We start from the raw sequence: 144179 nt of genomic DNA on the forward strand, positions 1-144179 counted from the left end.
ACGTGGAAGGATGGAACTCCCAGATCCTCTGTGGTCCCAACGTTCCCTAGGCCTGCCTCCAGCCTGCTCCTTAACACTCATTGGGTGCCTTCATCTGCATCAGGACCGCGTGGCTCCTCTTCTTGCAGCAGCAACAGCAGATGCAGGCAGCCAGGGAGCAGGCCAGGGCAATGAGGCCAATGACAATGGCGGCGATGGCCAGCCCACTCTGGGCCCGGGTCATGCCCATCACGCCACGGTCCTCGGTGACGCTGATGGTGGTCAGATCAGTGTAGTCCTCCACAGGCCTGGTGAACTCAGTGGTGGTGGTGGAGGTGGTCTCAGGGTAGCTGGGCGTGCCCGGGTACCGCGGCGTTTCCGGGTAGCTAGGCCCCTCAGTGATCACTGGGGCCTGGACACTAGGGACAGCAACATTGACGTTGATGATGATGAGGGACTGGCCTCGGACATTGGCTGGGCTGAAACACACTGGGAGCGCGTCTGTCCCCAACCTGGGCTTGTTGAGCAGGAGCCAATTGCGGAGTGGAAGGATGTCTGAATCACACCTCCAGGGGTTGTCATAGAGCCGCACCTCACATAGGTTCCCCAGGTGATCAAAGATGCCCACAGGCAGGTTCTCCAGCTGGTTGTTCTGCAGCTGGACGGTCATGAGGCCATTGACATTGGCGAAGATATTCCCTGGGAGCTGTCTGAGGCGGTTGTTCTGCAGGGAGATGTTCTGCAGATTGACCAACATTCGGAAGACGTTCGCATCCAGATCCTGCAGTGCATTGGTGTGCAGGGACAGCTCCCTCAGCTCGGCCAGGCCGTTGAAGGCTCCCGGAGAGATGTAGTTGATCTGATTCCGGCTGAGGATCAGGACTTGCAACTGGTGGAGGTTACTGAAGATGTTGTCAGGTAGAGAAGTGAGGTGGTTGTCATAGAGCCAAAGCTCACGCAGGTTGTGCATGGGTCCGAAGATCCCTGGAGTGAGCTCCTTCAGGGAATTCCCAAAGAGTGTGAGACGGTTGAGCTGAGGCAACTGCATGAAGATGCCGGGGGGCAACTGGGAGATGTGGTTGTTGGACAGATAGAGCTTCTGGAGGTTACGGTTGTTGTGGAAGAGGCCAGGGGACAGCACCCCAATCTGGTTCTGCTGCAGGGCCAGCTCCTGGAGGTTGCCCAGCCCATCGAAAGTGCCCATGGGGATGTCTGAGAGCCTGTTCTCACACAGCCGAAGGACCTGGAGGTTGCCCAGGCGCTGGAAGACCCTGGGCGAGAGGTGGGTGAGGCTATTCTTGCACAGGTTGAGCTTGTTGAGGACCACCAGGTGGTCAAAGACGCCATCGGGGACATATTCCAGGTAGTTGCCATGCAGCTGCAGTTCCTTGAGGTTGCTGAACTGGGAGAAGTGCGCCGGCTGGATCTGCACCAGCTGGTTGCTGGATAGAAGGAGAGACTCAAGGCTGTCCAGGCCCCGGAAGAGGCCGATAGGCAGCACCTGCAGCTTGTTGTTGGCAAGGCTGAGGTAACGCAGGGAGCCCAGGTTGCGGAAGGCACCAGGCATGATTTGGGACAGCTCGTTCTTCTCAATCCTCAGGGCGATGAGGGCCGAGATGTTGTGGAACGGGGACTCGTTGAGTTCGGTGATGTGTGTGTTCAGGATCTGCAGGCTCATGGCGTTCCAGGGCAGAGGGGTGGGCACTGCCACGATGCGCGCCCCGCTGCACTCCACCTGGGAGGTCCGGGAGCAAGTACACTCACTCGGGCAGCCATAGTAGGCCAACCCGGCACCCCAGGCTTGGCAGCCCACCAGGAAGAGGAGACACTGTTTCAGAGGCATGGCCTGTGTAAGGAGAGAGAGCACACACGAGTCAGAGGCATCTCACCGACACAGCAGCTGTTTGTAAGCCAACATCAACCTTGGGTACCACACACTGGCTTGCCTCTGAACCCCATCAGCACCTTCCCAACTTACGCACCCTGTGGTCTGCTCTGGTCAGCAAGCCCCTTTGCCTTCCCCACGCCTTCCTACTTACATGCCTTTGACCCTCAGTCTCCGCCACCTGGAGGGCTCTTCCTCCCCATCCAAATCTTTCCCATACTTTCAAGTTTAGCTCCAATGCAGTCACCTCTGAGAAGCTTTCCCAGGTTCCATGAGTCAGCATGAGCTTCCCTCCCATGCAAGTGGTCTTCCCAGCTTCCATCATGGCCCACACCACAGCCAGCTCCCTATGACATGCATTGCGTTCCTATCTGTGTTCTTCACTAGTCAGTAAGTGTTTCAAGGGCAAGGATGTGCATATTTCACCCCTATGGGTTCCTTAAGGCAGGAACAGTATCTTATCCTTCTCTGTAGCCCTCATAGCACCTGAACTTGGGGAAAGATGTGAAGGCCACCAACCTGGTGGCCTGCTGGGAGGAGCCACAACACCACACAGAGGCGGGGCACACTGCTCATCTGGTGGAAAACACCACAGGAAAGCTGGGCTTGCCTCTCCCTGGGCCCTGCCCCGCCCTGCCTCTCCCCATCACCGCTACCAACAACCTGCACTGTTGTTAAATTTTGTTAACGTGTTTCCCCTGTGTTTCATCTAGGTTTCATTCAAACTGGCTTCCCAATAAAAGGAAATGATCCGCACAGTTTCCTACCTCACTGGAAGGGACTGCTGTGGCTTAACCCAGGCCCAGGGCCTTCCATCTGGGTACTAGCCCAGTTTCCACAAAGAAACACTGAGTGGCCTTGGGAAAGTCCCAGAAAACTTAGGATACACTTTGAGCTAAAAGGTGGTAGGTCCAGGTGTAGGCATGGTGATCTGGGAATGGGGTCAAATTCACGAAGGTTTGCTGTTTGAGGTCAGGGATGACGATAATTTTATACATATGTGAAATGTATAGAACATGAAGACATGGGACACGGGGACTGGTCTCTGCATTGAACATGTAAAGACCACTAACCAACTGTTTGACCTTGAATGAAGTGTGAGGCCCCCGAACTCAGCTTCCTCGTCTGTAAAGTGGGGACGACAACCTCTGCCTCCTCTTGAGGCTGTTTGGAGAAGCAAACGGGAGAATGGATGTGAGGGCATCCCGTACAGTGTTGGGCAAACCTGTACAGGTGTTCCAAGCTCATCTACAACATGGACTTTAAAGACAGGAAGTTCTCAGACTGCCTCTGACCTTAGCATTCTGAGCCAAAGGACCAAGGATTCTGTATACATGTAGAGCATCTATACTTCCTGTCTGCAGTTCAGAGGGGTCCCTAACTCCCAGAGGGTCAAGAGCTGCTGAGCATACATTCCCATCATTTTATGGAGAGCCAGGAAGGAAGCAGGGAAACTGAGGCTCAGAGCTTAAAATCCAGATCTCCAGGTTCCTGGGTGAGTTCCTTGAGTGTTAATGCAGTGCCTCTCCTTTCAATGAGCTAAAACCCTGAGTCAGAGGAAGGAATTTCAGATGAAAGCATGTAAGGTATAAACTGGCTGAATGAGAAGGTAATTTTCTGGCCTCTCTTTCTTCCCCTGAACTCATGGAGTCCTGAGTTTGGCCGGTAACTCAGAATAATCCAGGCTTCCTAATGTGGCCTCAGCTCAATATACCCCTGCCCATCGCCCAACAAGCTTACTCTGAGGACAGAACTCAGGTTCATCTCCCACCCACCAAGACCTTGATTTTTCATTTACTCACATCCCATCCAAGCTCTGACCTGCTGTACTTTTGTAGTAAGGGCTTGAGTAAGTATGTAGAGCAGTAGAGGAAAGAAAGAATAACTTGGGCAATTAAGTCGGTGCAAAGAAACGGGGCCTGGTTAAGATATGGAGACATCTGAAAGGATAAACTTATATAGACAAAAGTCAGGTCCAGAATTTGAGAGCAGAAAATGAATAGCCTACACAGGGACACAGAAAAAGTGCCTCATCATCCACCCCAGGAGAAAGGCTTATTGATGGTAACAAAACAATGGAGGCTGCCCACAAAGATAATGTGACCTTAGACTGCATTAGTAGAAGTATTAAGTGTGGAACTAAGGAGGTGATGGTCTTACTCTATACTGACCTGATCAGGCCACACCTATAGTGTTGTGCTCAGTTCCACCCTGAACTTCAAGAAGAGCAATGACAAACTGGTCTCTTGAGAGTCTTCTGGAGAAAGGTGAGAGGATGATAAGGGGACTCAGAAACCATAACATCTGAGCACCCATTGAAGGAACTATAGATGAATAGCCAGAAAAAGAGAAGATATGACGAGCCAAGAAGCACTTTCCTAGTATACACAGAGGGCTGTCCTGGAATAAAGAATGCAGCCCTACTCAGTGTGGCTCCAGAGATCGAAACTAGTGGACAGAAGCTATGGGGTAGCATATTTCAATTCACCATCAAAGAGAGTTTGTCCAAATCAGAATGGACAAGCTTATAGATGTAGTAAGCCCCCCAGTCACTGGAAGTATTCAAGCAGAGGCTGAGCAACTTCTCAATAAGGAAGCTGGAAAGAAGATTCCTGTATCTGCTATGCTATTGGTATTGACAGCTGATGTCCTGTCCAAGACTGTAGGGATCAAGGCTGAGCTGCAGAGCGAGGATATGACAGCCACCTACCAGGAAGATGTGTCTGTGCTCCCGGGGGTCTGTGAGGGCAGGTGGGGGCGTTTGCCCATCCCCTCGGTACATACGTGTGTGAGAGATTTACCCCCTGGACCGACTTACAACAGGTGAAGCTCTAATTGCTCCTGGTGATGTGCTACCTAGCATGTATTTATTTGTAATGTATATGCCTATGGCCAGTATGCTTGAAATGGTGTCATAACCCAATGTCAGAGACTTGGGCACTAAATTAAATGCCCACAACCTGGCAAGCCTGGCAGTCTATGTTGAGTTCCCCTCAGAGAGTATGGATGAGGCCCCCCCCTCCACCCCCCTCCCCCGAGGACCCACCTCAGACCTTCTCTGTGTCTGCATTGCCCAGCTGGGGAGGGGGCATGAGCCAGCCCCAGGAAGTTCCCATGGCCAAGGCAGGGTGCTCATGCCTTGGGAGAAGGAAGGAAAAGATCATTCCCTTATGGGAACAGAGCCACTGTTGTTTAAAATGGACCACACTCAGCTTGACAAGTATTGCAAGCATTTGCAGATTTTCCTTTTTAGAAATCCTCATGTCGGCAGAGCCCACCCAGCATCGCATGTAGCAGTTTCCTGTTTTCTAGCACTTGTCACTGCCACAGCTGGCACTGACTGCTCCAAAGGACCTCCAAAGAGCCACCTCAAACCCAGTGGCAGAGCTGTCAGGGCAGGGCTGGAAGCCAGCCAGGCCCTGGGATTTTCAGCAAATGTTGCAGGCATAGGCAGCAGCCCATGGCCCTCGGGAGCCCAGCACACAGCAGCCGAATATAATAGCCCACGCTGCCCAGTGCCGCTTGGGAGCCATGACAAATGCCAGTTAAAGACCCACAAAGCTGCCTTAATTACACCCTCCTCCCCACGGCAGCAGAGTGAGTCCTCAGTCACTGCAGCGACTCGGTCCAGCCCCTTTCTGGGAGGGGGCGCGGCTGGGCATCTGTTGCCAACCCGGGAATTCAGTGAGCTGAGCAGACAGCTCGCTCGGACACTCTGACGCGGTCCCTCCCCAGGAGTGAAGTGCTTGGAGCAGGCGCTCTGGCTGTGGGTCTCTTCAGCAAGAACAGCCTGTGATTCATGAGCAAACACATAATTAGCCTCCAAGCCCTGGGCTTTGTTGGTTGGTAGGTTGGAACTTTGGGGGTTTCATACCGTCATTCTCATTCCCTAAACACGAGCTTCCCTGGGAGGAGACGCCTTCTTATTTCAATGCCACGGAGCAAAGCTTTTGGTAAGAGCCTGGGAGATGAGTGCTACTCTGGTCTTGATACTAAGCTCGAGTATAAGTTTAGGCAAATTCTCCAGAACTCCTTCTTGCAAAGACTTCCAAGGGCCCCTGGCAGCTCTTTTATCTTGTGACCGGAGACAGAAAGGAGATTTGGCCTGAAGCCCCCCCATCGTCTTCATCCTCACTTCCCTATAGGTCACGCCAAACCACACCGTGCCACCTGACCCAGCCCCACCTTCATACTCATCTTTCAGGCCCACCTTGTGCCAAGCAAGGCAATCCCACTAGTTAACTGGTGCATCTTTACATGGCCAATAGCTCTTTCGTGGGATCCAGGGAGTCTCTGCCATGCCCCCTCCCAGGGCACCTGGGAAACTGAGGCCCAGAGAGATCTCCCTCCCTGTCTCGTGCCCTCTCCCCACCGAGGTCTCGCGAAACATGGCCTCATCTGCAGTGAGATGGTGCCCTGTCGAGCTGAGGGAGATGCCAGGCTTGGAGTTGTTGAGGGGTTATCTACCCCGCACCCCACAGCCAGCGTCAGCCTTGATCAAGCTGCTCATGGGTTCTCAGTCCTGAAGGTCTGAAGACACTCTCTGACTGGGAAACTCCGTATATCCAGACCCCCCCACCTCACTAAACAGCGGGTAACCACCTCCTCTCCCAGATCAGTACATAAAAGTAGCCTGGAAGTGCCTTGGAACTTTGCTTCATAGGGTTGGGAAACTAATCTCACAGGGTTATAGCTGTGAGGATTAAATGAGTTAATACACGTAAAGCTCTTAGATTCATTCTTAGCACAAAATAAGTAGCCCCAAACTATTACTTGTAAGTGTTGTTCATTCTGTTGTGGAATAAAATCAAGGTCTTTGGAGGCTCCATGCACAGAGACCCGGATCCTTAGGTAAGGGGATGGGGCAGGGGGCCGGGGTGGGGGGGAGCTAGCTGGACCCTCCATTTTCAGCAAATTCCTAAACTCCTCAAGTGGCTGTGAGGCAGGTGACCACAGCCCACTCGCAGAAGCACCACTCGAGGCCTAGACGCCTGGGACCCACGCTGCTGGCCTGCATCATTTGCTGCCGGGAACAGAGCTTTGACCCAGGGTCAGGAAGGCTGAAGGTCATGCTGCAGGCCTGGGCCAGCTCCTGCTATTATGGTTCCTTTCATGGCCATTTCTGCATCCCCGTCAGAAATATGGGCTTTGTGCTAAGTTGAACCCTGCTGCTTCTAGAAGCAGCACTTAGGGACCAGGGCCTGCGGGGTGCAAGGGCCTTTTGAGACCATCTGGTCATTTTGTAAGCAGGAAAACTAAGGGGCCCAGAGGGAGGAGGGGACTTGCTCAAAATCACACAGTCATGAAGATTCATGACACCCAGCTCTGGGGTCTACCTAATCGCAGAGCTTGGTAAACCCCTGAACCTTGTCACTAGACTTCAGGACCTTGTCAGCCATGTGTCTGGCAGTGCCTGGAAAGGGACAAGAGGTGGCTTGGCTCCTTCCATCCTAAAAGGATCTCAGGCTCATATACAATCCCCCCCTCCAGCTTTATGAGTCAAGTCAAGTGCTTCTCCCAACTCCGAGGCTACGTCCTAGGACGTCCTTCCTTAGGGCTGCTCTGATGCTTGTGTTTGTCCAGTTTCACCTGAGTGGTCAGGCGGAGTGGAGGGAAGAAACAGAAGGGGTCACCAGAGGGGTGGATCTCAACACACAGCCCCATTGAGGGTGGTACCCAACTTTGGAATGCTCTACCCTAAACACAAAGCATGCAAGATCCCCAAGGGAAGACTCGCCACACCCTCATCTGCCACCTGGCGTAATTGTTGACCTCATCTCTCATGACCCTACAAAGTCAAAATATTGTTCATTTGTTTAAAAAAGAAAATGAGTAAGAAAAAGCAAGTCCTTTCCAGCCCCAGGGTTAGAGAGGTACGGCTTCCTGCAGAGGCCAGAGCGGGGCTGCAATTAGCTTGGCAAAAGCAGCAGGAGATCCTGGCAAACGTGGCAGCAGAGCAGGGAGAAGTTCCCACGTGGGGCTCTTCTTAAAGAAGCCGTGGGCTACAGCCCCTTCTCAGGGTATCACCTAGGGGGCCCAAATTCGATAGAAATGGATCAGCCCCTTATCAAAGCATCTGGGAAATAGTTCCAAAAGCCTGTGTCCCAGAAGCCAAGGGAGGCAGTGAAAGTAGAAGCTGCAGTCCATCTTTTGTGGTCAGAATTGAGGGAAGCAAATTGCCCTGTGTAATCACAGCCTCAGAGTGTTTGCTGCCAGGATCAAGTTGGAACAACGTCTCTCCCATCTCTCCTCCTTTCTCTACATCTGGACCTACTCCCACCTGTGCTCCCCCAGCCCCTCCATTTCCTGAGCCAGCCCAAATAGTGTCCATTGGCCCTGGGGAAATCATTCTGTGGGTGCCCTGCCTTTCTGTTGGGTCTGTTCAGAACGCTTCCCCCTGGCCTGACGTCTCTCACATGCTAGTCTCATCACGGCAGGCCTGCCCATCTGACTCAGGACCACAGGCAAATGAGACTGTCTGGCCCGGATTGTACCCCATATGTTTAATCGATGCAGAGTAAAAGAAATGACATCTGTTAGAGGATTTCTAAGGTGAGGAAGCCAGTGGCACCCACGCACATCTGAGAACCAACTGAGATATAGTGATATAATCCCAGATAATCCTAAAGCAAGAGCCAGAGTGTGACCCACGGGCATCCAGCACCTTCAGTCTGAGTGATGTGTCATCCAAGAGATAGTTGCAGCCTGCCCTAAGGTGACACACTTGGCCCTGGAGGTAGACTGGCTCTCTCACACTTTGGCATAGGTGGGAAGCTCTAGAAAACTTTCTGTTGTGCACTTTTGGTTCCTTGGCCCCGCCCCTGCCTCCACGTGTGAGCAGAAACACTGGTAAAAGTACAAGAGTTGCAATTTTAAGTGCCTACCACCCTCATCACAAATCCATCCCAGGCCCTGACTCTCCCTGCTCAAAGGCAGTGGCCTTAGCCACTCCCAACACTCTGGCTGGCAAGAGGGGAAAGCTGCCAGAATGGGGTCATCTAATCACACACAGACTTAGAACAATTCTGAGTCCACAGCTGCATTCCTAACTGGAAATCTGAACCAAGCCGCAGCACATCTGCTCGAGTCACTTTTGCAGCAACTGCGAGTCTATGAAAATAAGACCAATCTCTCGCCTGGGAAAGCCGCCCAAAGGAAGGTGTCAGCGGCCCTGGACAGACCCAAATGTAGGACAGGCCCACTGGTGGTCACCCAGGTAAGTGCGGTGCAGGAGAGTGTGGGTTCTTACGGAATCTTAAAAAGAGAAACTCTTATTTCCTCTAGTGGAGCTAGTATCCACAAAGAGGTAAACTCGAGGGGTTAACTGGTGTGAGAATTTGGTCAACTTTCAATGCCTCTTGCCCCTCCAAAACGTCTTCTCAGCACTTCAGGGTTACATCATGGGACGTAAGAACAAATGAAGGCGCGTCAGGGATCTGCAGAGGGGCTGGTGGCTCCATGCGCGCCGGGCAGTTGGGGGCCCGGCCCCACACCCCTAGGGCACAGGCGCCCTTCGGCGGCGTTGCCGGAGCACTCCGCGGCGCCACGCCAGCCCTGCCCCTTCTGGAGTCTTTCCCGGGGGTAGCAGGGTCAGCAGAAAAGGGGTGGGGGTAGGATAGCCAGATCCAGTCAAGCGGGTGGGGACGTGGGGGAGACGGGCCGGCCGCCTACTTACCAGCAGCTCGGCGCCAGCCCGCCCGCCGTCGACTAGAGGGAGCCCGAGAGGAGGACGTGGGACGGCTCACGGCTGCAGCATGAGTGCGGGTGGCCGGTCGCTGCCCCGTATTTAAACGGTCCCCAGCGTGAGTCACGGCAGGAGGCGATGTCGGCGTGGTGGCGGGGAGGGGCGACCGCGCCGCTGCAGGGCCCCGACGTGCAAGGACAGCAAGTCAGACAAGGGAGTCACAACCTGCGTGCGTGCTCAGGTGTAAGGGGTTTTCTCCCGCCACGTGTTCTGTTGTTGTTGTTGTTTTGTTTTTTTGTTTTTTTAAAAAGAGCACATTTTCGTCTTTTCTCTTTTCCGCCCATATTCCTTTTGGACTCACTCGCTGCATTGCCCATTGCGGCTCTAGAAAAGAATGGTGGCTTTAAAAAGGCATTCATTCTTTTCTTTTCTTTTTTTAAGCTTTATATTTGGAAGTAATTTCAAAGTTACAGGCAATTTGCAAGAGTAATACAAGGAACACTTATTTGCTTAACCCAATTCACCTATTGTTAACATTTTGGAAAAAGCATTTATTTTAAATTCCAAGGAAAGGTAAAGTTACCCCCACAGCCTCCCTCCTAAAAACATTGTTTCAATTCCCTCCTGACATAATCCTCTGTCCTCTCACTGCCCCCTCCCAGAGGTGGGTATGTACGGCCGTCAAGGGACACATTTGAGAATGAGGGGCTCTGTAGGCCCTTCACCTCTGCATCAGAGCCCACGTCCAGCCACCCCAGTGGGGGACAAGAAGCCATTTCCATTCGTGGCATCACTAAGAGGGCAAGCGAAAGGGAGAAATAAGTCATATTTGGAGGGGCAGGGAGGCTGCTATACCCCTAGTTACCATACTCCAAGAAGGAGCCTCAACTAGGTCTGAGCTGCATGTAACTAAGCTACCTGCCCTCCCCTGGCTCAGTTTACCCTCTTAGACAAGTGGGGAGAGTGATATTTACACACAGTGCCTCATGGAATGCCAAGAGCCCTAATTAACGTTTGCACTGGCTTTCAGATCTGTGATGAAAAGAAAACATAAAATTGTGTAGTGTTATTAGTGAAGTAGCCACTTGGGTGGCTTGCCATGGTCAAGCCATACAGCCTGAATCATGCCACCTTCCTCCTCACCCTGGCACCATGATTCAGAGCCAGAAACAAAAAGTGCCCTGTCCATGAGCCCAGACGACATGCAACCCAGAGGGGTCAGGCTTAGAGTGCATCTCCACACAACTCCCATCTCTTCAACCACCAGCCTCCCTTCCAAATAATAGTCTATGTGGAGAACTCCCTCCCTCTTACAACTCTGGTACCTCCGCATCCCAAAATTGGGGTCTTCAACTGCATTGCCATAACACCTACAAAAATAAGAATATCTCCTCTTTACCTTCTTTCCTTTCTTTCGAATCCTAACATTCAGCCACTCTGTGCCAGAGCCGGTGCTGGGAGCTGTGGACAACACAGGGATAAATGAGATACATTTCTTGCCCATAAACAGCTGGTACTCACTGGGGAGGGAGGAAGAATGGGCACTGATGAAGCACCTACTGTGAACCAGAGAACCCACGGGTAACTTATTCCATCTATACCTTATTTCATCTTTGCCAAGTTTCTCAACCTCGCCACTACTGACATTTAGGGCCAGAGAAGTCTTTGTTGTGGGGAGATGTCCCGTGAGTTGTAAGATGTTTAAAGCATCCCTGACCTCTACCCACTAATATCCCAGTAGCATCCCTCCCAAGTTGTGACAATGAAAAACGTCTCTACACATTATCAAATGTCCCCTGGGGAGTACACACACACACACACACACACACACACACACACACACACTGGGTTGAGACCACTGGTCTACCAAATAATCTTGTGAGTGGGAATACTTTGCCCCCCTTTTACAAATAAGAAAACTTAGGCTCAGGGCAGTTAACTAATTTTCCTGAGGTCACATGCTAAGTGACAGAAACAGAATTCAACCTGTAGCCTGTGGGTTGATTGTATGCTGTTTCCACCACCACTGGGTTGTGTGCTTGGATGCACATAACTGCTATAGATAGAAGTGAGGCTTGCAGATTAAGGATTACAAAATGATGTGGAGAGTGAGGTCACTGGTAGAATCTTCTGCAGAGTCAGGTTGATAAACGTGGGTGCACTTGAAGGGATGGGGCTTGAGTTTCATGTAGAAGATAACCTTAAAAGATGAGTGAGATCTGGAAATATGAGGGGAGTGAGTTAAGGAAAATCATTGAGTCAGAGCAGGAAGGAGAGAGAGCTTCCAAGCAAAGACTGAGTTTGGTTGGAGCCCAGGTGTGTGACAGGCCTCACTGGGGAGGGCTGGGATACCTCCCTGAGCAGGGCAATGTCCCTCTGCAGGCAAACGGGAGCCAGCAAAGGTTTTAGAGGAGGGGAGAGGCACAGTCAGAGCCACACTGCGGCAAGGGTACATGGCAGGGTTTCCAGCTTTCATGGAGGACCTGTGGGTGTCCACAGGGCATACAGTTTTCAAAACACCCCTGTCATCCTCCTTCGTCCTCAGGATAGGACATAGGTTTCAATACAGTAACCAGGCCATGCAAGAAGGACCCGTTTCCCAGATTGGGGATGGCTGTGAGGGTTTCAGCTGCAGGACATCTGAGCTTTAGCTCACTGAGTTTTAGCTTTGTCCTGAGGGAGGACTTTATCTCTACAGAGAAAGTAAAATGGCCCCAGTCAGCCCCCAGAAATGAGATCTATTATTGGTGGAGAGTAAAAGCCTGATTCACCACCCACAGGCCCTGTAAACCTGAGGGCTCACTTTCCACCCCTCTGCCTCAGGAGAACCAGAAGGGCCAGGAGTGCCTCAGGGCTTCAGAGAATTCTGATCCCTCCCACCCATCCATGTTTCTCTAGTCTAATTAATAAGCATAAGATCCAAGAACTTGGAGGTCATGTGATCTAGCTTCCCCACTGGGGAGGAAATCTCTCCACAGCACCCTCAAGAGATGGAATTATACCCTGCTAGGTCCACTTCAGGGATGGAGAGCATGGTACCACAGGATGAGGACCCCTGGTAGACAGGCAGAATGAAAAAGATGGAGAACACCCAGGGTTGGCAAGGATGTGGGTAGTCTTTATTGATGGGAATATAAATTGCTAGAGCAGTAACTATCAAAATTCAAAATGTGTAAACCCACTCCCCAGGGTCAGTGCCAACACGCAGACGTGATCATGTGTGTGCACAGAGCTGTACGTTCAAGAATGCTCACTGCAGTATTGTTTGTAAAAACAGGTCATTGTAAACAAGGCAAATGTCTGTCCATAAGACAATGATTCCATTGTGAAAATCCATACCCAGTAGCCAATTTGAAAAGATAGGATGCATCTTTATTTGCTGAGGAAGAAAAATATACCCAATGTATTAAGCAGATTAATATATATGTATATATATAATATGATTGCACTTACTGGTTTTACGGGGGGGGGGGTGGATCATAAAGGTATAACTCCTCAGTTATATTTCAACGTATGGGAAACATAGCGAAGAAAACAATCTCAATGATCACACAAAATGCCAGAAGATGGTACAAACGTCAGCTTTCCCATCAAATGGCCCTTCCGTGCCAATGAAGGCTGTCTTGGATGGGCATCCAGGGATTCTGTCTCTGCCTGTCCCCCTAATTCTCTCCTCCGCCAGGTCCCCTGCTCTGCTTTCACCTGCTGCTCCCTTCGCAGTGGCCCTGCCGTCTTGGAGGCAGAGAGGACCATGGCGTGCCCGAGCTCCCAATGGACAAACATGGTGCCTGCTCATTCCCTCGGCCCTGGCTGTTCTCTGAAGGAGGAATTGTAGGTTGTTCCTCAGAGCAGTGAATCTCAAAGACCAACAGGCGTCCCTTGTGCTCATGTGGACAGCCTCTCAGAGAAGGACAGAAGGAGTATGCCGCCAAAGTCTCTGTCCAAAGCCTTCCCCAACACAGATGAGCAGGAACAAGAAAGAACTGTGCAGATGAAAGAAAATTTCATCCAGCTATAAATCTGCATGTATGTGTGTGTGTTTATACACACATACATGTAAAACATGTATGTGTGTATACACACATGGATGTATATATATAATACATAAGCATGTATTATGCAAGTATAGACACACATATACGAGGTCATACAATTAAGCTCGTGAACTTGTTGCGACGATGTTGGCTAACCTTTTTTGATATCAGAGGGATTATTCATTATGAATTTGTACCAACTGGACAAACAGTTAACCAAGTTTACTGTCTGTAAGTGCTGAAAAGGCTGTGTGAAATAGTTAGAGGACCTGAACTTTTCACCAATAATTCATGTCGTTTGCATCACAACAATGCACCAGCTCCCAGGGCATGGTCTGTGAGAGAATTGTCAGCCAGTAAACAAATAACTGTATTGGAACACCTTCCCTCCTCACCTGAGCTAGCCTCCAATGACTTCTTTCTTTACCCAAAGATAAAGGAAATATTGAAAGGAAGACATTTTGATGACATTCAGGACATCAAGGACAATAGGACGACAGCTCTGATGGCCGTTCCAGAAAAAGAGTCCCAAATTGCTTTGAAGGGTAGACTAGGTGCTGGCATCGGTGCAGAGCTTCCCAAGGGGAGTACTTCGAAGGTGACCGTAGTGATATTCAGCAATGAGGTATGTAACACTGTTTCTAGGATGAGTTCACGAGCTTAATTATCTTATCTCATAAGTATGTATATACACATATGTATATACACATATATGTATATATGCATACATTTATGTATATCTTTGTATATAGAAATGTTTAGAAAAAATCTGGAAGGATAAATTCAAAACTGCTGCTTGTCGGGGTAGGGAACAGTGATGACTTTTTGTAACTATGTGTTGTTTTATGTTTCATTTAAATAAAAATGCATTCTTCAGTTGCATCTAATTGACAATTAGAACAGTTATATTAAAAAACAGAAAACAAACTTCTATTCTTCTGTTACTCTGTATTACACTGAAACAACTTCCTTGGAACATCCACCAGTGGGTTCTCTTCCTGCCTTTCGGCCCCCTGGTGCCTGCCTCACATGTGGGCCAGCCCCTCAGACCTTTGAGACCCATGAACAGGCTCACCCCATTCCAAAACCTCCTCTTCTCCTGCATCGTTGGACACATCACACACACAGTGCCTTCCCTCATCCACCCTGGCTACTCACCATGGGGTCCCAGTGTCCACTCAGCAAACTGAATGTTTAGTAAGTGGCAAGCCCTAGGTGAGGTGCCAGTACACAAAAGTGAATTCATTCTGAGGGAGATTCAGACCCATGAACAGTCATATTCAAGTGTAAGGCACGTATGGGATGGGGTCACACAAGAATGCCACCGAGCCTGCCTGGGCTGTGGGAAGAAGGTTTCTCCAAGGAGGTGACTCTTTGGACTAAGCATGGTAAGATAAGCAGGTATTTGGGGAATCTGGGAAGAACAAACAGTATTTGCAAAGGCTCAAAGGCACATTCAGCATGTGGCAAATAGTTCAAGGTAACCAGAGAGCAGGGTACACGTGAGAGCTCAGTAGAAACACCCTCCTGGGAAGAATGCAAGAGGCAGTGATGAAGGCTCTCATCAACTGGGACTCAATCGTAGGCCATCGAGGGCCACGGAAGTGTTCAGCCGTGGACAGATACAGTCAGATTGCTGTAGGGCGGTGGTTCTCAGCCAGTGGTGATTTTGCTCCCTCTCCCAGGGGACATTTGACAATGTCTGAAGACATTTTTGGTTGTCACAACTTAGAGAATGCAAATGGCATCTAGTGAGTATAGGCCAGAGACACTGCTACACATCCTCCCAAACACAGGACAGCCAGCCCCTCACAACAAATATTTATCTGGGCTGAGATGGCCATAGCACCGAGGATGAGAAACACAGGTATAGAGGGTGGGTGCTTGTGGCAACACTAGAGAGAGTGGGTTCGGGGATGGGAGACGGCAGGGAGTGCGGAGGGGCCTAATGGGGAAAGGAAGGAAGACCTGACAAAAAATTCTAGCAATATCTCAGATGGGAGATGATTAAAGCCTGAGCTAAGACAGGGCAGTGAGAATAGAGAGAAGGGACTGAATCAGGAAGTGATATACTCGTAAGTAGTGAAATTGGTAAAACATGGTGATGGATTGGTTATTGTGGTGAGTGGGGTAACACAGTGGGGCTGTTACTATGGGGGTGAGGCCCCCATGACAAAGTGAGCCAAAAAGAGCACCAGCTTAAGCCAGGTGGCAGTTTATTTCCCATTTAGGGCTGGCGCGGTGGCTTGATGGCGTCAGGCACTGACACCTCATCTATCTAATTGCGCTAATTGACCATCCGCCATCTGTGTTCCAGTCCAAAATGGCTGCTCCAGCTTCTCTCTTCACAATCATATTCCAGCCAAAGGAAAAGCAGTAAAGAGGAAGTGAAGGGCTCAGTTCTTTCCCTTAAAGGCATGACCTAGAAGCTACATACATCACGTCTGCTCATATTCCATTGGCCAGAACACAGGCATCTGGCTGCCCCTACCTGCAACGGAAATGTAGTCTTGAGCTGAACTCAGTGTACAAAACTAAAACACTTATAACTACGGAAGTCGGAGCAAGCAGCCATTGGGGGGATATTAGCAGTCCATGCCACAGGTGATGAGAGAGAAAAATTCATGAAAGGAAATGGCCAGTTTTTCAGCATGGGTGACCGAGTAGATGGTGGATACCATTCAGAGGGCTAGAGAACACAGGGAGGGTTGTGGGGGGCAAGGTGGCAGACTCATTTTGGACAGGTTGTGTTTGAGCCCTGTGGGACTACTGGGGAGATTGCCCAGACACGGTGCTTAAGCTGGAGTCTACAAACGCCAGCAGGTAAAGCAGGCTCTCTACACCTAAAGGACTAAAAAGGAGATGCAGCCTATGAATATCCCGAAACTGGATGCCAAAGCATGTGGAAATGTGCTGTGCATGTGCCCTTTTTGGAGATACACCCCATTACTTTCATCAGATTCTCAAGGGGTCTGGGTGTAGAGAGACAAAAAGAGGATCCAGAAAGGCAGCCTGGGACCCGTGATAATACTGAGACAGGCAGAAGAAGAGGAGACCAATCGAAGGGACCAAGAAAGAGCAGTGGGTGGTGGGTGGATGGGGGGGTGGTAAGGGGCAGGGAGAGTGGATATAGGAGCAGCAGGACGGGGTGTCTGCAGATCGGAGAGGGCAGAGATTTAAGAAGAATGTGGTAGCCCGTGAACGAAGCCAACAGGACATCAGGAAACCCGGGGCAAGGGCACAGTCAGTGGTGTGTAGGCGGGGAGGGGCATGGCTGGAGCAGGTGCAGGAAGAATCCTGGAGTGGACACAGGGCTTTTTAGGATGACAGAGGATTAACCATGTCTATAAGTTGAGTGGAAATGTCCAGCAGAGAGGGAGGGATTGAGAAGAGCAAAGATAGAGGGAATAATATTTTCTTCTTGAAACAGGCCCCTGATACCCACCAAGTTCTCGGATGGATGTGGTCCCAGAAGCCGGAGCAGAAGTGCTCATGCCACAGAAAGGCTCAGGCTTCTGGGGTGGTTTCCGAATCCCAGCTCTGCCTTTTGCTGACTGGGACCTTGGAAAATTAATCCACTTCTCTGAGCCACCTCGTCCCGAGTGTGAAATCAGATAACAACCTGCCACACAGGAATGATGAAAAGTTTAGAAGAAAAATCATGTGTGACGTGCCCAGCTCAGGTCCATATCACAGGAGATGCTCGGTAAGTGGCGTCTACTTCTCCCCTCCCCACCCTTCCCTTCTTAGAGGATGGTTTCGCTTTAGTTTCTTGCAGGAAAAGGACAATCTTTAAGAAACTGATTTTATAACCTTCCTACTAGTCCCAAAGGGGCAGAATTTGGTCTATTTAAAGTATTGCACACCATCCTCACGTGGGAAGGATGAAGCCAGAATCATTAAAAATATATAGATAATAATAATGGGACAAACAAACAGATAGTCACCTTCTTAACAGTCACCCCAGTGTCAGTTCCCAGACTCGTTGCCATTCATACCTGGTTATTAGTGGTGTTTCTCCTAAGACAAGTGTCACGAGATTGCTCTTCATCCCCAGCATTCTATTCCTGATGATGATGTGTTTGGAAGTCATGAGTGTCCCAAGAAGGCTGTTTGGTTGGAGGTTATTAAGCCTGGGAGCAGTGGGTGGAGGAGAGAGGATTTCATACATGAAAAAGCAATCCTCAAACAAACAACCCAATTAAAAAACAGGCAAAAGACTTGAGTAGACATTTCTCCAAGGAAGACATACAAATGGCCAACAAGCCCATGCAAAGATGCCTAACATCACTAGTTCATCAGAGAACTGCAAATCAAAACCACCATAAAATACCACTTCATACCCATTAAGATGGCTCCTATCTACAACATAGAAAACAATAAGTGTTGAAAAGTATGTGGAGAAATTGGAACCTCTTGTGCATTGCTGGTGAGAATGTAAAATGGCACAGCTGCTGTGACAAACAGTCTTGTTCCTCAAAAAATTAACCACAGAGTCACAATATGATCCAGCAATTCTACTTCTGGGTTCAGACCCAGAAGAACTGAAAGCAGGGTCTCGAGGAGATATTTGTATACCATGTTCATAGCGCATTATTCACAATGGCCAAAATCGACCTATTGGCAGATGAATGGATAAACAAAATGTGGTACATATATACAGTGAACTATTATTTAGCCTTAAAAAGGAAGGAAATTCTGGCACATGCTACAACATGGATGAAACTTGAGGACAATCTGCTAAGTGTAATAAGCCCATCATAAAGAAATAAATACTGTATGACTCCACTTCTATGAGGTACATAAAGTAATCAAATTCACAGAGACAGAAAGTAGGCTGGTTGCCGGGGGCTGGGGGAGGGGGAATGAGAAATTAATGCTTAATGTGTACAGAGTTTCAGTTTGGGACATTGTAAAAGTTCTGGAGATGGATCGCGATGATGGCTGCCCAATAATATAAATATATCTAATGCTACTGAACTATACATTTAAAAACAGTTCAAATGGTAAATTTTATGTTATGTATATTTTACCACACACACAAAAAGCAATCTTCCCATAAAATTATCTCAAAGAGAGTTGATGACCATTATTTAACAAGGTGAAATGTTTTTCTATGAAACTAGAAATTAGGCTTTTCTGAAAATATTATCAAAAATAAAGAACACAGAAGCCCAATGTGAGTGAGCTGGTCCCTGGGTCACCCCCCCTGGACGTGGACAGGTCATTGAACCCCTCCCTCTGCTCTGAGCTAAACTCAGTTCCCCTCGCCCAGCAAGCATGTCTGAGCTTCTGAGGAAAGCTGGTCTGTCTAGATGACAGAAATATGAGCCATTTTTCTCTCCTCTATAATTTTGTCCTTTATATATTTTCAGCATTTTCTGTAATTGGCTGGATGATTTTTACAATGAAGGAAACATTCCTTAAATTATTTATATTTTAAAGACTCTGTCCTCCATGCCAGGCCCTGTAAGCAAGGGCTCAGTGTTTCTCAAAAGGAACTTCCACTGCCCAGGATTAACCCCTGAGTGAAATCGCTCTTCTCAGGTGAGTCATGCTGCTAGGATCATAGGGACGGGCTAAGTTCACAGTCTAGTTGAGAAACGTCTCAGCAAACCCTGTGGCCATTAGCTGGGTTTGAGGTGGGTCCTCAGCTAGGAGTCTGCAGAGGCAAATTGGGATGAGCTTCAGCCCCCACCCTCAGGGGTCAGTCTCAGGGGACTGAGATACAGAAGCAAAGCACTTAAAGCATCCCAAACTAAAACCAGCCCTGACGTCATGCCTGCAATGGGTCCTGAATGGACAGGGGAAGGAAAGGTTTGTCCAGACAGGATAGAGCACGGAGAGTGTGGTGGGGTGGACATAGGGCTTTGAGGATGATTGGGATTCTGAAAGAGTTAAAAGGGGTGGGCGGGTGTTCCAGGTGAGGGGAGGGCCACAGGCAAAGGCTCAAAGGCAAAAACAGTTGCTTCGTTTGAGGGCAGAGAGCTTTCGAGGGAACTGGATTACGAAGTCCTTGTATGCGAGGCTTAGAAACTTGGACTTTTTCCCATAGGTGACTGGGAACCAAGAAGGGTTGTGGTCATTATTTTTTCATTTATTTTATCGAGAAACCAGTCCACCTGAATGTAGAGGCCTCAGAGTCTGCCTTCGTATCCAACCAGCCTCGAGGACAGTCTGAGACGAACTCAGGTAAGCTTGCCAAACGTCTTTTTAAACTTCGTTTTTCAAAGAGCCCACCCATCTCTTTCCCTCAAAGGGACTCAGTGAGTTTGAAAACAGACACTTTAAAGATAAGGGTGGGTAAGGGGACAGGGCCAGTTTCAGGAAGAGGAAGGGAAAAGTTCTCTTTGGCCTAGAGCAATTTATTCAAGTTACATTTAATTGTACATTTTAATATGAGACTTCCAAATTTTATGCCACAATAAAACAGCGCAACCTTTGAAATGATTAAACTAGCAACTTCGTAGCCTTCATTGCTGGAGCAGCTTCTAGCGCGTCACCACACCTAATTAAAGGTCAGAGATGGGTGCTGTAAGAGCTGCTGTGTTTTCCTTAATTATTACATGAATGAGCAGGTCTATTTTGAATGCCCTACATGACTGAAGTTTACACAGAAACACAAAGGCACGTGGGCTCAATCTAGGAAGCCCCATTCTTCCTCTGCTCCCCACTTTGAGAAACCTGTCTTGCTCATCAGTCCCTCTACAAATTCCTCTCAGTGTACAACCCAGAAAGGAACAGGTTCAAGAACACATGGAATGCTAGGAGCCCAGAAAACGGACCTTGGCAAGGCATTGCCTCCTTTTTTTTTTTTTTTTACTTCCTCTTTTGATATTAGTTTTTCCATCCATAAAGTGAGGACACTACATGAGATAACCATTTATGACAGCCTATTATTCTATGAAGAAATCATAACTTTTCACCTTATCTGCTAAAGAAAAGGAAAAAAGGATGGATGGAAGTAAGGAAATGAGGAAAGAAAGGAAAAGAAAGGAAAGGAAAGGAAAGGAAAGGAAAGGAAAGGAAAGGAAAGGAAAGGAAAGGAAAGGAAAGGAAAGGAAAGGAAAGGAAAGGAAAGGAAAGGGAGGGAGAGAGGGAGGGAGGAAGGGAGGCAAAATTTGTTCACAGTTCATATTTGTATCCACCTTGACTAATGTCAGACGCTCCTGACTCTTGCACTGCCCAGCACACACGTGTCAGTGCCCAGACCAAATAGCTGGTTAACAAATGCTAAACGAGCCCAGCAGCTGAGGAGGAGTTTAGAAACCCAGGCGCACAGGCCAGATGAGCATTTCTCCCAAGAGTCTTTGCACGGAGGACACTTTGTCACTTAGTCCAACATCCTCAACATCAAGCATCCTAACAGCAGATGAGGCCCTGAGCTCTGAGGGCTGTTTCTCACCACATCCCTCCATGTGAGCCAGTGGAATCACCATAAAATAGGAAGCAGATTCTATGGAGGGCTCAGTACGTATGGTCCAGACCCCAGCTCTCTGCACCTCTGGCTTGCTTGAGGGACATATTTTAGGCTATCAGGAGGAGGGCATGAACCCCATGTCTTTCTAGCACCTCTCCCTAAATACTGTTCCTCTCACCTGAGTGTTTAAACAACATCGGTGGCTATGACGCCAACACCAGTCTCCTGGCCAAGTCTCTCCAGAAAGTACAGTCCCAGCCACGCTGGAGCGCATGTGAAATCAAATTGCCTAAAAAGGGAAAATCTTTCCATGAGCAACAAAGGAAGCACCGGGTAATCTGAGAAAAGCAAGAATTCCTCAGAGAGAAAGGAAGATGAAGGAATTGGTTTTCAACTGGGCGTTTAAGGTGACATCTTATAACTCAATCTATAAACCAAGCCCAAAGGGCTGGGCTCTGTTTAAGAGGCTAGCACTGCAGTCCTGTCAAGAGGACAACATGCTGGGAAAGCTGTGTCGCCCATGCTGGGGATGGTTCCCTGGAATCAGCCCCACTCCTACCACAGGCAGCTTCCTATGTAAGGGAGGGCCTGGGAGCAGCGCCCGCAGGGGTCGCCATCACCACACCGGCTCCCGTATCCAACCACTGAACTGCCCAGAACACTCTAGTCTCCCTGCTGCCTCAGCCTTGGTGACAACTCAAGGGCTCTGTGGTGCAGGAGTCCCAAGAAGGTAGAGAAGATTCTTGAGTTCACAGAGCCTCACCCAGAATAAGAGCAAGTGGATGTCTGTGGCGTTGAAAAGAAACGTCTCACTTTATAGTTGAGGGAACTGAGTCCAAAGAAACGGAAAACTTGCCCAGGGTCATGCAGTGAGGGGCAAGTCGGGAGTTCTCTCTCTCTCTCTCTCTCTCTCTCTCTCTCTCTCTCTCTCTCTCTCTCTCTCAAAAGCACCAGAACACAATACACCTGACCCCAGGTACACAAGTACCTCCTGACCTTACATGCCCCCCAGATGCTCCCAGGGAGAGACCAAGTCCTGGGAGGACGTGACCCACTGGACCACGGGTGCCCAGTGGACCTTCTGGATGTAGTAACTCCTCACACAGAGCTTTGCAAGTCACAGAGCACTTTCTCACCCATGTCTCAGCATGACTGTGCCAGGAATGCCCATTCACAGCCATCCGCAGTGGTTAGCGATGGGCCACACTAGCCCAGGGACCTCTTGCTATTGCATTAGAAAGAGTGAGAGTCCACGCTGGTGCCAGAGGACGAGTTTCTCTTTGTGAGCAGGGACGGGGTAGTGCATAGCTGCTTCGGAACACTCAGGCGGTGTTCCCAGTTAGCAGGGAGTCTTGGGACCAGCCTCAGCACGGACTGAACTGGGACTCAGAGAGGATATCTCCAGGGTTCCCTCCAACCAGGAGTCACGAGAACAACAAGCCCAAATATGTCTCTGCAAAGCATGGTGCAGGCAGTAAGAACACACATGGGGACAGGGACACCAGGGCAAGCACGTACACCGATTCTCCACCAGTTCTGAGAAAGGGTCCTTTCTATAACCACGTAAGTGTTGGAAGGGAGATGAGTAGGGTCAGCCATTCCAGTGCAGCTTGGGTGTGAGGCAGGGAGAGGTGACAGGATGTGTCTTTGAAAGGACATAGGTCGACGCACAAGGGAGGTAAAGTGATTGGATTCAGGATCTAGACTCTGGGTTCCCGTAGCATCGGAGTGGGAAGGAACCCCACTTTACAGATGGGGACAATAAGCCCCAGGGAGTGGAAAGAATTTACTTGAGGTCACTGAGTTGGTCAGTAACAGTGCAAGGATTTGATCCCTGGGCCAGGCGCCTGGGTATCTAAAAGAAGGGACTCTGGGAGGTGGGAGAAAACCAAATACGCACTCTGGCCAGCAGCCAGCCCTGGAAGGACTGCATGTGAACCTCGAGTTGAGCTTTGCCGCAGCAATCCGGGAATATAAAACACGAGGAGGGGGTCTCTGCAGGCCAATGAGAGGCCCCCTCCCTGGAAACAGCAAATTGCAAACTGCCTGCTGTTGGGACTTCTGGTTTTACGTGTGTTTGTTTAAAGATGTAGACTGACCCCGGGGCAGTAAGCACCCACGCCAACACAAGTCTGCAAATTGCTCTTTCACTCAGGGCAGGTCAGCTTAACAAAGCCATGGCCAAAGTCTGAGGGGCCAGTGTCTGGGCAGCCGGTTACACCCACACCCACCCTGCAGAACCCAGGGCAGGGCTGATTAATCACAGTCTGTGCAGGGGAGCAGAGATCTAAAGAGCATTTAAAAACCTCACACCTATCGCCATCAGACGCCAGAATTTCTTCCGTCTTGGGGTTGCTGTCGCAGCCTGGACTCCTCCAGAGGTGGTTACGGCCCACGTGCTTGACCACTCCCAGCCCAGATGGCACTCACCGAGCTCTCCTTGGACTCAGCCCAAATCTCCTCCCCTCCTCACCCTGTGTTTGCTACCTGTTGGTCCTCCTTCTATCCCTTCATACATCATGGGACAAATCCCTTCCTCTTCCCCATACCAAACTTTTGAGTGGTTATACACAGTGACCAACACCCCCAAATCCTCTTTTCCAGGCTAAACACTCCTGGTTCTCGACTAGTTTCCATAGGACTGGGTTCCAGTCCTTCACCCAGCTTCCCTCTCACCCTCCCTCTTAGTTATTTTCTACCACACTCTCTCCACTTGATTAATCGTGGCTCCCCAGGATTGAACATGACATTCAACATGAAGGCCAACATCTCAAATCACCCTCCATCTAGAGGCCTAACACGGCGTTTTAGCCGCATGCCCCTTCTCCTTCCTGTTGTCTGGTGTTTGGACTTCCCGATCTAAGCTTCTGAGACCCGGATGGGAAGGACACACTTGCTCAGAGAGCAAAATTACAGGTACCTACGCCCATAATTAAAGATGTGTGGCAAATCCTGGTTTTCCAAAACCTTAATAAGGAGAAATATTTAACACTCTAAAGGGTAGTGGGGTCACGGGTGAAAACCTCCATAGCACAGCATGTATTGAAGCTAAACTCTGTCAGGTCTGATTCTGGGGCCAGCTTATGCACTACCTTTTCATGCCGGTGAGCACTAACTCTAAGTACTGACTGTGCTCTGCAGCCGTGATAGAAAGGCTACTTAATACAGCTTTTACCCCAGTGGGTTCTGTTAAGGAGACCAGCACACATAGAATTATAGGACCATATGCTAGATGCTGCAACTGATGATGCTTGAAAATGGGAATGTTTAGTTTCCTGTTGCTGAAGGAACAGATAACCACAAACCCCAAATGGGACTCACTGGGCTAAAATCAAGGTGTCAGCAGGGCTGGGTTCCTTCTGGAGGCCCTAGGAGAGCTTCCTCCTCTAGAGACCTTTTCCAGCCTCTAGAGGCTGCCCACATTCCTTGGCTCATGGCCCCCTTTCTCCGTCATCAAAGCCAGTGGTTGTCACCTCTTCAGATTTCTCTAACCTCCTGCTTCCTTTGCTCACTTAAAAGGACCCATGTGGTTACATTGGGTTTGCCTGGATAAACCAAGATCATCTTCCCATCTCAAGGTTCTTAATTTAATCTCCTCTGCAAAGTTCCCTTTGCCGTGTAAGATAACATATTTACATATGCGTAGGTTCTGGGGATTAGGACTTGAACATTTTTATCAGGTATTATTCTGCTTCCCACAGGGAACAACTAACTGTATGCATGAAAAGAGGCATTACGTTTGCATGGATTCTTTGGGGCTTTGCAGGAGTTTTATGCAGAAGCACCCGGTATGAAAGGGAAAAGAGATTTACAAGAAGAATGTGCTTGCACAAGGCATAGAGACAAGAAAGCATGGCTAGTTTTTGCTCTTCACTAGTGTTGTTATTATTTGTTGGCCCTCCTTTCACTTCTTTTCCCGGAAGAGCCAGCCTCTGCCTGATTGCCTCTAGGGTTGTAAGGCTCACTACCTTTCAAGGTATCTTGTTTCTTCCTATTGACAGATACGAATGGAGAAGAGTCTTCCTTAACTTGAATCCTTAAATTGAACCCTAATGTTCAATTTATCATCACTGGAAATGTTATAGATCTCACAGTGCCCAGGAGTGTCTTTAGTTGGACCAGAAATGGGTAGTGGGAGGTCGTGGAACACAGGGGTCTGATACATCCAGGAGGTTCCCTGAGCCTCGACTTCAGAAAGACTGTCCCACATGAATGCCCCTGGGCAGGTCTCCAGGCCAATAACTTATTAAAGGAATGCCATTCCCAGAGCTGGACAGTCTGTAGAATTTCACTGATACCATCTCCTCTCAACTGAAAAGAATTTGAACACAGTCTGAATTTGAACTTGTACTTCAAGGGGTAAAAACTCAGAAATACCGACATTTTTCATCTCTCTTTTGATGTCACTGCGAACATAAAATGTTAGGGGTTTGGAGCCAGGGAGGAGACTCAACTCTCTGCCTTCTGCCTGAGGCAAGCTGGGGTCTGGCAGGCCTGTCGGTGGTCGCTGCTGTGCCGTGGCTGTCAGAGGAGGAAGTGGGGGTCTCTGGGTCGTGGGGCCAGTGCAAGGAGGACAGTGCCATGGAAGAGGCTTGCCGAGAAGACACATCCCACATCCTGTTCTCTCTCTGCATCCTCTGTTGAACATCCTTCATTCCTGGGCCTCCTCTGTGCCAGGTGACACTGTGACACTGTTCTTGGTTACACTTTGGGGGGTGGAGGCATGGAGCAGACATCACCCTGCCCACATGGTGTGGCAACAAGGGAACCCTTTACTGCTGGACAGAGCTTCAGTTTACAGCACACTTTCACATGCATTACCGTGTTGGACTCTTATAACACCCCAGGGAGGATGGGAAACTGAGACTGTGGCAGAGCTAAGACCCGCACCTGAGACCACCTCTGCCATTCTCACCACATTAGGACCCTTCCCATGGACTCTGGGTCACTTCTGCTGGGTCAGGGCCAGGATCACACTTAGATTTCTACTTCCCTTCTCCCATGTCCTGGCCTTCACAATTGCTTCTCACCATCCTTTTTTCTTGTGTCGTCCACTCTCTTAGTCTCCTCTGTTCTCCTTCTCACCAGCCAAGACCCCCACAAGTAGCGCTCAGCTCTCAGGGCACCTCTCCAAAGTTTGAGGGACTAGGATGTCCACATCCTACATCAGGATGTGTGTCAGGATGTCCACAGCCACAGACGTGCCTGTCTTTCTGGGGCTTGCCTCTCTGTGACCAGCAGGTCCTGGCTTGGGCACTAACCCCAGCCATATCAGGGGAAGCAGTGGGGAGGTGGCTTGGACTAGCTCTAGGCCAGAAGCCAGGAGACTTGAGCTTACACGGCATCTCTGCCAAGCATACCTTACGTACGTTACTGCCCTACTCAGAACCTCTGTTTTGGGTAAAGTGGGATAATAATACCTACTTCCCAGGGCAGTTTTGAGGGTTAGGAAAGTTGATTTGATGGTGCCAGCCATAGCCAGATGTTCAATAAAGGTTGGTTGAATGCGGTAGCAGCTGGAACATAGAAGCCTCCCAAGAGTTGGACTTGGAAATATCTATATCTGTGCTGGGAAAATCAAAGCCACGAAGCACCTGGAAGCACGGACAGAGAGGTGGAAGGGAACGGGGAAAGGAGGCAACTGGATGCCTACAGTCACTGGGCAGAGGTTGCTCATCGTTTCTTCCCCTGGGCATCTCAGGCTCTGGGACTCTGGATCCAGCCACTGAACTCAATTAATGTTTGTCTCTTTATGGTGTTGATGAAGTCATCTTGTAGCATTCCAGATGCCTAATGAGGGTGTGTGCTGCAACTAAGTAGTGAGTCCTGGAATCTCCCTACCTTTGGCACGCCCTGGTAGTAATGGTGATTTTTAAAAGCTGGGAAGCCCAGCGTGACTTCTCCCCAAAACAGCCTTGGTTAGTCCCAGTGTCAGCAGAGATTCAGAGCCCAAAATGCCATGGTTCCAGAGAGAGAAGCCTATTAGAACATGCAATGGGGAGAGGGGGAATGAGGGAGAGGCTCAAAGTGCCAGGAGGAACCCGGAGACTCGGGAAAATGCAGACCCAATTTTGTCCAGAAGGAGTCAAAGAAACTTCTAGAGCTGGAAACTTGGAGGATAGAAATGAATGGACTTTCAGTTAAACATGAAAATTGATTGTACCCCGTTGTCACCTCTCCACCCCTGAATCCCACTTAGACGATAGTAAAGGAATTGAAGTGGTATAAGCCCACAGCATCACAGGAAATGGGAGAGGAATCTCAATGGACTGGAGATTTCAGCCAGTTTATGGAACAGAACAACAGAAGGTAGGTGGGGAGGAGGACGCCAAAGGCAGTGTGAACAGAGATAGCTCGTTTTCTCAACAGAACCCCAAAGAGGCTTGAAAAGTGATTACACCAGATACAATGCAGGACAAGTCTGAGATCCAGGAATAAAACCCAGGGAGTTACTTGAAAGCTAGCAAACGCAACAGTTGTCTCTGCTTTGTTCCCCTAGGAAAACAAACAAACAAAGAATTTGCTTAAAGAAGTTACAAGGTAACAGAGAAAACAACCCTCTACAAACATTCTGGTGTGTAGCGGTTCCCAGTAAATACTCAGCTTGCTACCCCAGAACCCTAAAATGCAACTTGCCAGTCAATAACTCTTGCCATGTGCACAAAGCTCCCAAAGGGTATTTTTATTGCCTCACTTTTAAAATATGAACCAACAACCAAGGATTTAAGGGACGCAAGCAAGCAATAAAAATAACAAAAATCCCAGAGAAAACAGATACAGCTTAGAAAGTAAAAGGGAACTTTAAAAAGTACAAAAATGTAAACTCAAGTATCCTAAGAAAAATCCAAAAGAGACTGCATCTATAAAAAAAAGAATAAGAGTCTACAAAAAAGAACAATTAAAAACAATTAAAGAACAGGGGTCACAGAATTTTAAAATATAATTGCAGAAATTAAAATTTTAATTAAATTGTTGGAAGATAGAGTTGAGAAGTCTCCAGAAAGGAGAAAAAAGAAATAAAAAAGAAAAGAGAAAAGAAAAGATAAAAAAATTAAAAGAGAGGACAAAAAAAAAAAATCAAGGAAATGGTGTAAGAGAATTTCACACAACGTAAGGACAAACGTCTCCAGAGGACCCTGAATGTCCCCAGCAGTGTGAGTGAAATAAAGAGCAATACATGGCACATCATATTGAAACCAGAACAGAAAGGACATAGAAAAGATCTGAAAGGCTTCCAATCAATCAATCAATCAATATATAAATAAAAGAGTAAACTATAAATAATAACAAAATCTCACCAGCAATCTTGGTGGCAGAAGATAAACTGAATTTAGAATTTATTCCCAGCTAAACTAGCAATCAAGTGTGACAGGAGAATAAAGAAATTTTCAAGCAAGTACTCAGAAAAGAGGATACCCTCTGTATCACTTCTCCTAAGAAATTATAAAATGAGGGAGTAAAGTAGGAATTTAGTAAACAGTGGAAGCAACCAAGAAACACCATGAAAAAAAGTTCCAGTCAACAGCTGGGTAGCTGGCCCAGAATGATTTCTAGAAACTCTAGAAAAATGAAAGATATGCTTGAAAGGAAATGTAATTACAATGTACTACTTGACAATATAGTAAATAATATTTTCAAAGGAACAATGACATCAACTCCTTTTTATTCATTTTTGAAATTTCAACAATCACTAAAATTTTAATTATGATAAGAGAATATAAAAGTCATCAGTTTTGACAGAAATTGGGAGGTGAAAAGGAAAAGAAGAGCTTGGGACAAATTGGAGCAATGATGTCAACTTACAGAGCAAGGTGTTAATTAATAGAGACCATCTATAGTTGATGGAACACGACACAAAGGTGAAATTTGAAGTTACAAATGTAAGTATTAAAAGGTATATATGGTGTTAGAGCTTTAAAGTGAATCACATGAAATTTTTTTAGGTAAAAAATGATTGAAAATCAGAAATTTCATATGATTCAACCAATATATATGAGCAGAAATGTGTAATACATCAGTAAATTAAATTTAATTACAAAAAATTTTTAAAAACCAAGTTTTAGAAGGTCAACCCAAAAGTTAGGTAACTAGATACCGAGGATGGTTGTCTGCGTTCACTGGGTAGTTAAGACAGTAAAATCCATTGTGTGTTTAGAAATAGAAAAGAAAGACTGACTACTTTAAAATTGGTTAGAAAAAAATATAATTAACTATGCATGTTTCAAAAGATAACCACTGAAAGAATAACCACAACAAAAACCAACAGATATAAGAGTACTACTATAAACTTATCAATCTCCCAGAGGGCATGAAAGCTGCCCAGGCGGGGTTGGTGGGGGGTGGGGGGGTGGACAAAGAAAGAAATGGGAAATAGAAAACAAAAAAATCACTTTGTAGTAACAGTACATCAGTAACCAGCGAAAATAAATATAAGCAGATTAATTTCAGTTATTAACAGACAGATGTTATCTAAATAAAATTTAGAAAATTCCAACTACATGTTGTCTACAAAAGAGTCACCTAAAGTAAAACTAAAGAAAAAAGATGAAATTAATGAATGGAAAAATACATACTATAGAGATATTAACCAAAAGAAACCTGCAGTGGTTATAAAACAAACAAAACAAAAACACATAAAATAGACTTTAAAAAGAAAACATTATAGGGAATACAGACTGACACTATATAATATAACTTCAAAAACTTACATAACCTTAAAACTTTAAAAAAAACCTATATAAATCACCTTATAAAAGACTAAATTAACTAGGAATTTCAAATTTCTATGTGGTTAATTTTATATATGTGTATTACATATAAATTACATAAATATATACAGAAATTTATAGAATTATAATAGGAATTCAAATTCACAAACTTTCTTTCTGTAATTAATTAATCAACAAACCAAAATTTAGTAAGCTTACAGAAGCCTTGAACAACACAATTAACAAGTTTTATATAATGGACATATAATATCTTGAACCCAATTTAAAAGAGAATTTTTTTCTCAAGCACATAGAGAACATTTACAAATATTGTGTACTAGGCCATGAAACAAGATTCAAAAATGTTCAAAGAATTGGGACCATACAGACCACATCTGAGTTAGAAATCAATAATAAAAAGATTAAGAAAATGGAATAAAAAGAACATTTCTAAGTAACTCAACTCAAAGAAAAAAATCGTAATGGAAATGAGAAAATACAGAACTGAACAATAACACAGAATTATTGTTAACAGTAATGCTTAAAACAGGAGCTGCTGCTAAAGCAGTATTTAGGGAAATTTTATATCTGAAAAAGAAGAAAGAATGAATGGGCAAAGTATCCAACCTAAGAAGTCATGAAGAAAAAAACTAAATAGACTCAAAGAAAATAGGGGAAAGAAATAATAAAGATAAAAACTGACAATGAATGAAATAGAAAACAATGACACAAAACGAGAAGTGTAACAAAGGCCGAAGGGTGTCTTAGTAAGAACTAATAAAATAGGAGAAAAGGATTGCAAGATTGATCAAGAAAAAAGGAAGATTGATATAAAAAATACTAGAGATGAAAAAAGGGGACAACTACAGATACTACAGCTATAGCAGAGATTTTAAAGCAAAATAGAAATAAAAATATTATGAAAAAATTGAAACTTAGAGATGAACAGAAACTTCCTAAAATATATATATAATGCATAAAATTGAGATCTATAACCACTGAAAAAAATTAAATCAGTAGTTAAACCACACAGCTGTGGTAGCCAGGCTCCAAAATGGCCCCAGTGATCCTGTCCTCCTGGTATTAACACTCTGGTGTCCTGACCTTCCACATTGAATAGGGCCGACCTAAGTAAACCAGTAGGATACTGTGGAAGTGATGAAAAGAGGAAATGTGACTTCTGAGGCTGAACTATAAAAGACATTGTGACTTCTGCCCTGACCTGTCTGCATCCTAGCTCTGGGGGATGCCAGCTGCCGTGTCCTGAGGACACTGAAGCGTCCCTATGAAGAGGTCCGTGCAGCAAGGCTCTGAGGCCTCCTGCCATTAGCCAGCAAAGAACTGCCAAAGACCGTGAGAGGGAAGTATTTTGGAATCAGATCCTCTGGCCCCGTCAAGATGACTGTAGTCCCCGTCAACATTTCGATAACCTCATGAGTGTCCTGGAGCCAGAACCACCCAATTAAGCTGCTCCCAAATTCCCAATCCTCAGAAACCGTGAGATAATAAATGTTGTTATAAGCCACTAAGATTTCAGGTATTTGCTATACAGCAGTAGATCATTAATATACACACAAAAAACCAGGTCAAGATGGTTTTAGAAAGGAATTCTATGATACATTCAAGGAAAAAATAATCCTATTTTTTACAAACTATTCCAGAGATTATCCCCACCCACTTTATGAGGCTGTATAATTTGGATGACACAGTCAAAATCAGTCAAAGATTTGTTTTTTTAATTTATAAGAAAATCTCACTAATGAACAGATAATAAAAGTTCTCAACAAAACATTAGCAAACTAAATCCAACACTGTATTTTTTTAAATGCATGACCAGGCTCAGTTTACGTCAGGAATGCAAGAATTATTTTAGTTCTCAAAACCTATACATTTTATTTACCACTTTAGCACATTAAAGGAGAAAAACTTTATGAGCATCTTAATAGATGAAAATATATTGATAAAATTTAACATCTACTTATAGTTTAAAAAATACTTAGCAAACTAGAGCTAGAAATGTCACATTGATTGATGAAACATTAGAGGCATTCCATTTGCAATCAGATGCTTTTATCACTATTTCTATTCAATACTGTATTGGAAGTTTTAGCTAGTGCAGGTAAGAATTTTTTTTAATAAATAAATAAAAGGTATAAGGTTTTAACAGGAAGAAGCAAATTATTAGGATTATTGTCAGATATAAGATAATTATGTAAAAATAAATTCCATTTCTATATAATGGTAATAAACAATTAGAAACTGTAATTTTTTTTAAAAAAGATACCATCTACATAGCAACATAATTTTTAAAAAGGGGAGTATATCTAGAAATAAATCTAACAAACTACGTGCAAGATTTTTATTAAAGAAATTCTGAAACCTCATTGGAAGATTAGAAAAGCCCAAAATAAATGGAAAGATGAACCAGTTTATAGACAGTGCACTAGCTATTGTGAAGAACGTAAATCCCTCCCCACCAAAATTAGTTTACACATTCACTGCAATTCTATCAGAATCCCAGCAGGGCTTCTCAGTGGAACTTGACGTGCTGACCTTAAACCGTGCATAAAATTGCAAAAGGTCCTGAATAGATAAGACTTTTCTGAACAAGAACAAGGTGGAGCAGTGACCCCATACCAAGAATTATTAAAGCTACAATAATGAACACAGTGAGTATAACATAAGACTAGATAAATAGGCTAATGATTTAGGCTGCAGAACCCAGAAACCAACCCGTGCCTATGGAAACTTGATACATGACAGGTAGCTTTGCAAGTCAGTGGGGACTGCGGGATAAATGAGGGGTTGTGGGATAAACGATCTGGGACAACAGGACATAATGTACATTTGGAAAAACTACATTGGGTTCCCTACATCGCACTGTATACAAAAATAAATTCCATGTGGACTAAAGACCTAAATGTCAAAAACAAAATTTTACAACTTTCAGAAGAAAACACAGGAGACTACTTTTATGACTTGAGAGTGGGAAGAATTTCTTAAACAAGATTTTTTTAAAGGCACAAACCATAAAAGTATATTGCTAAATTTGACTAGATTAAAATTAAAGCTTCTGTTCCACAAAACACAGTATACAGTGAAATAGGAAGCCACAAACTGAAAAAGAATAGTTGCAAAGCATATACGAGGTTGGACAATTAAGTTCGAAAACTCATCCTAGAAAAAGTGCTACATACCTCATTGCTGAATATCACTATGGTCACCTTCGAAGTACTCCCCTTGGGAAGCTATGCACTGACACCAGCGCCTAGTCCACCCTTCAAAGCAATTTTGGACTCTTTTTCTGGAATGGCCATAAGAGCTGTTGTCATATTACCCTTGATGTCCTGGATGTCATCAAAATGTCTTCCTTTCAATATTTCCTTTATCTTCAGGTAAAGAAAGAAGTCATTGGGGGCCAGATCAGGTGAGTAGGGAGGGTGTTCAAATACAGTTACTTGTTTACTGGCTAAAAACTCCCTCACAGACAGTGCCGTGTGAGCTGGTGCATTGTCATGATGTAAGAGCCATGAATTGTTGGCAAAAAGTTCAGGTCATCTAACTTTATCATGCAGCCTTTTCAGCACTTCAAAATAGTAAATTTGGTTAACTGTTTGTCCAGTTGGTACAAATTCGTAATGAATAATCCCTCTGATATCAAAAAAGGTTAGCAACATCGTTGCAACAAGTTTGCAAACTTAATTGTCAGAACTCAAAATTTAGAGGATTAGTGTCCAGGAAATGTAAAGAATTCCTACAGATCAAAAGGAAAAAGACAAGATACCCCGTTATAAATTGGTCTATGTATATGTAGAGATAATTCTCAGAAGAAGAAATCTGAATTTCCATAAACAAAAAAAAAGTTTAACTTCACTAGTTATCAGGAAAATAAAATATAAAACAATAACGAGTTAGCATTTTGTACCTTTCAGATGGACAGAAATTAAAATTTCTGACATTATGTAGAGTTGGGGAGGATACAGAGTGATAGGGAATAAAAAGAAAAGAAAAAACACTGGAAATAAATATCCATTAACAAGAGAACAGATAAATTGTTGTATATTCATTCAATAGATAATGATGTAGTTATTAAAATGAATGAACTAGAACCAAATCCTTCATATGGATAAATCTCAAAATTATGTTAGCCCAGAAAAAAAAAAAACTATATGCAGAGTAGCATTATTTATATAAAATTTGAAAACAGGCAAAGCATTACTTCAGCTTGCTCAGAGTTGTAGACACATGTAATAAGTATAAAAACATGCCTAGGGATGTGAAAACACCACATTTATTAAGTAGGTTACTTCTCAGCGAAGGAGAGCAATGAGAACACGGGAGACATATGTGCAGAAGCCTTCAACTTCATCTGTCGTGTTTTATTGTTTTAAAAAAAATCCATAGCAAATATTTAATAGCAAGGTATAAAGATTTTATAAAGCGGGTTGAGGCACCCAAAGTTGTTCTCCTTACATTTGTGAATGTTTAAAGATAGTGGCAAAGAGTTCAGAAAAGACGTTTTCGTTGGAGGAAACACCAAAATGTAAACCCAACGGAATGATGTACTTTGTTTCATGCACTGCTCTATCCCTCCATTTAGAAGAGGCCTGGTGCAGAGGAAGGACTCAACAAATATTTGCTGAATGCATGAACATGTACAAAAGCATTGAGATGGGTTACAACACAGCGTGTTCTGCAAGAGCTAATCATAAAAATAGCCAATTTCTATGGAGCGCCATATGTACCAGCCACTGACTTCACTATTTGGCCTGGATTATTTCATTTCATCCTTGCAACCATGGTTATGACCATTATTATCCTCACTCTACAGGTGAGGAAATGGACACTTAGAGTTAGGTAGCTTACCTGAGAGCATAGTGGATAGGACTAGAGCCCATCAAAACAACAAAAAAAGTCTGGGTTTTATGCTGCATAGTAGCAAAATTTGGAGCAGTGGAAATAAACAAGACAAGGAGGCACATGAACATACACACACCCCAGAGTGAAGGCTGAGCAGGAGCAGGTGGGGTGGGGAGGGTGCCTGGAGCCTGACAGTCCGAGAGGGCAGCACACAGCAGGGAACGCTAGTCTGCCCGCATAGTCAGGGGAGGCTTTACCAGGAAGAGACATTTAAACTTGGCCTTGAAGGGGAAATGCACCTACAAATGCCAGGAGCCCCGTAATTTCTGCCCCCCATCCAGTTGGTGTTGCGCAGGGGGTCCATTGCCCGGGACTGTGAGCACAGAGCCTGGGCACACAGGGCGGAGACCGACCACATGTGAAGACAAATTGGTTTGAATGCAATGTCCAGTTTGAGAAAGTTTGCTCTCACTTTTATACACACAGAGAAGAAAACAACTCGGACCTCTTCTTTAAAAATCATGACAGCAGCACTGTAGGTAAGGTACTTGCTTGCCCTTTAAATAAGAGCTAACATTTGAGTACATAGCGTATGCAGTGCGCTGGGCTGTCATCACAAGCTTAACGCCTCTAATTCTCACAACTCTATGAGGCACCTACTATTTATCCCTTTCCTGGGAGGAGGAAGCCCAGGCTTAGAGAATTGAGGTGTTTTGCACCGAGGCCTAGCAGTTAGTAAGTGGTGGTGGGGATTTGAGCCCACGGGAGTCAACTCTCCAGCCCATCTTTTAACTCCCGTGCTCACAGGACATCCAGCAAAAGCATCAAGGGTTTCACGGCTTTCAACTGAAGGCGAACGTGATCTGAGCATAATAAACTAGAAATCCAGCTTCTCATTACATTCACGGACACCTGTCACATGTTAGGTGCCCCACAAATGCTTGTGAAATGAGGTAGCATTTAGTCGCAGGAAATAAAAACCAGCCCAATGTCAAAATGACATATTTCATTCTCCTAGCAGCTTCAGAAATCTGTGCAGACACACATACTTAGACCTCCTGGTGAGCTGCTAACTTCTCTCTCAAACCTGTTCCACCTGCCCTCCCCATGGCCCCTCCTCCTGCTCCTAAGCACTCAGCCCTGAGGGTGGCTGCCTGGTTTCTGTCACTGGGTGCCGAGCTCCTGGAGGGAAGTCCCTATGTTCTTTTCTCTCTCAGCCTATCACAGAGTAAGTCTACTCTGAAAATATGCGCTGAATGAATGGAGTCCAGCACTCTCCCTAATAACCCACAGGTGAGAGATACAGAAAGTGAGGGACAAAAATAGGATAAAGGAAAGAACTGGAAGAGTTCTGCTTTTTCAAATAACAGTACATAATAAGAACAATCAATCCTTTCCCTCAGGAAAAGTCTCCATCACTTGGGCCATGTGTATTCACTTCATTCATTCATTTCACAAACATTTACCAGACACCTACTATGCACAGGAGCTGGTCCCTAGCCTGGAGTTGGCGGGCTTCTGTGCACCCTTCCTTCCTCGGTAAACTTTGAAGAGACCGTCTCTCCACCTGGCACAGCGGGCTTAAGGATGGGCAATCACGAGCCACGCCCAGGAGCACACAGGGTGTGGGTGTGGGTGTGGGGGCGTGTACAAAGCAAAGCTGGCAGTCAGAATTTACAAATGTAAAGGCTATTCTGTGGAAGGGGAGGGAGGAGGAGGTGGAAGACAGAGGTGGGAAAGGGGAGAGGGGAGAGCGGGATGGAGAAGGGAGAAGAGGCGTAGGAAAAAGAAAAAGGGAGACACGGGCAGCCTGTCTGGATTCTCCCCAGAGCCACATCTAACAATACTCTGGTCACGTTTTAATTAATTCCAAGTTTCTCCCTCTGATTCTAACAAGAGCTCTCTCTCTGATTAATCTTCTGAAGAGCCGGCCGAGTTTAATCATAGCAAATACAATGAACCCGGTTATGACGGCCTGAGTGGCTAAAAGCAGAAAATAAAGAACCCAGAACAGACTATGGTCTTGATGCTTGCTGGCGGCCACCGGCTGGGCCCACGCCCTGGGTTCTGAGCTGGTAGGCACCAAGCCAGGGGGACCCCGGGCCGTGGGCAGGGCCCGCCGGGAGGGGGTGGGAGAGTGAGGAGAAGGGCTCCCGGTGCCTGGGCACCCCGGGTCACTGTCCGGCAGGGCCCAAAGCGGCAGGCCAGCGCGCTGCACAGGACCGCGGCACCGCGGGGGCTCGGCCCGGCCCACGAGGCTCGAGTGCTGCCGCAGCCACGCCGAGAACGGCCGCAGGCCACAGTCGCAGCGCCAAGGATTGTGCCCTAGCAGGACCTCCGCCAGCTGGGGCAGAGCCCCAAACACGTCGCCGGGCAGGGTGTCCAGCTGGTTGTGGTCGAGCTGGACCTCCTCCAGGCTGCGAAGGTCGCGGAAAAGCGCGCGGGGCAGGGTCCGCAGCGCGTTGTGGCGCAGCGACACTTGGCGGAGGCTGCGGAGGCCACGCAGCAGGCCGTCGGGCAAGGAAGCCAGGCTGTTGGAGTGCAGGGCGAGGACCCGGAGCTCGCCGAGGCCCCGGAAGGCGCCCTCCGGGAGCACGCTCAGGCGCGGGCTCAGGGTCACCCCTAACGCCCGCAGGCGGCTCAGGTTGCGGAAGGCGGCGTCCGGCAGGGTGCGCAGCTGGGTGCGGTTCAGCCACAGCTCCTGCAGGCCCGCCATCTCCCCGAAGAGCACCTCTGGGAGCGCTTCCAGCGGGTTCTCGAACAGTGTCAAGAAGCTCAAATTGTGCGAGTGAAGAAAGAGTGCAGAGGGCAGGAACTCGAGCTGGTTTCTAGAGAGAGTCAAATAGCTCAGGTTGCGGAGCCGGTCGAAGGCCCCCGGCGCGATGGAGCGGATGTGGTTTCTGTCGAGCTGCAGCTGTATCAGGGCGCGCAGGCTACTGAGCAGCTCCGAATCCAGAGAGACCAGCTGGTTAGAGTGGAGCAGAAGTTTCTCAAGCTTAGCCTGTGCCCCAAGCAATCCCTTGGGCAGGTGGGTCAAATTGTTTCCCGATAAATCCAACAATCTCAGGTTCCCGAGATGTGTGAGGAGGGTAGCAGGCAGGAAAACCAGTTGATTGTGGGTCAAAATGAGCTCCCGCAGGTTAACCAGTTTCTGAAACATGTCTTGGTCAATGTCCGTTAGTTCATTGTTGTTCAAAATCAACTGTTCCAGCAGAACCATCTTATCCAAGAGCGCTTCTGGAAGATGAGTGATCTTGTTGTGCGACAACCTCAGGGTTTTTAGTTTTATCAGGTCATTGAAGGTGCCGGGGGCGATGGCTGAAATGTGGCTGTCTGACAGTATCAGGCGTTGCAGGACGGTCATGCCACTGAAGCTGTGATTCTGCAAGGTGCCGCGGCCCATTCGGAAGAGCAGGATGTGCGTGAGGTTGGTGGGCAGGCCGAGGTCGGCGAGGCGCGACACATGGCCCCCGGAGCACTGCGCCGCGTCCCGGAAGGCACACTTGCAGGCGGGTGGGCAGGGAAAGGGCTGGGCACGCAGGAGGCCTAGCACGGCGCACAGCAGGCTGCCCCTCAGCATGCTGAAACCTGCAGGCAACACACAAGGCCAAGCGCTCATACTCGATCTTGTAACCCTGGGAATTTCCTTTTGCAGAGGCATGATTATCGCCCCGGTCATCACGGACTTGGAATGTTATCCAGACACAAACAAGTAAGTCTCCCTCTTTCCAGGATGGTAAGAACACATTCGCTCTACACAACGAAGTCTCATTCTTTTGTTTTACTAATTTTTCCACTCTCAGCATGGACATTACATCGTTTTCGAGCTATAGAAAAGCCTACACTTTTAAGATCTTTACATAGATAGGACACATTAAATAATCATTCTCAGTTAAGCTCCAGACATCACAGACCAGCGCCCATTATGAAAAGAGCTGTCTCTGCTCTTGACTGTATAACTCACCTAGAGGTGGCTATAACCAAGTCATAAAGGGAACAGCAAAGTCTGTTAAAACAGCAGCAACCACCACCCGACTCCTTTTATTACAACCATGGTAATCAGCAATACCAACTACTCTACTAAAGCAACGAACACCCTAAAATAGGGAACACCCTCAGCCACACTGAGAAAAGCAGATAATACCTATGTCTTCATGCCATGCATTGTTCCCAGCACTTTATTTGGATCAATTCATTTAATCCTTACCTAACCCTATGAAGTAGGTACTATTATTATCCCCAAAGGATGAAGACATTAACGCACAGCAAGGTTAAGTAACTTAACCAGAGTCACAGAGCTAAAATTTGAAAAGTAGCATATCTGAATGAGCCATAAATAAGGAGCTGTCATTTCTAAGATGCTTAATTAAAAGTTAATACACGTCACATTATCTGTGAAAGACACACAAAAATACTAATCTATCAAAACAATGTTTCCCAAATGTAATTTTACACAAATCAATTCTTGTACTAAATTTTATTTCTTACGCACACACTAGCCAAGCCCTCCAGTTGCTCGTGCTAATTTTTAAAACATTTGGACTTACCTGAAATGGTGCTGCACCCCAAAGCGACTGAAAGGCTTAGAGCTTTGCTTGTGATTCAGCACTTTCCAAAGGAAGAGGGAGGTATTCTTGCATCCTGAGGATAAAGACTTTACCAGAATAAAAGTCACAGAAAGGATCCTATCTCAGAGGGCATATTCTGGGTTTTAATGACAAATATTGTCAAAATGAACGACCATATACAACCTAAATCCTTGTCAAAGCTGAATAAGAGCAGAAGGGAGAGAAGTGTCTCCATAAATGGCACCAATAGTTCCAGGGCTAGAAAAGCTTAGTGACACAGTCGGATCATGGCAGCAGCCACACCCTACACGGGCCACGCTACTTTTGGGCCTTCCTCTCTGTGCCATATTGCCCCAATTCTCTACTCCAGTTCCCCCTTCAATGAATAGTAAGGCTAAGAATATTCTCAAATATTGTTCCATTATGGCATTACTCGGTTGAGGGGTGTTTACATGTTCAATTTAGGAATGTCAAACTGCTTTCCAAAGTGGTTGTACCAACATATGTCACCTGCAGTGTATGACAGTTCCTGTGCTTCATAGCGCTGCCCACACTTGGAATTGATTTTTAAACTTTTGCCATTCATATAAAATAATTGTCACAGTGCGCTTTTAATTTTTCTCTAATAATGAACCTAAGCATCTTTTTATAGTGCCACTTGTGCTTCCTCTTCTGGGAAATTAAGGTGGTTTTTTTTGCCCATTTGTCTATGTGTAAAATATGTACTTGTATGCTTATCTTCTAACAAAATGAATTATAGGCATTTTTTATATATTCTGGATACTAATCCTTCGTTGGTTATAGGTGTTGCAAATATCGTCAACTAGTTTGATTTGCTCTTTCACCTTCTTTATGAGGTCTTTTGACAAATGTCTTAATATAGGCAAAATTAATCTTTTTTTTTTTTACAATGTTTTTTTCTATTAAACCTTTCCTCCCATCAGAAAAACATTTCCCTATAATGCCTTATTTTTATAGTTTTGTCCTTGTTTTTGTCTTTAATCCATCTGGAGTTGATTTTTGTGTATGATGTGAGTTGAGTCTAATTTTATTTTTTCCCATGAGGGTAATCAGCTTCTCTCTCTCTCTCTCTCTCTCTCTCTCTCTCTCTCTCTCTCTATATATATATATATATATATATATATATATATATATATATATAATCCCTTCTTCCCTCAGAGCTAGTGTCAGCACTGCCATGAACCAACATCTCATGAATGTATGGGTGTCTTTCTGGGTTCTCTATTTGTAATCCCTGCACCAATATCACACTGAAATAACCTTTTAATCTTTAAAGCTTGAAAAATATCCAGTATTTTTTGAAGCATGAATAGACATTCTCATACTACATTGGTGGGATTATAAATTGAGGCACACTTAGGAAAATTTAGTAGTATGAACCAAATTTAAAATATACGTATCCTTTGTCCAGCAGTTCCACTGCAAAAAAAAATACACCCTATGGATATGCTCATTATGTGCACAAAAACATTTATTGCAGATTGTAATAGAAAAATAAATGAAAACCTAAATCACCATCAACAGGAAACAAGTAATTAAATTATGGTATGCCCATGCAATGGGATGCCTTGCAAACTTTACTTAGAGAATGACCTTGAGCTGCAAATGCTGACATAACTATTGCAGATATATGGAATGACATAAAACAAGGGCAGCGTAGCATATAAAATGGGATTCTACTTGTGCAGGATTTTTAAAAACGTATTCTTATATGAGGATTTTATATATATATATATATATATATATATATATATATATATATATATATATATATATATAATGAATGTTTTTTCTGGAATGAAATACCCAAGAAACTTTAGTATGCACCTTTTAGGGGAGCAACCAAGGCATAGGTGGTCTTCCTTATATATCTTTCTGTGAGGTTTGCATTTTTATTAAATGTGCTTCTATCACTGTATCTTTTAATAAACAATGCAAAAATAAAGCGATTTGGAAGGGAAAATAGCATCATTGAAGAAAAAAGGTAAGAATAAAGGTATGAAAACATACTGGAGAAAGTCAATGCTTAATTATGAACGAGTCAACACTAACCTCTGGGACAGTGTATGTGGTTCTTAAATAATCCCTTTTGGGAAAAGACCCCGGATCCATGACATTTTCAGGTGTTGTAGAAAAAGCACTGAGATGCAATCAGCCTTTGATGTAGCAAATGCAGTCAAAGCCCAGTAAATGCTGAAGTGATTGAAATTATCTCCTACGTCATGAAGTCCTGAACCACAGGGAAAGCCCCTGCCTCTGCCAGGTATCAGAGAATATGTATCTTTCGGCTCTATCAAGGGAAGCAACTCCAGAGCCCGGAACAGCTGCCCTGGGAACAGTCACGCATAGGCACACCAAGTGAAAGTCCCCTTGCCCACGAAAACGTCAGGGAGCAACTGTGATAGACTGGGAAGAATACTGTGAAATGATCAGAGTAAGACTTTGGGTCAAACTCCGGCCAAGTGTCATCAGCCTATTTTCTCAGGAAAACCTCCAGTTTGTATGGCCTCAGGTTTTGCTCTTTGAAGACAGCAGGACGTCCTGATTGCCCAGGAAGGGAAAACTGGATACAGAAGATGCAGACAATGGAGGAACATGTAAGTCCATCCACTGAACGAACAGACCAGGTGCCAAGAAGTATTTGGAGCAATGAAGTTGACAACTGCAGTGTTCACGTCCTCTGGATTTGGGATCCACGGAACAGGTCAGAAATTTGCTGTTCTGAAAGGCAGCTTTTGTATCGGTCATAGACCCCTGACCTGTGGGGTTTTGCCATTCAAAAGCAGGTGTCTTCCTGGATGGAATATGCTTTTCTTCCTCCACGGGGGAGACTCAGCGGCCAGGACACTGCAGGGGTCTCTACACTTAGAAAGTAACCACCACCTCAACTGTTCAAAGTTGTTCTCCTTCAAACTCTGGACCCCCGTCCTTCCCAGCAACATACTCAGAATAAAGCATCTGGCAGTGATGTTGGGGGGAAGGAGAGACACGAACTGCCCATGTCAGCAGGCTATGGGGACATGATCATGTGCTACACAAACCATAGTGAACAGCAAAACTAAGCCTTCACACCACTGAATCCATCACACCCCAGCCAGCCGCACAGCCCACAGCAGACGACGTCAGGCTCCCACACCAATACCAGTGAACACCTACCCAAGCACAAAAGGCCAACACAAACCTGTCTTCCCTGGGATTTCTACAATCAGTAGTTAGCTCCAAAGATTCTCTCTTCTCGGAGGGCTCTTTTTGTACCCATGGATGCCACTTCACTTCACTGTAACATGTCTGCCATGGTATTAGCTGTAGGTTTGACCTTCCCAACAATTCACAGACTATAAATCCCGTGTCTTAGAATTTACCATTTCCCCCAGGCCTCCTGACACTTAACATTTGGCTCTAAACTGTATCTGACTGAGAGGTTTCCAAGGGGTGGTCACAGACATGACGTGTTATGTGAAATGCTGTATTTATTTCCTTCAGAAATCCAAAGTTTAAAAAAAAAAAGGGGAAATGGGAAAGTATTAAGCAGGAAAATTAATCCAGAGAGGGTGGTATTCATATAAACAGCAAACAAAGGTATAAAGACACAGAAAAAAAGAAATGTTATTACATTCATTTACATTTTTATTTTGAATAGCTTTAATCAAAAAAGATTTCATAAGGTTATTTACAGTGCTGAATGTACAATTATGAATGTATGCCTTTTTGACATTGGGTACCATTCTTGAGCAGCAATACAATTTAAAAAATATAAAGATGCAGTATCATTTCTGATATAAAGTTTCTTTAAAAAAAATCCAAAGTCTTAGGGAATTCACAAATCATAACAGGAAGTAACTATTTTATTAATTTAATGTGCACATAATTACCAAATTTAAATACATTAAAAATATGTGTAAATGCCTACAGACTGTACAAAAATTAACATCCCATATTCTGTTAAAAGTTCCCAACCACCTCCCACCATAAATATACAAAAACCTATTTTCAGATATGTCAAAATTACATGCATGAAATCTCAGAATGTTTCCTAAAGCCTGAATTTTGCTCTTCTGTGAATATTGTATGTATAGCCATTTTGGAAACAGAACATATAAACACCGATATTTTACCATGCCTTTGAAACTGTGCAGTATTTTCATAAACATGGAAAACAAAATAAATCAACTGCAACAGTTCTGTTTAATTGCAAGTACAATTTGGAAAGCTTTCGAATGTAAAGATTATAAAACTAATATAAAAAGTATTTATTTGTTGTTGGCTTAGCCACTTTTATTCAAGCGTTATTTGCAGCATTGCTTTACAGCAGTTGGTGCTAGAAGATACAAAACATACAGTTACCACTATTTATATTTGAGGGAGGGAAAAAAAAACTTTAAACAACCCTGAGGGAGACACACATTAAAAATCTTGTTATTTATTTAAAAAGTTAAAAATTACATATCATTATTTAACAATTACTTTCCCGGACATTTCTGTCCTTAACTATGTGCATAAATAAAATTTAAATCAGCAATATTTATTAATCTTAATACATCAAAATAATATATGTACAGATTTTAAAATTTAGGTCTGTATACACTCAAATAATTTAATGTGAAATTCAGAATCAAAATTACTATGTAATGGTGACCTACAGAGAGAGGACTCTATCTATGGCACTGAGTAGGACCCACGCCTGGATTCACAGACATTCTTAAAATAATATTCTGGAAGCCGTCAATTACAACTTGAACAACCCACTTTGTCTACGTTCAAATCTAATTTCCTACAACTTCTTTTCCACCTACCTAAAAACCTTATTCCTTTGAAAACAATATGGACAGATGAGATATAAAACCCTTATAAAATCTAAATGTTAAAAAAGGGGAAGGGTGTAAAAAATATAGCTCTTTATGATCATGCTTTTAAAGATGTTAATTACAATCTGATAATTGGGTTTTTAAGCTGCTACTTAGTAATTAGTTATATGCTTCAGTATTTAAATCAATGAATAAGATTTACAATTCTGGGATATCACTGAAGAATAACACTTGTGTATATTGAAAATTAAACAATCAAGAGAATAAGTAACTATAGAAAACAGTGCTAATTCACAGCTCAAGAGGTCTAAGATGCATAGCTTCATAGAATCATTCATGGAACAATTGTTCTTATCATCTAATATGTATTAATATCACATCATACTTTTTGATGGAAAACTTCGATTATATTTTTGTTAAGAATCATCAGTGGCAATAGCAATGACAGTGATCCTGAGTGTAACTTACATTTTTTCTATAGTTACCAAACATCATTCATGTCTCTGCAGCATAAAAAATGAGAACCATTTGGTTCTACAATTCTGGGTACATTTGATAAACTGGTTAAGCATGTATCAAGAAAATAATGATCAGCTAGAAGTGGAAAGTACATGCATGCTACTGGTTAAGGAAGAACATAGGATAATGTCACAAAGTTTTAGTAGTTTAGTGTCCATTTTACAGCAGTATCAGTTTCCTTGTTTATCATTAACTGTGGGCTTTGCCAAACTGCTAGATCTTACTTACAAAGGCATTTTTAAAGTTATTTTAATTTTGTTTAGAATTTAAACATTAACCAGGCAAAACACAAAGGTGAAAAAATATTATCCACATTTCTTTTGGCTCAATGAATGTCTATTCTTTAACTTTATTTACATTTTTCTTTTCTTCCAGAAATTTCCACAACCAAAATGTGCTCATTTGTCAACAGCCAATCCAAAATAAATACGCTCTGACCTCTGGTGCCACCTAATGGCACAAAAGAAACTTTCACTGTGTTCATATTGCTTTGAAAAAATAGCAGTCATTCAAAACCACTCATTATTTTTTAAGTCTTATTATTGATAGGATAGATATATATCAAACCTTAAATTTTAGATGGCAAAAGTCTAACTCAAAAAACTAAAAAACACACACAAAAAACAAAACCAACTCATTATTATCCTATGTCTTTAGGTAATTAAAAAAGTAGAAAATAAAGACATTTAAATAATATAAAACCTGAGAGAAAAAACAGGTATGAAGAGATATTAGAAATATAGATCCACATCTATTGCCAAAAGAAATAATCTTTTCTCCTAATGAAAAAGGTTTTACAACATGTAACTGAAACAAATTACACTACTGACACCAGACATAGCACAAGATCCATTTAATAGCTTTGAGGGACATCTCAAGAAGGCAGTGAAGCACCGTGCTGATTAGAAAAATAAAACCCAGGTAGTTTGTACAGAAAATATAAAACCATCAATGGAAATCACCTGAGTTGTTCTATAAGCAACACCATAAAACTCACTCCTAACTCTAGGCTATCAAAGGGAACTGGTGTATGTATATATAGAATTCTTTGGAAGAAATGTTGGAATCAAGTGCAAACAGGCTTTCTACCTATTTTCACTGGAGACTAACACCCATTTAATTTGTCAACCACAAATTTAGGGCCTATAATATAAACGAGGACTTTTTCTAATAGGGTTTGTGAACATAAGTTTAAAGGCGCAAACTAAGTCTCAAAAGGTAATGTCTAAAACCCTATCAAATACCAACTTTCTTCTGTACCCTATATAAAGAATATCACGGAGGGTAACAAGAAAATTCTGGAAATATGTATAATATCCAGAGTTACTGAATGAAGATAGAGGACTTCACAGATTGATTATTAATTTAACTGGCAGGCCAATCTTTTTCTTTTTCTTTTTTTTAAAAAAAGCATTCAAATCAGCTACTATATCAGAAGGGGCATAAATTGAAATAGTGCCATTCTGACACACAGGATCAGAAAGTCCTAAAATTACATTCTGCTCAACACTGCCGCTAGCATACCACTGAGACTGATGCACTGCTATGTTACGGTGATGATCTGACACGATCCGTTTTCCTTAACCAAGGTTTTAGCTTCTGTTGTTGTCTGAGGTTTTGGTGGCCATTCTGGATCAAACAAGAGCTCCTGGGCCAGATACATGTACTTTGCCTTTGGCATCTTCTTTCTACAGTCCAGGACCCAGGACAAGCAGCATTTTCCCCAATGATCCACTGACTCCTAAGAAAATAAGGAAAAAAGAACACCCTCGTAGATTAAGGGCTGCTTGTGTTTAACACGTTTGTCAAAGCATAGTACATCAACACAGAAAACTAAGAGGAAATGACTTCTGAGCACAACAAATGAAAAAAAAAAAATCCATGTAAAAAAGTCAGCTTTCAATTATTTAGGAACATATTGTTTTTTAAGATAAGATGCTTTAGTTATTGATGTAATTTATTTTATTTAGTTTTATGTACCTATCTTCTTGTGTATGGATGCATTATTAAAATGACATGCAGATCTGGATTCTGTAACTGTAACACAAAACATCTAATGTATTAAGAATAACTTTAAACTATTCAACAACAGAAAACATTTTTAATATTTAACATGCAAACCCTCATATTCTATTGCTCCAAGCAACTTAGCTACCTGATCATTTTTGGAAGTGTAAAAATATTGTTACTGTTAATATCACCTTTCAAAACATGAAGCATTATGAAAATACTGTTAGATCAAAATTAGAACTTAGGTCATGTTTAATGTCAATCAATTCTTTTAAAACCTCATTTTTTATTAATATAAAAAACAATTTTATTTTACAATGATGGTTTCCCTTGGTGCTCCACTACTGACTGGAAAGAGGTACATAGAAAGATATAAAGTATTATTTCTTGGTATTATTTCATTATAAAAAGCTCTGCTGAAATCTTCTGATCAATCCTGATTTTTTAAACAAATGTGATCTTAGATAAATAATTCTTGGAAAACAAGAAAGCAGATTCCCTGGTTACTGTACAGAAATGTAAATTCAATAGAAGCCTTCAGAATTTACTTTAATTGAAATCTGAGATACAGAAATAAAATAAAACTAAATGACTATACTGAGACCTGTAGTTATATTTACCTCTAAAAAACAGTCAAATTTTAATTATTTTGGCTGTTGTTTCTCCAAAGAAAAGTTTAAATCCCAGGTTGTTTTGTTTTGCCATCAGCATATAACCCAGGCTACAACTAGGTCTATTCTCAACTGAAGTAATCTCACAAACAGAAGTATAACATAGCTGAGATGGGCGTTCTGTTAACACCAAAATATCCTCATGATAAAGAAAGGCAGATTTGTTATAACATATGTTTTGAAACATATGTTTCTAAATTTGACACTGGAGAAGAGCAAAATACTTTTATATGAAAACTCTTTCAAACGTTTCCATATTTTTATACGGTAAGGCTTCTCATCTTATCGAGACAACCACCAGGAAGACAGTAATCTTTCCTTCCCCCAAACTGTGGGGTCGGTAAGTGGCAGCACTGAGACCATGATAAACAACAACTATGTGCTTTTAAAGGTATGGTTACTTTGTCAACAAAACACAGTAAGTTGCATTGCTACCAAGAATTTACAGGCAGAAATTGTGGTCTCAAGTAAACTATACTTTTAAATTCTGGAGGCTGGGGAACAGATGTAAACACTATTCATCTAGTAGCCTCTTTAATGCCATAGCTAAAAAGACTTATTACCATCACCTTAAAGAAGCCCCCCCACACACAAATTGAGCATTAAGAGATAAAAGAGACTAGATATAAGGATTCTTCAGGTAATCCAAATAACAAATAACTCCTTTCTGGGGTAGGAATACACATATACAACAAACCTTAACATTTAATCGGAGGTGATGGCTCACTACTTGGATCTATCTTGGTATTTAAAGTCTTCAATCTAATTGCAGAAAAGATCATTGTTCCTAAATCAATCTGAAAGCTGTCATTTTTTATTTTACAGCATGTGGCACTGTTAAAGGATCACAGGAAAAGGACAATGGTGAATGCTGACTTTTTTAAAAAAGCAGAAACACATAGGTCCCGTCCGTCCAGGTGAGCCAGCATGGTTGAAGGGCAATGAACAGCAGGCTGAATTAAGGGAAGTCACAGCCAAGTGTATTCAAATGGAACACACACACACACACACACACACACACACACACACCCTAAATCCACTGTTCCCTACTGTGAAGAGTGAGGAAAGCAATAAAATTAATACTAATTTCATTGCAAACCGAATCACAATTGAATAATTCTTTTTACATTAAGGGACATGTTTTGAAAAATCCTCACGTTTCTATTAAAAGCAATGCACATTTGTTATAATTTAGAAAAAATAAATTAAGTCACAAGGAACACCAGGGATACCCCATCCAGTGTAAGTAGAACATATATTTTGTTCCTGTGCCCTCATGCCCCCAATACCCCACCACAGGCAAGCATAGGTTTATCAGGTTACAAACATATCACACATATCCTCAAACGTATAATCCACTGGTAGAGAAAATAAAAGGGGCCACAGGCATGCTGGAATGAGAGCTAAAGCAAGGGAGAGAAGATGGTGTCCAAGGACACAGGCAAGCACCGTGCAGCACACAGGCGTGGAGGGTGAGCGTCACACACCAGCTTAGCATGAGCGCTCGGCCGAAGTCCCTGAAGCAGAGCAAGGAGCCCTAGTCACTGGAGCTCTGGGTTTGCTCGAAAAGGAATGGTTACATGACCCAGTGTATCCCTCAGAAGGGAAAGGGGCGACCACAGACCAGCAGCGAGACCACAAAGAAATTTCAAGATCTACAGCTAAAGTTCTTTTTGCTTCTTAGACCATTACAGGCTGTTCATTCTAGAACCCCAATGCCCGTTTACTCTGCAGAGTCTTTTAGGAAATGTTTTCATGGGGAGCATGTACAACATAAAACCATGCTTGTAGGAAATGTTACAATGGTACATTGGTTTTCATAAAAGTCTTCTTTCATACCAATCCTGAATATAAAAGAAAGACAATCAGAATTAGCTTTCTATCTAAATAAGCTTGAATAATATTCCAAGTGGCATAAAGCCTACACTTGGATTTTTTCCCCCAAAAAGAAAACACAATTAGACACCAATCCTCAGACAGGATCAGACTACATGATGGTATTGATGTTATTTCCACCTCTATCACTACGCAGCCTCAGTTTACCAGACAGAAGACAGGTACAAGTGCTTCTTAGTAAGAGAATGTGCAGCACGGATCTTCTCAAACGGGTAAAACTTTATAGAAAACCACAGATGATGGGACCCTCTGCTAAAGATTTTTTTCATTCAGTAGGTCAAAGGTGAAGTTCAAGGAATTTTGAAGACTATCTTTGCTTGAAAATCACTGACATATCAACATTACAAGAAAAAATATTTAGCTACGTAAGTTTTAACTTTGATTATTTGCAAATGGCTTACTTAACCTGTGTTCAGTTTAATTCAGTGGACATTTTCTGGGGCCACTGAGTATCAATAAGAAAAACAATCACTATTGGAAATAAATTACTATTATGTAAAAAACTCTCCTGTATCTAAATTAGGTTAGCTGCATGAAAGTTCAGTAGGCCAAGAACATAATATCTAAAACGTCTACTACTAAGAAAAATGATTCTTAAAAGTTTATTTTGTCTTTAAAGAACAGATGGGAGCTTTTTGGTATAGAAATATTATTGTCCTGGGTCCAGAAAAACCTCAATTTGAATTCCAGTTCTAACACTGTTTTTTCATCTGTGAAAACTGGGAGAGACTAAAGATACTGCTCTCTTAAGGTTGTAAAAATTAGAGCGAATTTATACATAATGCCTCACACAGTGTCTACCATCGAAAGTAGGTACTGAAAACAGTAACTACTGTGTCTCCATTTTGTCATCTGATTGTTCTATTAGTTTACTTCTGCATGATCCCATGTGTGTGAGGGGCTGTGGCATAATGAAAAGCAACACTCCTCTTGAAATCAGAAACCCTGACTTCAACTCCCAACTCTACCATTCATGGCACAAAACCTTGGCAAATGGACTGCATGCTGTATAAAATGAAGTGAGAAACACTGTAAGACTGAAGAGTCCTGGAAGTGTATAGTGCCTTGTTGATCACCAGATATTTGGGACATGGTTACTAGAGATTTCCAGGTGAAGTTCTTGACTTCCCAATTCACCTGTCAAAGACCTGGAGCCTACTCCAGGGTCTCTCTAGCTTTGAAACTTTCAACCCAATTCAGTGGTCCCTGGTAAGGGAGGAAAAGAAGAAAGAGGGCTTTTCTTCCCCTAACATTAATAGAGAAGGTTGGAAGTTGCCGTCTGAGACGCCCTCATGGGACTCTTAGTAGAAAGAGCACAGAAGGGAGTTCGTGCTGAGGAAGAACCACGGCGGCCACAGAAGTCCTCGGGGTAGCAAGACATTCTGATCTTCACTTCCTTTTCCATCTCATGGCAGGTTTCCAACCTTGGCACTACTGACACCTTGAATTACATATACTTTGTTGTGAGGGGTTGTCCTGTGTAGGACGTTTATTTAGCAGCATTCCTGGCTCCTACCCAACCTCATGCCAGTAGCAACACCCTGCACCCCAAACTGTGACAACCAAAAATGTTTCCAGGTCCTGCCAAATGTCCCAGGAAGGGGAAGGGGCAGGAGAGTGCCCCACCTGAGAAGCACAGCCTTACAGTAATATGACTAATTAACTCTTGAAGGGTCACAAATGTGAACAGTGACACCACATTACACACAGAAATGTCAGAAGATGAAAGTATTTCATTCTGTGCTAAGAGGTTCTAAGAACTCTCTTTTCTAAAGCCAGTAAGTTAAAAAATGCTTTCTTCATTATGACCATAAAAGTTGAAGACTAAAATCCTTATCTACTCATGATTCTCAGAAGCGGGGAGCACACAGGGCATGCTGCAGCTACTCGCTCAGCCCTTTCTCTACCATCGCTCTCCCCTAAGCTCTTCAGAGGGAGGACTTCACATGAGAGAGACAAAATCTTAGAAATAAGGAGGACAGATACTTATTAACAAATTTTCAGAAAATAGAGATGTAACAAATGATAGAATTTTCTGTCATTTAATTCTGGTTGAAAAGTATGGAGAGATTTCCAATTCAAATATTTTAAAACAGTATGACACCCACTTTTGACTAAGTCAGGGCATAACTCCTCTTCAGAACTTACATTTTCTGTTTAGATAAACAGTCGAATATCTTTCTGGAGAAGCCGAAAACTCAGTGTAAATGTTTTCCTTGGCCAGGCCCTATAAGTATTTCATATGAGGACTGATGGTAAGAGCCAAAGTTAACACTTCCAGATAATGTAGTAAGGTAACCAAAAAGAAAAATATATAGACACAGAGGAGATTTAGCTCAAGGACTTGAGTCCCTAATACAGCTCTGGTTATACCCACTACTAGGGACAATTGGGCATTACACTGCTTTGAGAAAAGGAAACTAAAGCTGATTCTAGACTCATCCCAGCCTTACAAAGGTACCACTATTCATGGTAAAGCATTAGGAAAGGGAATGGTACTCTCCAGGACCTCTTACAAGGGATTCCGTGATATTACACCAGGCATCAAGCCTGCAGCATTCACCAAAATAAAGCTCAGGAGTTTGCTACTTAGGTAAAGAAAGGAAAGAAAAAAAAAAGGCTAAAATAAGTGAGCATCCCAACTCAGCAATGCCAGGGAATCCTCTTGAACCCTACAAGCTTCCTTGTGGCTCAGGATGAGGAAACAATTTAGATTTAGATATCTTTAGTAAAAGATTTAGACCACATCACCCACCTAAACACATGGGTAGGATAATGAAGGGGTGAGTCTTTGTATTGTCAAGTTCTCTGCACCCAAAAAGCTGTAGTATGTAATCCAATGGCATTGGTTTAAAAAATAAGACTAACCTGTATTTCCTATTAAAAACTATACTTCAACATCGTAACACCAGGAAATGGGTTTTATTCATCTGATTCTCTTCTCTTTTTATCGCAGAGCTTGCATATCTTTCAAATAATAGGCTACTTAATGAATCCAAAAAGTCAATAATCCTAAGCCATGGTTTGTACAAAAACGAGCACTGTCACTCTGAAATTTTTTCGGAATGATTAGAGGCGTATGTTGAGGAAAGCCAAAAAGCCGCCCCAAATTAGGGCACAATAACAAGACATCAGAAATAATACCTCAAAATTTTGACCTTTGGACTCTGATTCATGAAGAAATAATTCCCATTTCATAACTCTGTTCACATGAATCTCATTTAGCTTCTAAAGGGACTCATGAAAACCAAAAACATAAAATGTAAGCCAGACGGAAATGGAAACATTTTTTAACTCTCATCACTGAAGACAAGAACTTTACACACACACAAAATGAGGATTGGAATGGAAAAGACTTACGAAATTTCTGAAGTCCTGAAAAGCCTGTAACAAAGGTTTGCCATGACTTTTCTAGGACTCCTTACAAGAAATGAAATGCCAGGCATAAGGGAAAAGGTTGAAGCAACACACAGTAAAACACCGCTCTACAGAACGCAGAGCACACAGCTGAATGAGCCTAGATATATGTGAAGAATCAAGAGTAAGTGCTGGTTTCCAACCTGTGGTGGCTGTGTGGTGGTGAAGCGATATTCTCCTTGTTTGTCTCGACTGAACACAACTTTCCAAAGGACCATGTCAAGGCAGAAGTTCTGAGAGATAGTCCAGTGAGTTAAGAATTAAAAAGGACTAAGTCATTCTTTATTAATGTGCACATTTAAAAAGATCACACAATGCTGAATCATTAGTGAAAAACATGATTTGATTTTCACATAGAGAATTTCAGTTAATATTGCAAAATGACAAAGAGTAACAGCACTTTTGTGACAAATATAAACCATAAAATTCTTGATAAAAAGGGACCTCTAAATTTTCCACAAAATATGACTTATATATGAATCCTCGGGTCTTTCCCATATTAAAATGTCTATAATCTTAAGTCTTAACGATGAGTTATTTCCATTTAATTAATACATAAAATTAATTCTATATCTACATATAGCTATATCTATAAATGAGTATGATTTCATCAGAGTCCAACACAAATAATTCTTTTGACAGTGACGAAGAATAATAAATTATGAGGGATTACGAAAAGATCCCCTAAAAAGTCTTGCTTTTTTTTTAAATTTTTTTATCTTAAGCATTTGAGTGAAAAGATAAACTTATACTATAGAAAAAAAAGCTTTTAAAATACAGTATCTTGGATTTGCTTTCTACTATCCACAAAATAGAAAAAATACACTCCATTGGGCAACTTAGAAAGATCAGTACCAGTACCGTAATATCCACACTGCCCACTATGGCCCAATTTAAAGACCACAAGTCATCTTTTCGAAAGATAACAAATTAAGCATAATTTCTAAGTCTAAAACTATTACCACTAAAGGATGCATTTCACAAATTACCTAATTTTAATTAAAAATCCTGCCTTATGAAACCCTTAACTTAAAAATCACAACTGCATCTCCTTCTTCCATTTCATAAATTGTTATTGTAGGAGTGAATTATAGTAGTTCTGAGAACAGACAAAATTATACTAATAAGCAGCACATGAGAACTTAGTAGCACCTTTTATGGAAGCTGACCTAAAGGCAATCCTAATAGAAAAGTAACTCTATAATACACACTGGATCAAAGAGTACTTAAGACCTCCAGAGGGAACTTAAAAGCAAAAAGCAAGGAGGAAGTTCCAGCAATCAATGCTAAGATTGGGTAAGTTCCTAATGGTCATTATTTTATACTCTCAAAAAACATCTTAATATTTACGATATTGTGGGCCGCCTGAGCACCAATCTTCTTTCTATTAATCACTAATTTTTGCTCACTGCTTATTTTCTCCTACCTGTATGAGTGCAACTAAGTTATACCCCTTAATATGACTACTACCAGTTAAGGGAAAACGTCAGAGAAAAAGGCTAAATGAATTGAACTAAAATGAACCTGAAACTGTGCGGGCTTCCATAATGTAGCCTGTCCTCTTCCCCCATTACCATTCAATTGCCAGAATCCCAAAGCAGCAAGGGAGTCATGTGATCATCTGACGTGCTTACCTCCACCAGGACAGACACCAGGGCATTGACGAGAACAATGACGAGCATAGTCACACGCCACTGATGCGGGACACATACTACCTGCAAGGCAAAAACGGTTACGTGAGCTCCGTAGTACGCGGTTGGTATTTCCAGCACGATATCTTAACTTCCAAATATACTGAATTCCTATTATGTACCAAACACCTCATAAAGATTACCTACTCAATCTCCAACAGCGCCACAAGGTAGTAGATATTTTATCCACTTTTTGGCTAATAACACTCAAAATGTAAGTTAGTTGAAGTTGAAAAATTACTGAAGTGGTTGAGCTTACAATCAAATCCTATTCACTCAGATTCAATAGCCCATGCTCTACTAGACCATTTTTTCTAACAAGTCCCTATTTTTAAAATAAAATCCTATCTTTAAACAATGAGGCAGACAGATACTGATCTAATATGACTCAAAGCTATACTGTTATAAAAACAAATTCATAAAAGAACTATACAGATCAACTTAGGAAACACAATGTTTTCACTTTAAAACCTGTCATTAATTTCTAAGGCCTACAAAACAACAAAAATATCCCATTCATGCATTTATCCTTGTAGTCAGCAAATGATTTACTGAGCACCTAAAATACGGTGCTAGGTGCCGAGGAGTGATATGATCCAATGTTTTAGAAAAACAAGTACAACTGCAGCAAGAAGGATTTGAGGGGTGAAGAGTGCTCTAGTGACCCAGGAAAAAGACAATGGCAGCCTGAACTAGAGTGGTGGGAGGCATAGTAAAAAATTTGTTTGGTCTCTGTCCCTGGTTCCTGACACAGAGCTCTTAAAACTTGTTATTTCCTGAGTGATGGAGGTGATAGGAGTGTCTTACAGAGCTTCTGAATCCCCTGGCATTTCTGGGTATCAGGAGTGCTTTTTGTTCTAATGAGGCCACTCTGGGTGGGCTCCTGGACAGCCTCAGGATGGGGGCTGCTCAGCAGAAAGATGAAGCCATGATTACAAGCTTGGAACTTTCAGCTCCACTACCCCATCATCCAGGGAGGGAGAGGGGCTGGAGACTGAGTTAATAATTGATCATGCCTATGAGATGAAGCCTCCATTAAAAAATCCCTGAACTATGGTACAGGGTTTGGAGAGCTTCCGGGTTGGTCAGCACATCTAGGTATGTGTTGGGAGGGTGGTGCAGCCCAGCTCCACAGGGACAGAAGCTCCTGTGCTCAGGACCCTTCCAGACCTCAGCCTATGTACCTCTTCAACTGTACCTTTATTTATACTCCTTATAATAAACCAGTAAACATAAGTGTTTTCTTTAGCTCTTTGAGCCATTAAATCAAATGATCAAACCTGAGAAAGGGATTGTGGGAAGCAATTTACAGCTGGTTAGTCACAAGTACAGGTGACAACCTGGGATTTGCAACTGGTGTCTGAAGCTGTGGGACAGTCTTGTGGGACTAAGCCCTTAACCTACAGGGTCTATACTAACTCCAGGTAGTTAGTGTCAGAACTGAATTTCAAGATACCTGGTTGGTGTCGGAGAGTTGGAAAATTGGCTGATGTAGGAACAATCCCCACACATTTGGTGTCATAAGCGTTGTGAGTAGAGGAAACAATAGTTTCCTTCTAGGTGATAAATGAGATTGGAGTAAAAAGAGAGATTCAGAATAAGAAAACAGAAAATGTAGCCACAGACTAGCTATAAAAATAGAACAGACAAGGACACATTTACACACTTCTGACTTGGATAAATGGTGGTACCAAGAAAGAGACAAAGCAGGGCTCGGAGAACACAATGGGCTTAGGTTTTTTTGTTTGTTTGTTTGTTTTTCAATGAGCTTAGTTTTAAAAATGTTGAATGAAGGAACTGATAGGTGAATCGTGCAGGTAATATTCAGTATGTCAGTGGATATATGGTCCACAGCTCAGTTTTGAGAGCTAGGCTACGAGTATAAAGTTGGGCGTCTTCTATACATAGATGGCTATCGATGAGGTCACCAGAATGTATAGAGTAAGATGAAGGACAATTAGAGAAACGTGTGGAACACTAACATTTGAGGAACAGGTAGAGGGTTTGGAACCACAATGGGGAATAAGGAGTCACACAAGTAGGGAAAAAAAATCCCAAGAGAGCAAAGCATCACAAAATTGCAGGGGAAAAATCTCAAGAATGATAGCTTAACTAACTTGTCAAATACTGCTGAGGAGTCAAGTAAGACTGGGAAAAAAAAAAATTAAGGGGACAAAGCCACTGGACTTAAGAAGGTTGGCAATTGCCTTGGCAAGGGCAGTTTCACTAGACTGGCAGGTGTAGGATCCAGACTAGCCGACGAGTGTGCAGGAGTACCATTCTTTCAAGAAATAACTTGACTGCGAAGCAGAAGACACATGTGGCAGGAAACACGTGTTTTTCTTTTGCTTAGTGCTTATCTAAATCTCTCAATGAAGCATGTGGGGAAGCAGACACACCCATACACTGCTGGTTAAGATTATACACAGTCAACCTCTTCAAAGTTCAATAACACAGTATTTATAAACAATTAAAATTCTAGATACCCTTTGACCAAACAATTCCACTTCTGCACATTGACCTCTAAATATACATTTGTCCTTAATGAATTGTGAAAGGACCTGCAATATAGCATTTTTTATAACAGCAAAACACTGGAAACAACCTAAATACCGATTCAAGGGGGATTAGTTAAATTATAGAAAAGTCCATGAAATAGAATACCGATTCCATAAAGTTCATCTAACTTTGATACGCAAACCTCTTAATGACATACAAGAAAAAAAAACTTAAGTCTGCTTTCACTCATGCAACCAGAAGCAAAAATCCTCAACAAAATCATAGCAAGCCAAATCCAGAGGATATATAAAAAAATATGCATCATGACCAAATTGGATTTATTCTAGAAAGGCAACGTTAGTTTAACATTTAAATACCAGCCAACTCTAATTCACCACATTCTCCAGGGAGAAAAACTGTGTGATCATTTCAATAGCTGTACGAAAAGCATTAGATAAAATTAAACACCTATTTATGTTAACAACACTGTAGAGGGAAGCTTCTTCAACCTGACATGGAGTTTATACCAGAAACCTACAGCCCACAGTATGTTCAATGGTGAACTTCCCTTTAGAGTCAGGAACAAGACAAGCCTAGCACTACCATTACAACTGACATTAATACATGAAAAATACATACAAGGCAAGTACTGAAATGTCAGAAACAAAATGTTTGTTATTATTTGTAGATGAGTGTCTAAAACAGAAAATCCTACAGAATCTAAAAATTGTGAGAATAAATTTTGACAAGGCTGCTGAATATGAGATAAATATCCAGGATAACTGTACTGTTTACACCAGCATGAAAGAAGTAGAAAATGTGATCTTAAATAGATACTTATCAGAGGAACAAAAACTATGATACTCCAGGAAAAAAAAAAATCTAACAAAAACTTGTATAAAAACCTTCAGGGGGAAAACTGTTAGATTTTAAAGATAATCAAGAAGACCTAAAAAATGGAAAAAGATAATGTTGTTCATGGAAAGGGAGACTAAATCAATTCTCTCTCAAATTTATTTATAAACCCCGTGCAATTCTAATAAAAATTCTAAGAGGGCTTTTCCTGGTACTTGACAAGTTCAAGTTAAAATTTATATAGAGGAGGAAAAGCTTCAAAACATACAAAAAGATCATGATGAACAACTCTGTGAGGTTAAGGACAGGTGCCCTGCCCAACCATACACCAAGATTTCTTATAAAGTCATGGTAACCTGGACAGTGTGGTACTGGCACAGAGAAAGATGAAAGAACTAAAGAAGAAAATACGGAGCCCATCAGGTCAGTGGTTATATATATGGAAAACTGAGAGCACAGAGGTATCACCACCAAAGGATCAGTGTGAAAAGATGAGACTATCAATAAATAATGCTGAAATAAATGGGTATTCCTGAGGAAAACAAAAAGATAACAACCTAACAGAAAAAATGGGAAAAAACATGAATAGTCAAATCACAGAGGAAATAAATGGTCAATAAACATATGTAAAATGCTCGACCCTATTAACAATTCAAAATTAATATAATTTGCAAATTAAAACCATCATGATATAACATTTTTTTACCCACTAGACAAGTGCAGGCAATAATGTGTAACAATGCATCTCATACACTGATGAAAGTATAAACTGGTACAATCACTTTCGAAAATAACTTGGCACATCTGAGAAAATTGAAGAATACATGCTCAAATTTAAACTAGACTACACCAGGGGACCCCTTTGCCCCTAGTGGTAGACCAAGGTAAGCGGGTAACAGTGGAAGTAGTATTTTATCATTGACATCGTTTAGAATTCCCAGCACTTGGTGGTATTTAAAAGCAGATGGACTTTCAGTGGGCGTTACTGCTATATTTGCAGCAATAAATACATAATAAATGTTGCCTGTACCTGGGATGTACCATCCCCACCCCTCTTTGGTTCACCATTACTCATTCCCACACACTAAGAGACATGTTCAAGAATGTTTGTAACGGCTCTGTTAATACAGGAAAAGACGATAAATAATCCAACTATTTACCAATGGAGAATGGAGAAATGAATTATAGTATAATCCTATAGTGGAATACTATATAGCAGTGAAAATGAAATGCATGTACAAACATGGATGAATCATACAAACAATGCTGACGGAGAAAAGCAAGTCACAGAAAATACAGATAGTAAGATATTATTTTCATAAAGCTCAAAAGCAAGAAAAACTATCTTTTATGACCTCATACAGGTAAGTGTATAATGAAAAGCAAGGCAATGAGGTGAAAAATTAGAATGGTGGTTCCATCAAGGTACTTGGAGAAAAGTACATGGTAGTGCCTCACTGGTGATGGGAAAGCTGCGTTTCTAGATTTAATGATGGACTCATGGGTGCTATTTTATTACCATTACGCTTAACTTAAATATGCGTGCATATTCTTTTGTAGACAACAAGTATTTCGTCATTCATAAAGGTTGTAATGAAAAAAAGTAGGGAGAAGTCAAAGCACAGTGAAGAAGAGGCAGCATGTACAGACTACTCAAGAAGTAGGCTGGTAAGGGACAGATCAAATAACAGGACCGAAGTTTTTTATTTTTAAAGACCAAGGGACATTTGTTTGTAGACAAAAGGAAATGGAACCAGAAGCAAAGACTGAAGAAACAGGGAAGAAAGATAACAGGTACAAATCAATAAAAGCTGCTGTTTTAATTATGTTCTTTATTCTTTTTAGGGCATCTTTAGGTTAAAAGAACTGCATCTTAGAACATTCGGAAAGGAAATCCTGGAAAAAATAAATGCGGACAGCTTAGTCTCTTTCTCCAGTGCCATGTAAGAGCAGAGGGATAGATCTGAAGCCCAAGCAAACATCCCGAAGTCTCACTTGGCTGGTAAATATCACATCATGCTAATGTGTCATTTGCTGTTACTGTGCCCGGTACTAGCACTCCTCAGACAATCAGTAACAATTGATGTGCTTAAGCCTTACCTGAAGAACCTGGTCAATAGAGGCAACTGGATGCAACATGATGAATAACATGAAAACATACAAAATAATCACAGACACAACAAAAAGATCTGAAAAAGAAAGTAAAACAATTAAATTAGGAAGTTCCTTTAACTAAAAAGGCATATAATAACAACTGGTATACTGTTGATACTGTCAATCCTAAATTTGGTTTTGAATATTGAATGCTTCTATTTAGGTTGGTGAAGTATACAATGCTCGGTGTTATTTCCTAGAGTATGATACATCATTCAGGCCCAAAGGATTAATTACGTCATGTGAAAACAAACAGCATTTATAAAAAGAGACTGACGTTTATGGACATTTATTTGTATCTTTCCCAGATAGATAGCTACTTTGTAAGACTATCAAGCCAATATGTAATTCACAAATAAGAGACTAGATACACTCTGTATGGCAAAATGAGATTATCATATAAACATGTATGCAATGACAATTATTGTTGATTGTAAAAATGTTGAATAATTTATTCTCAGTATTAGGTATGTTATAATCCTAAGTAGAAGCATTCTAAGTTGAATGTAAACATATTACTGTTAAGTGAATCCCACATTTTCATTGACTTCCTCTGTTAAAATATTTCTACAGAAAATGTTAGCTAAAACCTAGAAACTGAATTGATCTATTATTTTAAATGTGGGCTACCCCATGGCTTGCTGTGCTAGCTAGAAATAGTACGTCTCATCCAGCAGTACTTTGTATCACTTTCCCAACTACAAAAATAAAACTACCTGCTCATAGCCATTTTGTTAACTTTAATTACATGCACACACATGCATGTATGTATATAAGCATATCCTTATATAATGAGCTACAAGAAAGGTGCAGAAATTTCCCAATTATAGTGATAGCACCCAATTCTTTTCCCTTTTTTCTTCAGTCTGGATATTTATTTACAAGTTCGTACTTGAGGTCGGCTTCAAACTCAAACTTTACTAAGACCACATATAACCAAAACTTTATGATAAAGCCTTCAGATTGGATAAAGGAGTCAATATCCCATTTTATGGACAGTAAACAAGGGGTCTCAGTACTATTTTTAAATGTAGGAATCATTTGTAAATATAAACTTTGTTAATGTCAGTTCAAAACTATAGGCAAATATGTACTGTTCTATAAAACAACATTATACATATATATCAGAGGTACCAAAAAAAATGTATACAAATGGACACTTGGGTCAACATTGCTCAAGCAGTAGTTCGCCATAATCAGAAGTGTCTGGATGCCGATGGTAACCACTTTGAGCACCTCTTGTAATTGCAGAAGTCAGACGTGACTTGTATTCATCTTTTGTTATCAGTATACATTGTTACAATTTTAATAGTTTTCTTTTCTTAAAATGTGTATACATTTTTTTGGCACTGTATATATGACATGTATATATACACATTTTTTTGGCACTATATATGACATATATATATATATACATTATGTGTGGTATATATACATATATGTATATGTGTGTGTGTGTATATATATACACACACACATATATATATAGTTTCATAATACATAAGTTAGATAGTCATTCAAATAGTTGTTATGGTCAGTGAAAGAAAAAGTGTTTGAGAAGTGCTAGTTGGAAGTACAGAAACACACAAACAAAAGAAGACAAACTCAGAAAAAGGACAAAAAAGAAATGGTAAGAATACAAATGCCAGAGAGATGTGGAAACAGGAAAAGTTTTGTTTCAATGAAGTAACAGCCAATGTTGAACGTTGTTCAAATTCTATTGCATTTTCACAACTATAAGCAAAAATAGATTTGCAATCTAGTTCCTGACATGTTGCCAGAAGAAAAAATAAATTTACTCAGGCTCAGAAACTTCTTACATCTACTTCCACAGTGTTTCTCAAATTTTCATCTGTCTGTTTCCTGGAGCCCCCCTCTTTGATCACACCTCTAAATCTCTGCCAAGATCTTCATGTGAAGGAGAAAATAAATAATTGAATCATTCCTTTGTTTAGCCATGGGAGAAAAACAGGCACTAGTCAAATAAATTTGACAGGGGAGGTGTATGGCTGGCAGATTTCTATAACCACCCAAATGAAAAGACCAATAAGGATTTGAACCAGAATGGAAAAATCAGGTTTTCATTTTAGAGAAGTATGAGTTTCTAGTGGATTATACTCTCAGTTCCTGGATTCTCCTGGCATTGTCAGTGATTTCTTAGTAATCCTACTGAAGTGCAAATATTGTAATACTTTTCACCAGAAGACAGTTTTCAAAACAAATAGTGTGTTGGTGGTGATTGGAGGCCAGGACAGAATGGTCCTTAAGTTAGAGACTTAGGTTATGTTTTAGATTCTGCCACAAAGCTGTATGAACATGAGTAAGTCATTCAGAGTAAAATTATTTTAATATTAATATAAAATGAAGATATGATGCGGATCCCATAGGAAAGAGTAGATTTAAGTACCTAAAATGCAAAGTAATATGTAAATTCAAGTTATTATTAAATATGTCCCAGCTTATGGAGTCACAGATTTGTTAATGATAACAGATCCTTTTTCTGGAATATGGTACCAAAATAAGGCACCATAAAGGATTTCCTTCATAGTCCCCTTAGTTAAGTGACTCAAAAATAAAACCTTACATAGAGGAAAAAAAGAAAAAAGAAAAAAGAAAAAACCCCCACAATACTCATTTATGGCTCTGATATATACTTCTCTTGTTCCTTCTTCAAAAATACTAACTGGGATCTTCTGACCTATAACCACAAATGTAAAGGCTTAGTATTCCTCTCCCCCCTTCCTTACTCAGTTACTTGTCCTATCCTGCAAGGCCTCTAGGTATCTGCTCCAATCAATTCAGGCACAGCAGATGGACAAGAAAGAGATACATAGGCCGGGAATAGGACAGATACTGGCAGTTCAGTATAATGCCTTCATAGACTGAGAAAGGACATGGATTTCACAAACAGTAAATTGTAGGAATCAAGTAAGAAACTGTAGCAAAAATTGAAGCCAAAAATCACATCTAGTTAAACGAGAGTGCAAAAATTTAGTCCATATCATCATGGCCCCTGAAATAATACCACAGTCAGGCAAGAAAATATAACTGGGCTAAACTAAAGATGAAAATAGATAACCAGAGACTGAAATTAGGTTTTATTCAGAATTCAACTGAACCAGAAGACAGCAAAAAACTCTAATGAGAATGACTTAAACGCCTAAGATTGAGATTATTTTTTTAAAATAATAATCTCAAACAGATTTAGATACAGAGAATGGCAACTAGCAAGTTCTACAAAGAACTGTGAACTGTCTATTCTGTAGGAGAAAATGAAAAGCTGTCAGCTCTAGTAAAGCCTTAATCTTTCCCCACTCATTCCCTCTATATTTATACTTTATATTGTATATTACTTTATAGTTATACTTTATCTCTGTCATTTTTTATTTTATTTTCTACTTTTCTTTCTCATCTGTAACAACTGTATTCGAGGATTAGGGGACTCCAATGACACACAGACATGATGCAAAAATTAGCAAAATATGCATCTGTTGCCTTTACTGTTCCCACTGTATTTTTTGGGAGCCATGTTTTATGACAGCATGCACTTTTGTTTATCTACTGACAGACATGCACAAGCTGCTTAAAGTAAAGATAAAGGTTTTGTGCCTATATTTCTGCTAAAATATAATTTTTAATACACGTTTTTAAAAAAATAGTCCAGTGGTAAACAACTGAGTTTATTATTTATTCAAGTTGATTTGAAATTAAGTGGGATAATAAACAATATATAATTATAAATAAATATTATTTATAATAATATAAAAGATATACTTTAAAAATAAGCAACAAAAGTGTCTCTCTCTCTCTTTCTCTCTCTTTTTAATTGGAGAAGTATGGATAGGGTGGACTTACTTAGATCTCTAAAAATAACTTTCCTGATGTGGCTATCCTGCTTACCAACTAGTCTGAACACCAGTTTTCTTTATATAAAGAAAGCATTGCTTTTGGATAGATGTTTTAGCTACCCTTGGGCATGCTCAATTATTTCCTTGAAATTTAAAAATATTAAGCCAAAAATAAAACATGTATATCAATGTTAATTATTAAGTTCACCTTACAATAACTAATTATTAAAGGAAGCCCTCTTAGGGGTACAGTGATAACCTTCAATAGAAGGCACTTGTCCCACAGCATGGTTCTAACATGATTCTCAGGAACATAGTTTCTGTTTCTTAGATAGGAAATAGTTCTTAAAAAAAAAAAAAAAAGGAGGACAGATTTCAATATTACTGATATTTATATTTGAATAGCCTTACCTATCTAAAATATGAGTATAAAGTAATAAAGCCTGCCCTACAAACCACATTAGGTAAAGGTAAAGAATAAATAAGGTACGTGAAAATGCGTTGTAAACTCTAACATGAGACAGAGGTTCTAGTAGTTGTGACTCCTATGACATGTCGAAATCTGTGAGCTAACATTTTGCTCAGCTGAACTGACATTTCTTTACAACTATAGCAAAAAAAAAAAAAAAAAAAAAAAACACAAAAAAACATTTTTCACACCAAGATACTGCAAAATCTGGTTTTTCTTCTATATGAAGAAAAAATTAAGTTATTCCATATATTAATTAGTGTATTCTCGACTTTCAAAAAAACTGGCAATTTATATATAGTAACTGGCTTTTATACATAAACCCTAATTCTGATCAATAAAATGCTATCTCCTATTCCCATAGGCAGATAAGTACATGTCTATTCTATTAGCACCTTCTGTGGTACGCAAAAGTGACAGATGTGAAGAACTCCAGGTGAATAGTGGCTGCACCAGCGTCAAAAACTGAAGACTAGACAGCTCGTGCTGTGCAGACCACCCAGAAGGAATGTATAACACCCACTGTTCCAATTGAGAAACCTCTGTTCTTGCTTCTATTTCTAACTCTCTCTGCAATGAGTTGTTGTAAAAATAAAAGTTGGAGCCAGAAGTAAAATGATGTGAAAACCATGAATGTTTAGAACTGGTGGCTTTAATTTTAAAGTTAGGGTGGCAGCTACGATGAGAAAAAAACAAGACAGTAAACATCTGAAACACTAAGTTTATTCTATTTGTGAAGATCTATTTTACGTTGGAAAGACAGTTTTAACTGTACTCTTCTTACATTATTTGTAAAGAAGGGAAGTAGGATGGAAATCACATTAAATGCCAAACTTACAATTCTTGTAGCAAGGTTGCCTGAAGGGTTTTCCTTTTGAAAAGGCAATTGCCACTATGAGGTACTGAAAACTGGAGATAAAAAACACTGTGGTATTTTCATAATTTTGTATATTATGTGGATCAAGTTCGGTTTCATTGTACAAATGTGAAGAATTCCAATATAAGCTTCCTGTTGTATTACAAGCACTAAAACACAAAAAAATTTTACATTACTAAACACAATACCCATTTCCCAAAAGAAACCAACTTTACCTTAACTGCCTTGAATCACTATTATAACATAAACAGAAATAACGTGTACGGTAAAAGATTCAACAATATTAAGGTAAGATATATGGAACAGGTAGAAGGGTATTAAGGGTTTTTTCTCTTTACTCACATTCCAATCAGTTAAAAAATTAGAAGAAACTTCATTAATTAGTAAACCCCTCTCACTTTTAATAAACCCCTTTCACTTTTGAATTTTTGACAATCATTTGAGCATAGTGAAGGTAAAACAGATCTTGGGTTTGACCTCAGCTGTACCACTTTTTAGCTATAACTGAAGAAATATTATTTAATTTCTGAGCCCATGTCCTGACCTATAAGTGTGGATACCACCTACTCCATCACAGGGTGACTGTGGGGAATGAGTAAGGTGACTTGTGTAAATACTCAGCAAAGCACTTGGCACTGAGATGGGGCCCTCAATATTCTCTAGCCTTGGCTGTCTCATCTATACTTCCAGGTGGGTAGGACTGTCAAACATATATAGAACTAAGTGTGAGAAGTCCCTAGTGCCCATTATTAAAACATCCACTATAATAAGCATAGTCAAGTGGTAACAAAATGTTAAGTCTGCTACAAATAAGCTCTGGAACGATTCTTGAGAACAACTCCATCTATTCCTTCTCATGCACAGCACTTCTATGTACATGTAGGCAAACAGTAATGTTAAGTTTCTAAAACTTTTAAAGACAAGTACTCTCCCTCAAATAAGCAAACCAAATGTTTGCATATGAAGATTTTAATTCTACCAAATTACCTTAGCGAATAGCTTGTATGTTTAATTACAATAATGTGCTCATAATTTGTGGATTGAAGAACACTCTACCCATAAACAAATAAGCATTTATTACTTAAAAAAAATCTTTGTTTAGGTTTTAAAATGTCATTTTTTAAGCTGGGGTCAGAAAAGTTAGAAGCACCAACATTCTGGGTTTAGAAGAGACTCTAGTGATTAATTCCAGTTTTCTCGCTTTACAGATGAGAAAGCAAGGCTCAGTAGCAAATTAAGAAACTCGTCCAACGTCCCCGTCTCGGCAGTGATTATTAACATCTTGCCTAACCACCTTTCTACAGATAGGAGTTATCATGATATAAAGTCAAATACAGGCCAAATTATTAAGTGTTTAACCAAGCTGCATGCAAAACATTTATATACATTTTTACTTATTTTTACATGCATGTATGTTACACAGACTTTACACGGATTTTTAAATCGATTGACCAACTTACTCTGAATGTGGATGCCATACTTCATACCAAGGCTGCTGCTTGACCCAAAAAAACCCCAAAGATTGAAACCCAATGCAGATGATGATCTGAGACAAAACGGAAAAGAGAAGAGCTCCCGATATAAGACCCGAAGGTGGTCTTTGTGCCACAAGTTCCTTCCAGGCAGGATTTAAACTCACTATGTTGAAAAGAAAAAAAGGAAATGTTTGTATCTACATTAATTTGTCATTATAAAATACATAATCAGATTCATTTAGGAACTGAAAAATTTTGTTTTTGTCTAACAAATCTTTAGTATGAAAAATGTCCAAAAATCAAGCCAGATGTCCATAAATAATCTAATAAACAATTTAGGCTTTTCTAAAAATGACACAGGTGCACTTTTTACATTAGTCTATTAAAATTCAGAGGAAACACTAGTACAAGTAAAAAGAATACTAAATATGGGCATATAAACTAAGATTACCATACTTATATATTTAACTAAGAATTTATTTCTGAATCTTTAATTGCAAAGCTACAGTTAAAATAATACATATTTCTTCCTCTTAAGACATTAACAAAGATTTGAAGAGAGATGAACATACCAGTAACATAAAAAAGGGCTTTGACTGCTTATTAAGATGGTATCCACCAAGTTTCTCCGCTGTAAAGTTTCTATTTTTTTCTTTGTAATGAATAAATAATTTGTATACTAAGACTGTGTAAAAATCCGGTTCCTCATCAAATGTTCATTCACTAGTCTTAACATCCACTGAAGACTGTTGAAATAATTCATTCTCACTCAACTAATGTGATTTTTGTCCCCCAGAGAACATTTGGCAATGTCTGGAGATACTTTTGGTTATCACAACTGGGGGAGTGCTGGTGGAATCCAGTTGGGTAGAGGTCAGAGACACTGGTAAGCATCCTACAATGCACAGCACAAGGATTTATCCAGCCTAAAATGTCAATAAGACCAGGGTCTTTCCAAGGTCTAAGTTCATCATTCATTCTATATTTGTTAGTTAGCATTTTACTGTAAGGAAAAGCTTTCCCTTCCCTATCTATCTACCTACCTACCTATTTATTGCCAGTACGGATTTATAAATTTTTATTTGATTAAATGAGTCATATCCTATTACCATCATTATTTATTTTGATGTTAATGTAACCAAGACTGGAACAATTCAACATCTTGTGTCTCCTTACATGATGGACCTAGAAGGACACAGCATCACTTCTGTGATATTCTTGCCAAGAATTCACAGTCTGAGTCTAATGAGAATGCATCAGATAAACTCATATAACTGGTCTATCTTCTTTCATAAATGTCAACATCAACAAGCCCCCAAAAAAGGCTGATGCTATATTCCAGATTAAAGAAGACTAAAGAGAGAGAATAATTAAATGAAATTTGTGAGCCTGGATTAGATCTTGGGCTAGGGGACTATAGGAAAAGATATGATATAAAGGGCATTATTAGGACATATGACAAAACTTGAATATGGGCTGTGGATTAGATAACATTGTTCAATTTCCTGATCTTTTTATTTTTTGAATTTACTTTTTTTTTTTTTAATTTTATTGGGGAATATTGGGGAACTGTGTTGCTCCAGGGTCCATCAGCTCCAAGTCGTCCTTCAATCTAGTTGTGGAGGGCACAGCTCAGCTCCAAGTCCAGTTGCCATTTTCAATCTTTAGTTGCAGGGGGCACAGCTGGAATTGAACCAGCAGCCTTGTTGTTGAGAGCTTGCGCACTAACCAACTGAGCCATCCGGCCGCCCCTCTGGAAGCTCAGCAGCAGCTCATTGTCTTCAGTCTAGTTGTGGAGGGCGCAGCTCACTGGCCCATGTGGGAATCAAAACAGCAATCCTGTTGTTCAGAGCTCGCGTTCTAACCAACTGAGCCATCCGGCCGCCCCTCCTGATCTTTATAAATGTTTAATTATATAAAAGAATGGTTTTGTTTAGGCAATATATACTAAAATATTCAGAAGCAATGGGGCATGATCGCATAAACATTCTCAAATATTTCAGAAAAGAGTGGAGAGAGAATAAAACAAATGGGGCAAAATATAAGAGATTGGAAATAAAAAAGAATACTTACAGGGAATCGAGAGAGGTATGTACAGTGTTACAATTGTTGATGTAAATTTACCAAAGTTTAATAAGTCACATCAGAATTTCATTTGCTTTGAAATCGATAACAAAACAAAATACTCACTTGTGAATACTACTACCAAAATGATTGCCAGATCAATGAAGAGGAACTGGAAGTCTCCTAGGTTACTTAAGACCTACAAAAGTAATTTTAAAAACACTTAGTTTTCAGGAACTATCTTTATATCATTTTCCCCCGTTTTAGTTCCCCCACCCCAATAATAACTTCAAAATGACACTTGGACCTGCTTAAAAAGTGAAATTCATTTGTCTTTCAAATCAGTGAAATATAACATATATTAGGAAACATTCAATTTAATATATTAGTATATTAACATAGGCATCTCCTAAAAATTCATTCAATAAAAACCTTTTAAAAGTTTCTTGGCAAAAGGAAAACAAACTTTTACTTACAATATTCAACATTCTTGGAAATTAGTATCTTGAAGCTTCCTTAATATCTAACACCATCCCACCTCATACTTTCTACAAGTGGCAAAAAGGTATAGTTTTACAAAGACTCTTTGGATGTTACCAATGTTCATTTAGAGATAAACCTAAAGTGAGATCACTTCAAGTATAAACTCTGATGGAGTACCTATGGACACCGTTTAAGCTTTTTCTGCAAATGCATAATGTCCTACAAACTATTGCTGAAATATCTTTTCTCATGCTGGCCTTTTCCTGTAAATGTATAGCAAAGTTAATTAAGTACAGCTCTGAAATATGTCACAGCTTGACATTTGAAGAGTTCTAAGAAAGATGTCCAATCTGCACAAAAGGCAAAAAAAAAAAATGCAATCATCTTTTATTCACAAGGCTTCAGCCATAGTGGTCAGCCTTCAGGAAAATGCTATTCCAGATTAATGAGATGTTACTCAAAATACAGTAAGGTAAAGAAAAATTTACAGATGCTACTTATGTAAGTTCCATAATTAATGGATGCAGCATTCAAAATCATACATACATACTCAACTCTTAATTTAAATATCTTAACACTAAGTGCCATCTCTGTAAGCAATGTCAGTACTCACGGAATACAGTAGAGTAACACTGGAGTACTGTATAATGCTGTACAAAGCCATAAATTTAAAGACACAGAAGGAAGTCATTAAAGCAGCACGGCCTTCCCTGTGAAAACAAATGTTGGCATGTGAATAAAGGCATTTTAAACTCCTCCTCCAAACTGCAATTATATCTTAGCTGAACATCAACATTCAACAGCTAATAAGTTACATATCAAATATACCAATATACCATGAAAACAAATTCATATCACTTTCTATGATAATTTTTTCCCTATATTATTAGAGCAAACTACAAAAAGATCATGGGAACATTTTCAATGTGCACTACCTGATAAGGTTTGGCACACAGGAAATACTAGGAGTTTTGGAGGTAAAAGGAGATGCCACCGAAGCCTCGAGCTCTGATAAGGAAATGCCTCCATGCGCCCTCTTCAAAGCCTAAAAGTTTGAAAAAGGTCACTGGTTAAGTTTTGTGACTGTGACTGAGGCTAGAAAAAGAACTATAAATCACAAAAATTATACTTACACCACAATCATTTGCACCATCGCCACACATCCCAACAAAGTAACTAAGAAACAAAAAATGCATTAAGATTTGGATTAATTTCTTAAAAACACACAATATTTAACTTAAGATTTCTCCAATACAGTATTATGAGGAGCTAAAGACCAAGATTCCCCCAGTGGAGCTAATGAAACCTTTCATTACAATGAGCCACAAGTATATTGCATTGCAAACAGGACCAGCCTACAAGTCAAATGATCTGGGTTATTGTCCTACTTCTTCTGTCATAAGATGGGCAAATCAGTTTATCATTTTGGTATCTCAATTTCCTAACCTTTAGAGGAAAATACTTGGGCCTGTTAAGTCTTTAGTACACTTACTTTAAAGGCTATCAGTAAAACATGAAACATAATTATTAATTTCACCTCTTAAAAACAGGAAACACAATTATTTACGAAAACTATAAAGTAACTTCTATCAAACTGATATGAATGAACTCTAACACAGATATTACTGGAAAAGAAATTGTGAATATTGTACTTTAGCTAAATAAATGAGTACATAAGCCTCTTTTAAATAGACACCTAAAGTTATCACTTATTTTATATACATGAAATATGACTTACTTTTCTGGGTTTGAAAATGAAACTACAATTCATAAACACACACACACACACACCAATACTTACTCTACATTTTGCAATGCTTCTACTAATTGTGTCTTCTGATCAGGTGCCATACGAGCAAACACCGTGCCATGCAACATCAACTGAAAAAAATATGAATTTCTTTAAAATACTATTACAATGTATTCATGTAAACACATTCATAAACCCAAATCACTAACCTTAGGAACAAGGTCTTGAAAATGCTCCAATATCACTGAAAATGATTTTCCATTCATTGCAAAATGATAACGAGTCACCTGAAGATCCTCTAAGCTATCATGGACCAATTTAATTGGAATTGCCTGTGTATACGACATCCAAAACAACATTTAGGCAGTCAAATCAAGTAACACAATCCTATTTCAAATATATTTGATACAAAACTAAATTCTCTCAGTTGATATTTTACAAAAGACACTGAAAATTTAACATTTACTGAAAGTAAAATTCAACTTTAAGGTAATCTATCTATATTTATTTTGGGGGAAAAAACTTAATGAAGGCTAAATATCAGCTTTAATTTGAAATGATCCATAAACTGAATATTATGAACCACCTGCATTATTTATCACTACTTTTAAAATAGAGTAAATCTTTGGGATTCTTATACTTTAAAACTGTGCTTAACTTTGGCTAACTATCAAAATTTAAACACTGATATTCCTGGGTCTAATGAATCAGAACCCCTGAGGAGATGGCCCAGGCCTCTGCTTTTGTTTACTTTTTGTTATGTTGTATTTTAATGCACCACTTTTTATTTTTCCAGACTAGCAAGCTTCAAAAGGGAAAATTTATCTTGACATTACCTCTGAGTCAATAGCAGACGAACTACTGCATTGTGTTAGGGTGTCTGCATAATGCCAATTTATCTTGGCAACTTTCCCATCCTTTGGAGGTAATGCTTCAGCAATAATAACTTTATCCTGAGGTAGTATCATTCCACAGTCTCTGGCCACGGAGACAGCAGTCAACATGTTGTCACCTAATTTTCAAAATATTGAAAATATGTTAAAATTAAAATGGAAATGGAAATGTATTAAACAGTAAGTATTTACTGAGAATCTACTAGAGACCTTGTGACTGGGCAAAATGGAGTTAATGTATGATCTTTACTCTTGGAGTTTATCAAAGGAAGCCTCAAATAATTCAAGCACATACTATATACTAAATAGTCAAAACATTCTCACTCACAATTTTTAAAGCCAAATATATTCTCAATCTTTCTGAGTCAGGCACTAGTAGTATCCACTCAACACCAGGCACAATGCTACATACAGAGCAGGCGCTCAAAGAATATTTGTTGAAATAACCAAGGAGTGACTGGTAGTCTATATAAGAATACTACAGTACTATCACAGAAAAAAAAAAATTACAAAAGGAAGATTATACAAAACAAAAAGCTCAGCAAGGTTAACAAGAATACAATCTTTATAAGATGTAAAGAGAAGCAAGACAGACTACCTCTCAGTCATGAGAAGGAAAGAACTGAAGAGCAGCAATGTCAGGACAGGATCAAGAGAAGAAAATATAAGCTTACAGGACAAGCAGGCAAAGGTCTTGGGAACCCACTGCTATCAGAACTGAAGGGCAATATTATTTTTTTCCCCAATTCCCACACACTATTTCCAAGTGTGTCTTCCTGTGACCAGACAGACCCTCATAGTCTGTCATGGCAGAGAAGGGGGGGGGGGAAAAGATGTAAAGTGCTTTGAAGGAGCCATTAGAACCAAGAGTTTGCTGGGATGCTAATAAATTTAGTAATTCGAGCTATACGATAATAAGTATGCTATTAGATAGCTCTCAGATTCTAAAGCATAAAAACGTACACAGGCCATTTCCGTGTAAGTGTTGCTGAACACATAAATGCCATAAAATTAGTATCTTAATTCTGATTACCTATTGAGAAAAAAATACTTAGAGCTGCCACAATTTCACACAGCTAAGGAATGACAATTATCTAATATTACCAACAGTACAATACCGTGTGTTTCCCCGAAAATAAGACCTAGCCAGACAATCAGCTCTAATGCATCTTTTGGAGCAATAATTAATGTAAGACATGGTATATATTATATTATATTATACTATATTACATCATATCATGTCATATATCATATCATATCAGGCCTTATATTACAGTAAAATAAGACCGGGTCTTATATTAATTTTTGCTCCAAAAGACTCATTAGAGAGCTGATTGTCCAGCTAGGTCTTATTTTCAGGGAAACGCAGTAAAACCAGGAGAATCAGTTAGATGCAATAGTAAAAAAAACAAAACGAGGTTATTTTCATCATTATGCATTCGAGCAATAATGTGTACTACCTTATACATAAAAAACGTAATTCTAACAAGTGTCTATTAGTCATTTTCCATGCATCTGGAACTGTTCTAAAACTGTAGAAGACCCCAAAATAAGTAAAAGATAACTCTTAACCCTCAAGAATCTTATATTCTAGTACAGAAAACAAATCCATAAATAACTAACACAAGGTGAGGCACAATAAGTGCTATAAGAAATACATAATTAAAAAAGCTAACAAGGAGCAGAGTTTACATTTTTATAGTATGTCCTTTGCTCTTTTACTATACTTTCTATAAATAGAATGCTAGACCGCAAAAGAGTATTGCAAAGTCATCTTATATCTTGAAAAATATTCAGAGCTGAAATAGGGCAATGTAGGATGGGGCCACTATGCAATATGCTTTTATAACCAACAGATCATTCTGTGTCCTTTATAAAGTCTAACCTGTGACCATGACAGTGCGAATGCTGGCTTTATGCAAATCTTCAAGTACTGCAGGGGTTTCTTGTTTTAATTTGTTTTGCATTATAATTAATCCCAGAAAATCCATGTTGTTTTCAATGGCATCTCTGCAGAAAAAGACATTTTAAGACATTATGATTTAGTCAAGAGAACGAGTATTTTCTCTTTATATTGATAAAGCAATTTAAAATATCCATAAATCATAAATTAAAACATTTTACATGCACAATAAACCACAAATGTGTGTGTTTATGAGTTCAATATCTCAAAAAATTTAAATCTGGAAAAAGAATTCCCAAGAAATACATTTTGAAATTAAATTTTACCCTTTGAAATGTGGGGATATAAGGATCACTTGGAAATGTCCAGTTGGTACTCCATATCCCCAGGGGGTTCCTGGAACCAATCCCCCACGGATACCAAGGGAGAACTGTGTATCTTTGTAAGACTCGTAATACTAAAGAATGTTCATCTTGCATCCTACTCACCAAATGAAGAAGCATAAATAAATCTATTCTTTACTGTCCCCCATACAAGATACTCTAATTTAAATGTTAAGAGAAAAGGAAAAAACTATACCATAAGCACATTTGATATAATTATACTAGATTCATTATCAAGTCTTTGATGAATTTTATAAAACTGTTGATCAAATTCTTGATCCTGGAAGTGTAATCTAAGAACTATTAGCAGTCCAACAATGAGATCTCCTCAGGACCCAGAGACGGGTCTGTTAGCATATTTATTCCTATTCAATAGTTACCAAGATGCTATTCCTTCAAATAGTTGAGTATCTACAATGCACCAAGGACTATGCTAGTCATTGGGAGGTCCAGATGAAAAGACATCTACTCTCAGTATGCTTTTGTGGGGAAACAGACATGCAAGCAAAGAAACGCATGCAAAAATAAAATCTGCTTCAGCACTATAGCGGGGATGAACTCTATTCAGTGATAGTTGTGTTGTTAAAAAATCTCAAGCTATCAAATTATATCACAGAAATACTTTTTTCAATGGAGAACGGGGACTTGAGATTAGAGACCAAAATTTCAGACTTGCAATACCAAATGGTTTTTCTACACAGAATTCAACAATAAAGATCCTGTTAGTGTACAACTAAACCTAAACATCTTAAAATATAATTTAGAACAATGTGTGTAAAAGGGATTAGAGAATAGCTTAAAAACTTAATAGAAATGATACTGCTGGTGGTAACAGGAGAAACAAGCCTTGAAACCTGAAAACGTATTTCAAAGCACGAAGCTATACAAATGTGAAACTACTGGGTCAAAGCACTGCAGCTATTTTCCTATGAGGACTAATAGTTTCTGGCTACAGCTGGTGTCCTAACTCTCCTATGAATGATGCAGGTCATGGAAATTTTGCCCTCTAATTAATGAATAGTACAATATTTAATATGAGATAAAAATGGTTCAAGCTGTAAGAGAAATGCCAAAACCTGTTCCCAGAAGGCAGAATGGAAACACAGAGAAGGTCTTGGTTGAGGATGAGGATGAAGGGAAGTAGAGAGAAAAAATAGTTGATAGGGAGGGATAGGGTATCCTGGGCAGTAGGAAGAGCCTATCCAAAGGCACAGAAGGATGTCTGAATATAACAGGCTCAAGAACTATAGGCAATTCAATAGTATTTAAGGAGGGAAATGGCAAAAGGTGAAGCTGTAGAGGAAAAGAGCCTAATGTGCTCTTCACAGGAATGAGGATATAGTATCTTACATTTGTGGCTTCCAATCATCAGATCATTTGGTTATCGCTTTTTTTGGAAATGTTCATGCTTAGACCACATCCCCCAGATAATTCTGTTTTATAGCTAGAATTCCTAATGTAGTTTTTCCTTTTAGTTATTTGGCTATCCACTCCACTCCTTTAGTACTCATTCGGAAAAACAGTATTGTACTATAAACATTGTCCTATCCTTTTTACTTAACTTGTGTGGAATAATTAACCAGAAGTACTAATAGCCTATAATTTAACCACCACCCTACTGGTGAGTATTATGTTATTTACACTATTTAAACATGAACTTGTACACATGTAGAAATATTTCTTTAGGCTGGATTCTTAGAACTACACTTGCTAGATCAAATTATACAAGCAAAATTTATATGTTGGTAGGTATATGTTGTTACAATTTTCTCAAACCTTCGCTAACACTTGCTATTATCAATCTTTCCAATTTGGCCAACCTTAAGAGTGATATCATATTGTGGCTTCATTTTGCAGTTTCCCAAGAACTGAAGTGTCCTATCATTTTCATGTGTTCACTGACCATTTATGTGTTTTTTCTGATGTTTACCTGTTTGTCTAATTTGCCCATTTTTAAAATAATGTGTATGTGTTTTGTTTTCTTTCCTAATGCATATCCCTGATTGTGAACTTCTCTAGTATATGATGGTGAGCCATTTATAAGAATTCCAGTTAACAGGTTGGTATTAGATCTAAATGTCGAAAAGTTCTCTCTGGAGGCAGGGTGGAACACAGGTTAGAGAAAGACTAGAGAAAAGAGCTGAGTCCCTAAATTAGAGACAATGGCAGTGGGAACAGAAGAAGAGAAAGCTATCTGATAGGCAGAATTAGCAGCAATTAATGAATACTCTTTTCTGCTTACAAAATGCTAGGTATACCATGAAAAATTCCTAAACAAAAATGCTATCCTCCAGCGGGAGGTCTGTATCAGTTACAGTAAAAGCAACAATCCTTGAATGTAAAACCCGGATCCATACATGGAAGTAAACGTGATGCTGGTAATGTCATTTGACCTTTGGGGTGGAGGGTAGGTAACTGGTTACTGTGAGTCATGATACTCCACCTAAGTGAGCACTTGGTTCCACCCTCTGGGAAAAAGCAAGTTGATCATTTGGGAAAAATAAACTATAGAATTTGGTTTATTAAAACATAATTGTGTTCCTAGAACATGCCTGATACATAGCAGACACTCAATAACTATTTAACAAATGAATTAAAAATAGTTCCAAAGAGCTGTACTTTTACCTCAGTCACCTAAAACAAACACTGCACTATGTGTACCTGTACAAATTCAATAAATATTTAATAAATACCCAACTAGATACAAATTATTGTATGGTACTTATATAAACATAAATGACACATCACTGAAAAAACTCTAGAAAAATCATTCATCAAGCTTACCTGCTAATATTCTGTACTTTATGCCATGTCAATTTTGACTCCAATTTTCTGTGTGCGAGAGCAATCACACGGAAGCCCTGTTTAGTGTAGTCCTCTAAAACTTTTTCAAAATCAACAGGAACTGTTTAAAAAGAAAAAAAAATAAATGTCACTGTTAGAAGTGCTCATACAACATTATATAAATGCCAGAATTTTATTCAAAGCCTAGTTGTTTCCTACCTGTTTCAGGTTTACAAAGACTGGCAACGACCTCAGGTGCTCCTTTCATGTAGGCATCCATTTTCTTATCCCCTAGCACCCTTGCAACCACACTCATACGTTGCAAAGCAGAAGAAAATGGGAACTGGCGAACAATTCCTATCTCATAAATAGTCTGCATAATTTCAAAAGATGCACAAAGCATTTATTATTCTTTAAGAATTAAAACAAATATACTTTGGTAACAAGTAAACACTGTTCACTTACTGGAAGTTCAAACAGCTCCTAAAAACAAAAAAGAATAAAGAAACAGTAGAGATTAAATCCATTAACATACTCAAATTAAAAAAGCACAACTATACATTCACAAAACATTATTTGGAAAACAGCAAGAAACTTCAATTATTTCAAAGTCAGTTTTCAAGATCAGCTTGTCCACCACCTCCCATTTTTAAAATGTATATTCTTGAATATTTTCAAAGTACTAAAATAAACTGAGGGGAACATGTTTTAAAATTCACCTAAAAATAAAGCCTCTCACATATTCTTTTTAGTAAATTCTAGAAATACAAGCGCAATTTAAAAGGATTAATCACCATGTCACCATGTATGTAAATCACAAGGCCCTAAGCTGCTCAGTAAATAGGAAGGAAAAGTAATGGTACCGAAAAATAAATCTCAATATTTTACAAAGAATGCCTGCAACACTCCAGCTGGAGTTTCTAATAAACGCAGTTAAAAATTCATATCTGCGTAAGAGTTAAAGGACATGTGATTTCGTCTTCTAGTTACATTTCAAAGTGAGAGTTAAATATGAGCATCCACAGTATAATCTAGCTTAAAGTGATTTCACACCATTTCCTGGTTTCCTGCAGGTGTAGATTCAGGAAGCAGTTGTTTTGGAGGACGAACCACAGTGGGCATAATTCGATTATGAAGTGCTGTTTCCTCTTCAGTTGCTTCTTCCAGAATCTGAAAGGAAAATATTCAACACATTGCTTCATAAAACTTAATGCACTAGTTCCATTTTTAAATGAAACATTATGGCTATTTTTGGTGAAGTTAAAAAAAACTTTGTGTCCAAGAAATAAACGAGCACTACTAAATCATTAATATAAATAAAACAGAACGTAAACAAAGCTAGTTAAACTCATGGGAGAGAAGAGGCAGAGGTTAGAAGTGGAGTAAAGAAATAGAGAAAAACTTCTCTAATTTTGCTCATACTGCTTGTTAGGCTCAGAAACTAGTTCTAAAAGAAAACTAGAAGGTTCTTACAATTCCAAAATTTTCAGTTTACCATCCAGGGATTCTTTCTAACAGGGTAAGAATCAAAAGTACATAAAGCTCAGATATGGTTAATAGAAACACTAGGTCAAGAACACACTGAGGTCCAAAGATGTGAGTTAATTGTTTCAGCTTAAACATTTCTACTTAGGATGCCACTATCTTAACCCCTTAAGATTTATTTAAAAACTTTTTTTGGTGAAAACATTCAAACAAGAACTTGTATTAAAAATACACATACATGAGAAACAAACTAATTTGATTCAATAAACTGGAGTAATCAATCAATAGGAAAATGATGGCGAAGGAAACTGTGTCTAATTAGCCAATTCTATACAATTCTAAGACACACCTTAACATTCCTGAAATTGGGATGTATCTTACACGACATCAATCATAACCAAAAGCAGCAGTGCCCACTTATGTGAAAACATCCCACTGATCCTTTCCGGTAAGATCAAAGCATCTAAGTCAACAAAACATGCTATTATACAAACTTATTTAACCTATTTTTTTAAATTCCACAAACAGAACACTAAAATCTACTGAAAATCTATTCAGTTGGAGAGAGGCATTAGAGAACACCAATGAGGAATCAGTCCTATTTTGCTTTACTCTCTGCAAATGAAGTGTGTCTCCTTAAAGAAATTAAATTTGATTAAGTATTTATCATGGGCTTTAAGAAGATGGCAAAGCAGTTAAGCCTCTCTTTCAAAATGTCAACAAAACACACAAAAAAGAAATAAACCTATAAAAGTAAACAGAATGGAAAGCAGGGAGAGGAGATAGATTTCCAATCTGGAAACAAAAGGCAAACTGAAACATATTGATGAATTCAGCAATGAAGAAAACAGGAACCCAGAAGAAACACAAGAGGAAATACAGAAGTGGGAACATTTGTCTTCAGCCAGAACTGCTGCGCTAAGCAAAAAACAAAGACCAGAATGAGGGAGTCATCCTCTAGACATATGGACTCCCGACCTAAAAGGAAGGGCTGCACTATGAGGGTTAGCATTCCAGAGTAAAACCCTGCTTGTGCAAAAGCATTGTGGGAAAGGGTGAGGAATTCAACCTGAAGACAAATTCTGCTCCTCGGAAACTGAAGAATGCTTGCCAATGAGACTCTACCCTTGACCCCCAACAAACTCTCCCTAGTCAGCCTTCCAGTCTCCCATTCAGGGGAGATGCTTCTCAAGAACACAATCTAACATACACAAGCAAGGATAAAAACCTTACTGCAGCTACCCAGTTATTAAATCAGATCTTCATTCTCAAATAAGCAAGTATTAATAAGACGTACAGTGAAAACCAAAAGCATGAAGGATTCAGCGTAAGGAAACAAAAATACTGACCCAGAGAAAATAAATCATTCAGAAGCCAAAAGGAACCTTCTAAAAACAAACTACCATTGCATCTATAAAAAAAAAAAAAAATGAATGCTGTAAAATGGTAACACTAACAACCTGAGAACATAAGCAAGCACTCAGAAATTAAAATTATCAATGGCAAAATATATAAAAGGAACAAACAAAAGCTTGTGTGTGTGTGTGTGTGTGTGCGTGTGTGTGTGTGTAAGGACAGGCAGTAGAAGATGGGGACAAAGAACACTGAAGACACATCACTACTCTACACTTTTTACCTGACCAACAAATTGTGCAGCTGAAGACCATCTTACTGACCCCAAGTTGCTGACAGCTGATTACTCTTATAAACACACATAAAGCAGGGGCCTGAGCAGGTCATCCTCTATTAAAGGTGTTTAAGAAAGTCAATTTAACTAAAACAGACATTTTTTTACACAATTTTAACAATCTCTCCAGTCATGCATCTTTAGACATTACATAGTTCCTTTTATGGAACAAGATAGACTGTCATAAAAACAACCAGCAGAAACAATCCTCCTGCAAGGTAATTTTTACTCTACATATTTCCTAAAGTTACTTGTGCTTAAAAATTTTGAACTTACCCATCCAATGGCTTCAAACATTTTCAGATCAAGTGGATCGCCAGAGAGCACTCCTTCAATTTTTGTGAGTGAATGACAAGTAGCCATACAAGCAACAAACTGAGATTTTACCAACATCTCATTGCAAACGTTTTCATCTGGCAAAAGAAAACTACAGAGAAAGTACACTGAATTAGATTTATAAATCCTAAGACTCAAGACAATATTCTAACAATATTCAGGTTTTATAATTTTTAAAAATAGAAATAAAATGTTTGCATTTTAAAATATTTTTTAACCATAGTTTTAGGCATTCAAAAATATTTTCCTGCATTAAAATTATACATATTAAAATACAGTCTTGTGCCGGCCCGGTGGCTCAGGCAATTAGAGCTCCGTGCTCCTAACTCTGAAGGTTGCCGGTTCGATTCTCACATGGGCCAGTGGGCTCTCAACCACAGGGTTGCCGGTTCAACTCCTCAAATCCCGCAAGGGATGGTGGGCTCTGCCCCCTGCAACTAAGATTGAACACAGCACCTTGAGCTGAGCTGCCGCTGAGCTCCCAGATGACTCAGTTGGTTGGAGCGCGTCCTCTCAACCACAAGGTTGCCGGTTTCAACTCCCGCAAGGGATGGTGGGCTGTGCCCCCTGCAACTAGAAACGGCAACTGGACCTGGAGCTGAGCTGTGCCCTCCACAACTAAGACTGAAAGGACAACAACTTGACTTGGAAAAATGGTCTGGAAGTACACGCTGTTCCCCAATAAAGTCCTGTTCCCCTTCCCCAATAAAAAATCTTAAAAAAAAAAATACAGTCTTAGCTCAGATTCTGAATAACTAGGCCAGATATAACACTACAGAAAATACTAGATACTAAATAATTAAAACTGCTGCTTATGGATATATGGCAGATTAGAATACATTAAAACTGTCTTACAAAAAGATAAAACGAATGTGTAGCACATAATCTTTTGAATGCAAAACTAAGCTCATACGAAATAAAGGGAAATTTTCAACTGCCAGAAATAGAGGGAAAGGAAAAGCAGAGGGGCCTGAACTTGAGCAGATGCTGTGACTACCTGGGGGAGAAGAAGGGAGGGAAGCCATCTCAGTACCCTGACAACTTGGGTTTTAATACCCACACAGGAACAGGAGACAAAGTCTTGGCCACATACAAAGTGGCAACCTTAAACTAAGGGAATCCGTCTCACCCAAGATAGCCACTGCTTGCTCTTCAAGTGCCTCAAAAAACAGTATACTACAAAAATGTACCCACAGGCCCAAAGGCCTAACTAAGAATAAGCTTATCTCTTCCCCCCCTGCCCAAAGTTTAAGAAAATAGTTAATATCTATATAGTATTTACTGTGCACTGGGCAGTGGTCTAAGAACTTTAAATACTGTATTTGACTCATCTCATCCTCACACCATAGAAAGGTGTTTTATTATTCCCATTTAAAGATGAAAAAACTGAAGCAGAGTGGTTAAGCAACTTGCCTAGGTTACACAGCACAGAGGTGGCAGAGCAAGGACTCAGACACGTCCAGTTTCAGGGCCTAAACTCTGAACCACTATGCCACTTAGGATGGGATTTGGGTTTGACTGTGTTCTACTGTCTGGTCCGGAAATCCCTAAGTCACGAAAGTAGTATTAAAATTTGTCTGGCAAAGTTGATACCACTCTTGGCCAAGCTCTTGGCCAAACTCCTGGCTAAGCAAAGTCAAAGCTCTCTAGAGAGGAACTCCCACAACACAGCCACAAAAGAGGGAGTCTCACAGAAAAATGCTGCTAAGAATGTGTTCATAATTTAAAAATGCACCAGGAAACAATTCTCACCAGTCAACAGACACAACAAAGACAGAATTAGAATCCCATAAATTTGATATAATAGAATGACAATCTGAAAGAATGCAAAAAAGGCATTTTTAAATTAAAGACTTAGAAAAAAAGAATACAACACCATGGGGTGGGGGGAGACGGGGAGAGGCAGATTTGGAAAGGACCAAATGAAATTTCTTGTCCAACATATGGTTAGGATTCCCAGATGGAGAAAAAAGAGAGAATGGGGGAAAGGCCATAATGGAACAGAAAGAGGCTAAAAATTTCCAGAATTTATGAAAACCATGAATCCTTGGACTCAAGAAGCAAAATGAGTCCTACACAAACAAGTGAAAAGATCATGGTGAAACTGCAGAAATCAAGGATAAAGAATATTTTTAAAACAACAAAGTTGAAAAGAGATTACTAAAGAGATTAAGTAAGACTTCTCAACAGCAATAACAAAAGTAATCAGTAGAAACGGAATTAACACCTTCAAAGTGCAGAGAGAACACAACTGCCAACCCAGAAATCTATATAGACCATCATTCAAGAGTGATAGTGAAACAAAGAATTACTAATGAATGTAGTTATAGAAGATGATAATTTAATCCAGAGGAATAGGATACAAAAAGCAATGGTTAGCAAAGATATTTATAAAACCTAGGTAAATCTTTGCATGCACATTGTAGAAAACCACAATAATCATCAAGTATTATGTAACAAATACATATAAGAAGGGAGGGGAATAATCAAAGTAAAAGTACTCTGCAGTCCATGAGGGGTTTTGGGGGGCAGGGGAGGGTTAAAAACCAATATAGAAACCCATGAACTTTAGACACTAAATATCAATATTAATAATTTAAGAACAAACAGTAAATAAAAGATTAGGATGTATAAAATCTGAGAAAATGTGAGAGAGAAATATAAGGAAATGGGTGAATATATCTGAAATCAGAATAAATGTGGACACAATGACAGAAATATTGAGAAGAGATGGAAAAGAAGATACATAAGGCAAACATTAGGCAAAGGAAAGCTGGCATGTAACTACATAAAAACATTAGATGAAACAGAATTTAAGGCAAGATGCATTATCAGGGGTAAATAAGGTTGCAATGTGACAACCTATTTACCAAGATGTAACAACTCTGAAATTATATGAACCAAACAATAGTCTCTTAAACTATATAAACCAAATTCCCACAGATTTTTGTTGTTGTTATTTCTCTTTTTTTTTCTCCCCACAGACTTTGACAGGAAAAAAAATGACAAACACAACCATGGTAACAAAACATATAAGCATCAAAGGACAACAAAAACAAACTAAAAAGATGACAAAGACTGGTGGAATATTTTTGCAATGCAAAAGAAAAAGATTACCATTCAGAAAATACAAAGGACTTCTAACAAATGAATAAGACAAAGACTAACAACACAATAGAAAAAGTAGACTACAAAGTGACAGTGCACAGAAGAATGCTAAATGACTCTCCTTCCAAAAATGTGAAAATATGTTCAGCTTTGTAAGTGGTGAGGAAACTACAAATAAAGCCACAATGAAATACCATTTCGTATCTATCCCTCTGGCAGAAATGAGAAGTCTGAGCAGGACGTTGGCAAGGACGTGGAGCACCAGGTATCCCACCTACGAGGCCGAGGGAGCACCGTCACTCAGAGAGCAACCAGGCAATGTTTACTAAAGCTGTAGCCATGCCTGTGCCACGGCACCCAGCACTGATGTTTCTGGGAAGCGAGTTTACTGAAACTCTACCACATGCACACAAGGAGTTGTGTATGAGAATTTTAATTGCAGCATTGTTTGAGAAAGTGGAAGGGAAAGGGGAGCAAAAAATGAAACTGTTCTTTACAAGAACAGATATTAAGGTTTAATCATAAAATGATTAAACACTAAATAACTGAGATTAATAAATATACATATCAATACTGATAAATCTTGTAAAACAATATAAGAGGCACAAACATGTACAGGATATCAATTGTGTATATTTGTTTATAGATAGATCTTGTTTATAGATTCGTATGTATGCAGTGAAAGTAAAAAAACATGTGAAGATAATAACAGAACACAACTTCAGAATGATAGTAGGGATGGAAAGGGATTAGATTAAAACTTTAGCAGTATCTGCAATGTTTTAAATCTTTTAAAAGCTCTGAAGCAAATATGACAAAATGTCAACAGTTTAATCCTGGTGGTGGGTACACAGCTGTCTGACATATTACTTTCTCTATGTTTGAATGTTTCATATATTAAAATATTTATTAAAAATTAACTAATAAATGATCAAGTCTAACTAATATTTACCATGTATTTTCCACTCGTTGAATCCCCCAAAGATCTAAACCATCTTCAGTAAGAGTTCCAGTCTAAAAAAAAAAGAAAGCACACATACAAAATATGGATAATGCCTCCAAAAACAAAAATCATGAAAAGCTATGCTACATATGTACAATGGAGTACTACACAGCTGTTAAAAACGAAACGAGTAAGATCTCTGTATACTGACAGAGAATAATTTCCAGGACAAATAGTTAAAGTGGGGAAAAGGGTGCAGAACACTCCTTACTATGTATGGTTTCTCTACGTAAGGTGGGGAGCATATGTGTAGATCTGTATATTTATGTGCTTATATTATTTTAAAAAAACAAAACAGTGGACCAATGCACCAATTAATCTATCAATCAATAAAGGATGCCTACATAGCGGGGAGCGATTAGGGCATAGGGAGCCAAAAAGGGAAGAGGAACAAGTTAAATGACATCAGGAGGAAGCAGTCAGCCAAATGCTTAGCCTAGTCTGTTAAAAACATGAAAGATCAGAAAGCTTGACTACTACTACTCTAAGGCATAACTCGGGATATGATTGATTAGGCAACTGGGCAGATAAACAGTATCCCAACTATGAAACACTGAAAAAAAAATGAGACGAAATGAGACAAAAACAATTCATGTGCCAAGTAAGTTGAAAAAGAGGAAAATTAGAAGAACATTAAAAAACTGGTTGATAAAAAACATAGAAAACCTTAATCTAAACATTTAAAAGCTACAAGGTAACCTTTAAGAATGATTATGAAACTGAACCAACCTTGTCAAAGCAAACGAGATTCAGCTGCCCACAGATATTTATCCTTTGGGGACTGATACAGAAAATGCCAATTTTTTTCAGTCTTCTTTGAGCATACACAATGCCAGCGGTCATCGCAGCAGGAAGTGCAGGTGGCACAGTAATTGTAATGATATCAAGAGACTCGATAATTATTACCCCAACTTCTACCTACAATTCACAGCAAAATAAATGTCAGACCCAAATATTTACTAATCTGAGTATTTATTTAGTAAAAAAAACCCTATAAACCATTTTCAATTTCATATATAATAACTGCGTATGTATACATCTATTAGCCCTTTATTATTTTTTCCCTTTAGAGATTCTGCACAATAGAAAGCTCAATAAACTGTCAATGGAATGACAGCTGTTTTAAAAGGAAACTCATTTTGATAGCTCTACATACTTCACACACTACGCACTTCCACGTCCAACAAACGTGTGTCAGAGACTGACTCTTACTCTAAGCACTGTCCTGTGCCAGACTCTACAGGGGATAATAGTAAAGAGAAAGTTGACAAGGTTCCTTAGTAATACCTTCAAATAAGTAATTGCAAATAATTTTAATGCAATACATCCCAGAGGTTAAAAAAAGAAAGCTTTTGGTATGTGGTCACCACTCTTTTTTTTTAAGTCACAAGATAGTAAGTAAAACACCATCTAAACCAGAGCCATCCTAAAGAACTTCCTGCTCTAATGGAAATGTTCTGTATCTGTACTTCCTAATATAATTGCTACTTGTTTCATACGGCTTTTTAAAGTTAAATTAATTTAAATTAGAATTTTAGTTCTTCAGTCTCACTAGCCGCCATTCAAATCCTCAGTAGTCACATGTGATAATTAAGGATTAAACACTACTAAGAGTCCCATGTGCATACCTCATTTAAAATGCTATTGATAATAGTGTAGATAAACCCAATGCCAGCCACCGCCACAAGACACAGAAGAAACAAGTAGGCATCTCTGTAGAGTTTAAAATCAGTTGGTTTGGGATACAATATGGAACGGACAAGCTGTCCTTTAGAAGTACTAAATCCTTTAAAAGAAAATTAAAGAAGAAAATGACTATATTTTTATAAGAAAATGAGAATTATCTCCCAAAACACAATGTCTTTTTAAACATTCAGCAGGCATCAAATATGATACACCGTGCAAGAAGAGATTAAACGTTTTCTACCTGTTCTAACTACTATGGCTTTGACAAGTTCTCCAGTGTAGAAACGAGTTTGAATAACAGTAGTCCCACAAAACAAAGTGTGCCGCTTATGCATTTCTGGACTATATAATTCATCTCCCATTCCTTTTATGTCCACTGAAGGATTTGGCAAATTAGTCTTTGTCACTGGAACACTTTCTCCTAAAAAAAATAAATAAATAAATTTAAAAAATCAAAGCACAGAAGTATCAGTGTCAAACACATAAACCTTGAATTATCAAAAACCCTAATTGTTATCATACTGTTTACAATACCTATTAAAATAAAGTTCTCATATGTCGATAACAGTTTATTCCATTAGCTTTTTGTCTACCAATTTCCTTGCCCCAAAATATCAAAATCTTATCCCCCACAGTAATTCCTGAAAGTGATTTGTGATTCAAAGGTAATCATTTTGAAATGATTGTGTCATTTTGAATAAGGAAACCAGGTAAGTTGCCATAGCCCAGCACCTGTTCTCTTACCCCTAAGCACTGAATTGGAAAGCACTCTGCAACGGCAAGCACACAAAGAGATGTGAAGACCTACTCCTAACCCCACTACACACACACTCACACACTCTCAGGAGTAAGGAAGAAAAAAGGCATCTGGAGAAGAGAGAATAAGTGTATGGTAGTTCTCTTAAACAATAACAAACAACGAAATTCTTTTTAATGCTGAAATTTAATTCTCTGCAGCATTCACACTTCTCACTTCAAAGCTCACAGATGTGTGGGGATATTTATATGTGTGATTGTGTTTTAAGACAAATTCTTATCAGTAGGAAAACATACATATTATATAGGAATCACTTTCTTACCAGACTATGGCAATAAAAAAAAATTCATGTGATAAAAAATATATCAAGCTCTACCTTCAGATTGTGAATTTCCAAAGGGAAGTCATTTTAAAGTCTACTTCTCCCCAGTTTAAGAAAAATATAAAGTCTTTATTCCCATTTTTTACACATCAAATAGAGGTATGTTGCATTCTGTATGGGCTACAGACTTCTTTCCTCTTGCCTTACTATAAAGCATTCCCTCCTGTCAAGAAGAGTGGCTAGGAGCACGCCAAGAAATGTACCATAGCTAACACCAGCACAGTGATCTAGTACCGCAGCTGAGTATAATGCAGAATTTGGTGCCCTCAGAATTAAAAAAAAACTAAACTTCAATACCATCCTATTCACGTGACATTCATAAGGATACAAATGGCACAGCCAGTTTTGAAATAGCATAATCAGTAACTACTTAATCCTAATATCATTATAAACAACTCATCTGATTTTTACTCATTTTGTTTAGTTTACCTGTTAACATGCTTTCGTTTACAATGCAAGTACCATTAATAAGTACTGCATCACAAGGCATGACTGTCCCATTTAATGGAATGACCATGATATCTCCCGGCACAAGGTCTGTAGAAAAGATCTCTTCTATTTCTGGATTTAAAGAAAGAAAAGTCTGAAAAGCATATTCTTTAACTTGGAATAAAAATAAGCAAACAAAAGTTCTATACAAAGGTCACTTGATCTATAGTGGATGTTAACAATATAATGGAGTTAAATAAGAAAATTCCAATAAATGAAGAATTTCAACAAATAAGATTATTATTCCTTAGGCTAACAAGGCATGGTGTTTAAGTGTGTCAGCTAGTTTGATCCCTGATAGGATGCCAACTGTGCACGGGTCATGCCAAGCCTTCTCTGACCAAACAGGTGAATGGGCTCTAATATTCATTACAACACTCAATGATCAATTTTAGCTCACAGCCCTCTTAGAAAATAGTGAGCTGTCATGAGAACTTGTATAATGTGTAAATAAACAGGTTTATATGATCCCTTGGAAACAGAAGAAAGCAATGAGAATTTTAGCATTCTTTCTTTTTTAACAGCATTCTTCTTCTCACTGCCATTATTTATAACCTATAAAGTCTCATTGCCTTCTCTCTATTCCTAAAATAGTCTTAACAATATTTTAGATATTATTTTAAATAAATTTATAAATAAAAATTGTGATATTTTATCTAGTTCATTATTTCTTTAGAATTTTATGTACTATATTCAAGTTAGCTAAACACTTTTAAAAGATCTTCCCAAGTTAAAGATTTTTCTTTAGGATTGTGTTATATTTGGGCATCTCTCCCTCTGTTTATTTTTTCTACCTAGGTTTCATACCATGCTCAAAAGAGTTACACTAGTTTGTAAACAAAGATGAGTGAAGAGAAAATTATGGTTTGTGACACTAGTCTGTAGGACAAACACTCTCCTTTCTAAAAAATGAAGAACTAGTTCACTAAGCTATGAGGAAAATAATTCTAATGATATTTAGTACATAGCAGGTACAATAACCTTCATTTTAAAATAAGATCCCTGCTTTAAAAACATTGCTCTTTTAAAGCTGTTAACGCCACTTTAAATTCTATTCCTCTTAGGTGTATCAAGAAGCAAACTATCAATGGCCTGTTGGACTATACAAAGGAGGTAAGGAAGACAGAAGTTGAATGGTACGTATGTCCTGGCCTCCCGCCATGTCGTCAGCAGCAGCCCAGTCGGAAGAGAGGAACAGCAATAAACTATACCTGTCAGACTGGAGCTAGGGCAAGCAGACAGATACTTCCAGCTAAAGTAGCAAGTGACCAAGAAGCACGGGGAAGTAACCTGCTAGGTCAAACTGTGTTTACAGCCAAGAGAATGGAGACTGATATTCTCAATAAATCAAAGTGGCTATGCTGCCCCCATGGTGCTGTGCTGCCTCCCCTTTGTCTCCTTTACCTCTTCAATATCTCACCAAACTAACATGTCCAAAACATTATCCTTCCCCACAATCCTGCTCCTCCTATTTAATGACCTCAACACCCCTCCCTCCAGCCTGATAGCGCTCTATCACCTTGGATCCAACAAATCATCAAATCCCATTCAATGCCCACATTTAAGTGTCTTTCAAACCCACCTGTTTCTCTCCAAGTCCACAACCTTCGCTTGATCCATTTCATGCTCTCAATACTACTATTGACTAAACCAGTCTGAACATGGCAGTCAGTATGGGTTTTTTCAAAAACTATGATCAGATCACTCCCCTGCTTAAAACCCTTCCATAGTTTCCCACTGCCTTTTGGAATAAGTCAAAATTCTTCAAACATGCTTTAGAAGGCTGTCCTTCACCCACTTGCAGCATCTGCACACTGAATTTTTTTCAGTTAGTATGATAACCAAACTCTAATTTCCAGGCCTTTGGGCCCTTAGAAACTCTTCTTCTCCCTCTCTCCCATCCCCACCATACCACCTGCTCCCCTACCTCTTATCTGACTAATTCAACCACTTCAGAAATATTTACTCAAAGAAGCCATCCCTGACACGTACAGTAAATGAGCGCTCCCTAATTCCCTGAATTCTCCTTGTCATAGCCTTTGTCACACTTTGTTGTTACTGTTTATCATCTGTCTTTCCAACTAGACTGACGTTCAGTGATGGCAAGGACCATGAACACCTTGGTAACCACTGCATCCCCAGAGCCTAATACAGTACCTGTCACATTGCAGAAAAAGAAAAACACAATTTTACATAAACGTACAAATCTGATACAAACTCATATGAGTACAAATCCAAACACCTACTTTTATTTCTTAAGAAATTAATGTATATATATTAGTGCTTAATGGATATTTATTTTGGTTTATTTTTCCAAGAGTCACCTGAAGTACTTACCTTCATTTACTCTGCAAACTGAAACTCTCACAGTACTGTGAGCTGCCACCATGTCATGCAACATAATATATTGCTGAAATAAGAAAAAAAATTCAAAACTAATATAAATCCACTCTTTGAGATATTAAAAAGCAAGGGTACTATACAATAAGGTAAGTTAATATAATAAATGTGTATTACTCTGCCTTTAAAAATGTCAAGACTAAAAGATTCAAATATTATTCAATGTCTTAGCTCAAGACCAAAATAAGAAGCACTTTAGCCCTGAAACCAGTAGAACCAATATTCCGGCCTGTGATAAGCAAGTATAGATCCCTCTGGACTCCAGGCAGTCAAGTGGTAGGTAGTCTGACTCTAAAAATCACCTCAATAAAAAAAGTACATATTCATATAACTAAAGCAATCACTATATTGAGAATTACTTTGTACCAAATACTATGTTATTATGAAACAAGCACAGTTGTGAAACCTATAATGAGCTGGACTTACCTTTCTAATGGAGTACAGGGAGCTTAGAATTGATACTACAGACATAACCACAATGGCCAGAGCATAGTAATAGTACTCATCAGTGCACCACAGTACAACACTGAACAGCTGGAAAATGTAAAATGGGTTGAGAACCTGAAAAATAAGATTTTTAAGTCAAATTGCGTGAGATATTTATAACCATACAGATTTTCCACTTTTTCATTTAAGAAGTAACCAACAAGGTACTTAGGGCAACATGTACTAACCACACAGGAGGGCAAGATGTTAGCTTAGTACTGTTTTACCATGAAACTACTACCATTTGGCTAAATAAGCTTAATTTAAATTATCCGCATCCATTAGTCATACCAAACCCAAATACAGATTCAGCTAGAAACAGCTAACATGTGAATTTAGCTGTTTTTCATTCTGCTTCAGCAATAAAGTACATTTATTTCCAGTAATTAAGGGGAGACTAAAAGATACAAAACTTTTAACCAGTTGGAACAAATGTTTACTTTTTATGAACTCCAAACACTAATTTACTTATAAGTCAAAGGTTCACTACAGTCCAAAAGGGAGACAAACGTGAGATGTTACACTGGTTTGCTTTTTCTAAAGAAGTAATTAAGGCTCTAAACCTGAAAGAGAAAAGAAATAAGGGAGTCCTGGCAATAGACCTCATTTGCCTAAATTTCACAATATTTTATCAATTTCTTTAATAATCTCTCATTGTCTTAAAACTGATGCTTCCATACTTTTCAAAGCACTTCATATGTACTGGAGGTGCCAAAAAACACATATACAAGTGGACACTTTGGTCAACGTTGCTCAAGAAGTAGTTCGCCATAATCAGAAGTGTCTGGACGCTGATAGTAACCACTGTGAGCACCTCTTATAATTGCAGAAGTCAAATGTGACTTGTATTCATCTTTTGTTATCGGTATATATTATTACAATTTTAATGCAGTTTTCCTTTCTTAAAATATGTATACGTTTTTTTGGCACCCTCTGTATATATAATTTACAGAGAGAGAGAGAGAGAGAGAGAGAGAGAGAAAGAGAGAGACCCATTTTACTTCCAAATTAAATGAGATAATTAGAAAAGACTCCATTTTTACAGATAAAGAAGCATCAGGGAGAAAGGTTTTCTTATGACAAAGCTAGTTACAGATGGAACCATATTACAAACAAGGCTTTCTAACTCCTATCACTACCACACTTTGCTATGTTCTAAAGCAGCACTGTATGGCCACTCTCAGGAACTCATGGAAAACAATCTGTTATTTCTACTAAAAGTATTCACCCAATACAGCTAACTCTTGATCTTTGGCAAAAAAATCAGAAGACTGGAGAGACTAATTCTGCTGGGCAAAACCACTTACTCCCTTCCTTTACAGGCACAACCTTTACTCACACCTTTTCTATGACACTTACAGCAACAGTCACTACAATAACTATTGATACGTTTCTTCCCAGGCTAAAGCCAATCATCAGGTCATGTTTTGTATTCCAAAGTTCTGGGACAATATCTAGTTCCCAATAATGTATCATGAAACACCACATGAAGAATAAAGCATGACAAACTGTTTAAAAATTGAAAACAAAAAAGGACACGGCTGGATTTAGATGAGCAACTTCCTGAGAATTAAAAGAAAAAAAAATACAGATAAGAAAAAAAAAAAAAGAAAGACAAAATAAAAAGGTAATTTATATGGCAAATTATTTCTCTACCAGAGTTATTACCTTTGCCATCCAAATGGAAAAAAAGAGAGAGAAAGACAGAAGTTAGGAAACAGAAAACTAATAGTGTCCCCTTACTTAAATCATGGCTCTTTTCAAGTTGACAAATCTATTGATCCCAATTGTTGAGACATGCACAACAGTCTTACCTCCTTAATTAGAAGCTTAAAAACAGAAGGCACTTTCACAGAAATTTCATTTACTCCATACAGCAATTTTCTATAACAAGAAAATATAATAGTGATACATTATATTTCATAATAATAGCATAATTTAGGGAAGGCATTTCACCGCAAAACACTCAAACCACAGCTTGCTCTTAAATCTAGAACTTAAACATTCATGTTTCTAAATACTTGTCTTCTACAATTCAAATTCTCTAGCTACAGTATTTAAATCAATCTAGTCAATATTAGATAAATGTAGCATTAACATTTTGTTTCATTCTGTACCATATCTTTTTGTGTGACAAGTATCTTTTCCACTAGTTTATAATAACCATGTCAGTAAAGGCTCTTTTCCATGCTTGAATGTAATAGGTCTCAACAATTTTCAATTGCAATTAATTTTTGCAAGAAATGCACTATTTTTCTAGTAAGAATACTGTACTAAGTATGTTAATTTCAAAACATTGTACATTTAACTTTTTAAAAGAATACTTAAGTTGCTTAAATCCTTCCACTCAAATTCCTTATGATATAATAGTACTTTCTATCTGATAGAGTAATTCTTGCCTATTAAAAAGTATTAAGTCTGAATGAATGAATTCTTTTACATTTTAACACTTTGACAAAACATGCTACAGGAGTGTAAGAAAGTTTCTAATTTAATTTCAAAATGCCATTTATATTTAAAATATGCAATACACTGATATGTTTTTATACTTTAGTAGAGAATAACATGATAAAAAAGACTGTCTCCCAATTTATAAATCCTCATTGTGGTAAATCTGTGCTCATGTTTATAATTCCCAACATATCTGTGCTCATGTTTATAATTCCCAACATATTTCAGAAAAATCTAAGATGCTATCAATAAGATATACCCATTATTTTATGCACCATCAAGAAAGATAAAAATGCTGTGAAGTAAAGGATGATACTCCATTCCTTGTAGGACATATCCCCCATTTAGAGAAGTTAAAATGTAGGAAAATGTGCACCTTAGGATTGATGAAATATGGCATATTTTCATGGCATCCACTTAAAAATATCAGCTTCAACATTTCTATAATACTTAAACTGAGAGACAGTTTTATCCAAATAAAATACCAGTAAGTTGTCAACTACTACATCTATAATATTTAAATGTTAATATGTACAACTCTATGGCAAAAGGGCGGACTATGTATACTACTTTATTGAGGACTTTTGATAATAGATCTAACTTTAGTTGTATAAAAGTTACCTGTAGGCATGCATCCCCTTTGTCAGTCCTGCACTATGCTTTTCATAAATTGACGTACAAGAAACACCTTCATCCAGTCCCCTAAATAAATCCAAAGTTTTTACTTTAAACAAAGCTTAAAATATCCAAATGTCTTAATGCCTCATTTTTCTATATTCCTGATTTTAAAGTGTGACTACCTTACAAATAGAAACCCTTAACAAAAATTGAGATAATGAATGAGAATTTTAAAACCTCAAGTTCCTAAGATAAACAATAAGAAAGGTCTAAGTCTCAAATGTGGCAACTTCTAAGTTATCCAATGTATCTATCACATGATAGAACGGCTCTAAATACTCAAGTTTATATAATATTATTATCCTTTAAGGCTGTGTACCAAAGCTGTAAGAGTTAATAATTAAACTAATAAAGTTAAATGTAAAGTATGACTAGTTTGAGAATTCCAAACTAAAGATGAATAAACATTTTAGTTTTTATTTATATAGCTTTCCCTCTTCAATTTTTTAAGCTTCACACTAAGAAATTCTTTCACTTATTTTTCTTCCTACAAAAACATCAATCCAAACCCTTCCCTGATCTAATGCATACCAGGGAGAGAAGTACAGAATTTACATGAGTCCCAGGCAATGTCTAAAATCTGTAACAATTCTAAGTGGGATTCAACTAAACTATCTACTTTTCCCTCCAAATGTCTTAATTATGCTTCTTTTAGTGAGATACTAGTCAAAGAACTCTGAAGAGAATCTTACATATCATTTAATTCCAATCCTTTTCCACTTTTTTCAGATGGGAAAACTAAGCTCCATGATTAACTGCTAGCATTAGGATAAGCTTAAATTCTACATGTTTCTATGGCTGGCAAAGACTGCATGGCAATATGTTTGACATTTTTCCCCAAAGTTGATGACCCCTCTAAAGGCAGCAGGGATGAGCTCCAAATCAATTTAAAAAAACACAAAATGGCAGCTCATTGGCAGTGTTCTGTAAGGCAATGGCTCTTAACTAGGAATGCTCTTCAGAACTAGGCATGTGGAAATGCCCTGGTCCATTCTAGAATATTCCAATTCTTACTGTCAAGATTAAAAATCCAGGTATGAATATTTTAAATGTTCATAAGGTGATTCTCTTTATATTGATAATATTAGAATTCCTTTAGCATCCTCAAGCAATAATACTTAACGGGCATTTATAATAATCAGCTTAACAAAGGCAATAAAAATAGACTCCTCATTAATTTAGTACTTACATAACTTGAAGCCTCCACAAAAATAAATTTTAAGGGACTACTCTAATTTGTCCTACCCAAAGCTTAACGCATTTGACAATGTCCCATCTTAATCCACATAGTAAAGTTAAATTTCTGTTTGTCTATCACTCCATCCCTCAAATACAAGTAGATGTAACTGTCAGCAAACTGGGAGGTAATGATTCAGACAGGCTATAAGAGGTACTCAAAATTCACTTTGAGATGAACCCTCAAGAAGACAAGAACTCAGACTCAGAGTGGATTTTAGGATCACACTGCTTCTAACTTTTATGTAAATTTTGCCAAGGTATAAATTGCAGGTGAGATTTATTCTAAAATGGTTAATCAGTATTCAAATAAACACCAAGAGTTGTTAATGAATAAGTGAATAACAGTTATATAAATAAAAATCTCTTCAATTTCATGTAACACTAGAATGAATTCTTTTCTATATAGAACATTTTTAATATACTCATAATATAATCCAAACAAAAGAAAATTACTTACTTTAAGAAATCAAAATTGTGAAGGGTATCATTCCAGAAGTATTTTACACTATGGTGGGTGAAATAACGAAGCTATAGAACATACAGAAATGAATGTTACATCAAAAAGCATTATCATTACTTGTTATCAATTAAATTTACTAACACAAATTTGTCATGTAACATATTAAAATTAAAGTGTTCACATATGACATACAATCTGTTTCTTCTACTAATACCTAAACTGTTATATGTAGTGATAAATGGGTATTTTACATGCATATAAATTTATCTCAAACAAAAATAACTGCAAGCACAAAATTATACACTATCCAAGATGGCATAAAATGTAACAATTCTGATTTTTAAAGAAACTTTGAGATTAATATCACAATACCTGTTCTGATTGCATCTGTGAATGTGTACTTATCTCATGTCTGTTCTCTTCAGTCAGATTTTCATTTAAAAGAATAGCATGGCCATTCGAAACTTTATTAGCCATAGATTTTGGACTCAAAAACGGATTAGTTTCCACAGAAAGCAAGCGAATTTTTGCACAAAACCACATTCTGAATTCATCCTTAGAAGAGAGAAAGGTAATAAGCCAATTATGTATATTATATAACGTCCTATATTTTTATTTGATTTCCATCTCTTACATATTATTTATTCATCTCTAATTGAGAAAGCAGCACTTCCTACTCACCAAATGTTAAACCATTTCATGAAGATGCATAAATTTAAACGTGAAGTGCTTTCCATTACTCACCATTTAAGTGACATACTTCATTGATACAATATCCCATAAAAGGTCATGAATAATTTCTTAATTTACCCATCAACATACTGAGATTAGATATTAAAGCCTCTTATAAAATGCTTCCAATTTGGATAAAAAAACAAAAAACAAAAAACACTGGGTTGCAGCCGCATTACTTAGTAAAGACAGCTGGTCTAGCGAATAAGAGATCTAAGATATAGTGCTAACTGTCCAGTAACCTTGACAGACAAACATCTAATCTGTCAGTGCATCAAGACCTATAAAAGAAAAGGGTGGTTTTGATCATCATTAAGATTCCTTATACTCTAACTGCTGTGGTAATATGCACTTCAAACACAGGGGCTTTAGAATTACTATGATTAGTACTCCTCATTGTATCTTAGCAGTGATGTTCTCTTCATATACTAGTTTGAACAAAGTCCACACAAAGACGTTCCTCTCCTCCCAGACAATGGGCTGCAGTAACCCCGTGCACTTACAGTAGTCCTCAGCAGCACCACTTCACAGTCTTGAATTGCAGCTCTAATACAGGTCGCCTTCACCCGCCACTCAGGCATCCAATACAGGAGGAGGAGGAGAAAGCCACCGGTGCAAACCACTCCTAGAGAAACTATGGCAAGCTTCCAGCGACACAAATTATAGCCATAAATCTCCTGTATGGACACAGTAATCATATGATTAAGTATCAAATGATATGAAAGATAAACTCCAAAGTTCTTTGTTTTCCAAATAGGTGTTATTGTCTTGTCACATAGACTAAAAATATTTTCCCAATCCATTAATTTACCTATAAATTTTGTTTCGACGAGATCACAGTTATACTTTTAAATAGTTAAATATGTTAATATTTACATGCTATGGTTTTACATTTGATGTTATGCTTAGTAACATAACACTTTCCCACCGATGAAGAATATATTTACCTTTTTAATTCTTCAAGAATTTATCTTGTTATGAGGTAGTTTTTAAAATAAACTTTTAATTTTGGAATAATTTTAGATTTGCAGAAAAGTTACAAAAATATTAAGAATTCCTGTATACGCTTCATCCAGTTTCCTCCAATGTTAATATCTCAGTACATTTATCAAAATCAAAGCAATTAATACTGTTCACCATTATTAAGTAAATCTAGTCTTTATTAGGATTTCACCAGTTTTTTCACTGCCTTATTTCTGTTTCAGAATATCACATTGCATTTAGATGAGATAGGTTTTAACTTCATTTTTTTTCCAATTATTCGTTAATCATCCCAATACCACTATGACTATCAATTGGACCTCCTGACCCAAATTATTTCAATTGTTTCAGTTATCCCCCGTCCTAACAAGGGTTACCAAGTTTAGCAAATGAAAACGCAGAGGTCCTAGTTAAATTTAAATTTCAGATTTAAAAAAAAACTAGTATTTTTTTGTTGCCCTATGCAATATTTGGGACATTGGGACACTATACTAAAAATTGATTCCTTGATTATCTGAAATTCACATTTAACGTTTAACAGGGTATCTTAAATTTTACCTGACAACAATATCTCTCCCCACACACACAGAGTTCAGAAGTTGTTTTTATTAAGCTGATTTTAAACATTTTTATAAATCAAAATTAGAAATCTTGTATTTGGGATTATATTTAAGCATTAGCTAACATAACTTCTTAAATTACCAAACAAAAAAATATACTTCTTTCCTCTAAGTTTTAATAGTTGACAAGTGAAACAGGAATTATACTAAAATCAACAAAGAGATGTTAACATAATCCCAATTCAAAAACACAGGATGAGGAAAGCACATTGATTTAGCTGGGTTTTTTAAATATACTTTTCTACTCCCCTAGAATAATAAATTGCATAGAAAAATTCTTCATACTTTATAAGTAAATTATAAAAACTGGTTACCATTTCATCTTCTTGACCCTGGTTGATAGTCTTCCTTTCTTCTTTGTCCATATCTACAGTGATTTGAAAGGTCTTGTGCTTCAGAACAGCTGAAGATAACTGAGGAGAGAGAGGAACAAATGTTAGGGAATTATTTTGTATCTTAGTAGACTATATAACTTCATACTATCACATTTCTCATTGTGATACATGTATCAAAGTTTAACTGATACTTAAGTAGTCACTGAAGTGCTAGATGGTTCTAATGACATTTTCAACAGTGTGCAGTTCTTGAACTGGCATTACTTACTATCAAAAAATTTGGCATATTTATTAATTAATTTATACTAGCAATAGCCTTGCTACAAAACAATTTAAATTCTGGGAGAAACTACTACAGAATCTTCCTTTCTTGTTCTCCAGACTCAGAGAAGTAACCTGGTTATGCCACTTTAAGCTAAAAGTGCTTCTCACAACTCAATTTATTGTTTGAAGTATAGTGAAGAAGTAAAGCACCAGAGTGAAACTAACCCAAAACCTCTCAGGGATTAAACTAATCATCCAACAAATATTTGCTGAGCATCTATTACAAGAATGACATTCCCTGGCTAAGAGTCAATCCCTATGACAGGTGTACCCCTATTGGAGATCACTCAACTGAATCCTCTATTCTGATTCAAAGTCCACTATGCAATTTTCTGATTGTTTCTGACTACCCGTGATATTTGTCTAAGAGAAAATCCATTGAGCTCATTGACAAATTTTCCTGTATTAAAAAATAAGATGAATTTCAAATATTAGACATTCAGCATACATTAAAGAGATTTGCAAATTGAAAAACAATGCCAGTTTTCTCATGAACCTTTTTTTGTTTTGTTTTGGCAAATACGCTTCAGAAAAATGTTACTTAACATGTAATGTTTATTACTGTTATGTTTTATCAAACTAATATTCTCAAAGATATACCAGTTTTAACTAATATGTTATCAACAGATATAATCCACATAAACAAAAGCTCTTTAGAGTTCACAATAAATTGTCAAGTTATGGGTCTAAGCCTAAAGAGTTTGAGAGGCACTGCTTTAAGGTGATATCTGCAGAACAGCGGTAATATCACCTCCCTCATTCCAGATGGCATACCTCTAACTCATCTATCCAGTGTGTAGCACAGGCTTGACACATGGTAGGCACTCAAAAAATGAAGAATTTGTGCTAAGATAGCAATAACTAATTTAATGTTTACATGATAGAAATTAATAGCTAAATAAAACTAACTGCAGGATTTTAAACTAATCCTATATGAGACTATTGAAATATCTTGATTTATGTCAACAAAATGACCAATAAAAAATACTGATGCCTCCTATAACAGTACCCAGAATTTCTCTACCTTCCAGTGGCCCTGAAGATGGACTCAGGGTTAAGTAGAGTCTTTCTACAAAAATAAAATTCAGGAATTTGATTACAAATATGGATGTGTACACACACACACACACACACACACACACACACACACACACACACTTTCCAAAAGAAACTGTAAAAGTATCTGGTCCAATGTCTCCAAAACAAGCCACATTGTCATACAAAACCCTTTGAGCGATTTAGTAACAATTTCTTTTCAGTCTAGGGTAGTGTTACAACCCTGAAGTATGCTACTAGAGTCATTCCCCCAAGGTAAGACTGCGCTATCAAATCAGTATGATTTCTATGTACTATGGGGAGAACGAGCAAGCCCAACCTCTTTCCCTGTAGAAAAGGTCAGCTGTTGTTGCCTGACCATGCAAGGTAAACTGCGCATACCTACCTTCAAAGGGTAACACAAAGGCACTCTGCCCTGACACTGTCCCCACTAAAGAATACCGGTCTGGTGTTCTTAACCTCCAGTCTATGGTTCTTCCTTAAGTTCTGACGTGAATCTCAGGATCATCATTCAGGATTCATAGGACTCATTTTTTATTACTAAATACATATAATTCGGATCTTCATTTCCCATCACCACTACCTGAAATGTTTCTTAGGGGGAGGAACTACTTCAAATTCTTATATGGAGAGACTTCTGCTTCCAACCAAGATGCAAAAACAGGAACCTGATTTGCCCTCCTGCCTCAAATGATGGCAACAACAAAATGTACAAAATATATAAAACAACAGTTTTCAAGAAATTGGACATCAGGCAAAGAAGGAAACTGATAAAGAGATGAGAAGCAGCAAACTTGGTGAGTTTTACAATTGTCCCAGTTTACAAACTAGAGTTTACAGGCCACAAAATGGGAGGGCAGGGAACCCAGGGGGGGCAGAGTAGTCTCCCTGAGTTGGGGAGATGAAGCTGGGAGTCTGGGGAGGCACAAAGTGCCCAGGTTTGCAGGGCAGATTACCAGAGGAGAGATCTGTACAGAAAAAGAACACTGAAAATCTGCAAGATGATCCCCCTCATGTCTTTAGCTGACTACTGATCAGCCTTTGTGTGTGAGGAAACTACCAGAGTCCAGGGAAAGAACCACCCAAAAGGATTAAAGGGAAAAAAGTGTCAGGGCTCACACGGCTGGGAAGAGTGCCTGTTCCCCCCAACCACAGTGAAAAACCTCATTAGTCACGAGGAATCAGGGGAGAGTATTCAGAAGAGTTTTGCTTTAATAGTCCTAAAAGCTAGTCCTGCCTAACAAAGCTTTTAAGACTTGAAAAGATAAAATTGTTTCTAAGTAACTTAATTGCTTCATAGAATAAAGTTCAAGTAGACTTATAGGTTTATAAAATATCTAGTCCCAGTAAGTCACAATGTCTAGCATCCCGTTAAAACTTAACAGGCATGCAAGGAAGAAAGAAAATACAACCAATGAGAAAAAAATAAATCCAGAGAAAAGGACCCAGGACTGACACAGATAATAAAATTGGTAGACTAGGACATTAAAACAGCTGCTATAACTGTAGTCCATATGTTCAAAAACCAAGAAGAAATATTGAACATGGTGGTAGAGAAATGAGAAATAAAAAAGAATCAAATGGACATATAAGATAAAAAGTACAATATCTGAGATGAAAAACATACTAGATGGAATTAAGAGCAGATCTGACATTACAGAAGAAAAATCAATGAACTTGCAGGCATAATAATGTAACACCCAAAATAAAAAATGGAGAAAGAAGACTAGGGAAAATGCACACAACATCAGTAAGCTGTGAGACAATTTCAAGCACACTAAGTTGGGGGGGAATCAAAAAATATGTAACGACATAATGGCCCGAATTCTTTTCCAAATCAGCTGAAAAACTTGTAAGTCCATAGATCCAAGAAGCCCAACTAAAAGTAAGCCAAGAAACATTAGCAAATTACACCAAGGCATGTCATCATCAAATTGCTCAAAACAAGTGATGAAAAATATCTTGAAAGGAGAGAGTAAAAAAACACGTTACATACAAAGACAGCTAAGACCAACATCAGATTTCTTACTAAAAATAATACAGGTGAGAAGGCAGCAAAGCAATTATCTTTGAAGTACTAAGAAAAAAAATACTATTTATAGAATTCTATACCCAGCAAAAATATCTTCCAAAATCAAAGGTGAAATGAAGACATTTTTTAGACACAAAAGCTGAAAAAAAATTTACTAGCAGCAAACCTACACTATTTAAAAAAATGTTAAAAGTCCTTAGGCGGAAAAAAAATAATTAACAGATGGAAATATGGATCTCCACAAAGGAATGAAGAACACCAGAAATGGTTAACTATGTGGGTAAATATACATAACAGCACAAAGAACAGGGAGAAACAGAAGTAAACTCTTACAAGGTTCTTATACGATACATGAAATAATATAATATCACTTAAAGGTGTATCATAATAAGTTGGAGATGTATACTATGAACTCTAAAGAAACCACTAAATAAAACAAAGTCATAGCTAAAAAAAAAATCAACAAAGGTTATTAAACAGAACCATAAAAAAATACTCAACTGTTGTAATAAGCAAAAAAAGGAAAAACGAAACAAAGAAGAAATAGGGAAATGGAAAACAAATAGCAAGACGACTGATTTAAGCCTATAAATAATTACATTAAATATAAATGGCCTAAATAGCAATTAAAAGGCAGGTTGTGGTTGTAGTTTTGAAATGCAAGACTAGGTAACTGCACGCAACTTAAATATAAAGGTACAAGTAGGTTAACAGTAAAAGGAAGATATACCAAGCAAACACTATTCAAAATAAAGCTGGAATGAATGTATTAATATCAAACAAAGGAGATTTCAAAGCAAATATTACCAGAGATAAAGCCATTTCATAATGACAAAGGGGTCAATTCATGAAGATAAAATAATAATCCTAAACATGTATACACTTAACAGACCTTCAAAATACACAAAGCAGAAACTGATAAAACTGAAAGGAAATAGACATTCACAATTATTGTTTCAGATTTCATTTCAATACTACTCCCTCAGTAAGTTAGAGGACAAGTAGAGTCAAAAAATACTAGTTAGGATATAGAAGAGCTGAACAACAGTACCAATCAAGTGGTCCCAATTGGTCACAACACTACTCAACTATAGTAAAATATACATTCTTTTAACACTAAACAGAACATTTACCAAGGAAGACCACATTCTGGGACATAAAAAAGATTCAAGCCATACAAAGCATATTCTGAATACAACTGAATTAAATTAGAAATTACTAACAATAAGTAGAAAAGCCTTAATACTTGTAAACAAAATAATACACTTCTAAAAAAAAAAAATCCATGAATCTAAGAAATCAATGGGGAGAATACAAAGTATTCTGAATTGAATGAAAATGAAAACATATCAAAATTTGTGAGACTCCACTAAAACAGCATCTAAAAAATTTATAGAACTAAGTTCCAGTATATGAAAAGAGGAAAGGTCTCAAATCATGACTTCAGCTTCTATTAATACCTTACTAAAGTAGTAAACAGCAAATTACATCCAGAGTAAGCACTAAAGGGAAATAAAATTCAGAAAAGAAATCAATGAAATAAAACACAGAAAAATGGAAAAATAAATGAACCAAAAATAAATGAACCAAAAGCTGGTTCTTTGAGATGAATAAAATTGATCATTATTAGACTCAAAGAGAACACAGGGATAGATACAAATGACCAATATTAGGAATAAGAGAAGAGACATCAATACAGATTCTGCAAATGTTAGAAAGATAATCACGGAATGTAATGAACAACTTTACATCAATACAGCAACTTTTCTACAGTTTTGAACTTCCAAATAAAAAAAAATTAAATTAAAATAAACAAACAAAAACCTATCTTTTTCAGTCAGGGGATGGCCATGAGTTAATAACTGCTAAAGCTGAGTTAAAAGCTGAGCAATAAGTACATGAGAGTTCATTATACTAATCTTCCTACTTTCCAGTATGGAGAAATTATCTACAATATAAATTATTTTAATTAAATAAAAGCACTCATCTAAAGCTTTTACATGAAAAAAATTTTTTTTTCATTCCTGGCACCAAAGTCCATAAAATCTTGAGAATTCTGTTTCTATGAATCCAAATTCCAATGAGTCAACCTATTATGTACCAGGCATACTGCTGGGTTTTGAACCTAATATTTCTTCACCCTTATTTTTTATCCATCACCTAGGAATATAGATGTACTTCCCCACCTTTGTAAATCCTAATTTTTCAGTGTAGAATGTATTAGTAGATAAATAAGCATGCTTTTTATAATTTTATAAAATGAATTATCATTAAAATGCATTGTTTTCATTAAGTCCATGTAGTTATAACTATTTAAAATCTTTTCCCCAAATATCTCTGAGTTCACCTTAGTCTAACATAACTATTGTGTTTCCCTGAAAATAAGACCGGGTCTTATATTAATTTTTGCTCCAAAAGACACATTAGGGCTTATGTTCAGGGGATGTCATCCTGAAAAATCATGCTAGGGCTTATTTTCCGGTTAGGTCTTATTTTCGGGGAAACAGTATATTCTCATTTCATCTTCTACAGTTAAAAACTAACCACCGCCCAAAAAAAACAAAACTAAACCAACCATAGCAAAAAATACTCATTAATTTTTAAATAAGCTATTATATACATAGTGCACTGCCTATGACAATCTATTTTCATACTTTTCTCATTATAATTCTTGAACAAATTATCTCATTACTCTTTTTACAAGTGTTATTTCTCCAAAATTTAGCATCCTTTTTAAGGCAAAATTCTTGTCTTACCAAGTTTTACCAAAGTTGAAATATTAAAGGTAATTCAAATAATTTAAATAAAAACCACCAATTATTATTCTCTTTACACACATTATACCTCACAAGACATTACCAAGAATTCACCTTTCACATAAACTTTTAGTAAAATCCAACGAGAACAATTCCAACAGTTTACATTTAATATATACTGTAAATGTAGATTTAAATTTTAAAACCATGTACATAAATAGAAAGCCCTTAACATTTCTATGACTCCATGAAGATAAAAATCTATATAAACATAATTTAAAATATACTGCCTATCAAGATGAAAATACATACTAAATACTATTTTACCATATATCTAATTAGACATTTAAAGCATTAATAGGAAACTTCTAAAATCCATTTAACTTACAGAAGTATAGCTTTGGTGGTTTGCTGGAAAGCATGTGTTTTTTAATCAAGCTCTTAAGAAACAAAGAAATTTTTCTTACCAATAGCACTAGATCAGCATTCCTCCCAATTGCTGATATTAGCAGAGCTTTCAAAAGCTGGCTCTTAATAATAAAAATAAAATAAATCTAAGCATAAAAATCCATTCAAGTGAGAATTCTCTGCCAAATATTTATTTTGGATTTTTTTTTACCTTCTTCCAAAATTATTAAGACATTAAAATTTAGGATTTTTTAATTTACTGACTTTAAATGGGTTTTCAGAAGCTACACCCCTCTTACCATCTGACTACCACTGGTCGAGCTCCTATTACTTGAATAAATCATATCGAGCTACCACACTGAAGCCCCAATTGCACAGTGCATGCCTGAGCCTTGATGTTATCTAAAAAGCAAGAAGCTTATAGGCTATTGTGCTTAACCAAACCCTTCCTTGCATTTACAATGAACTTGATTTTTTTTTTTTTTTTTTGTGAGTAAAACCATCAGCACAGGAAAAAGTGAAGCTATCAGGAATAAATCTCACTAAATCTAATACTAATTTTTTAAAGTTTACTTATTTTTTTCCCACTACATAATTACTAGGAACCATTTAAAGCATACTCTTTAGAATAAGAGCTGTCATATCTCATTTCCTAAAACAAGATGAGTTGGCTTTAACAGGCATAGAAATCCCCAAACCTCTAAATCTTCTTTGCTTCAAAACCTGAATTTCTCATTAGCTGTACCAACAGTATTGTAATAGTATATGTGTGAAGGGTTTAAGGATATTCTATATATGTGCCTAGAATTCCAAAGTAAGTAATTTCACAAGGTGATTTAGAGAATGATCTGTAACTCAAGTAAAACTTCAAGCAAAGCAATTTTAAACAATGCATTTTTAATTTAATTGTTTACTTCAGTCAGTATTTGGCAACATCAGCAAGGCCAAAGCTAAAAACTAACATTAAAAATGTACTACTCCAAAATTCACAAAACCACATTATTACATTCTCAAATAACATGCTTTTTATAAGTTTGTAACATATACAACTGGAGTTTTAAAAATTAAAACTGAACTAAGACTTCTGAGCCACCTTGTATTGTTGAAAGAGAAATGAATCCTCCCCCTTTGTTTTGTACTTCTAAGATTATTTTTCTGAGAATTAAACATACCTGCCCATGTCAAATAAAGATTTGAGAAACCCATCTTTTAAGGACTCTGCAAAAGGTGTTTTAAATATCCTGAAGTATAAACAGCATAGCTGGCATTCTGAATATTATTTCACTGTCAAGTTTGAAACATCCCAGCAACTAAGATGACCTTCTGCAATTCAAAAGCAGTTCCACCTTTACAATTGAAATAAAAAATGCCCTAAAACATATAAAATCCTAACTCTGCTCATGAGCCCCTTCAATTTTCATATCTGTACAAATATTTATATAAAAAGAGTAAAAAAACCCTCAATCTCCTAACTACAGTAACCAAATTGTGACAACTTGCTATGAGGGCAAAACTTACCACTTAAAGTCAGCTCCTAACAATAAGGATGACATAATATAATTTAATGAATACATGGAAATTTTACAAGGATACCAGCTAAATTTTAACAAAGCTCTACTCAATACCCATTTTATCACTTCCCATCTTGAACTTTCTCTTAGAATACATGCTTTTGTTTCTGTGTTTAGGCTTAAGGAAGACCATTGTATCCAACATACACCAAAGCAAGACTATATTTACATTTGTAAAGTGCAGTCTTTGTAAATTATACTTTTTTGTATGTTACAAAACAATGTGATAGCTTTAACAAAATACTGTAAGTTATAACTGGGAAAGATAATGTAATTATCTGTCTTAGACTTGATATTAAGAACATTACGAGTTATATAACTTAGCTACCAGTGGCAACAGTGTGTCGGGGAAGAAGTGAGAGAGACTTCAATGCTTTTTGAATGCTTTCACCATCTACATGTAATAATATTTTAAAAGAGTTAAAGAAAGAAAGGAATGAAAGAAGGAAGGCTGAGTGTGTGCATATGGATAAACTTCTAATTCTACAATGCATGGTCAACCTTGGGTTTGAACTTGCTTGAACCACCCAAGCACTTCATGGTGCTCTATCAGACCATTCTCCAGATTCTCTGGATCTCACTCTTAATTAAGTTACTTTAGCTCAAACAAGTAGTCATTTTCTTAATTTAAAAAATTTTTCATTACAATTGACATACAATATTATATTACCGTGTTTCCCCAAAAATAATACCTAGCCGAACAATCAGCTCTAATGCATCTTTTGGAGCAAAAATTAATTTAAGACCCTGTCTTCTATTTCTTTTGTGCTTTTTGAAAAATATATTTGAATATTATATTATATTTTACTTATAGTAAAATAAGACCGGGTCTTATATTAATTTTTGCTCCAAAAGACGCATTAATTACAGGTGATGGTCTGGCTAGGTCTTATTTTCAGGGAAACACAGTATTATATTATATAAGACCCGGTTATTATATTATATTATACCCAGTATTACATAAGACCTGGTATTATATTATACTATATGTATTATACTATATTATATTATATTATATTATCCCCAGTCTTATATTATAGTAAAATAAGACCGGGTCTTATACTAATTTTTGCTCCAAAAGACTCATTAGAGCTGATTGTACGGCTAGGTCTTATTTTGGGGGAAACATGGTAGTTTCAAGTGTACAACATAGTGATTAGACATTTACATAACTTACGAAGTGATCACCCCAGGCAAGTAATTTTGAAGGCTTCTTTAACAAGTACATTTCTAGTAAGCTACAGTTGTTTATTTCTTTATATATCCCCTCCACATTTTGGCTCCACTGAGAAAAAGCATGAGCCAGTGACATCACATAAATACAGGAGCAGCAAATTCAAAATTATTTTATCAGACTAATTCATCTACAAGCATTAAGAAGCATATATACCATATTCATTACCATATTAGGGACAATAGGAAATATACAACTGTACTCCAAAATACATAATACACAAAAACAAATGAAAAGAGCATAGAATTCAAGAGTCAGCTTTAATTTGTCCGTAAATGACAATTAATTCAACATGAACTATATGCAAGCTCCTTCAACTATCTTGGTTTCAATTTCTCCACTAAAATGAAGCAGTTGTAATAACTCATACGATGCACTCCAACCACGGAAGTTTTTGACCTAAGATAGACAGTAAAGTATGTATTGCCCTTGTATATAGTCTGTTGCTGCACTCTTTCACCAGTAGGTGACGTTCCAACATTGGAAGGAGGTTGACAGTTTTCACAAGTCTTCACAGAGCAGCTGGCTGCTGATCAAGAGTGATTAAAGATAAAAAATTATATATAAGAGATTTTTAGTACCACTGGAGGTACTAACACGGGAAAGTAGGAGTTGCCTATATAATGGAGCCTCTGTTTCATGTATCTCAATTGAAAAATAAGATGTGCAATAAACACAAAACAAATGATAATGGGGAGGAGAGGAAGGTAGTGTAGGCACATTATTATTCCCTTAATACCACAGATTACTCCCAAATCCACAATTGTCTGAAACTAGAATCTAGGGATCTTACAATTCTGTGGAGCAGGGGACAGCAGTGACAAAAAGCACATGAAAAAATCAGAAACAAGATGAGGTAAAGTGTAAAAATTGTTGCCTGTAGCTAGCAAAAAAAAAAAAAAAAATGGCGAGGAGCACCCTTATAGGTTGCTGTTAAGAGCGAATCTATACTACCTTTTTGGAAAACCAACTGACAATAAAATTTAAGCTTCCACATATCTTGATCCAACAACCCCGATTAGAAATTCACGTCACGTGTACCTATACACAGTATATGTTACCATTAGCCATTTCTTTAAATTCCTCTGCATTGTTAAGATCTATGAAATAAGTAAAAGTTTTGTGCTTTTTTTCTTTGGGGGTAAAAAGTGGGTACTTACAAGCAAAACAACCTACTTGAAACAAATAAGAGTATTTTCAAAAAGCACAAAAGACATTGCGTGGCATGGGCATCTAATACAATAAGAACTGACAAATCAAAAGTTTCTAGTAACAGCTTGTGTAAACAAACCAAATGGGTAAGTGAGCCTAACTCCCCAAACTAAAAATTACACTTTTAAGTTCAGAGATAAGTGGTTTTGTTAAGTAATATATAAATCAATGTTTATTTTATTCTAATGCAAATTAGTGATTATTTCTTCTAATCTGCAATGCTGTTAATCCAAATCCCTAGTAACCTGTTGACATTTCAATCAACAATAAAAAGAGTCTTTGAAATTTAAACATTCATTAATTCTAAGACTCAAATTTACCACATTTTAGCATAGCTTAAAATCAGGATGCAGCTTAGATGAAGTTTTACTGCTTCTATTGGCAGGTGACCGTCCAAATACAGTGGTCACTACAAGCATGTGCTCAAAGTTGGTCTGAATTGTTCACAGTATTGTCATTTCACTGGAGTAAAGGGCAGTTGGTAGCACAGTGCTGAATTTAAATGATTAAACTATTCAAAAACGTTACATTGTAGTTGCATATTGAAACAAAAAGTAATAGCATGAAGAGACAGGAACCAAAATAGAGCAGCAGCTTAGAGACAGACCAGGATGAGATGGGGGGTGGGCTGTAGGAAAAAGTAAAGAAAAAAGGGAAGAACAACAGAAAACTTTCCAGAGAAGTATACTTCTACGTAAGTTTCAGTATGTTAAGGCGTTACATATAGATCCCAGAGATGCCCATTTTTCTTACTAACAGCAAACCCCAAAATATTTTTTTTCATTATTCAGCATGGTTCACTTCAGGATTATTGTATGCTTGAAAAAAATCAAAGCCAAGGGGCAGCCAGTTAGCTCAGGTGGTTAGAGCGCGGTGCTCTTAACAATAAGGTTGCTGGTTCCATCCCCACATGGGCCACTGTGAGCTGCGCCCTCCACAACTAGATTGAAACAACTACTTGACTTGGAGCTGATAGGTCCTGGAAAAACACACTTTAAATAAATAAATAAATAAATAAATAAATAAAGCAAAATCAGGTTTACTCATGATCTATATATTACAGTATGGTTCACATTTCATTCTTCCAGACATTATGAAGACCCAAACACAAAGGAAGAAGCACAAAATCACTAGGAAACTATTCTGTACAACAAGTACAATCCTACAAATTTAGAATTATAACTGACAGGCATTTGGATCAACTTTTTAAAATTATGTGAATTAGTCTTTTTCCTCTTTACTCCTTTTTCCCAACTTGAAGCCTGACTCAGCATAGAAAGGAAATGCAAAGCCCTAACTATGTATTCAACAAATATTTTAAAAATGCAGCACTTTAAATTTCTGTTGAGAGGATAATGGCCTTACTCATGGTACAATCATTACAGAAATCTGAACTTTCTCATTTTCTATGGTCATTCTGTAATACACTATTGAGGTTTGTTTGTGTTTTTTTTAAAATCAATGTATTTGGGTCCTGTGCCAACTATAATAATAGTGACATTTGTACAGGATTTTTGGTTTACAGAACACTTCTACAGGCATTATCTACTTCACTTACCAGTTTTCAATCAACATTGTCTTTTAAAAACGGGGGGAGGGGGCGAATGTTCACTTAACCAAGATCAGCACTCATCACTTTCCCTAAAAAGTCAAGCATGAAGTGACTTTATATCAAAAAGGAATGACAGGCAGACAGCACCATCTTTCAAGGGTCTACTTTCCAAAAATTAATTTGAAATCCGGTGTACTTGAAATACATCCTTCCATAAGAAAAATAGTGACTAGGCTCCCAAGATGGCCCACAAATGATCCTTTTTACTCCCACAATTAAGCTGAATTACAGTTCATGTTACATTAACCTGGGTAATGGGGCAGGTAGCCAGGTGACCAAACTTCTACTTCCTCTATCCACTTCTGAACTATTAATATTCCCCAACCTCTACTTCTTCTGCTCACCTCTTAATTGTCCATTTTCTCCAGGCTTCTCTCTTTGTAACATCGCCAGAGGCCAAGGACGGCACTACTGGCCCATCTACAGTGGCAACTCCCTACCAATCACACTTATAGCTGATTTTAGTTGGTCACACGAGCGCCAGACCAACATCCAGACTCAAACATCTATCATACATGTTTGCATACAGTTAAAATTCAATTTTATCTTTCTTCCCAAACACTTGCCCTACCACCACCACCACCAATTTCCTGTACTCTAATGAATACAATTGGCCTAAAACCCCATGCCAGGAATTTGGAAGTTACCCTACACTCTTTCCTAAGCCACACCTACGTCCACCTGGGTAGTGAGTCATCATTTCTACCTGTCTCTAATCCGCCTCACCATGCCCTATGTCCACTGGCACTGCCTCAACTCAGGCCCTCATCCCCTGTCAGACCTCATTCAAATCAACAAACAAACCAGGTATGATCATTTCTTTCTCTCCTTAAAATGTCAATAGCTTCCCATTGTCTGCAGCAGGATTTCCCAAATGGGTAAGAATCCTTCCAAAATAAATTTTTTTTTGTTTTTTTGTTTATTGCGGTGACAATTGTTAGTAAAATTACATAGATTTCAGGTGTACAATTCTGTATTACATCATCTATAAGTCCCATTGTGTGTTCACCACCCAGAGAAAAAAAAAATTTAAAGGCATTTAAAATTGCTGTCATAAATTGAAAAAAAAAATACTGGATTAAACCAAGTTATGCAGTCCTCTCACTAGCAAGACTTTGAAAAGCCTTACCATTCCACTACCAAGAGGAACTGGAGTAGAAGTGAGGCCCAGTTGGGCTCCAAGGACAAAGTTGCAACTAATTGGCAGCCATGCTAAGTCCTTCCAAATCTGGCCCTGCTTGGGTATCAACACCACGTGCCATTCGCCAGCGGTTAGCGTTCACCTCACAAACAGTACATCTCATCTATATAGAACACCATTTGTGATGCCTGCAAGAGCCTCCTGTTTCCTGACTCCACTCCTGTCTGTTACTCTGTCTGCCAGCAACGCCCTTTCCTAACTCATTCTGCTGAAGAGCTCCTACTAATCCTTCCAGACCCTGGTCGTTACCTTCCCTACTAAACTCTGACTGTCCCTTCTACCTTCCAGCAAAGGACTTTTTCCACGTTTGTCCTTCTTCCATTATGCGGCAGAAAACGTTTTCCACAATACTGGACATACAGACTAAACGCTTCGAAGACTGGGAACCAGGCCAGCACCCAGCAATGCGGCTGAATGAACGAGACAGGGCAAGACGGGGTAAAATTCTATTTCTGTGGGGAAACTTTGACAACTAAGTACATTTTGTCTTTGGTGTGCTCGCACACCTCAAGCCTATGCTCGTGTCCTGACTCCCCATGATCTGCTCCCCAGGCCCCTTGGTGACCTCACCTAACCCTGTGTAAACACCACCACAGAGCTATGCTCCTAACTATCAACTACTTCCTCTTCCTCTCAGGCAAGATCACTCTGTTCAGAAGTTAATACATAAATGAATTATAGCTTCTTAAAGCTGACAAATCTAAGATAAATCTCTAAGTAACAAAATTTTAAAAAGTACGGAGATGTGGGGAGTGGGCATTCCCGTTCTACCACTCAAAGGTTGGCCGGTACAAGTCTGGAAGTCTCCCTGACTGGGCTTGCCTGAGGGGTTCCCCTTCTTCACTTCATCCACTCCTGCCCGGCAGCAGTGGGCACCACTGGCAGAGACAGAGGTAGCACTGGGTGCCACCGCAGTCCTGGGTGTCACCTTTCCTGGACCGAAAGCCTTTGTTTGCTTTAGAGACCATTCATGGTTAATTTTTCATTACTATGGACAGAAAGTCTCAGCAACATGTTCACCTATAAACTTAAAACACCACTTTTATCCTGGCCAAGTAGCAACTTGAAATCTAACCCCAGACCACTACTTGATTTAGGAAAAGGCAAACTAATTGAGAAAACCAAGATGTTGACCAAGTATCCTAATATTTTGAAATAAGTTTATAAATAAATTAGCATTCTAGCAAGAATCACCACTTGTGATTTCATAAAAAGTCATTTGTTATGATGTCACTGTCTACATGTGCCAAGTACTGAGCTAAATGCTGGAGATGACATAGATTAAATTTCTAACCTCAGGGAGCCAATTCTAGTAGATGAATCCAGCAAGTAAGCAAACATAGATCAAACAAAGTAGTTGAGTGCCACAGTACAGTAGGTGTCATGGGAGCAGGGAGGGGAACAGGAGGGAAAGGAGGATAGAAGAGACTTCAAAGAAGAACTGTCCCTTGATCTAAGACCTGAAGGGTGTTAAGTTCATCAAGCAAACAAGCAGTCAAAAGAGGAGAAATAACGGGAATGGAATCCAAGCAGAGGTAAGGCCGTATGCAGAAGTACTAACATGAGGAATCCTAGAAAATATCAGGAATACAAGTTACTTAAACTGGCTGGAGCACAGGGTGGCCTCTGGGGAATGGCTGGAAATGGGGGGGGGGGGGGGATGAGACAATCAGATTATTATGAGGGCCTTGTTTGACATGATAAAGATACAGATGAACTTATATGTAATGGAGTCTGAAAGAGACCCCAGGCCACGCAAAGGGCCACATGCCGAAGAACACAGTGTGAATGACGCCCTCTGGACTCGTGCGATGCAGCAGCGTGGGTTCGCCTGCCAGACGGTTTATCTCTAAGATGGCAGAACGCATTCATCAATGTAGACTCAGTATCTAGCCCTGAGCGTGGCACATACAGGAACTAAAAAAGCACTGAACAGTTAGATGTGCCAACACAATCCTAAAGGCATAACCGAGAGGCGCTCGCCACGCCCCGTAGGATCACACTCTCACGCGCTACAGTAACTGGGAATTGCCACAGCTTGCAACAAAACGTGAGAGGCATTCACAGTGGGCTGCACCAGAGACAAGAAAGGATTTAGAGGAAAAACACATTAAGATGCTTTTGAACCTGACTAAATGAAGCCGTTTATTCTATTCTTCTTCTCACCAAAAACTTAACAGAAAACAGCCAGAGGTTACCTCAAAATTATTCATCAACTGACTCTTAGGCTGTGGTGATAACTATAAAAAGCACATTTTCATATCAAAAGGACCTAGGAAATAAAAATTTAAATTTATTTTAACTAAGAATTTGCTAGGTTAGTCTAGTCTTTCAAATAATTAAGTGCTCCAAACAAAATCAAGCTACTTACCTGTAGTACTTTACATTTTACATAGTAAATTAAATTATGTTATTATAGTTGCCATGTAAAATAAGGATTCCACCTCTTACTTAGGAAATAAGGAAAAAGAATTTTTAGAGAGAAACTTTAGGGAATCATGGACAAAAAATAATTATAAATGAGGTTTAAAAATTGATGGCTTAAAAAGGCATAATCTAGAGATGTATGAAAAATCTTCAGTCTATGAAGGACCAGTAATCTATGTTTAAAGAAATTAAATCAAAGGCCACAGAAGTAAAATTTCAAGTCTCCTTTTTAAAGAAAAGATGTAGACACATTTCACTAATCAGTATTTTCAATGAAAATACGGCACATAAAATCCTATTAAATACATACAATTAAACATGTTCTTTAATTTTACAACGTAGCCAGGGAGAAAGACAATGGGTAAGTAACAGTAACAGAGGATGGGGAAAGACTGCTGCACACACGCCCAGAGACACAGAGAGAAAGACAAAAATATACATAAAATGTACACTAGAGCTACATGAGATTAACATCTTGAGCTTTTTAGGATGTTGTTATCAAAGATACAAAATCACGGATTTTTGCTCTGAAAAGCCTGAATATAACACCATGTTATCATTGCCTGCTGTTCCACTTTAGGAAGAAAAAACAAGAAAAACAATAGCAATCCTCAATCATGTCTCCCCACAAACACACTTCTCTCTCTCTCTGACTCTGTCTCTGTCTCTTTCTTGGTTTTCAATATGTTAAATATTACTAACAAATAATAGTAAGTTACCATTTACTGAGCCTTTTATCCTCACAATACTCAGCTATATTTTCTTACCTCCATTCAGCAAATGAAGAAACTAAAAAAGGTTAAGTGACTTGACCCAGTCTGCAGAGCTATTAAGTGATGAGGTTGGAATTCAAAATGACTGGTATATGGCTCTGAAGTCCACATTTTAACCCATACACCAGGCCTTCCTCCCAGGGCATCTTTAGCCACCATTAGGTTTTTTTTTAAAGACTGGTGTTTTCTTACTGTGCTATCCCAAAAGTGATGTTTAGTTTCAGACACTTTAAATTTCATGAAAAATATTAACAACTTATATAGTTCTTTTAAAATAATGCAGATTTTGCTAAGGAAGACATTAACTCTTAAAAACACTGAAAGTAGCTGAGTATTAACCCAGAATTATACAAGTACCAAGGGTCCCCCAATATTCCCAACTTTATTACTTAGCCTTTTAATTAAGCTACATTTTTTGCATGGTATAACTCTGGGGATATAGCAGATTTTCATAAATATCAAATTTCTTTCTCTATTATTCACACTGTGGAGTCACATCATATATGCATTTAATTATATCCATTCAACTACCTGTGCTGCGGGAAAAAAGAAAAACAAGAGAAAAAATACTTTCCATAATGGTGGTAGGACGCCTGCCCTTGCACCCTTGTACCAGAGCAAGCACGCAATGGGGACGATAAAGCTGCTCTTCCTCAATGTAAAGTCCCATTCACCTGTCAAATGATACCCCATATAGCTGATTATAATGCAGCTCACCAAAAAAAGTAACCTGTTCTAAAAGCTGGAGGGAAAACTGGCTGTTGGAATTGAAAAATATGTCAGTTAACCAGTTTTCAAACTGGTGCCTTCCTAAAGGACTTTTTCAAGAGTAATTCTGACAAGATTTTTACCTGAAGTGAGAATTTAGGTCCAAAGCCCCCACATTAAAAGGTGATTTGACTTTACTTAGCTCTTTAGATCAGAAAGAATAAGAAACCAAATCATTTGTCTTTTACATCAAAATAAGTTAATAACTAATGCATTTTTCATCCTATTTCACAAGTGACAAAAAACAATATAGGAATGCTGTAAAGAAGCCATGCTAGACACGTACGAGGTGTGATAAAAAAACTCAATGTTTAAATAAAAAAATGTTATTACAGTAAAAAACACATTGCCATTACCCCCCCCCCACCCCAATACTCCCACTTACTTCAAATACACTTACTCCATCGTTCCTGTCACTTTCTGAAACAGTTCTGGAAGTCCTCTTTAGTGTCTAATTGCACTGCCATGGCTGCCTTGATGTCCTAAATCATTTGGACTTTGGGGAAGAGCCAGAAGTCTCATGGTGCCTGATCCAGTGAATAAGGTGGAGGAGGACACATCTTAATGTTTTTATTTGACAAAAATTGCCGTATACCAAAAGCAGTCTGTGACACAGCGCATTGTCATGATGGAGGATGATTTAGGGCACACTTTAAAACACACCTTCTCTCAACCGTAGCTCACACCCGACTGCACCGAACAAGTTGAAACCTGTCACACACTGTTACTAAGGTTTGACGTGCCACTTCCTGCATTGAAGATCTCTACCTTTCCGTTGGATGGCACTCGGCAGCAGTATGTTTTGATCATAACAGAAAGGCTCAGTGTCCCACATCGCTTCTGGTACAATTTCTGTCAAATAAAAACATTATGGTGTGTCCTCATCCACCTTATTCACTGGATCTGGTAACGTGCGACGTCTGGCTCTTCCCCAAAGTCAAAACGACCATGAAAGGTAAACATTTTGAATCAATTCAGGACATCGAGGCAGCCACGACAGTGCAACTAAAGACACTCACGAAAGAGGACTTCCAGAACTGCTACAGAAAGTGGCAAGAACAATGGGATCAGTGTGTTTGAAACGAGGGGGAGGGTTTTGAGGGGTAATGTATCTTTTATTGTAATAATTTTTAAAAAAAATTTCAACATTCACTGTATTTTTTGATCATACCTCATATGTGGGAGCTAATTCCATGACTCATTTTAAAATATACTAAAAAATGTGATAGAAGCTTGTCAAGTAATCAAAAAGCAACCCTTAAAAGTTGTTTCTCAGTAGGAAAAAACACACACTTAGTTTTGACATGTGCCATTACTGCAGCACAAAATAAAGGCCAGGATGAAAAGAATACCCAACTAAGAGAAATCTCCTAACCCCACATACTTTGGTAGCATCACTTACCTCTCCAGATACCAGTTTCCTTTTCTGTAAAAAGAAGGGACTGATCTATGCCTTATGAACATTCAGCATTATTATTTTCTAATCTCATACCTCTTTATTTCAGTGTCCAATTCACAAATTCCTTTGTGAAAATAAGGAAACTAAATAAAATACGAGTCAATCTAGCTTATCACTGAGGTAGAACTGTCTTTCACACAACCCAATAACATTATAAACATTTTTATTTAAAATTTCTGAGAAAGATTTTACAGAAATCAGCAAGTTCTACATCATGTAATCAAGAAATTCTACTTTACAGTTAACTCACTTTTCCCAGAAATTTAATTTCTTACTTAACTAGTATCTGAGTGCTAATAGATCACTTAAATGCAAGATCCAAAGGAAGTGAAAGTCAACAAAAGAGAGAAATTTTGATTAAAAGATTAATTAGAATACAACTTAATTCATCCCATCTCACACACATAAATAGACTCAAGTATCGGATACTTCCTCCTGCATCCTCAGTTCATACTCGTATTGGTAGCCTTTGGCAATAGGAAGAGGTAAAAGATAAATTTCCACTTAGACTTTCAAAGGAACATGCCTCGGAGGCGCCGTTTCCATACGTCTACACAGCCTTTTTCCATGGGGAGACAACTTGTGGTACATACGTCTTTTTTATATTTGGGAGTCTTAACGTTTGCTATTTAGCTGTTTTACCATCTCAGTCCTAGCAAAGGCACCAGGATGAGCCTTTGAGTCAAGGATGTTACTAGATCTGGTGTTGGGCTAGTTCTTTGGAGAACTGTTCCATGGAAACTTCACCAATCCCCATCCTCAACTTTACTCATTCTCAGTTATTTGGTTATTTGAGTAGTTGTCCCTTTCCTGCATTCCATTTTTCTCCTGCATATCATTAACTCACTATTATAATAACGATCGTTTTCTCCAATTACCATTTTTCATGACATTTCACATTACTTCTATTTTTAATCTTACTAATATAAATGTTTTTAGCACATAATTTTTGCAATCATTACCATTAACTTCAGGACGTTCTATCTTATAAATACCACCTGTTTTTCTCCAGATTAAATAAGCCTAGAACCTTTTACACATTTTAACCTAAATCTCAAAATATGTGCCCCAATTCTGATCTTATTTCTCTACTATCAAAATAGAAAGATCAACAAAATTCAAGTTAGACTCTAATATTATATCCTTGCTTCTTGTATGTTTCCTGGACTAGTTAGGTGAGTTAATTAGAACATGGTTTTGATGACTTCAAATTTACTGTCTCCGTAGGCCAGTTAGCTTTATTGCACAAACTATGCTCCAAAACCAAAGACTAAATCCTGTCAGCTATCTCTTGGATTCAAATTTAACCAGATGAGCTATATGGCACATTCAGAATACATTCCATCACTGGAACAAACATTCTGGTGACCTATCAGGTAGATGTCACACACTACTGTATCTTCTTTTAGCATATCACTGTGAATTGTTTCAAGAGTTTTAAGACTGTTATCTTTAATAAGTGATAAGCTGCTAACTCTTATTCAACTTAGGTCTATTCACAAGGTCTCCCACTTAGTACTTGCATAGCTAATTTAGGTTACTGAGTACACCAGTAAACAGGACCCAGCTTTACATAAACCAAGGAATCAAGATCATTTTGAAATTCTATTTCTGTCTTCCAAGATTTTAGAAATTACAACCACCTAATTGTCATTCACAAGCATCAAGTTCTTATTTCCACCAACACCCAGACAACAGGGAAAAAATACAGAACAAAGACAGTTTCCCAGAATGCCCATATCACTGATCATAACTCATCTCGTAGGACTGCTATTAATCTTAGGAATAAAGTATATTCACATTTTAAAACCTTATGTGCATAGTGGTTGCAAAACCACAATGCTATACAAGCACAGCTTGATTCAGTAAGTGGAATGGAAGAGTGAAAGGAACTATGTATTATGTGCCAGGAAGAGTGGTACTTTTTCTTTATATGTTCTCAGCTAATCCTCAAAACTCTGAGGTAGTAGTCTTTGTTAACTTGGAAAAAAAAGGCGGAAGAAGAACAGAAAAGTCAAGCAACTTACAGTGTAAGGGACTTTGATGACAGCCAGAATCCTAGCTCTGTTACTGTATGAGAAGAGGTTTCTACTTCTAGGTTTAGCTGTATGTGACCAAGTTAGCTGTATGTGACTCTGGGCAACTTAACATCTCGGAACTTCACTTTCCTCATCTGTAAAATGGAGTTTAAATGAGACACTTCATGTCAAAGCCTAGTATACAGTAAGCTTACTCAGTAACTATTAGCATTGGTCAGAGTCAAACAACTAGTTAAGAAAGTCAGAAATCAAACTCAGGTCTGATTCTCCATGCTTTTTCTACTACAGTATGCTATAGCTGCCAACCCACAATTATCCACATTCTTGAAACATGACAAAGATGGGAAACTGATATTACCTAAGTGAGATAACTATTAAGAGCTAATTAAACCAACAGAAGTATTTTAGCTCTAATATTTAATAAGCAGAACCAAGCAGAAATTTCATCAGAAGATGGATACTACTTAGACATTCAGGGTTATAGAGCTTTGTTCTGATTACTATAAAACTATTTTCCTATGTAGGAATTTATCCAATTTATCTCAAATCACTTGTAATTAAAACTTAATTACCAGAAGTACCCCAAATAAAACTTCCTGGCTGGCCTGCACAAAGAAATCAGCCCTTCTACTACATAATTTGAACACTGCATCAAATTGAGGACTCGGCTTTATTTTCAAAATAAACTGCTACTTAATATTCTATTTAGGGGGCAGCCGGTTAGCTCAGTTGGTTAGAGCAAGGTGCTCTTAACCACAAGGTTCCCAGTTCAATCCCCACATGGGCCACTATGAGCTGCGCCCTCCACAACTAGATTGAAACAACTACTTGACTTGGAGTGGATGGGTCCTGGAAAAACACAAATAAATAAAACCTAAAAAATATATATTTTATTTATATATAACTGTACTACTTATAAATTGAGGCAACCAAACAGTGTCATCACTTTTCCTACCCAATCCCCTGACCAAAAACAAGCTTTGTCGTTCTAACAATGTTCAAAAATCTCACTTAACCATCTCACCTCACCTAATGGTGGATATCGCAAAAGCAACAATAGTAGCAAAAGTAAATTTCCATAACCATTATTAATAATAGGCTTACTATTTCAAACAACTTCCAGGAACTGATTTGCCTTAAAAAAGGGGTTGCTAAACCAGAATGAGGTACCTACATACATATTTTGGCAACTGTAGCCTATTCCTTTTGAGAAAAGAATGCTACTTATATTCGAGTGAAACAAAATTAATAAATGTGCCTTGGTAGAGAGGCTGAGTTCTAACCAAAGGTAGAGCATGTAAATGTCCTTCAAAGGACAAATCGCCTTTAACTTTAGCTACAAAGCCTTTAGAAGATAGTGTTCATTTTGTAATAATCTTTTACGTTCCTGCATTTTAGATTTTTTTTAAATTCTAACTTCTGACTCATAGATCTGAAATAGTCATTACATATACTAGTGTTCTCATTTAGCTCAGAACCCTATGTAGGAAACATTGGTTTCTGTTTCTAGGTTTACTACTCCATACCCATTCATTTTGCACTAATATAACCACTAAATATAGCTCTAAGACACTGATGATTAAAAGTAGTTAATTATGTTAGTGATTCATACCTCCTATGTCCAGATACCAAGATCCAAGGATGTTCTGTCAGATCTATGAGAAGAGGAAACGATAAACACCTGTCAAAAAAGCTTTCCAAACTGGGAAGCTACTGTCAATCCTCAATCTGATTCACTCGCTACCCACCGTCCGGTGGGGGGGGGGGGGGGGAGGAAAGAGAGATCATACATCGACCAGAACCTAACTTTGTGAAGGGAATGAGCAGAAGCAAAGGCCATAAAGAGAGTAGACACCTAAGAATTAGAGGAAAGGGGCCTGGTTTTTCTAGCCCTCGTTATGAGTCAAAGTGAGAGGCCTTAATGAAGCAGTTAGAAGTCACTTTTCCTCTCTGGGCCTTAGTTTATCTGTAAAGTGCGGTGACTGGCAAGGAGCTCTACCGTTCCACGGCTACCGGCGCACTCGATTCCTTCAGTCAGCACCCGCAGAAACCCATCAAATGACCTGCCAGCATCCCTACCTTCAACCACACCATCTCCCGGACTTTCTACACGGGCTGGTGCAACATCCCTCTCCCAACACAAGGAACACAAGGAGAAGAAGCCCCGACACAAGGGACGTGTCCAAACCAGGCCTTCACACCCACAACGTGGATCGCTCCTTCTCGCCTCACCTGTCCTAGGAGACATTCCGTAGTCTCATAGCGCCCCTCTACACCCCCCACACCCCTCCCCCGAAATGATGCCCCATTCTGGCCCGCGGAGGCCGAACACAAGCTCACCTGGTACCCACCACCCCGACAATACCGTTCGCCTCCTCCAAACTCCCCCCACCACCACCACCCGCTCCATGCCCCGCTAACCCTGCCCTCCAGCGCCCCGAGAAAGCCCGGGCCACTCACCGGCCGCCGCTGCCGCCGCGCCGTCTCCTCCGCGGCCTCCAGGCCGGAGCACCCCAAAGGCCACCCACGGGGGGCCGGGGCCGCGGCCCGCCGCTGTCGCCGCCGCCGCCGCCGCCTAGCCTCAGCCCAGCCCCATCGCCCTCGACAGGCGCCGGCGGCCGCGGGTCGCTCGGGCTCAAGGAGCCGCCGCCGCCGCCGCCGTCGCCGCGCGCTGCGGCTGGGGTGAGAGGAGGGAGGCGCCGCGGCGGGGCCCGGGCCGAGCCCGGCGCTAGGGTGTCCGCGCGCTCCTCCCGCCTGCGGCGGCGGCGTGCAGCCGGACAGAGCGAGAACAAGGGAGGGCGGCAGTGGGAGGCGGGCAGGGGAGGGGGGCGGTCTGCAATCCGAAACGGCTTCCCCCCGCCAGCTACGTAGCGAACCCCCCTCCCCTCCGCGGTGGCGCCCAGATCTAGCTGCGGGGACAGCCGACAGGCGGGCGGTAGAGCGCGCCGCAAGCTCGGGACTCCCGCGCCGGATGTGAGGTCACGTGGTTGCCTCATCCCAGCGCAGAGGGCGGAGGGGCGCAAAGGGGACGACGGGAGGGGCGGGACCATACGGTGGGCGGGGCGATGTGACAGGCCCCGCCCACCCCTCGCCTTTTTAGCCCCCCCCCTCCGCCCAAGCGACTGAAGAAAAGACTGCATTTGGGAGGGCACTCTAAAAAGAGTTAAGTGTTAGGGACGGGGTTACTAACGGAAGACGGCTTTTTTTCCTTTGGCGGGAGGAAGTGGAATATGCCACTCTGGCCGTGCAAAGACAAGATGATAATCCAAATCCCTGTTTTATGAACAGGGAAACTGAGGCTCAATAAGGACCCTAGACTAGACTTGCCCGGAGTCAAGGTCACAGAGGAAGCTTGTGCTAGAATGATGGAGAGGAAGCCAGATCTTAGCTCCCAATCCAGGTCTCTTTTATTCCTTAACAGCACCCCATGCCTTCCAAACACAAACAAAAAACTACTATAATTCTCATCTGACAACTGGTTCGGCGCGCCCTGCCTCGGGCGGAGGACTGGGAGGCGTACCAAGTGACAGATCCCCATGCCCACTCCCCCCTCCCCTGCGGGAAGGAGTTTCTTCAAACAGTGCTGGATGCAAATTAAATACTTCCCTCCGCAGAAGGTTTATCTCCCAGCAGAGCCCCGGCCGGATATACAAATCGCGAGTTTGGTTTTCGCCGCGTCCCTTCTGCGACGCGAGAGCGCACTCTGTCACCTGCTGTCTCGGCCTTGGGCCATCTTTCCGCCCTAAGTCTGCTTCGCCCGCGCTTGTGAGACCCGGCGATCAGGCGCGGGCGAAGTAAACGTAGGTGTTGTTAGTCCACCTTGCAGCTAACAGAACTTTCAGTTGCTTGAGTCTAAGAAAGGGAGGGGACGTACGGGTTGGCCCCTGGTCCGCGACACATGGTGACACCTCATCTGGGGCAGCACACCGCCCTGGCAAGTCCACGGCACCGATGCCACCTCACCAGGAGCCAGGAAAAAGCTGCTCCTGGCCCTGCCGTGTAGGGCGTGGTGGTGTGGACAGCACCCCGGACAGGGATGGATCCACACCTCTCTTCCCAACACCTGGGCTCAGTCTCACTGTTCATTCGTTTCAAACTTCACTGTGTCCAAATGATTAAATGAGATAGGGGTGTGGGAGTGTTGGGCAAACTGTGAGAAGTTGTCTCAGTGGAATTCAGCTCTTAAAGCCTCTTCCTCCGCCTCTCCCGGCTCCTTGGCTCCTGGCTGTTTCCCCTCAGCCTTTAAAAAAGCTCAAGTCTCTCAAGTCCTAAAAACAAAACTATTGAGTCAACCCGAAATGCCCTCTCCACTCAGTTTCCAAGTGTTTCTCCCCGTCTCACGCAGACCACTTAAACAGTGGTCTCCCCTGGCTGTCTCCACTTCCTCATTTCTCAACACTTGGCTATCTGGCTGGTCTTTTCTACACACACACACACACACACACACACACACACACACACTTACGCGCAGAACACACCCTTGACCCCACTCAGACAAGAATAATCCGTGACCTTCAGACCTTCTCTCTCTGGATCTCTGCTTCATTTAACACCTCAGATGACTCTCACCTTCTGGAATCTCAATACTACCATGGTTTCCAAAAGAGTGTACTCTCCCAATACTCACATCTCTGTAAATAAAACCTCTGCCTCCTTTGGTGGCATCCTTAAATGACACCAATTGTGAATCTGCACCTTAAATGAAAAACTTCACTCTAAGTCCACAGCTCCTCTCACCCCACTCTCTTAGGAGACCACGTGCCTCCACCCTCATGGTTTCAACTAGCAAGTCAGCACTCTCCAGCCCAGACCTCTTCCATAAGTTAGACCCATAAGTTACATTCAACTGCCTGTCAGGCAGTTCTATGTAGATATCATTGGGGCTCCCCAAACTCGGCATGTCCAAAACTGAACTCATCCTCTACCTCCATAACAGCTGCTCCTGCAGCTGTTGGCACCACCATCTACAGTCATCGGAATTGGAAAGTTGGGGATGCGTGAGTCATTCTTGATTCAGCTCTTTGCCTTATTTGATCACCCAGTCCTATCTATTCCATCTCCGTAGTAAGCCTCAAATCCCTACCTCCGTTCCCCCTGGCACGCATCTAGCCATCCTTTTCAGCCTGATCTTTTGCAGCAGCCTCCTCACAGTCTCCTTCAGACAAACTTGTTCTCCACTCAGCCTCCAGAATGAACTACCTAAACTGTGCTCCTATTTAAAAATCTTGCAGAGGTTCCCCCTGGCTTCTGGTTGCATGTGTACCTCCAAGGCAGCCAGCATCAACGTGTCAATGCACTCGGGCTTCTAAAAGACCGTAAGAACACAAGAATTCAAGAAGCAGCCAAAATCCCCAGAAAAAGGTAACACATGCCCAGGCAAGGGGAAACTATAGGCAGAAAAAGAGCAATTGAGTATTTCCAAAAATTCCCTGCTAGAGTTGTTTTGGCTATGGAAAGAAGCGAATTTGGACACTGATGGGAGGAGAGGCTGAGTCACTGAAAAAGGCTTGAGCATGTTTATAGGCTGCGGGAAAGATGGAGCCAGGAAAGGAGGAGATGCCAGAAGTCAAAAAAAGGAGAGATAGAGAGCGAAGCAAGTCCTGAGAGGTTCTAGAAGGCTTGTTGATTCTCCACCCAGGATGATTCTGGGCAGAGCCTCTGTTCATACTGGGCCTAGCTCTGCCCTCCTCTGAGCCTACTCATTCCTTCAAGACCCACCCATGATCACAACCCTCCCAGTGAATAGACAGCAAATAGACAACAACCCTCCAGTAAGCTCTAACTTTACTTGCCACAAAGACTACTTCACACTTCCTCCATCCTCAAAAGCTCCATCCTTGCATGACCTCCCGTCTCACCATCACCTTACCTCTTATTTCACTGAGAAAATGCAGATTGTCAAGAGGGAACACTCACAAATCTGCACATTACCCCACACCTGCGTTCCGTGTCTCTCTCCCTCCAGTTTTTGCAGAGGATCAATCAATGCTTCCTGCTGAGAGAGCTAACCCTTCACAAATACTATCCTAGGCCTCCCAAAGGTCACTGCTGTGGCCAACACCAGTGGACATTCTTTCTAGCTCTCTCAGCAGCATTTAGCTCCCATTCTTAAAATATTTTGATAACTCTCTTTTGGAATTCTTCCTCTTTTTTTTTTTCCACTCCTTCTCAACCTATTGTGGATGCTTCCTCTATTCTCTAAATGGTACTATTCCCCAGGGCTCAGTCCAAGACCCATTTCTCTCTCTACACCAGTTTCATTGTTGTTTTTTTATATCTGTTATTTATCAATGTTACAAGAGTTTTGGATGGGCTTTAGGGGGTTTATAAATTCCTTAAACTTGAATGCAGGTACTTTTAAAGGAAGAAGTAGAGCGTTCATCAGCTTCTCAAAGGCGTCTGGGACCCAAAAAAAGGCTAAGAGCCCTGATTCACATGCGCTCCCCCAGCTGACCTCATCCCCATGGCTGAAGCTAAGATGTGTATGGACATCAGTACTCTCCATGGTTACTAATACCCACAGCCCAGGTCTCTCTTCAGTGTCCCTGAGCCATACTTCCCTCTCACCTTCACATGACGACTCTCCGCTACTTCATACATTCACTTACCCAAAACTCAACTCTTGCCCTACTTCTCTACACCGGCTCCTTTCTCAGCCTTCTCAACCTTCACAAAAGGCACTACCCATCTAGCTGCTCAAGCCAGACATCTTGGAGTCATTCTTTCCAATCTAATACGAAATCCATTTCAAATCCTTCCACATGTCTCTGTACTGCCACTAGAATAATCCAAGCTGCCTCTGTTTATCACCTGGAACTACTGCCTTAGTCCCCAACTGATTTCCCACTTTCACTCTTCACTGCTTCCAATCCATTCTCACACAGCAGCCAGAGTGTATTACTGAGTGTGACTTGGAGCGTAGTTCTCCATGAAGGCTTTCAAGTGCTTCCCATTTCACTGAGAATAAAATGTGAACTTCTATGACCTGCAAGGTCCACTGTTGTTTATGTCCTGCCCATCCTCCTCCTTCACTGGCACTCATCCACCCCACCCCCCACCCCGACCCGGCTCCTCTCACCCAGATTTTCTTCCCTACCTTACCTCCTTCCAACCACAGTGGACCTTCTTTCAGTTCCTCAAACACATCAAGCTCTTCCCTGCCTCAGGGCCTTTGCAAAACCTTTTTTTCTCTTCCCTTTTTTCCTTGCCTGGCTCTTACAAATTTCAGCTCTGGTCTTAAATGGGCATCCACCAGTTCTTGAAAAAGGCGTTCCTCAGACACTCATTCTTTATTTTCTGATGACTTCCATTTATTTTCTTTATAACTATTACTATAATTTTAATTACTTGTGAGTTTATGATTGTATTTAACACCTGCCTCTGGGCTCTGTAATGATGGGGACCACCTGTAGCTCCAGAATTTTTCTAGAAGGGTCTTAAAAAGTGGCAATCCTTTTGGAAGAGGAAATGAGTATTTGTCTTGAGGCTGTGTTTGCATGGCATTTATTAAGATTGGAAAAGTATCAGTTGTCCATTTTGTAAGTGGGGAGACGGACTTTGGGAATTATGGGGAAGGGGCACATAGTTTCTCCTCTCCGTCCCCCCCAAGCAATTTCTTGCTGCTACTGGCAGAGACTGAGTTGATTTATCACTATAGACCCAGCACGGGATGAAGCCTGGCACACTTGACATGCTCAAATGTTTGTAGTCTGACGAATGAATAAGTGAATGAATGAACTACAATCAAACATCAAATGCTTTCCCTGGCTCCCACGCTGAGAATCTCTCTTCCGTGCATCTTTTTCCCATCATTTACAACCTTGAATCACTAGTGTCTGTTTATTGACACTGTATAGTGTTTGTGTCTTCCATGAGTCTATGTCATATTCATGTTGTTTTTTACAGTTCTGAATATTTTCAACAATGCCAATACTAAAAGTAGCGGTTACTATTATCTGTATTTTTTATAAAGAAACTGAGGAAGTTTTAAATGTATTAGATCATTAAATCTTTAGAATAATCCTAGGAAGTAGGTACTATTATTATCTCTCTGTTTCCAGATGAAACTGAAAAAAATACCACAGCACTCACTGCCTTTCCTAGAAAAAAGTGGCCCTTAAAAGTACTTTGATTATGGTGTTTGCCTAACAAGCTCTCTTTCCTTTAGCTCCTCCTAAGCTGTCTGTCCCTATTTAGCTTGAACCATGAAGGTGTGTCTGTCTCTCTCTCTGTCAATTTATCTCTCTCTCTCACAAGTGTGTGTGTGTGTGTGTGTGTGTGTTGGAACAGGAACAGGGAGCAAAGCTGTGAGTCAGATGTCTAGAAATCAGAGTCCAGGGGCCAACACTGAGTAGTTTGTGTTGCTAAGCAATGTAATATTTATTTATTTAAATTTTTTTTTTGGTCTCTGCCACAAAGCAATAGCCAGTGGCCCAGCATTCTTCTCAGGCCACCGTGCCCTGGGATGTGGTGCGTCACGTGCCACTGAATATTGTTTACCAGCTCTTTATTTAGGACATAGGGTTCCTGCTGGAGGAGTGCTCACTGTTGACATACAGCCAGTCATGTGCTAGTAAGCGAGTCTTCCAAGAGGAAGGCAGCACCTGCCAATTTCGTGGTGTAAATACTCCCACCACAGACAATTTCAAGCTATCAACAGTTTAAGCTGCTCACAAAATTCCTGAAAATTTAGCAGTCTGTTCTAATAAGCTGACATAAACCAGCTCCAGCACGCTGCTGCTTGTAGTAACTCCTACTGTGGACGGGGAGAGGAAAAATACAAGCAGCCCTTTAACTGATGGTTTTAGGGGGTGAGGCCTGACTCATACACTGTTATAAGAAATTTCCCTATGTTTAGATGTAATGATTTCACCTCTGATGAGTAAAGAGCAATTGTACCAGAGCTGGGAAAATGAGATTCAAAGCTTAGCCTTCTTTGAAGTAGAGTATTTCTTTCTTAGAACTTCAATTTTAATGGGAGTAATATTACCCACCTCACAAAATGGTTGATTATCTAACAAACACTTATATGCACTTACTATCTGCTAGGAACTGTTCAGTACTTTACAAACGTACTTATTTAATCTTATAACAACACTGTGGCGTAAGTACTATTATCAATCTAGAAATGAAAAGATCAAAGCACAGAGAAGTTAACTAACTTCTCCAAGGCCACACAGCTAGCAAGTAATAGAACCAAGGTATGAACCTGGCTCCAAAGTCCATGCTTTTACCCTCTAGAGCCCCAAGTCAAAGCCAGCCGATTATTTTTATAAATAGAGGTGTATTGGAACACAGCCGTGCTCATTCATTTACACATTACCATGGCTGTTTTTGTGTTACAATGGCAGAGTTGACCAGTTGTAACAGAGACCATATGACCTACAAAGCCCAAAATATTTACTATCTGGCCCTTCACAGAAAAAGTTGGCTGACACCTGCTCTATGGTGTCCTCCCTGTTCATATAGAATGAGACAATAGTTATTACTAGGAGCCTAGTAGGCCCCAGGTTCAAGCTGGCTTTGAAGTTGGATTCTGTGCCAATAATACAAGTAAAAAATAATGTCAAGATTTAACTGTACCCTAACATCTGTACTATAACAATTATGTCAGTGAACTAGCATTAAATTTCAGTAACAAATGATCCATGAAAATGTGTATTAACAGAAACATATATCTGACTTCATGGGATCCCAACATCTCAGGGTTGGAATTAATTCAGAGGTTGTTCATCCCAACCCTGACTTTCTACTTGGGGATATTGTACTGGGTTTCTGAAGTTAATGCTGTAAATCCCTTACGATCATCCCTTGATTCCTGCAGGATCATTCCTCTATATCGACATGGGTTTTTTTGCACAGTAGAGCAAAGGTACCTCTTTTATGGGGCTCAGGCATCAGGTTCATGTCTCCATACCTGTCATCTGACTCCCTGGCAGCTCCACCATGTGGCTATTTCAGATGCCAAGCAGAGAAACTCCTCAAACTATCATTGACTGGCTTCCTATATACTAGTAGTTAAAAACTTTCCCTAACCTTTGCAGCTACTTCCTGTAAGCCTCACAGGGACTGCTAGTCACTTGTGACCTATTTTCAGATCTGGCAGTTCTGGCTTCTAGAGCAAATGATGAACAAATCCAGCTACAGGTGGTCCAAAGTCTCCTTTGCACTCCTGGCAACAAAAAAGAATTGCTCAGTGAAAGGATTGTCAGTCTTACTGGCTCCTGACTGCCTCACTCAGGTCAGCAGATTTTCATTGCACTATAAACCACGGATCAATATCTCAAAACCACCATAAAGCTGTTTGATAAAGATAGTTGCTTCCGTGTAAAGAAAAAGAACCCATTTGCTCTTCTTGTTTTGTTTTTGTTTTTGTTTTTTTCTCAAAGCAAAGATGCCTCACCAGAATTGGTAAATTAAGGCAATGCTGATAAAGCTCCCATGTGGATGTCCCATCGCCATAGAATTTCTCTCACAAACATTTCAAAAGTGAGTTGATCCAAAAACACGCCTCCACCACGAGGTTACCCGTAATCTAATCCAGTCTGGCAAGCAGAGTCCAAACAGCTCGAGGTTTCGCAAATTCCACAACAGCTGCAGGCACAGAATAAAAGAGAGCAAGGTTTCAATGTGGAGATCACTAGAAAAATCTTGCTGTTTCCACGTTGTTCTTTGTCACTACACTCCTTAAATACATTTAAGTAGCTCATATCACCAGCCGACTACCAAAGTGAAACCTCTTGGGTTTTACTAAAAGTTTCTTTTATAATCTTTTAAATTTATGTGTGTGTTTTTTCTGGGCGGGGGTGGGGGGAGGGCAGGTATCTTTAAATAAATGTATAAACTTAGTTTCGTTTTTTAAATATACTCGTACATAAATTTGAGGCAGACTCAGGACCCTAAAGATCTCCAACATTCCTTCAAGTCGTACCTAATAGGTTTTTCAGGTTCCTAAAATACTTGATTTTATCTTTTCATGAGAAATTACACGTTCCCACAAACAAAAATCATGTCCAGCTCCACCCTCCTTCTACCCATTCAAATATTCACCGACTAATTACAAGCTCCAATAGAGAAGGCAGAGTTGTATTCACCTTTTTTATCCCCCACAACATGTGGCCACAGTAGTAGGTGGTCAATAATTGTTATTGTTGATATGTAATCTCCACGAAGTCAGGAACTTTCTTGATGTTGCTCATTCCTATAACCCCAGCAACCAGAACAATAACCTCCAGGTAGTAGTTACTCAACAAATATTGAATAAATGAGCCTATAGTTTTAATAAATGTGGGAGAAGGAAGTTTAGAATTCTTAACATTTTTCTCAGTAAATTTGGCCTGCTTTGTAAAAGTCAGGGACCAACCAGAGAATTAGAATCTGGAGGAGATATAAAGAGATTTATTGTAATGGATTGACCTATACAATTGTGAGGACTGGCTCGGCAAGGCTGAAATATGTAAGGCATGTATGTCTTCAGGAAGGGCCGACTAGAATTCTCAGATGAATTTCTTCAGAGAAGCCTCAGCTCTACTCTTAAGACCTTTCAAATGATTGGATTAGCCTACCCACATTTTTAGAATAATTTCCCTTACTTAAAAGTCAAGTGATTATGGAATGTAACCGTATCTACAAGATATGAGTACCTTTATAGCAACAACTAGATTAGTGTTTGAAGAACTGGAGATATGGCCTAGCCAACTTGATACACAAAAATGACCACATCCTCCAAATACCTATTTTGGAACTTTGGTAGTGACTCCTTCCATATATATATTTATTTCCTTTTCTTATTTTTTATAAGAAGGACTAATTTTAAAATATTCCTTTATGTATCAAGTTTCTTTAGAAATGTTCACATCCTCTGCCCTAGATATTTTAATTATAGAACCCTAATAATATAACCTAGGTACCTAGGAAGGTATTAATATTCCCACATTGCCAATGAAGAAACTCAAACATGAGTGACTTACCCAAGGTCACATAGCTAGGTAAGTTGAAGAACGAGAGTGTCCCTCCAAAGCCATTTCTCCTCTATTACCCTATACAAGAAATTGAAACAGAAAATGCTTATATAGATATGGTCACTTTGATATCTTTTATACTGGGGGAAAATGGAAGAAGGGAAAACCTAAAGCTCCAAAGATAGTCAGCAAAATTGGAATATAATTTATAACACATCCACATATGGAATATTGTGCAAACATTTAATAGTACATTTACAAAAGACAGAAATAATAAAGATTAGAGTAGAAACAAATTGAATAGAGAATATAAAAGCAGCAGAGAAAATTGATGTAACCAAAATTTGATTCTTGGAAAATTTCAACAACATTGACAAACCTTTAGCTAAGTGACCAAAATAAAAGAGAGAGGACTCAAGTTACTAAAATTAAGAATGAAAGAGCACCTCATTACTGACCTTACAGAAATAAAAAGAATTGTAAAGAAATACTATGAATAATTGTATGCCAACAAATTAGAAATCCAGACAAGATGGATACATTCCTAGAAAGACACAAACTACCAAAACTGACTTAAGCAGAAAAAAAATCTAAATAGATCTATAACAAGTAAAGAGGTTGAATTAATAATAATAATAATAATAATAATAATAAAAACTTCCCACAAAGAAAAGCTCAGGATCAGGTGACTTCAGTGATCTGTTCTACAAACATGTAAAGAAGAAAACCAGTTCTTCACAAACTCTTCCAAAAAATAAAAGGGAAAACTTTCCAGCTCATTCTATAAAATCACTATTCACCTAATAACCAAAAAAAAAAAAAAAAAAGACATCACAAGAAATATCCCTTATGAATCTTAACACAAATATCTTTAAAAAACGACTAGCAAACCAAGTGCAGTTACATATAAAAAGAATTTTGCACCGTGACCAAGTAGGACTCATCCTAAGAATGTAAAGGTTAGTTTTACATATGCAAATCAGTAAAGGTACTACACCATGTTAATAGAATAAAGGACAAAAACCACATGATCATATCAATAGATGCAAAACTAGTATTTGACAAAATTCAATACCATTTCATGATAAAAACGTTAATAACAAAGTTCATAGCAGCATTACTCACAATAACAACAACAACAAAAAATGGAAACCATCCAAATGTGCATCATCTGATGAGTGAATAAACAATATGTAGTATATCCTACAATGGAATATTATTTGGCAATTCAAAAGTGAAATATTGATAACATGTTAGAACATGATACATGTTACATGAATCTTGAAAACAATATGCTAAGTAAAAGAAGTCAGTCACATGTTATATGACTCCATTTATATGAAACGTCTAGAACATGGAAATCCATAGAGTAGTGTTTGCCAGGCATAAGGCGTGGGGGGAGGGGATGAAGAGTGAGTGAATGCCAGTGAATACAGGGTTGCCTTTTGGGGTTACAAAAATATTCTGAAATGAGATAGTGGTGATGGTTATACAACTCTGTGAATACGCTATAAACCACTGACTTGTACACTTTAAAAAGGTGATTTTTATAGCTGTAAATAATATCTTCACAAAGTTGTTATTTCTAAAAATTGTGTATTTACAAAGGATTTTAAATAACATAAAGCCTCCGGGCTATGGTTCAGCTGTGCCTTTACTTAAACCTTATATACTTCCAGGTACCATAATTCAATTCTTTCATCAAATTAGGCAACCAGAAGGCTCCAAATGGAATCATATTAATCTAGTGCCTCATAGCATCCCCCTAACAGGTTCATCTAAATAGCTTCCCTACAGTTTGTTTCTAAGTTGCTATAATAAACAGCCGTATGAAGCTTACTTCTGCATTTTTTGCCCAAACACTGAGACTGAAAAACAAAACAAAACACTGAGACTATTGCCCATCCCATCAACACATCACTCATTATTTCCTGATTGTAAAATACTTCATGGGGACGGCCAGTTAGCTCAGTTGGTTAGAACGTGGTGCTCTTAACAACAAGGTTGCCAGTTCGATCCCCACATGGGCCACTGTGAGCTGTGCCCTCCACAACTAGATTGAAACCACTACTTGACTTGGAGCTGATGGGTCCCGGGGGAAAAAAAAGCACATTTGAAAAAAAAAAAACTTTATGAAAACTTTAGGTTGAATTTAAGAAAAGCAATGTCCCTTAGGAATTACCCTTTCTGATAATCAAAACTATAGAACTGATTGTAACTTCTTTTTAACCTTGGAGAAAGCTCAGTTGAACCAAAACAATAATGCTGATTGCAATGATTTTAACATATTTGTATCACCATTTTTTCTTTCTGGTTTTCTTCCTTTATTCATAATTTGCTATTTTATGGCACGGAATTTTGGTGTAAGTCACCCCAAATCTCAATATTTATTTGAAGGATTGGTCCAGGATTTTGGACTAAGATTCAATATTTAACTGTACCTTACATTAAATTAAATCAAGGTTTTTCTATATTGGCACTATTGACATTTTGAGCTAGATAATTTTGTGTGTGCCGGGGGTGGTGGGGCAGGAGAGAAGCTGTCCTGTGCATTGAAGGATAGTTAGGAGAATCTTGGCCTCCACTCACTAAATGTCAGTAGCAACTTCCCAGTTTAACAACCTAAAATGTATTCAGAGATTGCCAAATGTCCCCTGCAGGACAAAATTGCCCCTGATTGAGATCCGCTGCATTAAATCATTGAGAAACTGACCCTCACCATTCTTTCCAGTAACTCTTGAGAAGTGTCAGAAATTCATCACTCTGGATGGATAGGTGATAGATAGATAGATAGATAGATAGATAGATAGATAGATAGATAGATAGATAGATATAGATACTTTGCTCACTTGAGATGAATCAAGGACATCTCTGCACTTGGTGTCAATCCCTGAAGCGGAGATGCTTCCATGTAGATCTTCTCATTTTACAAAGAAAGAATTTTCTGATCTATTATTTCATTTGAGCCCAATAATCCATTGAAAAGGAAATTATTATTATTCCAATTTTTACATGGTGAAAACCAAGGGCCATGGAATGAAAACAATCAACTCCAGGGCTAAATTCCAAATTCAGTGCTGCTCCTCTCCCTGCTGTGGAAAGCTTGCCTCTCTCTCCTCTTCATATATAACCATGTCCACCTCCCTTGTACACCTCCCATGAGGCATGGAGTACTATAAGGCCAAAGATGATCTTCTAAAGTGCCAACACCTAAAATAGCATTTAATCTAGTCAATACCTAGAAAATGGACACCCCCTCCCAGATTGCACTGTACTTCAATTAAAACTCACAGTTTCCATTAGAGTTAACTTCCTGTTTATAGGGAATGTAGAGGGTAGAGAAATGAGTTAGACACTAATAGGGAACAATCAATCAAATCCAGAAGTGGGGACATTCTACAAGACAACTGGTCTGAACTCTTCCAAAAAGTCAGTATCTTGAAAAATAAACAATCAGAAAACAAAACCACAGAGGGATTATTTTAGAATAAAATAGACCAACAAAACATAACAATCAAATGCAATGTGAGAACCTTGATTAGAATCTTGGGAATATGTAAAAGGAATTCTTAGAATGAAGGGCATTTTGAATTTAGACTGGATATGAGATTGTGGAATCAGTTTTAGTTTTCTTAGATATGATAATGGTGCTGTGGTATCATGAGGAGATTATTCTTAAGAGATACTTGCAGAAAGTATTTTGGAATAAAGTACCATGATATCTGCAATTTTCAAATGGGTCAACGACAAAGATAGATAGATAGATAGATAGATAGATAGATAGATAGATAGATAGATAGATAGATAGATAGAATAAATAGTAAAATGTTACAATAAATAGTAAAATATTAACTTTTAAAGAAATTTAAATGGAAGATGCATAGAAGTTTGATGTACTATTCTTTTGATTTTTCTGAATGTACGAACTATTTTCATAATGGAAAGTTGAGGGGAAATTAACAAGCCTCCTTAATGTACTGATTCTTAAAGAGTTACCCACAGATCGCTTTGGGTTGGGTGGCCCATGTTGATGTTTCAAGGACTCTATAAACTCCCAACAGCTGTGAGTAACATCTTGTGTGCGACGTAGCTCTACATTTTTCAGGGGAGAAGTTCTATAGCTCTTGTCCAATATTTTCAGAAGGGCCCCATGACTCCAGAAAGCCTGAAACCTTGAGGCTTATCTGGAGATTTTAGGTCTGGTGGCTGCCAATGTGTGAGATTTTTGGACTTTGAGATATTTCCTTGCTGCTCAAATCACAGGTTGGAGATGGCTGCCTAAAGTCATAGGATCTTAGAACTAAAAGGAGCCTTAGGAATGTTCTAATTCAACCCTGGAGACAAAAGCTCTGAAATAGGCCTTGTCCAAGGTCAGGCAATTAACTTAGTGGTAGAGGGAGAGGCAAAGTCCAGATCTGATTCCAAGAACCAGTCTTGTCTGTCAGTCACTTGACCTCTTCCAGTTTCTGTGTAGACTCCAAAAGCCAACAAACGTCCTTGTGCAGGCTACACAGCCAACCTGACCCTCTTCCCCTCCCGCTTCCTTCTCTGCTATCCCCTCCTATTACCCTACCCGATTCACTCTTCACCTGCCACATGGTCTCCTTGGGGTTCTTTGGACATAACCAGCACCTCCCCCCTTAGGGCCTTTGCTCTGTGTTCCTTCTTGCAATGCTCTTCCTCCAAGTATCTGCTTGGCTAACTGGCCCACCGTCTTCATGTCTGCTCAGGTCTTTCCATGTGACTCACCACCTGTTTAATACTGCAACTCCCTCCGCCACCACCCCAACAATACTTGGTCCTACTGATTACTTTTTCCATATCCCCTGTCACCTTCCAACACCCTATACGATTTTCTTGTTTATTCTGCTTTTGTTTATTGTTAATTTCCCCCATTGGAATATAAGTTCCACAAGGGCAGAGATCTTTGCTTAATTTGCTGGTATATCTCAAATGTCCAGAGCAGTAAAAGAAAATACTCAGTATTGGAAATTTTTGCTCTCTGCAAATCAGGACTTAATTTCAACTTGTCTTGATAAAGAGGACCACAAAGAGGCAAAAAAGAAAACAAAAAAAACACACACAAAAAACAAAAGTGGGGTAGAGGGTTATACTGGGTGGGTGTTTTCATTATTTGAAAGGTTGGATTTAAGCTTTGGGATTGATGAAACATATGAATGGGGATATGACCAGTAGCTCAGCCCCGTCTTGCCCAATGTCGGGGAGCCCTGCTCTGTACAGGAAACATATCTTCCCGCCTGAGGGGTTACATGTTGCAATTTTCTTGTAATAAGTTCCTAAATGTTTAATACGTGAATGACTTCCTAATAGGGTGTTGATTTACGACATCACAGGCATAATTAAGAGGCATCAATTCAGGTCTGCCTGGATTAAGTTTAAAGCCCGAAAGCTTAGCTTTCAGAGCCAAGCAAATCAGAAAATGGCATGTGCACGAGGCAGAGTAACATTTACACACAAGCTGAAACTTGCAGCTGTGTTTTGCTAAGATCCCGCCTTTGCTTTAGGCCCACTGGGTTTCACCTTGTTCTGAGTGTGTGAGTGAAGCTAAGATGAATCCAGAGGGCTGAGGCCACTGTGGGGCTCTGTAGTGGGTTCCATAAACAGTCACTCTGTGGTTTTTAAACTTTCAAAGCAGACCCTGATCTAGTACGTATTTATGGAGATGGGTCCACACTCATCTACAAGGGTGGATGTGGGCATTCATTGCCGAATTTCACCAGAAACTGAGGCTAAACTCTGAGAGGAAAAACTGTTAACTTGGGGCAGCTGAACACTCCATGTGTTTTGCTAGTAACTTTTCATTGCAAACATGGTGTATTATCTTACCGTGACCTCAAGTTGTATGAACAAATAAATGGACTGACTGGTAAGGGACTTGGAAAAATTCTGACAAAATGTGGCCAGGTTTTCTTTCTTCATCCTCAGCATGTTTCACAACTGAGCCTTTCAGAATGTTTTCTCGAATCACAAAACTCTCTTCCTTGTGGGCCCATCTCATCCCTTTATTTGACACAAGGTTACCTGAATCATTACTGGACTCTATTCATATTGACAAATCATCACCTCTGCTCACATATTTCTGGATTGCCAGACATAAAAAAAAGACGTTTAATGAGTTCCTTAAAAAAAAAAAAGCCACGTTTTTTGTGGTTGTTGTTGCGGTCATTCATTGAAGAACTATTTAATGAACGACTACTGTCTGTTTTAGAATATGCCAACCACTGGAGAAACAATGGTAGAAAAACACTGCTCCCGTTCCAAGGAGTTTACAGTTTAGGCTAGCAAAACAGAAATAAGGAACCAGGAAACTGAAATACAGAAAGAGAGATGCAACAAAGGAGGTAAGGACAGATTGTTGTGGAGACTTCCTGGGGACGTAAGGAAGACTTTCAATAGGAAAGACCAGCGGTACAAATTTCTGAAATAGGAAGCACTAACAAAGACAAACATCCATAATGCCACTATCCGGATGAGGCACTGTGAACATTTTCCATAGTTTTTCAGTCACTTTTGATTCATTTCAATATAATTGTGCTCATCCTGAAGGTAGAATCTGTTATCCCACTTTCCCCCCACTTACTGTAAGAGCATAAGATTTTCCCCCACATTATTCAAAATTGATTGTAAGCCTTGTTTTAGTTATATGAATATGCTATAATTCGCGTATCCAGTTCCTTATTGTTCATTATTTGTATTGCTTTCATTTATACTAATTAATTAATTCTGCATTTATTGAACTCTTACCTTTCAAGAGTCAGGCACTGGGCTGGTTTGAGGAACTAACATGAATAAGTCGAGACCTCCAGGAACTCAAATGGTGGAAGGAAAGTGACTGGGAAGCAGACATCTACGTTTAATATAAGGCAACAAAAGGAGGCACAAGGAGTTGTAGTAACCCAAAGAGGAAAGGGCTTACAAAGTACCACAGACTGGTGGCTCAACGCAAAAACAGAAATGGATTTTCTCATAGTTCTGGAGGCTGGAAGCCCAGCTGAAGGTGTCAGCAGGTTGGTTTCTTCCGAGGTCTCCTCCCTGATTTGGTCCCCACCTCACTGTGTCTTCAGATGGTCTTTTCTCTGTGTGCTTGCTTATCCAGTGTCTGTGCTTCCACATCTCATTTTTCAGATTGGATCAGAGTCCACCCTAAGGGTCTCCTCTTAACACAATCACTGCTTTAATAGCCCTGTTTCCAAACACAGTCACATTCTGACACATTGGAAGCTGGGCCTCAACACATGAATTCAATTCAGCCCAAACCATTTAGTGATAGAAATGCTTTTAGGAGGTGACACAAAGATGCACTATATATATATATATATATATATATATATATATATATATATATATATATATATATATATAAAGGCCTATATTATATAAAGGCATATGTGTAAAGGCCATGAGAGAGTATGCAGCATGTTTGTGGGAACTACAAGTATTCCATGTGACTAATGCAATGGGATGGAGAGAAAAATGGAGAGAACAGAGGCAATGATAAATAATTCTGGAACATGTTGTCCAAATTTCTGATTGTTTCACTGAGATTGACTTCAGTGGAATGACTTAACCAAAGGATGGGTTCTCCCCACATCTCCCCTCACTCACCATCTCTCACTCTTTCACCATGTTTTCTGTCTTGATACTTAGCCAATCATTGAAGTTGCCTGTGGGTGCTGGTTAAAAGGGGATCCCCAAAGCCTCTCCCATAGAGGTTTATAGAGATTCGGCCCTTGTTTTAGGTTTCAGTCATTGTTAGTCGTCAGCAGCCTGCTATCTCTCCAGGGAGCCATGGATATACTTCTACTGTGTTTCCCCGAAAATAAGACCTAACGAGAAAATAAGCCCTAGCATGATTTTTCAGGATGACATCTCCTGAACATAAGCCCTAATGCGTCTTTTGGAGCAAAAATTAATATAAGACCCAGTCTTATTTTCGGGGAAACACAGTATGTCCAGTCACTTCTGTGCCCTCTTTTCACTTAGGTTCCTCTACGGTCTCTCCAGCCTTGCTTGGAAGACTTGGGCTCCTATGTCACCAGCTCACCTTCAGAGGCACCAGGGCACCCTATTCAAATGAAGTATAAACAAGAAATTAAACACCATGAGTTTCATTTCTCAGTGCCCTCTCTCTTGAGCTAGATTATAAATTACTTGCAAGTCTCATTTCCTTGAATCATCAGAGCCTGGTGCTTTCATTTTAAATAGGGAAAGAGGATCCGTAAGTCTTTTTGCTTCCCAGGGCCTCAGTTTCCCCATCTGAAAAATGTGGGGCATGATATTTTTGGAGTCTATGAATCCACCAAACATAATTACATCTTCGCAGAGTGCTTTTAGGCATATAAAATACTTTTGACAAACAGGATCTAATTTAATATAAATAATAATAATGCATCTTGAGAGTATCATGCTAAAGTGAAATAAGTCACATGGAAAAGGACGAGAACCATATGATTTCACCCATGTGTAGAACACAAAACAAAAAACAACAAATGAACAAAACAAACAAACAAACGCATGGTCACAGATAACAGAATGTGGTTACCAGAGAGGAAGGGGGTGAGGGGAAGATGAATAGGGTAAAGGGAGTCAAATACATGGTGACAGAAGGAGACTAGCCTTTGGGTGCTGAGCACACAGTGGAGTGTACAGATGTTGTATTATAAAATTGTATGCCTGAAATATATATAGTGTTTTTAACCAATGAGACCCTGATAAATTTAAGTAAAAACTAAAAACATAATAAAAATGCCCAATAAATATTTGCTGACCTGAATAACAGCGGTGATTCTGTGTAAACTGAAAGAAGCCTACTTAATGTCAAGTTCCCTCTAACCATTAAGTTTGAGAACGAATTAAAGTTTTTTGTTTTTTGTTTTTTCTAAGTGTGTTTTTCCAGGACCCATCAGCTCCAAGTCAAGTAGTTGTTTCAATCTAGTTGTGGATGGCGCAGCTCACAGTGGCCCACGTGGGGATCGAACCAGCAACCTTGTAGTTAAGAGCACCGCGCTCTAACCAACTGAGCTAAATGGCCGCCCCTAAAGTTTTTATAAAAAGACTATCAATCACTATATGCTAGAATTAATTTTTAATTCCTAACTTTAATTCTAAATATTGTCACAACCTGAGGAAACAGGTTTAGGCACAGAGGCTGGCTAAAACAAAAGGAGGAGGGGACACCTTGCTATGTAGTACTATTCTGCTGTGTTGTGTAAGTGGTATTGTATTTGAAAACAATGTCTCCCCAGGTGTTTGTTTCTAAGTTGACTGTCATGCATTCACATGTTCATTATTCAGCCTCAGTTTTGTCATTCTATTTTCTTTTATGTGAAACTATTTCAAAATGTAGCTCTTCTCAAGAAGAGTGGCACATTCTCCTACAGCCATCCTGAATGGAAGGCGTGCACCTGCCTGAGGCCAGTTCCAGGCACACACCTGGGCAGGTGATGCTCCCTCCCCTCAGGTGTACTCTCTTGGTAAACACAAGCTCTTCTGGGCTCCCACCTCTACCAAGGATTCCGGTTTCACTTGCTGTGTCTCTGACGCCAGTGCTTAGGGTAGTGAACTTTAAAAACAACCTTCCTTTTCTTCTCTAATCTGGTACAAAAAAACAAAGCCCAGACAGGAACTAATCAAATGGAAGAGAGAGCAGCTAAATTGAATAAACATTGAACTTGACTTTCTTCGAGGTGGGTCCCCAGAATCTCTTGAGAGGTGCCAGAATCTATAGGACAGGCTATTTTGGAGAGCATACCCGAGGGGGCTAGTGCAGGAATCTGAAGTACAACATGTAAGTGGGCATGAAGAAAAGTAAGGACATGGGGGTCCTCTTATATTACTGCCTTCCTCTTATCACCTACCTCTGAACCTCAAAAACCCTAAGAGCCAGGCTGTCAGCATCATTCTCCCTGTAGGGCACTCCCAGCAAAACTGGGAAATATCTAAGTTGGAAATTTTGAGACCTCAATGTAAACGCTTCATTTTTCTGATGGGAAAACAGGCCCAGAGGAGGAAGGAGGCTTTTGCCAAGGTGATAATGCCACCTGGTAGCAGAGCTGGCAATAGAACCCAGGGTCCTCTTTACACCTCCCATGTTTCCAAAAATGTGGTCTTGCCCCCAAAACTAGTTTCTTTCCTAGATAACCTGTTGCTATCAGGAGACCTTTCCTCCCAGTTAATGAGAGCCATTCACTATTACTCTTTACCCCACACTTCCAGTTAAGATCCTATTGAATCTTATCTTAAAATGTCTTACTCCCCATTCCAGTTGCCATCACCCTAGGCAGCCCTGCTTCAGATCAGGCCTCCTGTGGCCTCCCTGACTCTGACCTCTCTGCAGTCCATCTAGTAGATAGCTAACATATTGGTTATAGCTAACAGTTGTCGTATACACAAGTGCCATCAGTGTTCTAAGTGCTCTACATTTATTATCTATTTACTCTTCATAAAACGCTAAAAGCTGGATGCTTTTATTACCCCCATTTTATGGATGAGGAAACTGAGGCACAGAGTAGTTAAATAATATGTCTAAAATTGTACAGCTAACAAGTAGCAAAACTGGGATTTTTAAAAACCAGGTAGTTTTGTGCCAAAATCCAAACTCCCAACCACGATATTACATTGTTTTTTTCTGAAGCACCAGTATTACCATGTCACACCTCTGCTCCAAAACCTACAGCTGCTCCCCTCTGCCTATGGGAGTTCAAAGTCCTAGTGTGATATGCAAAGCTCTGAATGGTGTGGCTCTCCCTAGCCTTCAGGTAAGTTAGTTAACCTCTCTGTGTCTCAATTTCTTGATCTGTTAGCTGAGGATGATCACAATAGTAACCGCCCCATGGGACTGTCATGAGGCTGAAATGAGGTCTCCCAGGTAAAGCACTTAGCTCAGTGCCCAGCACAAAGGGACTCTTGATCAATGTTGGCTACATTTGGACCCTATTTCACACAATTTCCTTGTAGAACTCTTCTGACAAGGATGTTGCTGCAAATGAATAGTGCTTGTTGAGTGGCTGGTGCAGTTTCTCCCTTCCTGGAACATTTCCCCACTCCCATTCCCATAGGCCGTCATAGCCAAATCCTCCCATCCTCTTGTCTCCCTTCTTCAGGGGCCCCTCCCCCACACAAATCTAAATTCCTGGAACACTTATTCCCACCATACTTTTTTCACACCACCGTTTGTTTAATCCTTTGTTAATCACTTATCAAGTGACTAATAATAACAATAATCATATTTTACATTATACTTTACAAAGGGTTTCTTGTCACAACTATGCATCTGTGAATCTTTACAAAGACTTGGACATTCCCATTTTAGAATTGCTTTAGTTTTCCCAGCTGCTTAATCTCAGAGACTATGGGGAGCAGGGTGGTGATGCAAACGGGAACCCCATCTTCAGGAAATTTTACAGCTTTGTATGCAAAGCAAGGTCTCTCCACACGCGGTGACAATCCAGTGGCAAAGTCTGGTGGAGAGGATAGCTTCTGCCTGGGCAAATCTATATTTCACCAGACAGTGCCTGCAGCAGATGCGGACACAGCCTTGCTGAAGAGAAACCTTCAAAAACAACAGCTGCTTGCTCTCCAGAAGGTCCTTGATATCATCAGAAGCTGAACGAGCAGCTCTGAGAAAAATGTGAACTGCCAACTTTCCAGGTGGACAGCTCTGCCCTGGGTTGACCTCTTCAAACATAGAGCTGCAAGCCATATGGCACCATCTCCTGATCTCAATTTAGTTTCCTGAGGGAGAGAGCTGACTGAACTTTGATAATGATAAATTATCTAGAACTTTTTACTTTATGAGGCTCCTTTTGCTTTAACATGTCCACTGACTTCCTTTCACCGAGCTCATGAGGCAGGCTGCGGCAACAGAAGCAGTGAGCCCAGAAAGGTAAAGTGGTTCCCCGTCTCTGCCAAGGATTTGGGAGGGGCCCCTCCTACAAGGAGGTGTCAGAAGCACCCTAACCATCTTAGCAGCACTGAACAAATCACCTGTCAAGGTGGGTCCCTCCTGCAAAGAGGCTGACGTCAGCCCTTCAGGGAGGTCTTAATTTCCTCCCTCCATGTCCTAACCCCTTTGTTGTATTGTGCCACAACTGTAATTCAATACACAAGAGAAATTAGTTTCCTGGGTAATGTAGCACTACCTAGCAATTTTACGTGGACAAAATTACATGGAAATTTCATTTCTAGGAATCCATCCTTAAAGACACATGGTCAAAAATTCAAAAATGAAGTAATATGCACAAGGCTATTCACTGCAACATTATTGATAGTAGCAGAAGACTGGAAATCACCAATGGCTATAACAGGGGGCTGGGGAAATGAGCCAGGGTGCATACACACAATGGAGTACTGTGCAGCTGAAAAAGGAAGAGTATTTCTATACTATATGGAGCGATCAACAGGATATATTGTTATGTGTAAAATGACAGGTGAAGATATTTATTAGGGTATGCTATCATTGGGGAGGGAGATATGAATATATTATAAATGCTTACTTAATTATAGGAAAAAATAGAATGATAAACCATAATTTATTTTTAAATCTTTATTGGGGAATAGTGTGTTTTTCCAGGACCCATCAGCTCCAAGTCAAGTTTTTGTTTTCACTCTAGTGTGGAGGGCGCAGCTTGCTGGCCCATGTGAGAATCGAACCAGTGACCTTGGTGTTATAAGCACTGCGCTCCAACCAATTGAGCCAACCAGCCGCCCAATAGACCATAACTTTTTTAAAGGTTACATAAATAGAGGAGAAAGGAAACAATGAGAGGAATGGGACAGAAGCTTGACCTTTCAGAATACTGTATCTTATTTGGTAGATTTATTTAGGAAGTTTGTAAATACATTAGAAAAATCTTAGGACAAATTTATGTTTGACAAAATAAAACAAACTTGTTTACCAAGTTGGTGGTATCATTACACAGTTAGGAACTATTTCAATGACCTTAAAACTCAGGAATTTGATTAGATAGCCCTGATGGTATACCCCTTAAAAACCAACCCAAACAAAAAACCTTAAATTGTTTCTAGTGATGAAATGTGAACCGTGGTAGTGTCGGTATTGCTATTCTAAGACTGTTTTGTACATATGGTGGGATAAAGCAATGAGTAATTACATTGGTTGTTTTGGAAAGTAGGATTCTTGACATGAGAGAAAGGAGGTATGGATGTAAGATCAATAAAGTAGAAAGTCATTAGTCCTGAATTTGAAATAGAAATATCAGTGTGAACTCATATTTTCTTATAAAGAACAATATTTCTGGAAATCATCACCGATTCAGAAGCAAGCATTCTTTATACCCAGAATATGGTCTGCAAATGCCATTCACTAAAAGGAACCAGGGCTCCTTGGAAAAATGGCTGATTCCAGATCTGGGGTCCTGGGAAGGAAATGTTCAAGATGAGCCTGG

General features: G+C 39.5%; 3 protein-coding genes and 1 long non-coding RNA gene across 8 annotated transcripts in view; all 4 read right to left on the reverse strand.

The window, feature by feature from the left end:
• LRRC15 (leucine rich repeat containing 15) overlaps positions 1-9733 on the reverse strand; it is a 13328-nt gene extending 3595 nt beyond the window's left edge. Inside the window, exons 1-2 of the mRNA XM_019723275.2 lie at positions 9540-9733; positions 1-1825 (exon numbers count right to left, since the gene is read on the reverse strand). The exon at positions 1-1825 is cut by the window's left edge and continues 3595 nt beyond it. Of these exons, the coding sequence (XP_019578834.2) occupies positions 71-1822 (1752 nt within the window). The 5' untranslated portion in view covers positions 1823-1825; positions 9540-9733 and the 3' untranslated portion in view covers positions 1-70. The remainder of the gene's footprint in view (positions 1826-9539) is intronic.
• Positions 9734-33869: 24136 nt separating this feature from the next.
• Positions 33870-38155, reverse strand: GP5 (glycoprotein V platelet). The gene has a single exon (XM_019723063.2). The coding sequence runs from the start codon at positions 38148-38150 to the stop codon at positions 36423-36425; it is 1728 nt and encodes a 575-aa protein (XP_019578622.2). The 5' UTR covers positions 38151-38155; the 3' UTR covers positions 33870-36422.
• A 4608-nt stretch (positions 38156-42763) lies between these two features.
• On the reverse strand, positions 42764-121385 carry ATP13A3 (ATPase 13A3). 5 transcript variants are annotated; one of them, XM_019723285.2, is made up of 34 exons: positions 121253-121348; positions 120405-120447; positions 97900-97998; positions 96488-96661; positions 95625-95807; positions 95250-95320; positions 93497-93577; positions 92239-92308; positions 90365-90499; positions 89876-89948; positions 87479-87610; positions 86152-86331; positions 85853-86010; positions 84954-85142; positions 84174-84235; positions 80054-80204; positions 77659-77775; positions 77071-77088; positions 76825-76978; positions 76606-76726; positions 73421-73545; positions 71479-71654; positions 70852-70974; positions 70694-70773; positions 70026-70068; positions 69828-69937; positions 69506-69602; positions 68536-68608; positions 66331-66508; positions 64832-65019; positions 59623-59711; positions 54112-54192; positions 52621-52710; positions 42764-46224 (listed from the first exon to the last, which is right to left on the reverse strand). In XM_019723285.2, the coding sequence occupies exons 3-34, from the start codon at positions 97948-97950 to the stop codon at positions 46027-46029; spliced, it is 3771 nt and encodes a 1256-aa protein (XP_019578844.2). In that variant the 5' UTR covers positions 97951-97998; positions 120405-120447; positions 121253-121348; the 3' UTR covers positions 42764-46026. The 5 variants fall into 5 exon arrangements, with proteins under 5 accessions (XP_019578844.2, XP_019578859.2, XP_074185751.1 ...); XM_019723300.2 differs by lacking the exon at positions 120405-120447 and having other exon boundaries at positions 121253-121385; XM_074329650.1 differs by lacking the exon at positions 93497-93577.
• Positions 121386-126768: 5383 nt separating this feature from the next.
• On the reverse strand, positions 126769-137656 carry LOC141572656 (uncharacterized). The gene is made up of 3 exons (XR_012497976.1): positions 137518-137656; positions 130762-130830; positions 126769-129385 (listed from the first exon to the last, which is right to left on the reverse strand). It is a non-coding gene; the product is annotated as an uncharacterized LOC141572656 (long non-coding RNA).
• Positions 137657-144179: the final 6523 nt, after the last annotated feature.

The sequence above is a fragment of the Rhinolophus sinicus genome, linkage group LG01 (assembly GCF_036562045.2).
Source record: "Rhinolophus sinicus isolate RSC01 linkage group LG01, ASM3656204v1, whole genome shotgun sequence".
NCBI lineage: Eukaryota > Metazoa > Chordata > Mammalia > Chiroptera > Rhinolophidae > Rhinolophus > Rhinolophus sinicus.

Coding starts and splice junctions, on each gene's coding strand:
- GP5 (XM_019723063.2), bottom strand. CDS start 38,150: ATGCTGAGGGGCAGCCTGCTGTGCGCCGTGCTAGGCCTCCTGCGTGCC.
- ATP13A3 (XM_019723300.2), bottom strand. CDS start 97,950: ATGGACAAAGAAGAAAGGAAGACTATCAACCAGGGTCAAGAAGATGAA. Junction 84,236..84,953: donor ATCTCGTTTGCTTTGACAAG/GTTGGTTCAGTT, acceptor TTTTTTTTTTAG/ACTGGAACTCTTACTGAAGA. Junction 68,609..69,505: donor GTGTTACTCTACTGTATTCC/GTGAGTACTGAC, acceptor TTACTTTTGTAG/GTCTTAAGTAACCTAGGAGA.